Below are 144,179 nucleotides of genomic sequence, written 5' to 3'. Positions count from 1 at the left end.
TAGTTAATGGTTTTCCACCCAAGGAGCTTCGTAAGGATATCGCTCGAAGGCTAGTAAAAGAATGTGAACCCTATTGTTTGATTGCCGGAACTCTGTATAGATTAGGCAAGGACGATATTCTTAGGCGTTGTGCCCGCGAGGATGAATATTTGTATATCTTGCAAGAAGCACATATGGGCATAGCAGGAGGACATTTTTCAGGAGACCTGACTGCTAGAAAGGTGCTGCAATCAGGCTATTGGTGGCCAACTTTATTTAAGGATGCATCACTTTTTACAAAAGGGTGTGATGAGTGCCAACGTTACAAGACCACACAGCGCAAAGACAGAATGCCCTTACATCCTATTAAAGTAACCCAACCATTTGAAAAATGGGGCTTAGACTTTGTAGGCCCAATTAGTCCCGCAGCTCGCAACACTCAATCTCGATATATTCTAGTTGCTACGGACTATGTAACAAAGTGGGCTGAAGCTAAGGCTTCACAAAAAGCTGACGCGAAGACAACAGCTAAGTTTCTTTTTGAGAACATTATCACAAGATTTGGTTGCCCTTTTGAAATTGTTAGTGATAATGGTACCCATTTTATAAATGAGGTAATAAGAGAGCTTACCACGACCTTTATGATATCCCACCATAAGTCTACACCTTATTACCCGCAAGCTAATGGACAAGCCGAGAGCACCAACAAGACTCTAATCTCTATTTTAACCAAGACGGTAGAAGCTCATGGCACTGATTGGGATTTGAAGTTGACATCTGCTCTATGGGCTTATCGTACTGCTTATAAAGTGGCTATTAATTGTACGCCATTCAAAATGGTATACGGCCAAGAAGCGGTTATGCCTTGGGATTTTGTCATTCCTAGTCTTAGGGTAGCTTCGCAAGAAGGATGGAATGGTAACCCCTTAACCGAGCGTTTGTATATCTTAGAAAAACTAGACGAAGAGAGACAGTTCGCTGTGCAAAATGCTCTTGTGGAAAAGGATAGGAGAAAGAAGTGGTTTGATCGCCATGTGAAGGACAAGGACATCAAAGTTGGTGATAAAGTCCTTATGTATGGAGTACGTAAAGAGAAGAAAAAGTTGAAATATGTTGGTAAAGGACCATATAGAGTATGTGAAATTACCCCACAAGGTACCCTTCGTGTGGAAACTCTTGATGGAGTTGAAACCATTGGATTCCTCAATGGGAGTAAATTCAAAAGATATTATGATCCTTTAAGCCAAGAAGAACTACGGGCCATTCATCAAAAGAAGGCCGCCAAAGCACAAACCGAGTTAAACAAGATACAAGCTCAAGCTGAGGCTAAGGAGCGACAACAACGTATAAGACAAAAACGAGAGGCTAACCTTGGAGTCACAAATGCATTCCACGTGGAAATCGAAGAGGATGGGTTGGACTCTGACACACCTCTACGATACCCTATTGAGTTAAATAGTGCCTATGGAAAAGTGCTATATAACGCCTTATTGGACACGGGTTCTAAATATAATCTGCTATCCTATGGGGTGTGGTGTCAGTTAGGGAAGCCACCTCTATCTGAGAGTATTATCCAAGTCAAGGGTGTCAACAAGAAAAAAACTACGGTTTTTGGAATCTGACACTATTCTGTCAGTTATGACAATGGAATTGTAGCTCAAGACTTTTTGGTCATGCCTACTGGAACTATGGAGGGTAATATAAACCTAGGACGCACGTGGATGATAGCCACCAAATGCACTATTGATTGGGGGACTGGGGGTGTTACAATGCAAAAACCAACTCTTAGCCCTACCACTCAAGCCATAGTCCCTGAGATATTGCCTAAGGAAATAAAACCCAAGACATTGCATGTCCAGGAGGTTGAACCATACGTCCCCATAGCCCAACTCTCTAGAGCTTCAACTGATGTAGTTGAAAGAAAGCTTGAGACACACAAGAACCATCCTAATATAACAGAGAAAACATACAAGTGGGTCCCTAAAGCCTCTGTAGTGAGCATGGTTGATGCAAAAAAACGAAAACCTCGTAAGAACCGTCCCACTCACTCCAAGAAATGTAAAGAAACGTTGCGTTGGATTCCTAAACGACTATTGGAAGCCCAAGGATACTATGAAGGAAATGATCAAATCTGGGTGTCCAAACGTAAATTGTACTCTTACCTGTCACCTGGCCCATGTAAACCCAATCCTGTGGCTCCAAAACAAATTGAAAATCGCGGAAAGGAAAAAATCATGGAATGTTACACACCCGCTCTAGAGCTAGTTTGGGTACCAAAGAAAGAACGATTTGTTCCACCTAGCTTAGGAACATGGAAATCAAATGAAGCTTCTTGCTCTTCATGTAGTTCCTATACGCAAATAGAAGCTTCGACACAACCTCCACCTACCACTGTACATATCCATACAAGCACGAAAGAGTTTGCACCTCCCGGGGTAAGTTCACCACCTACAACAACGTTGCAAATAAAATCATGGGAGAGTACCTTACCACCCTTGCAACTAGATGAAACGCATAGGGCGGTCGAAAACTATTGGTTAAAACCTTCACCCATAACAACTTGGAACAATTGGTTTCAAAAGGTGACGACCTCATTCCAAAAGGTATGATCTACCCAAGGAAGGGGGGAGTGTTTGCTAACATCAATCATTCACTCGCTCCCCTCTCAACCTTCCTCCCTGACCTCTCAATTCCAATCTTAGGGAATGTATATGTATAGCCTTATACTCACAAAAAACAAAAATAGTAAAGAGCAAGATCGACTAGCAACGAGAGAGCACCCTATCAGATCTTACATATAAGTCCAAATTCACCGTGTCAATTCAAGCAACACACAAAAACAACTCTTATGTTTTAAAGGCCTAACCAAATCTATCTGTCTTGTCAGAAATGGCTACTTCACCAGAGGCATGCACTTCTATTTTTGATGAAAGGTACCCTTTGTCCTTTCCTCAAGTGTTCTACGTATGCTACCCTATACTTTCTTGCGAATGGGATTTGATAGAGAGCCTTGCATGTGAGAGAAATTTTGAGGAGTTAGAATGGCTGATACGTCTATGGCTAACTAGTGATCCCTACCCAATAGCGAATGTGTCTCCAATGGCACATGCTTATTCTTTTGCACAAGATGAGTATCCACGCATCGCGAGGTTCTTGATTAGCATGCTTGCACAAGAGGATGATGAAGAGGAACTAATAGAGACCGAGGAAGACTATGGCCTCACGGACAACGATTTTATTTACCTAGATGATGAGGATAGAGGCCTAGCCTTAGGGTGGCCACCCGGTTTATATAATATCCTCTTTCCTTGATTCTAAAAGGGGTGACAGATAGGTAGGTTAGGGGTCTAGATTGTGTTTTGAGTTTGTTTTTTAGGAGTTTTAATTTTTCACACTGACATGCCTCCTAGAGGTATAGTGCCTGTTTTTGGATGTGTTAGGTAGGACTTATATGGATCTCCATCCACATGGCTGAGGACATCTGCTTCAACGAAATGAGCCACTCCATACCTCCAGGTGTACTACTTTCCATGATTCATGTTGGTGGATATGTGTAATTGCTAATAATGATTTTTCATTCTTTGTTTGAGTGCAATAGTTATGATTGTTATCTGCCATTATAGATGTATAAATTTGTCTTTGATTAAGTTGATTGAACTCCAGTTTAATCTTATGGATGAGCCTGGAGATTAGGAGACCGTGACTTTAGGTTAACTCATTTACTTGACCACTAGGCCTAGCTAATAAAATTATCCGAGTATTTGAAACCTTAGGAATGTTTTAGGCAGAGAAAGGCTTGCTAACTTAAACAACAAAAAACACTAGTGCGAATACCAAGGAAATGGAAGCAAAAAAAAAAAAAAAAAAAACATAAGTGCCACAAATGAAAAATCTTACGCTGGAAGAGAAATCCTGGCTGGAATTGGTACTTCACTCACATGTATTGTCTATGGTACTAGAGCCCTAGAGGTTCCCAGTGTGAGCGCTTTTCCTTGAGAAGCAAAAAACCCCGGACATACAAAATAAGCACACACGTCACATGATTGTGACCCAAAGTAAAAAAGTAGTTAAAAAAAAAAAAGAAAAAAGAAAAAAAGAAAAATTAAAAGACTTCCATTGAGCTTACAGTTAACATTTCAAGTTTTTGTTTGCAGTTGTGAGAGCGAGTTGGCTAATCAAAGCTGAAAAGCATAACTAGGGAATCTTGCATTTAGATAATCTTCTTAGCTTAGCTAGTACTAGAGTAGTTGTTTTAACCTTAGTCATAGCTAACTAATTGATAGACTCACCCATAAGCTCAAAACTCTTGATTAATTAATTTACTCAAAGTGCAATTTATTTGTCCTTAATGGCAGTCTAACATTTCATAAATCTTGCATTTACTCATTTCCACATGTACTTTACATTCCCCTCATGATTTATGGCAATATAATTCCGCTTGCTAAAACAGTGACTTTGCCTTGCAGATTCAAATCTAGATGCTCTACAACATGGACATACCAAGCTTCAACTCAATAGCTTTCGAGGACGGAATCTACATCAGGAAGGGGGGCAATGTTAACCCTCGTGGCTCACGAACACCCTATCGCCTACGACAGACACCGTAACCGTATTATTTATTTAAGTAGAGTCAGGCACCGCGCTTGTCGGTCCAATAGGGAAAGGTAGAGTGATCGCCGATGAGAGGCGCACTCTAACACGAACATGCTAGGGTTAGTTGGCTAAGCATGGGCGCCCAAGTGTGAATGGGGTGAGCTCACATAAAAGCCAATAAAACCTAAAATTGAGTCATTCTCTCATTGTGCAGTAGAAGCTGCTCTTGCTCCATCTCCACCTTCTCCTTCACCATCTCCTTGTGTGCGTGCGTGCGTGTGTGTGTGTGTGTGTGTGTGTGTGTGTGTGTGTGTGTGTGTGTGTGTGTGTGTGTGTGTGTGTGTGAGAGAGAGAGAGAGAGAGAGAGAGAGAGAGAGCGATCGAGCGTTGCGGCGGCACGACGGCGGCGAGGCGGTTGAGCACGGCGTAGCGGCGTCTCCCTCTTCTTCGCGGCACGGGAATCCTTCATTCGCAACTACGCAGGAAGGTGAGTGACACACCGTTCTTCCTTGTGAGCTTGTCTGTTGTATGACTGTGTGCTAGGAGCCTTTGTGGCTCGCACATGGCGCGTAGCAAGTCCCTAGCCTTGACAATGAGCTAAGAAGCTTTATTGGTATGTGCGCATACTATAGATGTTTCATAGCAAAGTTCTCTCAAATAGCAGGCCCTCTTTGAGCATGATGTACTCTCTCTACCTTCGCATTCTTGTATCTCCCTTGTGGATTCTCTGTCTAATGTGTTGTCAGCTTCTATGCATCCAAAGTGAACGCTCTACACACCAATGTAAGTCTCTTGTGATGTTTGTTTGATTTTTTTGTCTCGCTAATCCTCTTGCTAATCAGCTCATAACACAAGATGTAAGCATAAAAATTGCATTTCAGTCATAAGAGAGGTATAGGGGCATGAAGCCTAAGCTTCTGGGTGCATTTTTAACCAAACCCAACTAAGTCAAATATGCCCTATTGATATAATCGTTTTTATTTTTTGCAAGTGGTCAAATAAATTGGATTTGAGGTGGGCTTGAGTTTGTATGCCTAGACCTTGATTAGTTATCTATAAGTTTGGTATAGTTTGGAGCTTCGTAGCTTAGTGAATTGTCATGATTTGCTTGAGAATGTGACAATTAGCTTTCATTGTCTAACAGTCAATTGAGTGTTGCATTCAAGTAGATTGGGACTGAGTGCATTTTCCAAGAAGCTGACAAACTCTTATAGCCTCCATGCACTAGTCGTATCAGTTGCATCCCACAAATTTATAAAATTATTGGTTTTTGCTACATTTATAATATACTCGACATTTTGTGCCGTTATTGGGGACGAAGTGACCTAAAATAGGAAAAAACTTAGTTCTTGGATACCATGGTCTATCACCTTCTCTAAGTTTACCTGGAAAAAAACATCATCTTTTAGATACCACATAGCAGCTGTGTAGAGGTGACTTAGGAGTAGTTGTACTTGTTGATGAGGACCTTTTAAACATAGAATATGATTTTTTTGTGAGCATTGGATGAGTTAGACTATGTCAAAGTCTGAAAGTTGACACTCAGTTCATAAATAAAAAAGAAAAAAATTAGTGTTTTTGCACACTTTTCACTATCCATGTTGTGATTTTATTAAAAGTAGGTAAGATAGTCATCACGGTGGATTTTCAATCTATCTCACTCTCTAAAAGATCATCAACCAGTTGTTCTTTGAATTTTCCACGTTTTATGTTCCGAGCTCCTAAGATAAGTTCAAAAGGCCACTAAACAATGTTTCACATCAAAAATTGATCTTAAAGGAGCTATAGGAGTACTTGGGTAACCTGAAACTTCCATGGAGAAGGTTTTGCAAAAATAGAGATTATTATCTCCAGTGTGATATCTGCATGAATGTTTTTTTTGTGCTGGCCAAAAGTGCTTGAAAGACATTGTAAAAGGCAGGTTCTTCATGAAACTTTCAAGAATGTATCATTTCATGTTAGAAGATAATATTTTTTTTTTGTATGTGGCTGAAATTGAGCTTTAAGTCCAAGTTTGTCTTGACAAGGTAAAGTAAAATAAGCTTTGATTTCATTTGAGTTGGAATTTGATACCAGATCTTCTTCCATCTTTGATCAAGTAAGTTTGCCAAAGTGTCTCATTAACCAGTATCTTGCAAGATACCTCACTTTGGGATTGGGATGAAAAACCAAAGACTAAACGCTTGGTATGCAAGAGAAGGTGGCCGCACGAGGCATGATGAGGGAGCAAAGGAAGTGCACGTGCTTGCTCTTCTGGCCTTGCTTGAGGGACCAGATGGCAGATGAGGGTGGCGAGAGGTGCAAACAAGAGACTAGAGACTTTTCTTTTATATGCTTGGTTGCGTAGCCTTGACAACCTGCAGCTGTTGGTGAGATGGTTATCTGGTTGAATTGTCTGCCAGGGGGATAGCGTTCGAATCAAATGTTGGGATTTATTATACAGTGTTGGACTTCAAGTAGAGATGGAATCTATTGGAAATTCCACCTAATGGAATTAGGAATGAGCCGTTAGCTATGAAGTAGTATGTGAATGTAAGTACATCAACTCTGGCCCAAATTTCTTGACACTTGTTGACAATGCCATAGAATCTAATATCTAGCTTAACCCAAATCATTTTCTCATGTTAAACGAATCAATTAATATGGGAAGGTATAAGGGAAACAAGAGCTAAAACATAGACATGTGTTTTTAGACCAAGCTTAGCATGGGGCCAAAAGGGAGATGGTTACATCTCCACAAGGGCTCAAAAGGAGATGGTCTACTGAAGAACAATGTGTCAATAATGGAGCTTAAAAGACCTTAGGGTTAGATTCATTAAAGACCTCCAAAGGTTAGTGTTAAAAGTACTTAGACCTAGGACCTTAAGAAAGTTGGGGCTGACCTTGAAGTGGGAACCCTACCCAAGCTTCAGGTGCGTGTCATGCTTGATGAGTAAGGTGCTTGAGGTGCTTTTCATGCTTAATGGCTAAGGTGCTTGAGGTTCTTGTCATGCTTGAAGGACAAGGTGCTTGAGGTGTTCAAGTCAACCATGATCCCTACATATGAGGGGGCAAGCCCTAAAGGTAAAGGCATGAGAGAGAACACACACACACACACACACACACACACACACACACACACACACACACACACACACACACACACACACACACACACACATTGGTATTACTACCTATTTTGATCAATTGACCCATGCCCTCACACTTCCTTCTCCCCATAGTAACCTTTTCCCTAATAAACTGGGATACCTATAAACCAAGATCAAGCTTTCAACACTAACTAGTTCAGATGCAATACAGACTTGTTGTTGAAAACATCACAACTTATGATAGTTAGCAATTAATTGTGCTTGTTTCACTAGTTTTTAAAGAAGTACACCTAATACCCCAAAAAAAATCCCCTAGGCTTGCTCTAACTATCCTATGGCTTGACATTTCTTACCCAAATAAAACCGGGAAAATTATTTTCTTTCTTTCCCTTATGGGTACCCACCCGTAATACAGAGCACAAGGAACATGGTATTTTTGCATCTTAAAATCGGCCCGACCTTTCATGCCCTCTCCCCCTTATCTCTAATGCAGCATACCTTGTGCTCAAAGAAACCCCATGCTAAATCTTGCCTTCTCTCTTCCTCTTAACCCCCATTATACAAGCAGGGTATTTGCCTTTTGGAGACTTGCACCTATTGAGTACATGGATCGTGGGTGCTTTTACCACCTTGGGCAAGTCCGAAGAACCGAACCTTGTAGCACTATATAAGAGGTAAGGGGTGCTTTGGTCCCTCAGTTAGCCTATGGTGGATTTCTGTGTGTATGGGAAAGAGAGGAGTGAGTGTGTAGCCGCGTATTGTGTAGTTATGGAGGTGTCTAAACAACCCTCTCAGGTCGGTGTTGAAAGGCAGGAGCTTATGGAGCATCTGCAACTCAACATGTACAACAACAAGAGGTCTAAAGATGTCAGTAAATTGACTATCAAGCCACGTGGTTGAAAATAGAAAAAAGAGGGGAAGTAAATGGGGGATCAGAGCCCAGAGTTGGTGAGCCGAGAGTTGAGCGGTGAGCATGTCAAAGGAAATGAAGCGGCACCTCGCCAAACATGGCTATGAATACAGCTTTTGACCTCAGGTGAGCATTGTTCTCTCTCTTCTCTCACCTCTCAAAATCTGTAGACGAACGTACTCTCTCTTCCATATCTCACATGTGATCTGCAACCTCAGAGTCGAAGATGTGTGTGTGTGTGTGTGCGTGTTGAGTGCACAGCTGCCCCTTTAAGACCCCTTATCTCCTCATTCATACTTTCAGAGCCTTGCCTCGGTCTCACCTTGCAGACTTGTTGCCTTCGTGCACACATGGGCATCGCAGAAGACTTGCCTTGCATGTTTTTTTTGTGTGCAGTGCGCATGTGTAGCCACACCTGTTACAGGACACAGAGTACTGCTAAGTCAAGCTTGACTATTTGGCTATTGTATCCAAGTCTATTATAGCTTACGTGGTGAATAAGAACCTTCATGCCATGGAAAACATGCTTCAAGGAAAAACTACTTTCATGCATAAGCCCGCATTCACCAACTTCACACTCTATAGGCATCATGAAGTGCATTGATTGCAGGATATGTCCAAAAGGGTTAGGGTCCGGAATCTCATGAAGTGGATGCAAAGAGAGGGAATCTCTCCGAAGGCAATCATGTACACTTGCACCTTATCCACTCCAAGTCATCATTTTCACTGGACCTGAGGCCCCTTTCTCCTCTTCCAAGGGACAGAGATGTCCCTCCAAGATGCCATCTTGAATGGAATGGTCCCATCTTTGCACCTCACTTATCTATACATAGCAATGCAGGTATGGAAATGGCAGCAAGGCCACCCGTTCTCAGCAACGCAGGAACAAGCAGCCCCCAATAGCCACTCAAACCTTAATGTTTCTTCTTCTACAATGGTGATGGCGCTTTGACTAGGGGTCAATGTAGATACAACCTACACTGGCATGGCAAGACAACCTGCATAGAACATTCAGGTTAACCCTCTCTTTCAACCAAATCAAGATACATGTATAAATCAGTGTCTCCCTTATATGTAAAGTCAGTTTTGGATGCATAATTTTCTTGACCAAAGGGTTGTTCATAATGAAAATAGAACCAGTCATGTACAACCTCCTGTCTCATTTGTCCATCCTTGTTCCCCTCAAGCTCAGGAGTGTTAGTCTATACAGGTTGATCAACAGGAACTGTCTTCTGAACCTAACCTTCAACCCCCTCTCAATGAGGAAGCCTTTGTAATTAAAAAACAAGACTTGAATTTTTGGTATGACCAACTACAAGAGAAACTCATCATAGGATTGTGTCATGGACCTCGTCCTTCTCTTGAGGCTCTAAAAGGATGGATCAATGACAACTGGGTGAGCAAAAAAGTGATCCCCTATGTACAATACCTGCCCAACAGTTACTATCTTTTTTTTTAAGGATTCCAATAGTGCTCTACAAATTCTTGCAGAGGGGCAGTGGCTAATCAAGAGTACTATTACTTTTTACAAGTGGTACCAAGGATTTAATCCAAGAGGAGATAAACCAGTATGTGTGCCCACTTGGGTGGACTTTTCTAATCTCCCTTTGGATCTTTATCTTGGGCTCAAAAATCTGAGAGCCTTAGTAGGAATTTCTTTAGGTCAGAAATCTAGAGGGACGATCAACCATAAATGGGACCCCCAACTTTTGATTAATGTAGACCTTAGTAAACCCTTGAAAATAGAGATTCCTATCAAGGACTATGAGGGAAATCTCCTTCATACTCAGAGAGTACTTTTTAGGAATCTTCCTTATCCTTGATTTCACTGCTACTGTCAGGATCATTTGATTAAGGAATGCCCTGAATTGGCAAAAAAAATGCAGGTTAGGCTAACACTGAGCAACAAGGTCAAAAACAAGGTTTCCAACAAGTTCAAAAGAAGGGAACCAATAAGAACAACAAAGTATATAAGCATGTTGCTAATAAATCTAACAATCGTTACTCTGTTCTGCTTGAAGGTGTGTTTGATACTCTAACAGAACTCAGGGATGATCCCCTTCCTAGGGAGGATTGCACACATACTAACTCCAAGGATCCTACTACTACTAATGAGAACCATAGGGAAAAAGGGAAGGACAAGCCTACCTCCCTTGAGGAGAATGTTCAACCTCCTCCAAGTCCCAATGAACAAACCAGAGGTTATTCTTCTGGGGCTCAATCCTCTGACAGTGATGATGAGATCATTATAGACTCTCAAGTGCAGAATATGAACCAGAGTCAAGCCCAACCCCAAGCACAAGGAGACCATCAGATGTTCATTGAGGAGCTTGAACATCATGATAATCTAGCCAGACAGATGCTAGCCTCAGCTCAGGTTCAATCTGAGGATATCCAGTTGGCACAGGAAGAGAACCAGAACCCTCAAAGACCTGGCTCAAGTAACTCCAAGGGGAAAAAGGACAAAGCCTCATATACATGAAGAATTTTTGTTTCACTGATCAAACCTGCTAAATCATCTAAAAAATGAAGTGCCCCAAGTTTAAAGGCCTGTCTCTGAATTGCAAAGGATACCCTGAGCCTCTCAAAGCTCTGAGTATTAAAAATTGGTGTAAGGAAACTACCTTTTTTCTTGACTTCATCTGCTTGCAAGAGTTTAAGTTGCTAAAGATCCTCTGAAGATAAATGTTCAAAAGATAAGTTCGAGCCATTCCTGGCATGCCACTAATCATTTTGCAGGTAGAGGGGGAGTTGTTATTGGCCTGGCCAGTAAGTATGACACATATGTTAATGACATCAAGAAATCTCTCCTCGGAGGGCATTGAATTTTTGTCTCCATTTTTGCCCCTTTTGTATTAAATTGTGATTAATTTATATGCCCCTAACTCTTTGACTAAAGAGCCATTGTGTTGGAGGAGCTTTGTTCAATTTCTGGTTTTGTACTACTAGCTGGTGACTTTAATATGGTTGAGAATCTGATTGACAGATGACAGCAGAAGGGTCAATGTATATCTGGCAGAGAGAAGGATGCCTGGAATCAATTTGTAACTAAGCAGGACCTAATGGATATTTGAGAAAACACTGGACTCACCTGGTCCAACAAGCAAAATGGTACTTATTCTCTACCTCATAGTCGAGAATGACTATGGTTTCATGAGAGAGGTACTGTCATAGAATCTAATATCTAACTATACCCAAATCATTTTCTCATATTAAACTGATCATTTAATGTGGGAGAATGAACGGGAACAAGAGTTAGAATATAGACATGTGCTTTTAGATCTATCTCAGCACGGGACTAAAGGCAATGGGTTCAAACGGGAGATGGTCTAGAAAAGAGTAAGTTAATGGAGCTTAAAATACCTTAGGGTTAACTTCATTAAAGATCTCCAAAGGTTAGTGTTAAAATTCCTTAGACCTTAGGTTAAGCTAGGTCTAAGCTTGAGATGCTTGATGACTAAGGTGCTTGGTTAAGCTAGGCCTCTTCTTGCAAGTCAAACCATATCCCTACAATGGAGGGGGTGAGACTTCAAGCTAGGGGCATGAGAGGAAAGCCATGCACATGCTAAACCCATGATCGATGACTACGGTGCTTCAGGTGCTTAAGGTACTTGGGGGCCAAGATGCTTGAGGTTCTTGAAGTCAAAGCATGCCTACAAAGGAGGGGGCGAGTCCCAAGAGTAGGGGGTGGGGTTGAATAACCTTTCCCTCACCCAAGGGACACCCCTTGCTCAAAGAGGCAAATAGGACACATGTCAAGCCCCTAGCTAGGTTGCCCCATCAATGTGCATAAAGTCTAATGGATGACCCTTAGAGAGGTTCAATAATAATTTAACCAATTACATATTTGTTTAAGCATTTTTCAAGCTCTCTCTCTCAACGGGGTAAGAAGGACAATTGTCCTAACGCTAGTATTGTTACTTGATATGACTAAAGCATGTGATTGGCTAGGCTTGCAGGGGTCCAATCAAATTGAATCATGAGCTACAAGGAGGGGTTGACCAAGGCAAGTTGGGGGTGTGCTTGGGGCTATAGCCTCTCTCACACACGCTCACATGCTCTCATTCTCAAAGTGCAAGAACTTCATCTCCTTCTCCAAGCTTGAGAAGTTGAGTGCCTACACCAACACTCTTGGCGATGGAATGAAAATCCAACCGACAGCCACGCTTCAAAGTGTCTGCTTGCCATATCCTTCATCTTCATTACTCTGCTATTATGCTATGCTAAGCAACAAGAGTATTATCAAGTGAGGATTCTATTTCTTCTTTCTCGTATTTACTTCTTCTTCCTCTTCCCTACCCTCATTCCATGCTAGCTCTCTCCACCTTCGAAGTTGTTTGAGGTCTTGGGACTTAGGCCAAGGGCAAGTTAATGCTTTGGTAAGATAGTTAAGGGAATAATCTTGGTGCACAAAGCTTTTCATCTTGATTGCACCAATGTGGTCTCAAGGAACACAAATCTTGTATTGTACCAATTCTCTCTTTATGGGAGAATCTATAATACAAAAGCCTTTTGGAGGAGGTACCGGCTCCAAGTAAATCCGATCCTCAGCTGTTGTCAAATTTCTATCTCTCTCTCTTTTACAAGTGTTGAATTAACTGTAATGCTAAGTTTGCTACTCTTCACCAAGTACTCTTCTTATGCTCCTTAAAGAACTCTCTTAAAGGAAATGCTCTGTATGAATATTTAAACTCCACAACAATCCAAGCCATAGTCATTTGCCATTACATTGGTATCAGAGCTATTGGTTTCTCTTTTCTTGCTTAAGAAGAGAGATCCTTAAGTTGTCCATGAAAGGTTAAACATGTTCATTTTGCAAGAGGTTAAGTGGGATAGGGATCTATTAACTTGGTTGAAAAGGACTTAGTTCGAAGGACACCGTTGAGAATTGTAGTCTTAATAATGGAGTCTTTCGGGGCTTGCCTTTGGCTTAACCATTATTGAGCTAATAGCAAGCTCAAGAAGGAACCATAATCAACCGAGCAATGTTAGACCCTCTCCACTACTCTTTGCAATCAACAGACTCTAAACCATGGGTGTGGTTGCTTGAGAGCTAATTTTCTAAAGCTAAGAAGAAGTAGCAACTAAAGTTTTTGAGTTGCCAAAGCACAAAGTAGCAAACGTATAAGTTTAATTAACATGGATGACAATAATAAAGAGGGCAGAATGGATATTGACAACTTTGATTTTGCACATGAAGGTGCTAATGGTGATGCCCCGTTGTTTGTGGATTATCTTGTCATTAGGTTGCAAAAATCTATGGGCAACCCTGCTTTGCAAGCCAAAGTTACCCAACAACTTCATGCTTATGGAATTTCCTTACCTCTCCAAGAGGAGAGAGAGCTTAGGAAGCCTCGTGTAGAGACTCCCAAAAGAAGAATCTCTCCCGTGAGAGAAGAAGAGGAGTCCAATGAACGAGAAAGAAGTGATTCATCAAATTCCTCTGAAGATGCGGCTCCACGAAGACGGCGGTGAAGGGGATCGGGGAGCACCACAGACGGAGAGTGAGAGAGAGAAGGAGACACACGACACAGATATGGGTGGGGAGACTCAAAGGAGTGAGCAGCCCCCTATACACTTATGCTATGTATAAGGTATACAAGTCAGTGGGCGCCCAAACTCTGGGCGACCGGGCAAGGCACAGACGCCTATACCCCAACAACCTCCCACTTAAAGGCAACTGTGCCTTTAAGCAAGGGAACCTAGTCTAAAGACTACAAAAGGTGAGAGAAAACCGCTCTCAACCGATGCCCACTGGCTGGCTGTGATCGTGTGCATCCGGCTGTCCTGCTCCCATGTAAGTCCATACACCACCAGACGTACCACACATGTACTGCAAGTATGTACGCAATACCTTCATATCTCCCTCGTGCACTATGCCATCATCAGTCAACAAACGACTGACAAACCCAACTGCAAATGCTCCCACTGCAGCTGCGATATCCGGTCTCAAGATCAACATCTCATACATGAGACCACCGAATGCCGATGCAATGCTAGCGGGCCCTGTAGCTCTACGGAGCATGCATCAACATATATATCCCTGGCAATAGGCATCTCTAACTGACAAGGCGTGTCAGCCACATGCATCTCCTGACTGTCCGCAAAAGATGCATCAACCTGTCGTGCAACCTCAGAGCAAACCAGCTGCTCTAGGTGTCTGCTGGAAGACATATTCTGCACAACTATATCCCCATGCTCACTGTCGAGCATAGAAAGGAATGACTGCATAATCACTGACATCTCAGCCTCCTCTGCAATCATCCACTACAAACATGACCACTCAATCTGCTGTGACTCACTAGAGCTCTCATGCTCTAACTCCGTATGCATAGACTCTTGCACAACGTCCTCCTGTCGTGACTCACTAGAGCAAGACCGCTCTACCTGTCTATCCTGCATAGAAGTATCTCGCACAACTGACTCTCTGCCTTTCTCAGTCACTAGCAAAGCATGCATGTCTGACTCTGTCACCTCTCTGTGTGACTGCTCAAGTCGTGCCCCAACTGTGTGCACAACGAGCTCACTACTCTGCACTCCATGCAAAGTACCCTGCAACCCATGAGTAGAAGAGACTCGCCTGCTCTCTCGCTCTGTACCTGGTTGCGTGATCACAGAGACAACACCGTCTCTCGCGTGATCCACATGCAATGGGTAACCTGTACCACTCCTGGCACCTCTCGCAATCACTAGCGAACCCAAATGCATCACAAAATCTCGCTCTCGTAGCGAAATCTGACATCCACAATCTCTAAGCTGACCAATCGAGATCAAACTCACTGTCAAATCTAGTACATAGCGCACATGTCGTAACAAGTAAGATGCACCACTCGGTAACGACAGTCTCACATCTCCTGCACCTGCTATCGCATGCACCGATCCATCGGTCAAACGTACACTGCCAAGCATCCCGCTAGAATAGCTACAAAACCATTCACGATGCGACGTGACATGAAACATAGCATCTGCGTCTAGCAACCACTGCAAAGGGAGTGCACTATCCATATGTATAGCATCTCGTGCATAGCTCGAGGTAAAAGTGACATCCCCATCACTAGTATACTTCAACACTACATCTACCTCAACTGTCAAAGCAACTGAGTCCATGGCATCACTACATACATCTCTGAGACTGCCATGTCTCCTACGATGTCGCATACGACGAAAACAGCGCCGTCTAACGTGTCCAGAATGACCACAATACCAACATGTCACCTATCGGCGTGCTGGTGAATGTACATGTCTCACACGAGTCCGTGATGACTCATATCTATCATACATATCATGTAATCTGCACCAAAGTTCTCTCGAAGTAATCTCATACATAACAAGAGCATATACAGATTCCGCAAGGTGCAAAGAGAGCGTAGATAGTGCCATCTCCTCTAGCTCTTGCCACTGATCGTTAGACATGTTTGAAGGTCTACCTGCATCACCACTCAATGGTCGATGCAACCCTCGCTGTGTCAATGCATCAAGCATACACTCTCTCCATGCCACAAAGTCTGACCCATCAAACACGCGCATCTGTGAGAGGTCACAATCTGATCGATCACCTGTCTCTGCCATGAGCACAATGTAGCAAACTAGAAAGCAAAACCACCTCACCAACAACACCTGGAAACTGTCTACCAATATGGCCAGAAACACAATGTAAAACCTGTGAGACACACTCCAAAATAGAGCTCCCGCAATGTCAATACAAGCCTCGCATGCTCTAGTATCACACTGCAATCTGTGAGCTAATCACCAAGCCCACACTGTGCGGTATTGATGCATACACACGCACAAATCTCCCACCTGCAGAGAACACCGCACGCAAATGCTGAGTGCAACCCGCAATCTCTACCTAGATCACATAAATGATACGCATAAAACTCCTGGGAAAATTTCACCAGAGTTTCGACGCACAATGGCTATCAACACAAAATAACCATTGTCCTGCAAGCTCAATACAATGAGCAATCAATGCGCATCAAACTACACTCAACATACATCAACGGAGTGACCGCGCATAAGCAAACGCCAAAAGATTTGCAATCCGGAAACTTGATCAATGCGAAAACAATGCTCTCAAGAGAGCTCACCGGCACTTGAAAGTGCTCGTCAAAATGCATGTATAATGGGCATCAACCATGCGCCATAACCATATGCAAACCATCCGCAAAGACCATGAATCCAAGCACAAAATCACTGCCAAAGTATCCTGTGAAAACCAGTGAAAGAAGCTCCACGTGTGTGCTCCAAAAAATTGCGTCTCTCAAGAGACCGCCTCGATGGTGTGTAAATGCCTCCGTACTTCGTTGCCCAAGTCTACCAAAAACCCTCAAACCACAAGCTTAACACAAGCTGCAATTTCATCTTCAGCTCAGAATTTATGCACTCAATTTCAAGCATCTCGCGTGCTTCCAAAAGTGCATCAAACTCGCACACAATGCGACAACAGAAAATCTGGAATTTTTTGTATACAGTCATTCTGAGCTGAATATCAGCAAAGCGGTGAGGAATTTGCAAAAAGTTTCTTCTGCAAAGTTGTAGATCACGTCGAAACGGATGGGCAATGAAGAGAGAATTCTCAGATCTGCATTCTACAAGGAGAAAAACGAATCTGAAAACTGTGCTGCTGCGCACACAGTTTTAGGGCAGCACCTTCACTTACACACAATCTTTCACACTCCTTTCTGAGCTTCCACAAGAGCATACATCACTCTCAACTGAGCTCACAAGCTCCCATTGCATTCTCACAGCAAGTCTTCTGCTTTCTTAATCTCTCTACCGTCGAGAGAGAGCGAGCTATCGCCTCGAAGCTCTCAAAGCCGTCGTGCTCTCCGCGGTCACCATAGCTCTGATACCAATTGAAGGGGATCGGGGAGCACCACAGACGGAGAGTGAGAGAGAGAAGGAGACACACGACACAGATATGGGTGGGGAGACTCAAAGAGTGAGCAGCCCCCTATACACTTATGCTATGTATAAGGTATACAAGTCAGTGGGCGCCCAGACTCTGGGCGGCCGGGCAAGGCACAAACGCCTATACCCCAACAGGAGGTCTAGGCGATCTCCAACTCCTCCCAAGAGGAAAATATTATCCTATAGTCCTTCTCCTCGCCACCTAGAAAGGGAAGAGAGGAATCAAGGAAAAAAAAGGCGAGAAAGAGGTCACTCTCTTCTCCATCTCTGTCACCTTCCTCTTCTTCCAACGAAAGCAACGGCTATTCTCCTAGAGAATATAAGACGAGAGGACGTCTCAAATGCTATGCTGCTTGGAAAAGGTCCTACAAGCTAAAAAAGTTCAAAGAGGGAGGAAAAAGCATCTCTTTTCTCACCTATGATGGCACCTTTGGTGCTATTGAAAAAGTATTGGCCTTTATCTAGCAATTCGATGCAACCTTTGGAGGAAAGGGATCCACAGAGTCCTCCAAGCTATGCCATGTAGATATGCACTTCCAAAAATCTGCTCGTCAATGGTGCGTTAGTCTCCAAGGGAATGGCGAAGCCCCAAGGACATGGAAAGGTCTACAAGTTTCCATAATGAAGCAATTCATTGCAAGCGTTATTAAGGACAAAGTGCTTATTGAATGGAGAAGCTTGAAGCTACTCTCCACCGAGTCTATCCACAAATATGTAGACAACTTTTGGGATTTACATCTCAAAGTTACATTATTTCAGAAGATAGACTTCGCCCAAAAAAATAAACAATCTTGTGCAAGATTAACTAAAGAGATGGCGAGTATGTCAACTCACAACGGCATGGTTCTATCACCGAAGTCATTCACCAGACTATGGCTGCTTCTTATATCAATTTCCAACAAGGGGCTAAAAGGAATACCAAGCCCATGGAAAACAAAGATAGGAATGATTCGAGAGGGAAAAACAATAACAAAATTCTTCCCAAGGCAATTCCAACAATAACAACAACAACAATACCAAGGAGAAAGGATTTTTCAAAGGTAAAAATAAACTCTCTCCTGAAGAGCTAGAAGTCTTTTGCAAATACCATAAGTGCTTTAAGTATGGGGAACAAGGACATGGCTATCGTTCTTGCCGCAAAAGAGATGCTCGGAATGAGACTCCTAGAGCTTCTCTGATCAAAGCTCCAAAAGAGGACGCTCATTGCAAAGGATCCACTCTCTCTTATGCTTGGGGAAAGGTGAGGGAACATGATGCCTTCATCCTTTTTGACCCTGGATCTACTCACAATTTCATTTCCAAGGAGTTGGTCACAAAGTTGGGCATACAAACTTTTGAGATGGGAGATACAATAATTGCTGTTGATGGAGCTTTCAAGGGACAACAAGCCTCCATTACTCCCTTGATTGGGAAGTTGAGGCTTCATGTCCAAAGCTACGTCAATAAAATGAGGATCTCCAACATGAGGATGTCATCCTAGGGGCACCATGGTTCAACCGCATGGCTGCCAACATGAAGTTCCCTGAAAGAAGAATCTACTTCACTTACAAGGAAAAGAGCATGTATATAGATACTAATGAGTCAGGTTTTACTATACCACTTGTAAATTCACCTGCTTTTGATCAGTAAATGAAAAGCTTAATTTCCTCATACATGAATTTTGTCACAAAATCTCTAAATGATGCTAATGTTTCAACAAAACTAAACGGTAGGAATCAAGAAGAATTAGACTTGTCTAATTTTCTAGATGCATTCCAAAATGTTTTTATTGGTGATATCCCTATGGAGTTACCTCCAAAATGAGGGGATGATGACCATAAAATAAAGCTTCTACTCGGGAGCTCACCGCCTAATAAGACAATCCTTATAGAGTTTCTCAAGATCAACAAGAGGAGATTATGAGGCAAGTGCATGAACTAGTGGATAAGGGGATGGTGAGGCCTAACTCCTGTCCCTTTTGTTCACCAGTTTTTTTAAGAAAAATGGCACACACCGCATGTGTGTGGACTATCAGCACTAAATTGTATCCCTATCAAAAACAGATTTCTCATACCACCGGTAGAAGATCTATTAGATAAGCTACAAGTTTTATACCTACTTCAGTAGGATTGACCTTAAAAGTGACTATCATCAAATAAGAATAGTCAATGAAGATATCATAAAGACCGTGTTTCGTACAACGTTTGGTCTTTATAACTATCTTGTCAGCCTTTTGGCTTGAAAAATGCTCCGGCCACATTCAACCGCCTAATGGAAAGAAATTTTAGGCCCTATCGCAAGTTTACTGGAGTATTCTTTGATGATATCATCATTTACTCCAATTCTCTCGAGGAGGTAATCTTTCAAGTTTTGAGGGAGAATAAACTTTTTATTAACCAAAAGAAGCTTCCAATTCTCTTGTGTAGCATAAGTAACAGCTCCAGGTAATCTTTCAAGCTTTGAGAGAGAATAAAATTTTCAAGAACCAAAAGAAGAGTGAATTTTTTCTTCAAGATAGTTAGTGCTTAGGTCATATTATCTCTCAAGATGGAATCCGTATGGATCCATCAAAGTTAGAGGTAATAAAAGGATAGCCTAACCCAAGGAATCTACATGAGTTACAAAGCTTTATTGGAATGTGTGCATACTATAGACGCTTTATAGCTAAATGCTCTCAAATAGCAGGACCATTACATGACTTGACCAAGAAAAATGTTAAGTACGTATGGAATGCTAAAGAGAAAAGTGCTTTTGAGAAGCTTAAAGAAAAGCTTACCTCTCAACTAGTGCTTACACTACCGGATCTCTCAAAGCCATTTGAGGTCCAATGTGATGCTTGTGGAGATTTCCCTGAAGTAGTCTTGCTCCAAGAAGGGCATGCCATAGAATATGAAATTCAAAGACTCAATATCGACGAGCGAGTATTGGGAATCTATGAAAATGAGCTACTAGTTGTCCTACACATGCCCTCAGCATGTGGAAGCACTTTTTATTAGGGACTCCATTCATCCTACAAACGGATCACCAAAGTCTTAAGTACTTCATGACGCAAACCAAGCTCTCTCACAAACAAATGAGGTGGGAAAATTTTCTTTCGCGATCTAATTTCCATATTGCTCATATTGCTGGTAAGCATAATCAAGCGGCCGATGCACTATCATGACAAACAAGAGAAAATGCGATGCCTATAGCAACTCACGATTATCTATCCTCTACGATATATGAGTATGCTATTGACCCTGATTTTAAGGACATAATGCCAACCTTTGCCTTAGGGAAAGAAGAGGAGCCATTCACCTTGCAAGATGGTTATCTTCTCCATGGAAATAGGCTATGTGCTACTGACTTTCTTCGTGAGAAAGTGATGTATGAATCCCATGCTCCTCCCTATGCAGGGCATAGAGGGATTCAATCTACTCTTTGAGGGGTAGATACATATTTTTATTGGCCCACTATGAAAGTGGACATACAAGAGTATGTTTCAAAATGTGTGGTATGCCAAAAGACAAAATATGATGGAGGGAAGCAACTTGGATTACTCTAGCCATTGCCAATTCCTAATTTGCCATAGAATATTCCTTTTTGTGGGAATATTATGGCCAGATGGCGGCCAAAAAGTGGTCGGAAAATGACCGGTTGATTGGCCAGTGGCCAGTAGTCAATGGCAAGTGGCCGGTGGTCGAAAGTCAATGGCCGGTGGGTGGTGGACGAATTCAATGGCAGGTGTCCGATTCCAAGATGGACTTGTCTTCTCAAGGGCGGCCACACATGGGTGCATTCAAGAGTCCAAGTTGGACTTTCAACACAAGGACAACTACACACGGTTGTCTCTCATGAGAGAGGACAACCCTTTTGGCCTATAAAACGAGGCCTCTTCTACACACAAAAATGGATTTTGAAGCATTGTGGTGCATTGTGAAGTTGATGTGAGGTGGTGAAAGTGAAGCAAGGTGGGAGCTCCAAAAGGGTATAATCCCTTTGTAATCTACTTCTTGTTTTGAAGTACTAAAGCGATTGAGTTGTTGCTTTCCTGTTGACATAGCCCACATTGGGTGAACCACATAGATCGTTCTCTCTCTCTCTCTCTCTCTCTCTCTCTCTCTCTCTCTCTCTCTACACTTTATAATCTCTCATGTGTGAAAATTATCTCTCCATTAAGTAAACTACTCAATTATCTACTTAGCTACGTCATATTTCCTAACACAGAGGAGATCAACCTAGCTCCTACAACGGGAGGCTCAGTGGAGACCCAAGGACGACAACCACATTATTAGAAGTCGATTCTCACAAGCAATTAAAGTCAAAGTTCGCTCCTCTTAAGGAAGGATTTGAAAAACACGAGGAAGAAAAAAAAACAATAGGGAGCTATTTTTTGTGAGAGTTACAAAAGAGGTTTTTTCTCTTTGGGCAAAAGGGATACGACAATTTTTCTTGGAAGATGTCAAAACAAGTTGGACATAAGGTTTGAGGTTCGAACTCTTTTGTGGAAGTGGTGGATTTAATGCGATCAAGGAAGCTTCTTGAGAGCACAATGGAAGAAGAAGGAAAAAACACTAGTGGCAAGGAAGAAGAGCAAGATATGAGGAAGGAGAAACAATGCACCCAACCTCGTATACTTTCTTTGCACTAGCATTATTCGATTTCCTTTTCTTCTGTTGGACATGAATATGTCATAAGTTAGTTGTATCTAAATGTTTGGATATAAATGGCCTTAGATTTGGCCAAATAATTCAAAATCTTGTTGGAAACGTGTAATTTCTGTCATAAGAACTAATATCTAATTCTCCCAAATGATTCTCATGTTAAATTGATCATTTAATATGGGGAGGTACCAAAGGAGTAAAAGTTAGAATATTGGTAAGGATGCCAGACCGGTCTCAGCAGGGATCCAAAGGAGGAAAAATAGGGATTCAAAGGGGGACAATCTACAAAAGAGCAATGTGCATCAATGGAGCTTAAAAGACCTAAGGTTCAGCTCCATTAAGACTTCCATAGGCTAAAGTTCCAAAAATTAATTAAAAAGTCCAATGGCCAAAAGTGAGAAAAATTGGATGGTTATGGGAAGACTAAAAAGTCTCGCCACATCCTTAGGAAGGAGTGGACGAGCCCTAATGGTAGGGGAAGACACACACACACACACACACACACACACACTCCCAAGCTCCCCTTTACACAAAGGGAAGAATGGACACATGGAAGGCTCCTAGCCCAGATGCCCCCAATCTCCCCTCAAATCCTATTGGATGGCCATAGAGGTGGACCAATGAGAATTAGGCTAGAGTAAAATTAGTATAATCATTTTAAAAATGCTCGATAAAAGAAACAATAGAAATTAAGCTCCCTAAAAGACTATTGGACAGTCTACCAAGGGGTCCAATGAGCATCCAGTAGCCCAATGGCTTGCTTGATTCCTATTGGCCACAAAACTAAAAGGTTCAATGAGAGTTTAAATTAATTATTTTACTTACCTAAAGCTCTCAAAAAAGGAAAAAGAGGGACTTTTGTCACAAGGCTATCAAATATGCTTCTTAATTGCTACTGGCTAAGCTTTGCAAGAACCAATGGGAAGCCAGCAAGAGCTTTTGGGAAGAGGGGTCGACCAAGAAGAGAGAGAGAGAGGCTAGCATTTTACACTAACCAACTTCGCTACACACACACACACACAACTCATGTGTTGATCAAGAAATCCATCTCCTTCTCCAAGCCCCGAGTAGGTCACCTAATAAAATGTAACCTATCACGTGAGTTCAACAAAAGTGTATTTAAAGTTCTTGAAACTTACATAAATATATATACAGAAGGGCATTATTTTTCCAAATTTGAAAATAACTTACAGATTTTAAAAGAAAAGGATACATTATATTCCTAACAAAATTCACAGATAAGACATTTTACAAACATGTCTTGAACGCACGTAATATGGTAGTTTTACACATAGTGAACCCCTCGAGCTCCAAGTATTGAGAAGTAGAGGCCTATACCAACAAATCTTGGCTATGGAATGCAAATCCAACCAAGAGACAAGCTTCAATGGCATGATCATCTCTTCTACCATGCTGATTACTAAGATAAGCTATGCTATTAGAGTGATTATGTGAGGAGAATACTTCTTTCTTGTGAGATACATCTTCTTCCTCTCAATCTTTCCTCATTCCCTGCTAGCCCTCACCATCTTTGAAGATGTGTGAGGTCTTGGGACCAAGGCTAGGCCCACTAGGTGTGTTTTTCAAGCATAATTTGGTGCATGAAGCTTCCATCTTCATCGCACCATCGAGTTTTGTCAAGGAACACAAAGATTGTATTGTACAAAAGTCTCCTTTGATGGGAGAAGCTATAATACAAAGCCTTTTTGGAGGAGGGACCGCCGACTCCATGTAAATCTGGTCCTCAACTGTTGTCAATTGTTCTATTTCTCTCTCTATTCAAGCATTATCTATGCCAAACTAGCTAGATGTAAATTGCTATGTTGCTTTCTCCAACTAGGTACTCTCTCTATGCTCATTAGGAACTTGTTCTTAATGAAATGCTCACTATGTTATCATTTTTCGCTACACACAAGTTACTAGTGCATTAAATGTTACAATTTCTCATTGCTTCTTGTGTCAACATCTCTCTCTCTCTCTCTCTCTCTGTCTCTCTCTCTCTATTCTCACAGCTAGGAGCTTTGTGCTTTCTCGGCTCACCAACCGCAACATAAATACTCTGATAACATGTAAGATGGTGCTCACACACATTAGGTGCCACAAAACCCGCACTCTAACAACATCTTCAAACGTATGGGCCAAAACACCTACATCATCTATTTATAGAAAAAGTATGATCACTATATTTCCAATCATAATCTATTCAATGCCTTCTTGTTGCATATAGTATCATTTTCTCCAATTCATTCATGAGTAGCCCAAAGAGAATCGTTGAAAGTGGGCATCCTTGCTTGACAACAATAATACTCATTGTGAAAAAAACTCTAAAATTCCCTGCCTCATACGCACCTGGCATATGACCTTCTCGTAAGTGCAAGAAATTGCATGCATCTATTCACTTGGTACTTGAAGTTCCTCCATTCATCTCCAAAGATTCTTGGAAAGACCATAAAGCCCAAAAAGAAACGTTGGAGGTTATCAATGTTTCCATTATGTTTTTGGAAACTCGCTTATTTATATGCAGTTTTGCCATTATTTTTAGCATGTTCACTCATCTTCATTTCTGTGATAGGTACAAACTTTTGCATGAGAGAACTAGCCATTGTAGTCCAATATTTGTTTACGGTTTGATCCAATTTGTCCACTAATCATAGGCTCGGGGCGGGGACAAGGAGGAGGGAGAGGGCGAGGGGGGTCACTTACAAGAAATCACCGATCTCACTTGTGCTTAAAGGGTATTAAAAGGACTCTATACTTACATGACTTAAGATAATAAAACATTCCCTTTTTCTTAAGAAACTTATGATTTTTTTTCCAAAATAAAATAAAGATCCTCTTTTGTAAATGTAGTTTTGTTATTTTTGAAAAAGAAATCCTCTTAATCTTGTACTCACGTGCCCCTCACCACACCACAAACGCCCCCCCCGCGTGAAGGCATGACATGCTGAAGTGCAAGGTTAAAGCTATCACATACAAGACCAATTTTAGGAATTTTGGGAGAAATTCACAAAAGTGGGACAATTGTTTTTGTTTCCATCTCTTGAGCGGAAAGGAATGGCATCTGATGATGTACATTTGATGATGCACTCGTCTTTGTTGTCTGCAAGTCTATTTGATACACAGATGCTTGCACATCTATGTTGTTCTCAGTTGTTTATAGTTCTTGTGTGAAGAGTAGGAAGTTTGAGGACATACTCATTTGTTTGTTGTTTGTGCATGCAGACACACACATGCCAAATCATAGGGTGAGGAAAAAGGATCAAGAGACTAAAAAGAACTTTGGAAACTTCGATGTCTAAATTGTAAACATAATGTAGAGTTGCGTTGCTCTAAAAGTAGAACTACAATCTGGACAAGCTTGGAGACTTAGATGGTTCAGTGTGGAGGCTACAATGTTCAATGTCACTTCTTTGAAAGCTTAGACTCCAGTTTACAAGATCTCATGATGTTGGCATGTCACAATTGTGGGAAGTAATATGAGAGTTTGCTCAAAACTTCGCTTGAGTATCACCAGAAACTACTAGAAACTTACAAACTCTCTCACAACTTGAAATGGAACAATTAACGTTGACATTGAGTTGAAAGCTTCCTAGTACTTTTTATGAACATTGTATTCTGGGTTGATGTTCGAGGAGCCACGCACGCCAGAATCGTGTAGGACAATGGATTCCTTCTCACTGAATTTGTGTAAGACATAACAGCACGGGCTTTTACTTGGGAGGCACCGCAAACCTAGTTGTGTGCAATTGAAAGGCCGCCACCAACCCCATCATCATCTCCACAATTCCTTGTTCCAACCTTACTTAGCAAGTTATGTGGGGCCTCACTTGCAGAACCTTGTGATGTTGTGGCAGTTCACACTTTGGAAAGTAATATGAGGATTTGCCTTCAAACATCTTGATTATCATGTAAAAATTTGCAAGAGGTTCTAGACATTCCTTATGTAGGAAAGTGGACTCGTTTTCCCGAGGAATGAGCTACTAACGTTGCACAAGAATCAATTGCAAGGAACTGGAGAATATGAGATACAGCCAATGAAAGTCAAAGAGACCCATACATACCAACTCACAAATCAAAGAAAGTCCAAAAAGCACACCATTCATATTATCCTACACCAAATCAACCTTTGTAAGCCAAAAACCCACCATTGAAGCAATTGCAAACCAAAACAAGGCTAAACTTGAGGATATTTCACATATAGACAACTAAAGAATTTAAGTGGATCGCTCTTGATGCGAAAAAAAGTGTGAGCTAATGATTTTTTTGTTGAAGTTATTTGGCTACGGGAAATGAGTCTTATCACGCACAGAGCAAGTCTTTCTGAGCTTTAAAATAGTGTACCTTGCCTTGTCTTGCTCGGTTTAGGGCGCGTTTAGGTAGACAAAGGCATGGATGCGAGTGGAAGTTGGGGTCAATCGAATAGCACTGTTGACCAAGGGGTGGGGAATGTCTATTTTACTTTTGTGAATATGAACCTGTAGGTTTTGCTCAAAGAGTTTTGTAAGGGAATTAAATGCTTGTTTCAATAGTGGTGCCTATCCATAGTAGGGAGGCTCTACAAAGATGAAGATTTTGTGCTTCAAAGATTTTGTAGTTGGTGCTCCAAGGGTTCATTCTGTTGTATAGAGTTTCCACTTTACGATGTTCAAACATTTTTCCAGAGCCTACCAGGCCTTATTTGTTGTCTGAATGTGGCTTGTAAACCCTCTAGGAAGTACTCGATCAAGTCTTGGCCAATCAAATTTTTGTTTTATCATAAAGTTGCCATGTGTGAAGCAAGCAGAGCATAGGGCGTCTCTTTATATGAAAACCCTAGGGCCATGAATCTCATGTTTTTGTTGCACTCTACCTCCAATACTTAAGCAATATCTTAGAGTATGTGTGGGTGTGGGCGTGGGTTCGGGGCTTGCCAATCTGACTAGCACAGGGAGAGCGAGCTCAATGAAGGCGGATTATTATGCGAGTGATGCAAGTAAGAAATCAATGGAGGTAGAGAGTGGAAGTGATCGATCTCTCTCTCTCTCTCTCTCTCTCTCTCTCTCTCTGCGTTTCTGCCCTGCCCTACCCTAGCCTGCAGCATTTCCGTTTCAGCTGCAGGGGCAGCGCCTGGACGGGGGCGGAACCCAGCCCTGCCTCCCCCATTACAACTCAAACATACAGCACTCCCGAGATCACGACCCCCGTCCCTCAACCCGCCCACTGTGTCAGCTCCGCTGCTTCTGTTGATAGCTCAAGCTCAATCGGCCCATGCCGGCGCCCAAACTCAGAAGAGCCAAACCTCTAAACAAGGGTTCCCTCCACAGGCCACAGTTCTCACATGTTCGATTGTGTGTGGGCACTCGGGACAAGGAGAAGTTTCCCATAGGAAACATGACGACCAAAGCAAATATCTCGAAGACAAAAACACGACCGAGTTTTGCTGTCGTTTTAACAGCCGCGAGAAAACCCGATCGAATTGAGCGTCTCCAAGCATATCTCGATCAGGTCATGGAAGAGAATCGCGACTTCAAAGATCGCATTAGCAAGCTTGAGGCACGATTTGATTCCATGGTCGATCTTGCCACCAACAAAGTGAAAGAAGTCGAAACCAATGCCATTGAAACCTGCTCGGTAACACTTGAGAAGGTGAAGACATGTGTGACAACAGAGCTTTGAGAACAAAGACGCCAAGAAGAAAATACTCTCAAGATCCCCATTGGTGGACTACCTCAAGCATGGGAAATGACCAAGAATGACTTCTCGGAGCGCATCAATTTCAACAAAACTCTCAAGCCGATCAAGCTCGACTACAACGCAATAGATTGTATCACCTCGAGAGGCCCTGACAAGCCTATACCACAAGGGCATGCCATCCTTGAATTTGGAAGTAGGGAAGGTTGGCTCAACCTTCTCCAACCATCACGTCTTCTCAAAGTCACCAAGTTTTGCATCGTAGAAGAACTCACTGCACTACAACTCAAAAGCAAACGCGAAGAGCTCAAGAAGGTACATGAAGACCGCAAACATGGTAAATGGGAAGTCTACCGATGTGGTAAAGCTATCATCCAGGAGTTTCAAAATCCCAAATCGGCTCTTCTCACAGCGGACCCCTCTTAGGTTTTTGTCTTCCCCCTGTTCGTTTTCATCTTCCCAATGGACCCGCAATCCTTAACTAAATTCGTCATCTCCTGCATAAGGTGAAACCATTGTAATGTCTATTTTTGGTCCCATGGGCCATATCTTACCTCCGTGGACGATAACTCTCTCTCTCTCTCTCTCTCTCTCTCTCTCTCTCTTCTCCCCTATCGTTTGTCTTCACACCTTTAATAGGCAAATGACATTCTGGTTCAAAGCAGTTGAATCATTGAAGAACTCTTTGAAACAATTGGATGGAGGCACACAAATCACTGGAAGGTTTTATGAATGGTGAGGACGTTGTGTGGTGAGTAGAAAGTGGATGCATGGACCTTGTAGCTTAAGAGATGGAGACCTTTGTTTTCCCCTAGCATTGGAAGTTTTTGTATATCTGCATCAACCTGGAAGATGTGCAAAAATTGACCTTGGATGGTGAGATCAAGGTAGCTTGGTTATCTCAAGAGGAACAAATTGATGTTGGAAAGGCCAGGCAGACTCGTAGTCTGCATGGCCATGAGCACGAGATCCTCTTATCAATTAGGCGTTATCTTCACACTAGGCTCTTATTGTATTTTCTTAATTTTTCTTTTTCATTGGGAGTGTTACCATATACATGTGGTAGTGATGTGTGTGAACACACTTAGGACCATCAGGGCATTTTTTCCCTCACTAGGAGGTTTTTTCCCTCATGCATATACTCCAATCATTCTAGGGCTATCTATCTTTCCATTTCATGCTAAGTAATATACTCTTTGTTGTGTGCCTTGAGATTCCTTCATCTTCTCCAAGTTGTGTGTGTTTTCCTGCAACCGTAATTCCAACAATTGGTATAAGAGCAGGTTGCATCCTCCCATGCTTAGTCGCTAGCAGCTTTAGCACACGCCTACTCACTTTCTTCGACCTTAGTGAGCTTTGGCGTGTGTTTGCAAATCGACAATAATTTCGGGTGCGGATTTCTCATTTGGGCTCATTTCGGCCTCCGTTTCCACTACAAATAGTACTGCACATGCTATTTCGTCATTTTGTGCAAATTTTTTGTTAGTGCCATTTTTTGCATAACATGTCCCTTACAGTTCTTTTACGGTTTGTGCTATATAGCATGTGTTGTTATCGTTTCCTTCTCCTCTTTTTGGGCAATTTTCATATCAGGTGCAGCATGTACCATGGCTAACAACAAATGTTTTACGGTGTTTGTTGCTGAGGATAGATTGGATGGGGACAATTACCCTATGTGGGCTTAAATGATGCAACTTGTTCTTGTGTCAAAGGGTGTTTGGAACATTGTGCATGGCATTGATGTATGTCCTGGTTCTGACGATACAAGTGATGTTGAGGACGTTGCAGGTCTTGCTGCAAGGATTGCTACTGTTACAGCTGTTTTGCCTACAGCTGAGCAAGCTCGTTGGTATGTAAAGGATGCACAAGCTCATGCATTAATTGTGTTTTCTGTGAAGTTCACCATTACTCCTCACATTCGTTCAACAAAATCTGCAAAACAGGCTTGGGATATTCTAGCTAGTCTTTATGCAAGTCGCAAAGAGGCAGAATTGCATTGCTACGTAAAGAGCTGGAGTCAAAGATTATGCATGAAGAAGATGACATGGACACTTTCCTTGCTGGTCTCAAGGATATCAATGAGAAACTTATTTTTGCAGGAGAAATCATTTTTGACAGTTTTGCTTGTGCAGATTGTTCTTGATACCTTGCTAGATTCTTACCAGACTTTTGCTAGTACTTGGAGACATATGACCCAAGGAAATCCTGAAGTTGTCAAGTCTGATGCATTATGCACGTTGCTATTACAAGAGTTTCTTTCCAAAAAAAAGGACTAGACAGTCTGTAGTTGAACAGGCTTTTATTGCTGCTCAAAGAAAAGGTGGTACCAGCATTGCCAGCCACTTCTTATGGTTCTTCTGCAAGTGGAAAATCACATGTTTCTAATGCTTCCATTGGCAGCAATTCGTCTAGAAGTTCTGGTGATAAGAGCAAAAAGAAGATGTGTTGCCATTATTATAAATCTAATGATCAAGCAGTGTCCTAAGTTGAAGGCCAAAGAGGCTAAGAAGAAAGAGGGTGGTTCCATTGCAAATGTTGGTTCCACTACAAATGCAGCTATTGTTGAGTCTTTTGTGAAAGGAGATTGCGATGCTTATGTTGATGCACAATGAGATTTAAGTGTAGAGGGTACCTATAATCCTATTGTCCATGATGCATGCATGCAAGTTGCTGCAGATTCACATTTGAGGCATTTCGACAATGGTGCTACAAAGCACATTACCTCACATCGTGATTTGTTCACCTCTCTTGAGTATGTCTTGATGGGAACTCGGTTACTTGTGCCAACAATGCTTCTTATCCGGTTCTGGGTGTTGGAAAGATTGTGCTTACTGCTACAAATAATAGTTATTTTACACTTGTTGATGCACTTTATGTACCTAGGATCAAGAAGAATCTTTTTTTCTGTATCTGCACTCGATAGACCTGGACTTGTAGTCAAATTTATGGATGGCAAATGTACAGTACATGATCGCAGTTTTAGTGATGAGATTGTTGCATCTGGCGTATTATGCCATGGGCTATATAAGCTCACTTTGTATGACAAGTGTGGGAAAAATTTTGCAAATGCAATTGCGGATTCTAAGGCTATTTCAGATGCAAAACTTTGGCATGCACGTTTTGGACATCTGAATTTTGCCAGTTTGCTACGTTTGTAAAAATTTGATATGGTTGCTTCTTTACCGCCTCTTGAAGCATCTGCCAAACATGTTTGTGAAGGCTGTATTTTGGGTAAGATGCAGCGTTCGAAGTTTCCAAAGGATGGTTCAATTAGGGCCACATGCAGGTTGTATCTTCTTGTGCATATTGATGTTTGTGGGCCCATGCAAACTCCATCCTTGGGAAATTACGTTTACTTTGTGACTTTCATTGATGATTACTCCAGGCATGAATGGGTATTTTTGCTTAAAGCAAAGTCTGAATTTTTTATGTGCTTTAAACAATTTTTGGCTATGGCTAAAAATGTCTTGAAATGTACTATGGACACCCTCCACTCCAATTGAGGGGGGGACTATATGTCTCATGAATTTAATGCATTTCTGGCTAATCGTGGGATAAAACACCAATGTATAGTGCCTTATATGCCTCAGCAAAATGGTGTTATTGAGAGAAAAACATGCGACTTACGGAAATGGCACAATGTATGGTCAAAAGTCAAGCTTTGCCGCATTCGTTTTGGCTTGATTCCATCATGTGTGCCACTTATATACTATACAAGTTTCCTATGAAAGCTTTGCAATCTATTATTCCATATGAAGCATGGAATGATAGAAAGCCTTCTATTGAGTACATGCATATTTTTGGTTGTTTGGCATATGCTTTGGTGCCACAAACACATCATTGAAAATTGGATGATAAGGCTGTCAAATGTTTTTTTTTTTGGTTATAGTGCTGAAAGGAAAGGTTACATGTTGTATTATCCACAAACAAAGCATATTCTGTGTTACACGAGATGTTGTATTCGTGGAAGATTTTGTCCAGGCCTTGTTGTCATGTACTAGAGACAATACTGTAAGCTCACAAGACATTTATGACACTTTGCCGCCTCTTTTCAGTGGTGGAATTTTGAATCTAAATTCCCATGAGGCAAATGTACAACCTATGGGGGTTTTTGAAAATGTTACAGATCAGCATATTACTGATGTAGATGTACATGATGTACTTGATGAGGAAAGGGCTAAAAATGAGCAGGCTAGAGGTATGCCAAATGGTTGTTGCTTTTGGGATTCAGGCCAACTGTCCGGACATCCCATTTACTACTAACCCATCTACTAACTTAATTATACACTTATTCTTTTAAACAACAGAATAAGGAGCTGCAACAGGATAACGTTGTTGTGCACTCCACCCAAAGCAGGTCTATCTCTCTCTCTACTCTCACACTTGCACTCGCACACGCTTCTCACAGCACCTTCGATTAGTATTAGAGTAGGGTTTGTGCTTGCCGTTTTCGCGTCTGCACGGGCGCACTTTCAAAAGTGCAAACAGGTTTCCAATTTCAGCATTGGCAAATTCAGCATTTCAAGAGGGTTTCCAGCAGATGTCTTGCAGTTTTACCCCCCTTTCAAAGTTGTTCGTGCAGTCGAAAGCTTCATCCGAGCTACACTTCATTAGTTGTATTTTTCAACTCCACTTTTGCTACAGCTACAGATATAGGTACAAGACACATGTGCATGTTGTTCAGAGACTATTTTGGGATGGTATATAGCCGTTTTATGGCTACTATGTGCTATTGAGACTGTGTTTTTGGACTGATTAGGAGCACTTTTTGGCATCAACGTTGTTTCGGGTTTTTCAGGCATCCATCTCCTCACGGGTTCTAGCATACATATAGGACATCCAGGTTTCTTACAGGTTACAATGTTTAGCATCAGCATAGATTTCAGTTGGAGTACTTGATGTGGATATGCATTGTTTTGGCACTTTTGATAGTGCTTGAGCTCTTTAGAGAGCTGTTTTACTCCCCGCAGGGATTTGTTTACTGCTTGCACATTTTGTTTGGCTCCTATTTGAGCGCGTACAGTGCACCATGCAGTATTGTTGACAGTGGATTTACATTGAGGTGTGAAAACTGCCATATGTACCTTTTGTGGAGCCGATTTGGCTTGTTTCTAGCAGTCCCTACCATTCCTGAGACTCGGTTCGGAGGCCCTTTCTGATACTGGGCTAGTTTCTTGTTTGCATAACCTTTTGTGAGGGTCGATAGCGTGAGGTTTTCTTGAGCTGGGGGATTCTTGAATGTTGAGATCCTTTTGGTGATACAGGTTGCTGGAGTACCCCTTTTTCGTGGCCTCGCGATAGAACATGTATAGAGAGGGCTAGGTGCATTTGACACCGTGTTGGCACTCTTGGGTTAGCTTTTGACTTTTTATGCACAGTTAGTGGTTGATGCGCATGTCTTATGCTCTGAGAGCATTACTTTTGATCCGTTACTAATCTCTTGTGACAGTTTTGGATCGAGATTTTGTTAGTTGTTTTGGGGAAACTCTGCCAAATTTTTCCCAGAATTACCAGTGTTTATCGCCATATTATCTTTAGCTTGCAGCCATGTCATCTAGTGGTGAAAAGGATATATACAATATCCGGAGATCAAGGTAGCTTGGTTATCTCAAGAGGAACAAATTGATGTTGGAAAGGCCAGGCAGACTCGTAGTCTGCATGGCCATGAGCACGAGATCCTCTTATCAATTAGGCGTTATCTTCACACTAGGCTCTTATTGTATTTTCTTAATTTTTCTTTTTCATTGGGAGTGTTACCATATACATGTGGTAGTGATGTGTGTGAACACACTTAGGACCATCAGGGCATTTTTTCCCTCACTAGGAGGTTTTTTCCCTCATGCATATACTCCAATCATTCTAGGGCTATCTATCTTTCCATTTCATGCTAAGTAATATACTCTTTGTTGTGTGCCTTGAGATTCCTTCATCTTCTCCAAGTTGTGTGTGTTTTCCTGCAACCGTAATTCCAACAATTGGTATAAGAGCAGGTTGCATCCTCCCATGCTTAGTCGCTAGCAGCTCTAGCACACGCCTACTCACTTTCTTCGACCTTAGTGAGCTTTGGCGTGTGTTTGCAAATCGACAATAATTTCGGGTGCGGATTTCTCATTTGGGCTCATTTCGGCCTCCGTTTCCACTACAAATAGTACTGCACATGCTATTTCGTCATTTTGTGCAAATTTTTTGTTAGTGCCATTTTTTGCATAACATGTCCCTTACAGTTCTTTTACGGTTTGTGCTATATAGCATGTGTTGTTCCCGTTTCCTTCTCCTCTTTTTGGGCCATTTTCATATCAGGTGCAGCATATACCATGGCTAACAACAAATGTTTTACGGTGTTTGTTGCTGAGGATAGATTGGATGGGGAAAATTACCGTATGTGGGCTTAAATGATGCAACTTGTTCTTGTGTCAAAGGGTGTTTGGAACATTGTGCATGGCATTGATGTACGTCCTGGTTCTGACGATACAAGTGATGCTGAGGACGTTGAAGATCTTGCTGCAAGGATTGCTACTATTACAGCTGTTTTGCCTACGTCTGAGCAAGCTCATTGGTATGTAAAGGATGCACAAGCTCATGCATTAATTGTGTTTTCTGTGAAGTGCACCATTACTCCTCACATACGTTCAGCAAAATCTGCAAAACAGGCTTGGGATATTCTAGCTAATCTTTATGCAAGTTGCAAAGAGACAGAATTGCATTGCTGCGTAAAGAGCTGGAGTCAAAGATTATGCATGAGGAAGATGACATGGACACTTTCCTTGCTAGTCTTAAGGATATCAATGAGAAACTTATTTCTGCAGGAGAAGTCATTTCTGACAGTTCCCTTGTGCAGACTGTTCTTGATACCTTGCTAGATTCTTACCAGACTTTTGCTAGTACTTGGAGACATATGACCCAAGGAAATCCTGAAGTTGTCAAGTCTGATGCATTATGCACATTGCTATTACAAGAGCTGCTTTCCAAAGAAAAGGACTAGACAGTGTGTAGTTGAACAGCCTTTTATTGTTGCTCAAAGAAAAGGTGGTACCAGCATTGCCAGCCACTTCTTATGGTTCTTCTGCAAGTGGAAAATCACATGTTTCTAATGCTTCCATTGGCAGCAATTCGTCTTGAAATTCTGGTGATAAGAGAAAAAAGAAGATGTGTTGCCATTATTATAAATCTAATGATCAAGCAGTGTCCTAAGATGAAGGCCAAAGAGGCTAAGAAGAAAGAGGGTGGTTCCATTGCAAATGTTGGTTCCACTACAAATGCAGCTATTGTTGAGTCTTTTGTGAAAGGAGATTGCGATGCTTATGTTGATGCACAATGAGATTTAAGTGTAGAGGGTACCTATAATCCTATTGTCCATGATGCATGCATGCAAGTTGCTGCAGATTCACATTTGAGGCATTTCGACAATGGTGCTACAAAGCACATTACCTCACATCGTGATTTGTTCACCTCTCTTGAGTATGTCTTGATGGGAACTCGGTTACTTGTGCCAACAATGCTTCTTATCCGGTTCTGGGTGTTGGAAAGATTGTGCTTACTGCTACAAATAATAGTTATTTTACACTTGTTGATGCACTTTATGTACCTAGGATCAAGAAGAATCTTTTTTTCTGTATCTGCACTCGATAGACCTGGACTTGTAGTCAAATTTATGGATGGCAAATGTACAGTACATGATCGCAGTTTTAGTGATGAGATTGTTGCATCTGGCGTATTATGCCATGGGCTATATAAGCTCACTTTGTATGACAAGTGTGGGAAAAATTTTGCAAATGCAATTGCGGATTCTAAGGCTATTTCAGATGCAAAACTTTGGCATGCACGTTTTGGACATCTGAATTTTGCCAGTTTGCTACGTTTGTAAAAATTTGATATGGTTTCTTCTTTACCGCCTCTTGAAGCATCTGCCAAACATGTTTGTGAAGGCTGTATTTTGGGTAAGATGCAGCGTTCGAAGTTTCCAAAGGATGGTTCAATTAGGGCCACATGCAGGTTGTATCTTCTTGTGCATATTGATGTTTGTGGGCCCATGCAAACTCCATCCTTGGGAAATTACGTTTACTTTGTGACTTTCATTGATGATTACTCCAGGCATGAATGGGTATTTTTGCTTAAAGCAAAGTCTGAATTTTTTATGTGCTTTAAACAATTTTTGGCTATGGCTAAAAATGTCTTGAAATGTACTATGGACACCCTCCACTCCAATTGAGGGGGGGACTATATGTCTCATGAATTTAATGCATTTCTGGCTAATCGTGGGATAAAACACCAATGTATAGTGCCTTATATGCCTCAGCAAAATGGTGTTATTGAGAGAAAAACATGCGACTTACGGAAATGGCACAATGTATGGTCAAAAGTCAAGCTTTGCCGCATTCGTTTTGGCTTGATTCCATCATGTGTGCCACTTATATACTATACAAGTTTCCTATGAAAGCTTTGCAATCTATTATTCCATATGAAGCATGGAATGATAGAAAGCCTTCTATTGAGTACATGCATATTTTTGGTTGTTTGGCATATGCTTTGGTGCCACAAACACATCATTGAAAATTGGATGATAAGGCTGTCAAATGTATTTTTTTTTGTTATAGTGCTGAAAGGAAAGGTTACATGTTGTATTATCCACAAACAAAGCATATTCTGTGTTACACGAGATGTTGTATTCGTGGAAGATTTTGTCCAGTCCTTGTTGTCATGTACTAGAGACAATACTGTAAGCTCACAAGACATTTATGACACTTTGTTGCCCCTTTTCAGTGGTGGAATTTCGAATCTAAATTCCCATGAGGCAAATGTACAGCCTATGGGGGTTTTTGAAAATGTTACAGATCAGCATATTACTGATGTAGATGTACATGATGTACTTGATGAGGAAAGGGCTAAAAAAAAGCAGGCTAGAGGTATGCCAAAATGGTTGTTGCTTTTGGGATTCAGGCCAATTGGCCGAACATCCCATTTACTACTAACCCATCTACTAACTTAACCATTACACACTTATTCTTTAATACAACAGAATAAGGAGCTCCAACAACAGGATAACGTTGTTGTGCGCTCCACCCAAAGCAGGTCTCTCTCTCTCTACTCTCACATTTGCACTCGCACACGCTTCTCACAGCACCTTTAATTGGTATCAGAGTAGGGTTTTTGCTTGCCTTTTTTGCGTCTGCACACGCACACTTTCAAAAGTGCAAACAGGTTTCCAATTTTGGCATTGGAAAATTCAGCATTCCAAGAGCGTTTCCAGTAGGTGTCCTGAAGTTTTACCCCCCTTTCAAAGTTGTTCGTGCAGTCGAAAGCTTCATCCGTGCTACGCTTCATTATTTGTATTTTTTCAACTCCACTTTTGCTATAGCTACAGGTATAGGTACATGACACATGTGCATGTTGTTCAGAGACTATTTTGGGATGATATATAGCCGTTTTAGGGCTACTATGTGCTATTGAGACGGTGTTTTTGGGCTGATTAGGAGCACTTTTTGGCATCAACGTTGTCTCGGGTTTTTCAAGCATCCATCTCCTCACAGGTTCTAGCATACAAACAGGACATCCAGGTTTCTTACACGTTACAGTGTTTAGCATCAGCATAGATTTCAATGGGAGTACTTGATGCGGATATGCATTGTTTTGGCACTTTTGATAGTGCTTGAGCTCTTTTGAGAGCGGTTTTACTCCCCGCAGGGATTTGTTTACTGCTTGCACATTTTGTTTGGCGCCTGTTTGAGTGCGTACAGTGCTCCATGCAGTATTGTTGACACTGGATGTACATTGAGTTGCGAAAACTGCCATATGTACCTTTTGTGGAGCCGATTTGGCTTGTTTCTTGGAGTCCCGACCGTTTCTGAGACTCGATTCGGAGGCCCTTTCTGATACTGGGCTGGTTTCTTGTCTGCATAACCTTTTGTGAGGGTCGATAGCGTGAGGTTTTCTTGAGATGGGGGATCCTTGAATGTTGAGATCCTTTTGGTGATACAGGTTGCTGGAGTACCCCTTTTTCGTGGCCTCGCCATAGAACATGCATAGAGAGGGCTAGGTGCATTTGACACCGTGTTGGCACTCTTGGGTCAGCTTTTGACTTTTTATGCACAGTTAGTGGTTGATGCGCATGTCTTATGCTCTGAGAGAATTACTTTTGATGCGTTACTAATCTCTTGTGACAGTTTTGGATTATCTTTAGCTTGCAACCATGTCATCTAGTGGTGAAAAGGATATTTACAATATCCGGAAATTTGATGGGAAAAATTTTGCTATCTGGAAAGAGCAGATTCAAGATTTTCTTATACAAAAAGGCCATCGGGATCCTATCATGGAGCGCCTAGAGGGCGAGTATATAGATGTTGAGTGGGAGAAACTTGATGCTAAGGCCAAATCTACCCTTTGTTTGCATTTGGCCGAATCTGTGTACTTTACTATAGTTGGAGAAAGGACTGCTAGAGATGTAATGGGATAAGTTGTGTTCCAGTTATGAGAACAAAAGTGCCACTAATAAGGTTTTCTTGATGAAGAAGTTGTATGACCTTCGTATGAAGGAAGAGGGCACTATTTCTACTCACATTAATGAGTTCAATATCATTTTCACTCAGTTGAACACTCAGGGTTTGGTCTTCGATGAGGAAATCAAATGTATCTTCTTGCTATGCAGTTTACCCTCATCTTAGGATACCTTCTGTACTGCGATTAGAAACTCAGCACCTGGTACTGGTCTAGTGTACAATGACGTCCTTGGGAGTCTGTTTACCGAGGAGATTCGTAGGAAATCTCTCGAAGGCAAGAAGGATGGTGATGCGTATGTTGCTAGTGATAGACAGAGGGGTCGCACTCAAAGTTGTGCCAAAAGCAAGGAACGTGGGGGCTCACGCAGTAAGTCTCGGGGCTCTATGCGTAATGTCGAGTGCTATCACTACCATAAAAAAGGGCATGTGAAGAAGGATTGCAAGAAATGTCAGCAAAGCAAGAAGGATAAACAATCCGCTGATACTTCTAAGTCTGATGACAAGGGCAAAGCAAAGTTAGAGGAGATCAATGTGCTAGAGTCCTCAAATGCTCCTATTGTAGAGACTCTTCCAGTGGTTGTTATGCCACTTACCTTTGACGTATTGGTCTTCACAGCAGATCTATCTGTCGAGGCTCTTGTTATAGACGAGGTGCACTATGCACAAAATTGGATAGTAGATTCTGGTGCGAGTTTCCATGTGACACCACATAGAGAGTGGTTATCTACTTATTCTCACTCTTGTGGCAAAGTGAGACTTGGTGATGCTTATGAACTAGACATTGAGGGTGTAGGGTGTCGGAAATGTCAAATTGCATCTAAGGAATGGCACACACTTTACTTTATGTAATGTCAGACATGTGCCCAAGTTGACTAAAAGCTTGATTTTTGTTGTTCAACTTGATGGGCTACAACACCACATTTGGTAATGGTTCATGGATAGTACACGAAGGTAATTTTGTTGTACTCAAAGGTCAAAATCATGGTACCTTGTATTACATGCATGTGCCAGATGTTGGTCATGATTACATATTTATAGCCGAGTTGTCGTCTACTGAGTTGTGGCATTGCCGTCTAGGTCATATTAGCCAAAAAGGAATGAGAACTCTGACTCGTTCTGGCTACTTACCTGTCTTTTGTTATGTTGACTTTTTTGTTTGTGAGCACTATATCTATGGAAAACAGACTAGGTCTGTTCACTTACCATTGAGTCAAAAGAAAGTTGAACCTCTAGACTTAGTACATAGTGATGTTTGTGGTCCTATGTCAACCAAATCTCTAGGGGGGGCAGCTATTTTGTGACATTCATAGATGAATCTACTCGAAAGGTGTGGGCATATCCTTTGAAACATAAGGATCAAGTTCTTCCTGTGTACCAGAAATTTTTGGCACTTGTTGAGAATTAGTCTGGCAAGAAACTCAAGAGGTTGTGGACTGACAACGGTGGAGAGTATGTCTCCAAGGATTTTGACAATTTCAGTGCTAAAAGGGGGATTAAAAGGCAGTTTACTGCACCATACACACCAGCTCAGAATGAAGTTGCTGAGTGCATGAATTGTACGATTCAGGAACGTGTCACAGCCATGCTTTCTGAAGCCGTCTTGACCGCAGTGCACATTATAAATCATTCGCCTAGTACGCCATTGAATTATGAGATTCCAAAAGAGTTATGGTCTAAACATAAGCCCCACTATGACCATCTAAGTGTTTTTGGTTGTGAAGCTTATGCTCATGTGCCTAAACAACTTCGACAGAAGTTAGAGCCAAAGTCACACAAATGTATTTTCATTGGATATGGTGCAGATGGAGAGATGGGATATCATCTCTGGCACCCGGAATCTCGTCGAATCATCCGTACTTCAGATGTGATCTTCAATGAGTCGAAGATGCATAAACAACGTATTAAGGAAATAGAGATTCGAAGAGTCACTTTTGAGGATGTTGCCTCAGAGACAATGAAATCAACTCAGCGGGCTAGTGATGTACCTTCCACTAGCACTGCTCCAGAGGGAGCGAATAGTAATGGTCAAGGAATGAGACGGTCACTAGAGTCTCTCGTCCACCTGCACGTTTCGAGCCAAGTCTTGATTACATCAAGTTGACCGATTGCGGTGAGCCAAGCTGCTACCAAGAAGCCATGATGACGGATGATGTGGTGAAGTGGGAGCAGGCTATGGAATCTGAGTATAACTCGATTCTGGCTAATGACTCGATTCTGGCTAATGACACTTGGGACTTGGTACAACTGCCAAATGATGCGAAAGCTTTACCTTGCAAATGGGTTTACAAGAAAAAATTTACCTCAGGTGATCCAAATCCAAAGTACAAGGCTAGACTTGTAGCCAAAGGGTTCAGACAGCAAAAGGGAGTCGATTTTGATGAAATATTCTCGCCTGTGGTCAAGATGACAACGCTTAGAACCGTACTTGGTCTTGTAGTGATCGAGGACATGGAACTTATCCAAATGGATGTGAAGACAACATTTCTTCACGGGGATCTCAATGAGGATGTTTACATGCAGCAACCTGAAGGGTTTGTTCAGGAGAACGCATCTCGTGAGGAGCTAGTATGTAAGCTTAAAAAAGCACTTTATGGATTAAAGTAGGGTTCAACGCAGTGGTATCATAAATTTGATGCATGTATGAGGTCTCAAGGATAGAAAAGGAGCAAAGAGGATCAATGCTTGTACACAAGAAATCTAGATGATGGCTCAATGATCATTCTAGTTTTGTATGTTGATGACATGCTTATAGCTGAGAAATCCATTGCGGAAATTGCCAACTTGAAGAAAACACTTAGCAATAATTTTGCAATGAAAGATTTGGGGGATGCTACACACTTTCTTGGCATACGAACCAAAAGAGATCGCAAACATCATATTCTTGAGTTATCTCAGGAAACATACACTGAGAAAGTTTTGTAGCGTTTCAATATGCAGGGGGGGAAAGCATTGAGTACCCCAATGCAAGCATTCTTGAAACTCAGCAAGGAAGATGCACCCAAATCTGATGCTGAGCGAGCTAAAATGGCTAAGGTACCATATTCTTTGGCAATAGGAAGTCTCATTGTATGCTATGTTGGCCACAAGACCAGACATTGCTTTTGCAATGGGAGTTGTGAGCCGATATATGGAAAATCCTGGCAGCAAGCATTGGGAAGCAGTGAAGCACATTCTTAGGTACCTCAAAGGTACAGTCGGCAGGTGTTTACACTTCAAAAACAACAATACATCCATCGTGGGTTATGCGGATGCAGACTATGCGAGTTGTGTTGACAATAGGAGATCGACATCTGGCTATGTTGTCATATTTGATGGAGCAGCAGTATCTTGGAGGTCATGTCTTCAAGATTGTATGTCGTCTTCCACTACGGAAGCAGAGTATGTTGCATTGTCAGATGCAAGTAAAGAGGTTGTATGGTTATCTCTCTTGGTAAAAAATATTGGCATTGATGAGACTCCAATAATATATTGTGATAGTCAGAGTGCTCTTGCATTGGCAAGGAATCCCGTGTTTAACTCCAAATCGAAACACATTGAAGTAAGGTATCATCTCGTGAGAGATTTCTTGGCCAAAAAGCTCATTGATTTGGTCAAGGTACACACTAACGACAACCCAGCAGATGCTTTGACGAAAGGCTTAGCTTTGTGGTGGTCTACACATTGCAGTGAGTTGATGGGTATAGGTTGAAGCCACTAGATTGCTTCATGGTTGCACATACCAGGTCACTTGGGCTATGTTGGCCTTCAAGTGGGAGTTTGTTGGGATTCAGGCCAACTGGCCATACATCCCACTTACTACTAACCCATCTACTAACTTAACCATAATACACTTATTCTTTAATACAACAGAATAAGGAGCTGCAACAGGATAATGTTGTTGTGCACTCCACCCAAAGCAAGTCTCTCTCTCTCTCTCTCTCTCTCTCTCTCTCTCTCTCTCTCTCTCTCTCTCTCTCTCTCTCTCTCTCTCTCTCTCTCTCTGCTCTCGCACTTGCACTCGCACACGCTTCTCGCGGCACCTTCAGTTGCATACATTGTGTGATGGTAAATTGGATGCACCTTTGTCTAGTCGTACTCGTTTAGGTTCTCTCGTGCATCTTATGCATCGGATTGTTATGCTTTGGTTGTGTCTAGCTTACATGATGTTAAGAAACCTCTCTCTTTTGATGAAGCACAAAATTCTAAAAATTGGATGGCTGCAATGCAATCAGAATATGATTCACTTATAGAAAATGACACATGGACTTTATGTGATTTGCCTCCTGGAAAAAAGGCCATTGGTATAAAGTGGTTTACAAGTTGAAATGCAAGTCGGATGGTGAGATTGATCGCCATAAGGCTCAACTTGTTGCAAAGAATTATGCATAGCAAAAAGGCATAGATTATGAAGAGAATTTTGCTCCCACTTGTCGTATGACTATGATACGTTTTCTATGTGCATTGGTAGCTCATTTTGGTTGGGATGTACATCAATCAGACATTGTTATTGCTTTCTTGAATGGTGACATATTTGAGGAAGTTTATGTAACGCAGCCTCACAGTTTTGTCAAGAAAGAACAAGAGGATAAAGTGTGAAAATGTAAGAAAGCTTTTTATGGTATGCTTGGTATGAGAAGGCTCACACTCATTTGGTTAAACGAGGCTTTCGTAACAGTCCAACAGAAAGCATATTGTATGTAAAGAGTAAGGGTGATGTACTCCTCATTGTGGTTCTTTATGTGGATGATTTGTTGATCACTGGACCAAATGAGAGACATATTGCTGAATTTAAGGCTGATTCGAATGCTACTTTCAAGATGAAAAATTTAGGGTTGTTGCATCATTACTTGGGTATATAGTTTAAGTAAAGTGTTGGTGGTATTGCCTTGTGTCAAAAAAGTTACATAGATACATTGCTATGTAAGTTTGGACTTGAGGATTGCAAACCTATTGCCACTCCCATGGAAACAGGTTTGAAATTAGGTCTTCATGATGCTGGTGATTTTGTAGGTGTCACTCTTTACCAAATTGTTGTTGGATGCCTCATTTATATATGGGAACACAAGGCCGAATATTCAGTTTCATTAGGAAGAGAATGGTGTCTGGAGGGCCTCTTTATTTGGCAATTTAAGGAAGTCAAACATTTTGTATTAAAAAAGTAATTAAAAGACAACTTTTGAATTCAAATATGGAAAATGGCTAGTTTATTTGAATTCAAAGTTTCCCCCCAAAATGGACTTTAAAATCTAGGGGGTAAAACCATATCATGTAGCATATCTATCAAAAGAGCTCGACATGTAGATTGTAGATCTATGATCTCTACTCAAATCGGAGATCGTATGTGGGAGTTATGGAAGGCCGAAAATCATAAAAATTTCCACCTCCTTTTTGGGGGAAAAAGTGTATCCTTTGACCACTCTTACACATCTCTTACACACCCACCATTCTTGCACACATGGCGTATACCTATTCATCAAAATGTTAATCACCTCCATAAGCTCATGGAAAATAAAGAGGCCCTCCTACAGCCCATCCTCTTCCTAATGGCAGTCTCACATGTCAGCAGATTTATGCATAACCGAGGGTGTAAGCATTGGCAGGCTGTCAAGAGGATCTTCCTCTACTTGACTGGCACTTTATATATTGGCTTGTTCTATCCCAAGGGGGATCATTGCCCCCAGACTTACATGCTTTTTTGGACTCATATTGGGCTGGTTGTTTTGACACACGAATGTCCACAAGTGGTTTTTGTTTCATGCTTGGCAGTTCATGTATATCATGGTTCAGCAAGAAGCAACCTACTGTGGCCATTTCTAGTTGTGAGACTGAGTACAAGGTAGTTTTCACATCTACAGTTGAGTGTGTATGGCTCAGATGCCTTATGGCTGATTTGGGTGTTGGACAGGCAACTGCCAACACTATCTACACTTGAAGTTAGAGCGCATTGGCAATTGCAAGGAACCCAGTTTTTCATGCTCGCACAAAGCACATTGAGGTGCATTACCACTATGTCAAGGAGAGACTCTAAGTACGAGAGATCAGCTTGGCTTATGTGCCAACACAGGACAACCTTGCAATTCTTTTCACAAAGGCATTGTCTCGTGAGAAGTTTGAAGCTTTCCGCAAAGCTTTGGGCTTACTCCCCTTTGTGGACTGATTGTGTCCTCATGGCATGGCACTTCCATTTACTCTATGTTCCAGCTCTCATCCATCGCATCACTCGAGGGGGGGATTTGTTACCATATACATGTGGTAGTGATGTGCGTGAACACACTTAGGACCGCCGGGGTTTTATTTCCCTCACTAGAATGTTTTTCCTCCCGGTGCATTGTATATACGCCCATCATTCTAGGGCTATCTATCTTTCCATTGCACACTCAGTAATATACTCTTTGTTGTGTGCCTTGAGCTTCCTTTGTCTTCTTGAAGCTGTGTGTATTTTCCTGCAACCCTAACTCCAAGAGGCAGGCCTCATGATTTTATCACTTGTTTATATGGACAAAGAAAGTCTTTCGACTTCCACTTTCATAGGTCTGTTCATTTCATAAACTCACCCTTCACTTACTTGCTTAAGGATTTTTTGAAAGGTTTTTTTTCTTTTTTTGCGATTGGGGAGGCCTAGTGTCTAATTTGAGCCCTAAATCTATGTATGGGCTTCAAGTTTAGATGCAAAATGGGTAGGCCATGTATCTAACCATGAAGCCATAGACATTTTTACGCTTTTCTTACATCTTTTTCTGGAACCATATGTTTGGTTTCTCCTTGGTTGGATATTTGAACTTCCAAATTCTTGAAGCTTAGAATGTAGCCTTGATGTTCTAAGTTAGTCTTGAGAGCCGGTTTGCCCTTAAGATTTTGAGCCTAATCAAGTATTGAAAGTCTGCAACCATCGGTAATGGAAATCGATGCTCTGATCATAAGTGAAGATATTGGTGTATTTTCACAAATATTAGCGACGGGTAAATTTTTCAAAATGGAGGTAGCCGTGCCGATGGATGAAGGCGGTGGCTCGGGGTTGAGACTGATGGATGATGCAGAAATGTCGAGCCCCAATTCGCCAAAGACTTCAACCATGAAAGAGGACAAAACTCTGTCGATTGAAAAAGTGCCTTCTCAGGAAACAAGAGAGAAAATGGGCTCAGCTCAAGGGTTCAAATTCGAGGTTAAAACCCTCAAAGATGGGGTTCCTCAGGGTCCCATCTGTACGAACATAAATAAGGCGTCAAGTACATCTACAGCTCGCAGGCCAAGTATCTCCTCTGCTAGCATACTCAAGGGCCTAACTCTAAGAATTGTGGAAAAGGCTCAACAGAAGGGTTGTCAAGTGAAGGAGATATCAAAAAACTGCAGAATACAAGAGCTAGACTTCAGCAAGAGCTCAAGGAAGTCAACAAAATGATTGAGTCCGACCCTAACAATAACAAAAGAACTAGCTCCAAAACAGATTACAGTGGGCTGGTGGAAGACGGGTTGGCAGATCGGGTCTTTTCTGCTTTAAAAAAGTCTTTGCCCCAGCAAATGGAGGTCGGTGAGGCTATTACTGTAGCGTTTCCACCATCACTTATCAAAAAACAGTTAGCCACGCAAGCTAAGCTAATGCCTATTTGGGTTCAGTGGAAAAATCTCGAACAGGTTCGAGATGATATAATGGCTTCAGGGCCCTCAAATTCTTGGGCATGGAGGAGCAGTTGAAAGTGCTTTTTACCTAGCTAAAGGATTCTGTTCAGTGAGATTCAAAGAGGCCTCCGATGTGGAAAAGATCCTTGAGAAAGGGCCCCTAGTATTTAATAGGACTAAGGTTTGTGTGGTGCCTTGGGAGCCAGTGTTCGACTCAGCTGAATCTCTGCAAGGGTTTCATCCGGTCTGGGTTGAGTTTGTGGGTTTGCCTAGCTGGCTGTGGGAAAATCTCTAGATGCTTGCTAGCCAACTAGGCACTCCCTTGTTTATACCTAGCAAGAGAGGGTTTGGCAGAACCTCAAACAGGGTTTGTATAGGTTGGGATGTGTCTAAAACGCCACTTAAGAGCATGGTTATCGATGTCAGAGCAGGGCTAGTTACTATTCTGCTAAACTTTGGAACATACTTTGGGGCACGTTTTGAATGCAACAACTTTGGACACTTCGCCAAGGACTACCCCTTGAAGTCTAATGATACTGCAACTCCGGCAGCACAGGCCCCCAGTAAAACGGAATCCCCGATGGAAGGGTCGGAGAAGCAAGGAGGTAGTAACGAAGGGGTAATGCAAAGAAGGATAAAGGAGGTATGGTATGTGACAAAGTGGATATTAAGATGCAGGATAATATTGTGGAGGAATTGATTCCCATATAACAAAATTGTGAAGGTGCAGGCAATAATAATAGGATCATTACTTCCGTTGCTACCCTCAAATTTATGACAGTGACAATGGTGACGGATGTCCAAGTCTCTGGTATGAAAAGAGCCAGAAGAGTGAAGGCAGTGTCAAAAGACTCCAAAGTGCTTCAAGTCGTGAGAACACTTGAGGTGAAAGGAGGGGGGTTCACTGTTCCACTGCACAATCCATTTGCAGCACTGCAAGAAAAGAAATCCCCTGACTTGGAACCCTTGGATTCTCCTGTGACCAAGGAGGGGGGGGGGGGGGATGATGATTTGGATGCTGAAGAATTCGTTCCTCTATCCCAATGAACCCCTCATTAAGGATGGAGTCTCTCACTATCCAATCTTGGAACGTAAAGGGGTTGAAAACCCGTAAGAAGAGTATCCTATCCTAGGAGGAAAGAAGACAGTCAGCTGCTAGGCCATCCAAGAACACCACTTAGATGCACATAGCAAGAGAAAGCAGGTGTTAGGAAAGAAACTGGTATTCTATGGAGAAGGGAGTAACGGTTTCAGTGGCGTCCTTCACATTCTGAGGTGATTTGGCTACCTGAATTTCTTCAATCGTTTTGGCATCAATGGCCATCCCATCAGCAGATACTACATGTCCCAATAAAATACAACTCCTGACTGCAAGTACAATTTTATATGGATTCAAGGCCATGTGAAACAGTCTGCATCTTTCCAAAAATAACTTCAAGTGAACCAAATGTTGATCCTTCTTTCCAAATACTGAAAAGTCATCTACAAAAACCCTCATAAAATCTTGAAGATAAGGTTCAAATGTCTTATGAGTCACAAAGTTGAAGGAAGGTGGACCATTCTTCAAACCAAAACTCATCACTGTATACGCAAATGCTCCCCACTCAGTGATGAAGGCTGTCTTGTGCTGGTCTTCTAGAGCTACCTTGATCTGATTGTAACCTAAAAAACCATCAAGAAGGCTATACATCTCATGTCCAGCTACTGCATCCAACACAACATCACAAAATGGCATAGGGAATGGATCAGTAATAGTTGCAACATTTAACTTCCTGTAATCCACACACACCCTCAACTTCCCATTGTTCTTTGGCACAACAATAATTGGTGACAATCATGACACTTCATTAACTGGCTTGATGAATCCTACTGCCAATAACTTATCTATTTCCTGCTTTACCTGATTTGCAAAATTGGGCTTCATTCTGTATCTTTGTTGTATGACTGGTTTAGCATCCTCTCTGAGATTAATGTGATGTTGATGTAGTTCAGGATCAATGCCCTTTACCTGTGAATAATCCCAAGAAAATACATCTTTATACTGTTGCAACAGATGAATCAAACCTTTCAAAAATTCACCTTTAGCATGGATGCTGATTCTGACCATCCTGGGATCTTCTTCAGTTTCCAAATTAAACTCTTTGACTTCATCCTCTTTTACCCTGGTGGAGGTACCAAACCTTTTATCATAGATCTTTTCTACCATTACTCTTGCTTCCTTCTTCTCTTTATCAATGTGCTGTTTCTGAGGCACCTCTAAATTTTGATCCATCATCTGCAACACTTCAGATCCAGCAATCTCTTGGCCTGGAACTATTTCTACTTCATCCTCACCCTGATCTTCATTCTCCTGTATTATCCCTTCTACATCAACCTCAAAGACAGGCACAATAGTGGGATTAGCTCTCAAAAATTCCTCCTCTTCATCATCTTCTAATGCATCTGCCAAGTTTATGGTCTGAGCACATAATGGTTTAGTCTTTGGAGGGATTTGCTTTCTTCCCTGCATTGATATGGTTACTGACTGCTTCTCCTTTCTCATCATGAAAACATTTTCTCCGCAATCCTGCTTAGCTCTAGCTTGTCTAAACCAGGGTCTTCCCAACAACATCTTGTAGGAAGAATCTGAATCCTTCATTCTAAGTACCACAAATTTCACAAAGAAAACCATACCTGCAATTTCAATTGCTTGCTTCTTGAGAATGCCTAAAGGTTGGACTCTCCTCTGGTCTGCCATCTTCACTTGAAATGGTGCTGGAGCTAATGTTCCTTCTAAATTCAGTCTTCTATAAACCTCCTCAGGAAGTATATTCACCCCTGATCCTCCATCCAACAACACCTCTTTAAATAGCATGCCTTGAAACATTACTGTCACAATAGGTACTACGAAATCCACATCTACTGGATCAATCTGCTGCAGCATTACTTCAGAATACTGGTTTGCCAACACTTGGTCTTGCTGACCCTGAAGCTTCTTCAACAATTTCTCCTTAAAGGCTGGAACTATACATAATAATTGATCCAATGACAATTGCAAGGGAGAGTTCACAAGTACCTCAAACCAATCTTTGTCTTCTTTTGTTGGCATCAAACTTGTCTTGTCAAGCTTATGCTGCTTCTTGGATACCTCCAACTCTTCATTCTTCTCCTCTGCATACTGAACCTGCTCCTTCTGCACTTTTTCATGAACCTTATCCCTCACATCTTTTTGCTCTCTCCAATTAATTGGTCCCTTAGCTTTTGCTCTTGTGACTGCCAATGCTTCAGCTTCTTCCACCTGACCACATTGGTAACAGTCACAATACCATCCTTCTTCATGTTCCTTATGCTCAGTCTGATGTACTATGACTAGCTCTGGTTCCTACTGCTCCTGAATTTCCACCAAAATAACATTAGCATGAGCTTGTTGATTATGTTATGGTTGCTACTGCACTCCCTGTTGGTCTGCCTGACCAGGCCTCACAATGGGCATCTCTCTTTCTCCCCTGTGTCTAACCCATAATTCACAATTGAGACCAACCCAATGGTCCGGTGATCCACAATAGACACAAGGAAGCACTCTGTCTCCTCTTCTCTGATTGTTGTTTTGCTCTCTCCAAGGAGGTCTTGGAGGTCTTGGTGGTCTATTAAATGGTTGTCTTTCTAAGTGGAGCTACCTGATTTGCTGCAGCTTCACCTCTACCTCTTCCTGCATTTGGCTGCTCCCTATTCCTGGGGTTAAACCAACACCTAGAGGTGGCATGTCCTTCTTTGTCACATATTTCACAATACAACTTAGCTTTGGGTGCCAACACTGAATAACCAATGCTCTTTAAATTACTCACCAGTTCCCCTTCCTAGGTTGCTTTATCCTTTTTGGACTTCTTCTTTGTGCTTTTCTTCTTCCTATTTGACTTTTCTTCAACATCACTTGACTCAGTGTCATCATCTAAATCCGCATCTTCATCAGTTTCATGGGCATCAGTGGAGTCTGACTGATCATTAGAAGCATCGTCTTCTTTGGACCTGCTCTTCATTTTGGGTCTGCCAAGTCTTTTCTCCACTCTTACTGCTGCATCAACCAGTGCAGCAAAACCTGGACCTATATCCACACTTGTCACAGCATTCTTTAAATCTTTCCTCAAACCTGTCAAAAAATATCATGCCAACATCTCATCAGTGGGCCTCTCATTGACCTGAAGTCTCTCAACCAAAACTGTGAACTTTTGAGCAAAATCTTCAACCACCATATCCTTTTGTCTGATCACCCCCAGTTTCTGCAAAATGTCTGTAGGAGTCTTCTCCTTTCTGAATCTCTGTAAAAAGGCTGCTTTCAAAGCATTATAGGTAGCAAAATGGGCTATACCATATTGGCTAAACCAACTCATTGCTTTGCATTCTAATGTAGCTGCAAATTGCTCCATCTTTGTTTGGTCATTATGCAAGGCCTGATAACCACTAGCCTGCCACTTTGTTTCAAACTGGGCAGCATGACAATCTACATCTTCTTTCAACTTTCATATGAATTTGGCTGCTTTCACTGTAGGGTTTGGATGGGCCATGGGAGGATTTCTGGGTGGTCTCCTAGGTCTTTGCTTGGTAGCCCCTTGTAGTGGGTAAATGTGAAGCCTTCTTCTTGTCCCTGCAGGTCTTCCTGTCAAGGCAAGTGCTCCAACAAATTGCCTCACATGCCTCCCATATGCTCTCTCAGAACCCATTAGAAAATTTCGAAGGTCATTTGGAGGGCTTTGTAAGAAATTGTATTTCTCTCTCTAGAATTTTTTTTTAAAATGCATTTGCACCTTGTGAGTACGTCCAAAAGTACAACCAGACACTCTAAAAAGTAGATTTATATTCCCAATCGTCCTTGAAAATGGTCACTTTTTTATTTAATGCGAGCGTCTTTTTCAGGAGGCAGGTGCGACGCATTCAATGCAGCTTACGTCATCACTAGAACTTGAAAAGTCACAAACTGTCAAATAGTGATAGATTTTGAGGATTTTGACACCACCAATGCGTCTGGAACGCCAAAATACCCTAAAAACGAACGTCTACTTGTCTCGTTCCGACATCCGGAGAGGCAAAAAATGTCAAAAAATCCCAAAAAATGGGCTTTTTACTTAAGGCGCGGGAGGAGGCATTCTAAAATTCTAGAATGCCCCCATGCGCGCCGTTAGTACAAAGTTTCTTTTAGTGGTTTTTGGACACTTATCTTTCAAGAAAGCCCCTTTTTAGAGGTTTTTTGACATTTTTCTCTCAAAAAGCTCCCTAAAAAGAGAAAAAAATGGGCTTTTTACTTAAGGCGTGCGAGGAGGCATTCTCAAATTCTAGAATGCCCCCCTGCGCGCCGTTAGTACAAAGCTTCTTTTAGTGGTTTTTGGACACTTATCTTTCAAGATAGCCCCTTTTTAGAGGTTTTTTGACATTTTCCTCTCAAAAAGCTCCCTAAAAAGAGAAAAAAGGGGCTTTTTAATAACGGCGCACGAGGAGGCATTCCAAAATTTTGGAATGCCCCCTCGCGCGCCGTTAGTAAAATTTTCTTTTAGGGGTTTTTGACATTTTTTGCTTCGGTGGATGTCGGAGCGAGGCAATTAGACATTCATTTCTAGGATATTTGGGCGTTCCGGACGCATTGACAGTATCAAAAGTTTCAAAATCTTCCACCACTTGATAGTTTTGTGACTTTTTGAGTTCCAGTGATGACGTAAGCCGTATTAAATGCACCGCATGTAACTTCTGAAAAAGGCGCTCGCATTAAATGAAAGAGAGTGGTTGTCTTCAAGGACCACTAGATTATTAAATGAGGAGAGGGACACCTTGTATATTTTTGTTAATATCAATCTATTTTTCTACGTAACGTAGGCTCTTCTCTCATTGGAGGAGCTTATTTTCCTCTCTCTTCCAAAAGGCCCTCCAAAAGACCTCCGAAATCTCCTAATGCCTCAGCCCCTTGGTTCAATAACTCCTGTTCACTGTCACCGAACTCCTCCTCTCCATCAGAGGCATCATCATAATGAAAAGGATCAATATCAAGGTTTCCTGCTCGTGCCCTCGTATAATAAAAAACTATACCTACTCTCCTCTCTTGTTGTGACATACATGATTCTCCACAGATTCACAACAGCAGGATCGCCAAAGTGTTGGGGTTATTCAACACACACAGAACTTAGGTGTTGACAACATGTCACACACACTAAAGATAGAGTTAGACAAAGGCAAACATATCCAACTCATCAGCATTTCACCATTCACCAAATTTCCGACACAGCAGACTGAAGAACAAACATGAATCATAGAGCAAGAGACTACACAGTTTGATTCATATTGGTCCAAAGATAACTTCCATTTCAGCCAAAATTACATCCTAGCATGAACCAGCATGACCTTTAAATAGGAACTTTTGACAGTTATAACTGTTACATCCGATTGACCAAAATCCGACTTATCAAGACTCCGAATTACTAAGATCCGACTGAATAAGAGTTGATTGATTAAACATAAGTACAAGTACTGATATGGTGCAGGGTCAACAATGGCATCTCCATAACAACCACCGCTACCACCACTAGAATGTCGGTGCCTAGAAGAGTGTGTAGATCATCTATTCGACACCAAACTCTCGGAGTGCGTTGATCACTCCGAAATAGAGGGAGATGTTGAAGGAGTGGAACGACGTGAAGGTGCTCTAGAGCAATGAAGCTCCTTCTACCACCTCCTCTGCTCGGGTGACAAGGAAGAAAGAAACTAATCATCATCCATACGTGCATTAAATACACGAACACTAAATCTTAATGATGAATGGAAAAGAAAGTCTGATCAAGTTATAATTTGATAAAAAGGAGCAAAATTTACCAGATTCAATGTTTTTGGCTTTAAGCTGAGGTCTCTCTCTCATGGTTTCATAACTCAGTATAACTCCCTATGTCTATATAGAGCTCTCCATTTAGGTAGATGTCCTCCGTTTCATTTTGTAGGTCCTTTGCTTGCATCCCATAGAGAGTAGCAGCGCCAAGCTCTTATGGCACCATCTCAACGACTTTCAAATCAGCATCCTCTCTCATCTCCTCCACTGATGCCGCTGTGATTTGCACATGGTAGCCCTCATATGTCCGTGCATTACGAGGGGCTACCTCTATGACATACCACCAGTTTGGTGCAGAATTTGTAGGATGAAATATCACTTGGAAGAGCCACATAACTTACATGCGTGCTTCCAGACCACGAGTTCTCTAAAATTGGATGTCAATTATTTATAGACTTTCTTGTCCACAATGCTCGGGTAGTATGAAACTGTCTCAAAGGTTGGTCCATTTTTTGGTTGAATCCACCTCAAGGAAACCTCACTCTCCTCTACGCATAGTAGCATTGCGACCCTCCATGTTTATCTTGGACCATTTCACGTTGAACAAATCCACAAAAAATCCTCTATAATCGATCCTCAAAATCTCTTGTGGCATGCCAAAGTATGTGAGTTCCGCCACCATAGGATGTGCATCAGAGGAATGTCGTCAACTAGATTGTTCAAATTTTGCCATGATTCCACAATCTTGTGTAAAGCACTTTTTGTGATCCATTTCACCCTAAAATAACCTTTACACCATGCTTCCGTGTATGACTTATACTAAAACCAACAAAGATTATGAGTGGCCGTCCAAACATTTAGAAATCCATGAATCGTAAATTGCAAACTTACCTTGGTTGTGCAACCCGAAGAGTACTCCACTCCTCCTCAGTCACTTATTCGCTGCACTGTTGTGCGCTTTTGAATTGGTTGTGCAACCATCTTAAGCTCATGATTGTTGGTAGGCTCTGAAGACCCACCGGATAATACATCGGTGGTCATCTTCCCCATCTCCACTTGATTCGTACCCTTTGTTGCTCTTGCTTTGCATCCTCGTATTGTAAAATCCACTTTTGCAGCACTAGATTGTGCAGCATGCAAAATCAATTGATTTTAGCCTCTAGATCTTCGGTTATTTTTTTCTCAACACCGAGATTGCACATGACAATCCCTAATATGGACTCATCATCTATGGTTTTCCATAATGTGTCTCGGGCTTTATCAAATCCATCTAGCCACTCTCTAGTGTAAACTAGGGACTCTGATACCAGCCAACCTTCTGCCCTGCTACCCTCTGGATGTGCCTTCTGACGCACATATCCCTTAGAGTTTTCATGAGACGTTGCAAAAAGTAAAATCCATCTGAATGCACTATGCCATCTATTTCCACCTCATCAACTATGTGAACAAGAAGATACACTTGAATGGCTAGCATGGTAGTAGGAAAGTGTTTCTCAAATATGAATACAACCTCACCGCGTTTAGTTTGGTGGATGGTATGGAATCTAGATGGATCTCCTTTTGTGAGATCCATTGCATCAACTTCACAAGTTTGTAGATTGTGGTATGGACATCAGGAGACAAACATCCCTAGATGGCCATCGATAAAATAAACTGCAAAACACATCTAGCAATGATATTAAAGTTCATACACTCATATGTTACACGTTGCCTTTATCCCACCACCGGGCTGCGGAGCTCCTTTTCCTTTTCAAAAGGGGGGTCACAAAGATATCCACTATGATATATTCCACTTCAAACATACCTGACACATTTTATGCCAGTCATGTGACTTCAAACCAGTAAGCTTCCCTTCCTTAGTGAAAGATGTTCACAACGAGTGCATTATAACCCATTCAGAAAACTAGCCACAAAGGTGGAGATTCAAGAAAGGGTGACAAAATTCAATCAATTCACAAGTACATTGAAGAAGAGTAGACTAAACTAATAATGATGAGTCATTCATATCACTCCAATAGCTGCCAAAGAAAAGGAAAGCTACCATGATGGCTCTCTAACTACAGGCCAAAATAGTTTGCACGAGGATGTGCAAAGACTAGGAAAGGGGAAATGTAGATAGTCAAGCTAGATGGGTGCCCTTCAAGTCAACCCCTTCATCCATGAGCCCTAAAGATTTGATGTACCTTCATTATTTTTCCGAAAAGCCTTGTAATTATTTGATAGACTCTAATTGTAGATGGACATTCTTTGAAAAGATTAATTGTAAAGTTTGTAATTGAGACTCAGTCTTGTAAAGCCGACCAATGGCCAAGACAACCCCAGGTATAAAGCTCATTTTGTAAAGTGGAAAAAGGACCCTTATCATTTTTAAAATTTTGAGTTTTGAGCATTTGACTGAGAGCGGCTACTCTCATGCGCCTTGTAATGCTCATATCTTGAGCAATCACATTTCAATTCTAAAATTTGTAATGTGTTCCTTGTCTATAGCTCCTTCATTCAAGTGTATTCGTTGTCCATTATGCAGTGATTTATGACTATATGTTAGTAGGATAAATCTATTGTTTTCAGTGCATTAATTAATAGTTGTTTATTACATTCCGACCATAGGAGAATGTTCATAGGCCCTAGGGAAATTTTTTGGGTATGTTTTGTTGCAGTTTTTAGGACCTTGATCATGACGAATCGTGATTTTGGTACCTCCTTGGATTGCAACCAAACTTGGTAGGTTAGTGACCCTAAGTGTCATAGAAATCCTCCTTAAGTTTTGTAGCATTTAGAATTTGCTCGAGTGCCAAAATGGGTTGATGTCTGAGTGTGGTGGCATAGGACATATGCAGGTTGTCGGATCCAAGAGTGATAGATATGCATTTTCTAGAGATATTTCCATTCCACAGGTTCACTTCTTGAGGTTGACAACCTCAATGAGTCTTTGTGCCCCATCAGAGTCACTTCCTTGAGTATTAACATTATGTTAGTTCCAGAAAGCTATGCTATAGACGTCTGTCATGACGATCGACTAACTTTGATGAATCAATTTTGAAGAACCCAGTCATGCATGCGAGTCTTAAAATGTTTGCATATAGTGAAAGGGCAGGAACATGATGTGAGAATACAACCCCATAAAAAAGAATCTTCTAGCCTGACATATTTCTGAATAGAGCACATGAAAGAAATAATCCATGCAAAGAACTAGCCGCAAAGATGGAGTTTCAAGGAAGAGCAAAAAAATTTAATCAACTCACATGTACACTGGAGAAGAGCATACTAGAATACTAAAGAATGAATCATTCATATCACTTCAAAAGCTGTCAAAGAAAAACTACAAACCAAAACAATTTGCATGAGGATGTGCAAAGACTAGGAAGGGGGGAGATGTTGACAATCAAGCCTAGATGGGCGCCCTTCAAGTCAACCCCTTCATCCATGAGCCCTAAAGATTTTATGTACCTTCATTACTTTTTTGGAAAGCCTTGTAACTATTTGATAGTCTTTGATTGTAGATGGACATTCTCTGAAAAACTGAATTGTATAGTTTGTAATTGAGATTGGAGCATACAACTGAGAGCATACAACTGAGAGCGGCTCTCATGTGCCTTCTTGTAATCCTCATATCTTGAGTTGTGGTAGCCACATTTTGATTATGAAACTTGCAATTTTTTCCTTGTCTATTGCTCTTTCATTAAGGTATATTCATTATCCATTATGTAGTGATTTATGACTAAGTGTTAGTAGGCTAAATCTTCTATTTTGAGTGCATTGATGATTGTTTTATGACATTCCGTCCATAGGAGAGTGCTCCAAGGTCCTAGGGTAGCCTTTTGTGTTTTGTTTTGTTGTACTTTTCAAGACCTTGATCATGATGGATCATAATTTTTGTACCTCCTCAGATTGCAACCAAACTTGGTAGGTTAGTGCCCCTAAGTGTCTTAGACCTCCTCCTAAAGTTTTGTAGCATTTGGACTTTTTTCGAGCCTCAAAGTGGGTTGATGATTGAGTGCAGTGACATAAGACATAGATAGGTTTTTGGATTTGAGAGTGACAAATTTACAAGTGCCATAGATATTTCCATATTGTAGGTCTACTTCTTAAGATTGACACCCTCAAGGAGTCTCTGTACCCCATGCAAGTCGTTTCCTTGAGCATTGAGATTACGTTAGTGCCAAAAAACTATGCTAACATTGATGAATCATCAATTTCAAATAACCCGATCATGAATGCCTCTTTGAATCTTTTCATGTAGTGTGAGGGAAAGAACATGACATGGGCATACAACCCCATGGCAAAGAATTTTCCAGCCTAGCATATTGCTTACAAGAGCACATTAAGCAATAATCCATGGAGAGAACTAGCCACAAAGGTGGAGATTCAAGCAAGAGCGACAAAATTTAATCAACTCACTCTTACACTAGAGAGGAGAATATTGGATTACTAAAGAACGACTCATTCCAATCACTCCAACAACTACCGAAGAAAAGCAAAACTACTGTGATGGCTGTCTAACTATAGACAAAAACAGTTTTCACGAGGATGTGCAAAGACTAGGAAGGGGAAAAAATAATGAAAATCAAGCCAGATGGGTGCCCTTAAAGTCAACCCTTTCATCCATGAGCCCTAAAATTTTGATGTACCTTCATTTTCAGAAGACTTGTAATTTTTGGATAGTCTTTGATGGACAATCTCTAAAAAACTAAGTTCTAAAGTCTATAATTGAGTCTAAGTCTTGTAAAGCTAGCCAATGGACAAGAGAGTCCTAGGTATAAAGTTCATTTTGTAAAGTGGGAAAGGGGCCCTTATTATTATCAAAAGTTTGAGTTTTGGAGCATACGACTGAGTTTTGCTACTCTCATGCGACTTGTAATCCTCATATCTTGAGCTCTGGTAATCACATTTTTATTTTCAAACTTGTAACGTGTTTCTTGTCTATTGCTCTTTAATTCAAGTGTATTCATTGTCCATTCTACAATGTTTTATGACTACGCATTAGTAGGCCGACTCTGATGTTTTGAGTGCATTAATGATTTTTTTTTTTGACAAACAGGCTATAGGAGAGTGTTCCTAGGCCCTAGAGAAACCTTTCTGGTAAGTTTTGCTATAGCTTTTAGGACCTTCATCATGATGGATTGTAATGTTGTATCTCCTTGGATTTCAACCAAACTTTGTACGTTAGTGCCTCTAATTGTCTTACACTTTATCCTGAAGTTTTGTAGCATTTGGACTTTGTTTGAGTGAAAAAATGGGGTGAGGAGTGAGTGCGGTGACATATGAAATAGGCAAGTTGCCAAATCCGAGAGTGATAAATTTGTAGGTGCTAGAGATATTGTTGTTACATAGGTTCACTTCTTGAGGTTGGCACCATCAGATATTATGTGCCCCATCCAAGTCATTTCTGTAAGTATTGACATTATGTTAGTGCTAAAAATCTATGCTATAGGTGTTTGTGTTTAAAATGACATTCTAACATTCACGAATCAGTTTTGACGGACCCGGTCATGAATCCCTCTTCAAATGTTTGCATGGAGTGAGAGGGCAAGAACATGATGTGGGCATACAAAGCCATGATGAAGCAATAGCCCCTTCAAAAAACTAGCCACAAAGGTGGGATATTCAAGCAAGGGAAACAAAAGTTAATTAACTCACAGGTACACTAAAGAAGAGCATACTAGATTACTAAAGAACAAATCATTTAGGTCACTCCACCAACAATTACCAAAGAAAATCAAATCTACCATGATAAATCTCTATTGGCAGACCCAGACAATTTGAAATGAGGATGTGAAAATACTAGAAAGGGTGGAAATGTTGACAATCAAGACAGATGGGTGCCCTTCAAGTCTACCCCTTCAACCATGAGCCCTAAATTTTTTATTTTCCTTCATTATTTTTCCGTAAAGCCTTGTAATTATTTGATAATTTTTTATTGTAGATGGACAATCTCTAAAAAACTGAGTTGTAAACTTTGTAATTGAGTTTGAGTCTTGTAAAGATGGCCACTGGTCAAGAGAGCTTAAGGGATAAAGTTTTTTTTAAAAATTGGGAAAAGGGTCCTTATCATTAGCAAAATTTTGAGTTTTGAACCGTACGACTGAGAGCGGCTGCTCTCATGTACCTTGTAATCCTCATATCTTGATCTTTCGTGATCACATTTTGATTTTGAGGCTTGAAATGTGTTCCTTGTCTATTGCTCTTTCATTCAAGCGTATACATTGTGGATTTTGCAGTCATTTATGACTAAACATTAGTGGCTAAATTTAATGTTTTGAGTGCATTAATGATTGTTTTTTGACATTTTGACCATAGAAGAGTGTTCCTAGGCCCTATCAAGGTCTTTCTCATATGTTTTGCTGCAATTTTTAGGACCTTGATCATGATGGATTGTGATTTTGGTACCTCCTTGGATTGTGATCAAACTTGGTAGGTTAATGCCTCTAAATGTCTTAGACCTCCCCCTAAAGTTTGGTAGCTTTTGGACTTTGTTTGAGTGCCAAAATGGTTTGATGATTGAGTGCAGTGACATAAGACATAGGCAAGTTTCCAAATCTAAGAGTGATAGATTTGTAGGTGATAGAGATATTTCCGTTTTTTAGGTTCACTTCTTGAGGTTGACACCATCAAAGAGTCTCTCTGCCCCCTTTGGGTCTCTTTCTTGAGTATTGGTATTATGTTAGTGCCACAAAGCTATGCTATAGATGTCCATCATGGCGTCCTGCTAACAATGATTAATGATGTTACTTGGCAATCCATCCAAGAAGTACAAACTTTCCACAAATAACTTAGCTAACTCTGGAGTCTCATGGTTGACTTAATTGGAATAAAATTGCAAAGATTATTCAACCAATCTACTACCTCCCATACCAAGTCAGGACCTCATATAGTGGTTGTTGGTAAACCCACAAGGAAATCCATAGAGAATATTTTTCATTTATCATTAAGAATATCCAATGGATGTAAGAGACCTCATGCCTTTAGACACCCCCCTGCTTTATTGACTTCAAATTTTTTGCAATCCAAGATATAGTCTTGAACATAGCCATATAAACCAATCGAGTAGAACTATTGTCGTACAAGAGTATAATGGTCTTCTTAATTCCTGGGTGTCTCGCACTTGGACTACCATGACATACATAAAGAATTTGATGCCGGATGTCCACATATATCGGTACACACACTCACCCCTTGTGGATTAGGTATCTACCATCTATCGAAAAAATATTCCATCTCTATAGCTCATCACTGAAAAGAGGAGAATTGAGTGTGGAGGTTAAAGACACACTACACTAGAATTGGATTGAGAAGGATCCCTAATTTAAACATGCCTCAACACGACTTTAGAGTATGCCTTGTCATGCTCACATTGGCCCTTAAGAGATTCCAAAAACTCAGTTTGTATTTCAAGAAAAGAGAAGAGAGTTGATATCAGACATTTGACTAAGAGCATGAGCTACCACATTATACAATCTTTTAGGATACAAGAATTTAACATCATACTCTTAAAGAATCTCAACCCACTTGACCTTTTGACCCTTCAAATCAAATTGTTGTGTAAACCATTTTATGCTTTTATGGTCAAACACAATATCAAACTGTGCCCCATAAAAATAATGCCACCTCCAAACAGAACCCACTTTGGATCAATCCATGTGTAACCTATGAGTTAACCCGTCATCAAAAATAAAATTTTCTAAATAGTGAATATCCTTCTTGACAAAATTACACTTTGATTCTTTGGCATATAGCTTATGTTTTTGTAACAAGATGAACACCTGCTTTGGCTGTTGTATTAGAAGCACTATACATGAGGATTTCATCGAGAATATTAATGAAAAACTTGTCCATATATGGTCTCAAAACACTATCCATAAATGTCATCAAAGTAGCTGGTGCGCTGATCAACCCAAAGGGCATAATAAAAAACTCATAGTGTCCAAACCGTGTTTGGAATGCATTTTGGGTATATCCGCAAACCTAATGCGTACTTGATGATACCTTGATCATAGATCAAATTTTGTAAAGATGGAACCATGGATGAGCTTATTGGATAGCTCATCCACTCTTGGCAATGGGTACTTGCTCTTAACAATGACTACATTCAATCCTCGATAGTCTACCCACATGCATGCAATTATATTTTTTCTTCACCAAACAATAAGATGGGAAAAGCCCATGGTGAAGAAATGGGTTTCATAAAATCTCTATTGAGATAGATAGAAAGATGATGTTCCACCGCAATAGGCTTAAAATTTCTCATAATATAGGGTGTTTTACTTAGTGGTTTACTGTCTGCAACCACGTCTATGCCATATCACACAACCCGTGTTGGTGGTAAACTTGGTGGTAATCATCCATGGGAATACATCTTGAAATTTTGTTAGTAACTCTTTTAGCTTATTAGCATTATTTTCTTATTTAGGAGTGTTGGGGGCAATCGTAGCCTAGACTAAGCAACCCAAGACCAACAAAATTATCAATCCTAGGATCGGAAACCCGGCTAGGGCATGTAAGCACGATCATGGGATGTATCAAATGAGAGGATTCAAGAATATGCTCATCCAGTGCAATAGAGATTAGTCATTAATCACTAACTTTAATCACATCATCAATCAAGCATCACCTACACACATTAAGCCCACCGAAGTTCGACTTACCATAGACTAAAATCTCTAAGCACACTCTTGATAAGCACACTCGAATTGCATTGGTGTTGGACTATCTAATCACCACATGTTAATCAAGGCACTTCATCAAAAGCTACACACACAAGGTGAATGGTGCTAGAGTTTCATAAAACCCATCCACACACAAACAAACAATAGGGTACATACACTAATTACAAGATTAAGAACCAACATAATCAACCTAATTAGAGATGTAAAATATCGCAAATCGAATGCTCATAGAAGGATAGGAGTGGTTAATAAGTAAGAAGTCATCACACACACTTAAATATAGAATAATGAAAAAGGTGAAACTACTTCATGACATAATGGAATAGAATAATTAAGACTAATGAGAAAGTAGAGATTAGATTAAGAATAGCTTCTCTAATTACAATGGATTAGCACTAGTCTCTTAAGCATGGGTATTAAGCTCAAGGCTAGGCCATCCATAGAGTGAACACGAGAGAGAGAGAGAGAGAGAGAGAGAGAGAGAGAGAGAGAGAGAGAGAGAGAGAGCTCTCAAAAGTGGATCCTTAAGAGTGGATACTCAGGAATGAAGCCTCCTTGCATAAAGGCTTCCTTATAAAGGTTTGCACTACAATCCCTTCTACTATGGGTTTAAGTTTGAGCCTTCTAGCTAGCATATACAACTTTGGAACTCCCAATGAGCCCAAGACCTTATACAAATGTGGATATAAATATTATGCACAACCATAGCATATCTCTCGCTTGATGCATAATCGATGTAGCCTGTGTTAGCCGCTGCTAACATTCCTCCCTTCCTAATTTGGCACACATCCTTGTGTGTCGGTGAAGAAAAACACTGTGACATGGTAGAAATCAAGTCCATGGAAGAAATGTTGAGCTGCAAAACATAAGAACAAGTAATGAGCATCAAAAGCCAACAAGGATAATAACATGAAGTACAATATGAACAATCATGCAAAGTAAATTTTTTGCTTCTAAAAGATGGGTGAGTCATGGACAAAAACTAAACAACATAAAACAAAAAATACTCAAACTATCATGATGATTAAACCACTTGAAATTCCAGTTTTATGCATGAAACACAAGCAATCAATTAAGACCATAGGCTAATGCAAGTTCATAAACCTACTAGCCTAAAAATTATGTGACCAATATTAATAAATCATTAAAGTCTATCATGTCTAGGGCTATAAAAAAGCTCCTGATCTATTAGTACATTGTCACAACTTTTTGAAGCTCATTGGAAGTTTTGTTTTTGTCATTTATAGGAAAAAGTAAATCACAACACAAGGATACCACCCCAAGGCAAGTCTAGGTGCAACTCTTGGCTCCTTGAACCCTCAAGACGGCGTTCCAAAAGCCTACTAGCCTACTAAGGCAACGGCTAACCCCTATCAACCTAGGGCATTAGTTTAGGACCTTGACCAAGCAAGCCAAGGTGATTCCCCTCGCTTGCCAAGTGTGAAAAAGACGCTAGGCCTCACAAAGACACAATATAACATAGAAAGTTTCTTTTCATGTGTCTAGTAGCATTTTTGCTACTTTTTCTTGACACTTTTTTGCTTCATTGTTTCATTTTTTAAAGCACTTTTTTATTTCTTCTATCATGAGACTTTTTATGGAAATTGGACTAAGGGACTAAAAACATAATCATAGCTCAGGTCATGTTAAAAATGAATGGAGTATTAAGACTATCACTAAGGGTCTAGGACTAGCAAGAAATGATCCTAGATTAACCTAAGGTCACGGCCATTTACCTATGATTAGCACACATAAAACCAAATTTTTTTATTGAGTTAATATTCACAAAGCAAAGTGTTGAAACTTTAGTATGCTTAGCTTTTGAACATGAAAGAACCATATCTTAAAGGCAAAAAATCACTTTATCCAAGCATGGAGAATGGAGAGATAAACAAAGAAAAAAATCATGGAGAGATAAACAGAGAAAAATCATGAAAGGATTTCATCTATTCATGCTCTTTTGCATCCTTGAGCAAGCATCCACTTTGTAGAGAAGTCTCTCAATCTTTTTATTACAACCCAATCTGATTGAAGCTAAGTGTAAACACAAGCTCCAAAGGCCATTTATTGAAAGCCATACAAAAAAAACACAAAAAACATTATTGAAAACCTAAAGCTAGGGTCTTGCATATCCAAATTTGTCAAAGGGAAAAAACCCAAGGGAAGAAAGTGCCTTTGGTTATACACATGATGCTTTTTGTAGAAAATTTATGCATATACATCAACAATGAGAGATGAAATACTTCTAAATAAGCACATTTTTGCAATTTAAAGTCTTCTCATACATGATTCAAAAGTTGATTAATTGCTAGCTCACTTGAAATATGGAATTTAAAACAAACCAAGAGCTAGAATAATGCAACTTTAATGAAATGAAGTGGCTCTTGAAAAGCCAAATTTTACATTTCTAAAGCCCTCCAAAAAAGTTGTCTAACAACTAGCTCACATGAAATTTTACAGTTTTAGAGAAATCTATGAGCTAGGGATGACTGCAACTCTTAATGGAACAAAAGTGAACGGCTCTTAATAGCCAAATTTTGTACTTGAAAGTTCTCAAAAAAGTTGGGTAAACACTAGCTCAAATGAAAATATTTCACTTTAGACCAAGCTATGAGCTAGCATGTATACAACTTTTAATCCAAAGAATTGGAATGGCTCTAAATAGCCAAGTTTTGCAATATTTTGCAATGATGATATCCTGTATCTGCAATGGAATCCCACTTTGCCAATCACTCTTCAAAAACAAAGCCAATCATTAGTGTTGTTAAGCATATGGAAATTCAACACAAGCAAAAATGATCAACCATAACCCCAAAATGGTCTCTTTTGGCCATCAACAACCTTAATTTTAGTGCTTTGCAATGATTTTTCATTCAATTTATGAGCTAAAATGTATAAGCAAACCAAGTTCAAGCACAACATGTCTCAACAAGCATGAACATATCATCAATGTAATTCTCGAATGATTTCATAGTGCATGCCAAAAAGAATTTGTCTTTTATTGCAACAATAATGCCAATGAAACCAAGCACTAAACCATGCAAAAGCCAAAAATTTGGTGCAATGAGAGTTCATTTATGCATGAAAATGATCACACAATCATAGAAAACACTCGAGCGAAACCCACTCCCTTGCTCTTTGATAGAAAGTATGGTGTACATAGCATAAGAGAGAGAAGTGGATTTTGAACTCTATTTTATCAATCAAAACCCGATGTCGTATCTTAGGCCAAAATCTTAATCATTAGTGTAAGCGAAGAAATTTCATTCAAACCAAGCACCAATGTTCAAAATCACTGAAACCTTCCAACTCTATTCCAACCTATGCAAGACATATTGCCGTTTACCAAAACTTGATACTCAAATGGTGGGAATCCGGTTGATTTATTTTTTTAATGATTTTAAAAAAATATAAAAAAATCGAGGCAATGGATTTTTTCTTCTATTGTTTACGTTTATGACGCGCTACAGCCTGCGACGAGGACAAAGGGCGAGTGTGGGAGGGAGGGTGTGACCATGTGTTGTGAGGTAATTGGTGGATGATGAGCACTCGGCCAAGGTAGAAATGGAGGAAACGGCCAACACATGTGTGTGTGTGTGTGTGTGTGTGTGTGTATGTGTGTGCATAAGATACACCATGGCGGGACCAAGGAGCTTGAGGCAAGGCAAATGTGACCTGGTTGAGCTGAGGCAAGGCAAGTGGGACCTAGTTGAGTTGAGGCAAGGCAAGTGGGACCTAGTTGAGCTGAGGTAGGTTGCATGCTACAACAATTGGACAGTACACAGGTAGCACCTTGAAGGCATGATGGCCCCGCCAACCAAGTCAATGTGTGTGTGCATGAAGGTATTGAAAAAAAGACTCAGGCTGCTTGATTTGGTGTTTATTAAAAAAAATAGTGTGTGGGTGTGGTTGTGAGCCAAGCCAAGCTAAGCCATTGGTGCAGTTTGCAATCACACGTATGTGTGTGTTGCTGGCCCGGATTTGCAGGAGGCGACTTGGAAGTCGGGGTGTGTGTGTGTGTGTGTGTGTGTGTACAATGTGTGTTGTGGCGGGCCTATGTCAAGCCAAAGGCGGCAATGTGGACCAACAGATTGCCAAGATTGAAGGGGCCAAGGATGGTGGGTGTAAGGCTGAGAATAGAGTGAGAACGATAATGTTGCTTTTGTGCGAATCTAATAGGAGCTAAAATCAATGTGTGTGTGTGGGTCATTTTGCTAGCGCCACAAGTGGCGAGCTAGCATGCCAAAGATTATAATGTTATTTTTATTTTTTATTTTTTTTTGAAAAATTCCCTTTAGGAGAGGGTTCTCACGGCTTCACTAGCCTAGAAAAGGAGTGAGTGTGTCTGGATGATGTTGAGCTAGGCGAGTGAGGTTAAGAAGGAAGAGTGAGAAGCAAGGAAAAATTCCCTAGGAGCTTGTATCCAAAAAACAAGGGAGAGAACATAAATCTCAACTCTTGAAAGGATGTCATACATAACCCAATCATATAGTAATGCAATCTCAAAATTTGATATTAAAAACGGTTTACATCAAGCATTGCATTCACACATGAACATAGTGCATGTTACTTCTCAAATGCCAATTTGTATCCGATTTTAATCATTGCAATTTTGATTGCTCATATCCAACTTCCAAATCAGTTAATTCCCATTTGGGTTCGTCATTCATACGTGATTATGGAAAATGAAAAGTACATATGTGGTAATGGTATTGCACCGCAATCATCCCCAGTTACGCACAAATTGAGTCATTCATCTCAAATCCCAAATGGATCAGTCATGCACACTCCAATCTTTAGATCTACTAATCATCATAATTGGTAATTGCTACCAATTGTTCATCCCCAATTTGGATATTGAATGCCATTGAGTAGGCACACACATCCAAATTTAAATCAAAATTATATGCCAAAAATTCATCAATTTCACATATCCATGCTCAAATTTCACACTCGATCAAACATAAGTGAATGCATGCATGATCAATTTTTCAAAAATTAACACTATTTTGATCCAATCAAGCAATGCACACACTCAAAAATTAAGCACAAAAATTCAAATTTCTCTCATTTGGCAATGCATTTAGGCTTATACTACATAATGATTGCACACACTTTTCATGCACATTTCACAATAAAAAAGCATTTGGGTGCCCCAATTGACCATCAATCATTGAAAATCAAGTGGTCTTGGATGGGCACACACACTCAAATTTTGCCCAATTTTTTGGCATTTAGGCTTATCCAATGTTTGAATTAGACTATGATACACATCAATTACATGATTGCATACTCATATATCATAAATTCCATCAATTCCTATGCATGCACACACTCAAGATCAGGTGCACACACACTTGAATTATGGCAGTTTTTTCCTTCTTTGGTGTATTACATGCACAATGATTTTTATGCACACACATGAATTCTTGTTGCAAATCAAGCTTAATCTTGACACACACATCATTCATTAGTCAAAATTGATCATCAATTTTATTCCAAAACAATCAAATTAGGCTCTTAAAGTATGTCAATTGATTTACACACCTTATTTTAGCAATAAATTAACAACACATTGGAATCAAATTAATCACCCAAAAATTGAATGAAGTAGGTCAATGCACTTACATCAATTGCATCCAAGCTAATTCTTTCTCCACCACCTGATGATTCCATCATGCACACACTTGTGTGGCTCTTCCAAATTAGCCCAAAAATTGACTATTATAGGCAAAAAATTAAACATTCAAATCATCAAATTAGGCATGGATTAGCACAATTAACTTGAGTGTTGATTCTACCTCTTATAAGGGGATTGAATATACATTACACTTCAAATGTGAGCGGTTAGGTTAGCAAAGCTAGTCAAAAATTAGTAAAAATTAGCATGGAATTAATACAGTTAGCATGGAAATGAAGCAAAATTAGTAATGGTTAGTGTGTAATTAGAGGTTTGGGGTATTCATAACTCAAAAATTAGCTTCGATTACTTGCACAACATCATCAAATCAAACCAAAATTGAGTTACACACACTCAAAAATCGATGAAATAAGTAGTGAAATTACTCTATTCTAAACATCCTATACTCACTAGATTAGGTTATCGATCCCCGGCAACGGCACCAAATGTTGGGGGCAATCGTAGAATAGCCTAATCAACCCAAGACCAACGAAATTATCAATCCTAGGATTGGCAACCCGGCTAGGGCATGGAAGCATGAGCATCGGATTTATCAAATGAGATGATTCAAGAGTATGCTCATCTAATGCAATTGAGATTAGTCATTAATCACTAACTCTAATCACATCATCAATCAAGCATCACCTACACACATTGAGCCCACCAAAGTTCGACTTACCATAGACTAGAATCTCTAAGCACACTCTTGATAAACACACACTAATTGCATTGGTGTTGGCCTCTCCAATCACCACATGCCAATCAAGGCACTTCATCAAAAGCTACACACACAAGGTGAATTGTTACCATATACATGTGGTAGTGATCTGTGTGAACACACTAGGACCGCCGGGGCATTTTTTCCCTCTTTAGGAGGTTTTTTCCCCCGAGCATTGTATATACGCCCATCACTCTAGGGCTATCTATCTTTCCATTGCACACTAAGTAATACACTCTCTATTGTGTGCCTTGAGCTTCCTTCATCTTCTCCAAGCTGTGTGTGTTTCTCTGCAACCGTAATTCCAACAATTGGTATCAGAGCAGGTTGCGTCCTCCCGGGCTTAGTCGCGAGCTTCTCCAGTACACGCCTGCTCACTTTCTCCGATTTTAGTGAGCTTTGGCAAGCATTCGCAGGTCGAAAAATACTTTGGGTAAGCTCGTAGAGCTTGGTCTGCTCAGATTTTTGATTTGGGCTCATTTCGGCCTCCGTTTCCACTACAGGTAGGTATGCACAAGCAATTTTGTCATTTTGTGCAGAATTTTTGTCAGTGCCGTTTTCTGCATAACAGGTGCCTTATAGTCTTCTACGGTTTGTGCTATATAGCACGTGTTGTTCCCACTCCGTTTCTCCTATTTTTGGGCAGTTTTCACATCAAGTGCAGCATTTACCATGGCTGACAACAACAACACGGGTGTGTTCAAGATGTTTGTTGCTGAGGACAGGTTGGATGGGGACAAATACCCTATGTGGGCTTATATGATGCATCATGTTCTTGTGTCAAAGGGCGTCTCGAACATTGTGCAGGGCATTGATGTACGTCCTGGTTCTGAAGATGTAGGGGATGTTGAGGATGTTGCAGGTCTTGCTGCAAGGATTGTTGTTGTTAGAGTTGTTTTGCCTACGGCAAAACAAGCTCGTTGGGATGTTAAGGAGGCACAGGCGCATGCATTGATTGCGTTGTTTGTGAAGCGCACCATTGTTCCTCACATCCGTTCAGCGAAATCTGCAAAAAAGACTTGGGATATTTTGGCTGGTCTTTATGCAAGTCGCAATGAGGCTAAAATTTCTTTGCTGCGTAAAGAGTTGGAGTCGAAGATTATGCCTGAGGAAGATGATATGGACACTTTCCTTGCTAGTTTCAAGGATATCAATGAGCAACTTATTTCTGCATGAGAAGTTATTTCAGACAGTTCCCTTGTGCAGATTGTTCTTGATGCCTTACCAGACTTTTGCTAGTACTTGGAGACTTATGACCCTAGGAAATCTAGAAGTTGTCAAGTTTGATGCATTATGCACGTTGTTGTTGCAAGAGTCACTTTCCAGAAAAAACAGGACTAGACAGCGTGCAGTTGAACAGGCTTTTATTGCTTCTCAAAGAAAGGGTGGTAACAACAATGCAGCCACTTCTTATGGTTCTGCTGCGAGTGGCAAAACTTCTGTTCCTAATGCTTCTGCTGGCAGCACTTCGTCTGGAAATTCTAGTGATAAGGGAAAAAAGAAGATGCGTTGCCATTATTGTAAATCTAATGATCACTTGATCAAGTTGTGTCCTAAGTTGAAGGCCAAAGAGGCTAAGAAGAAAGAAAGTGCTTCCACTGCAAATACTGGTTCCACTACAAATGCATCCATTGTTGAGTCTTCTATGAAAGGAGACTGTAATGCTGATGTTGATACAGAATGGGATTTTAGCGCAGAGTGCACTTACAATCATGCTATCCATGATGCATGCTTGTCAGTTGCTGCAGATTCACATGTGTGGTATTTTGACAGTGGTTCTACAAAGCACATTACCTCACATCGTGAATTGTTTACCTCTCTTGAGTCTGTCCCTCATGGGAATTCAGTCACTTGTGCCAACAACGCCTGTTATCCAGTTCAGGGAGTTGGAAAGATTGTGCTCACTGCTGCTAATGGCATCTCCTTCACACTTGTTGATGCACTTTATGTACCTGGGATCAAGAAGAATCTCTTGTCTGTATTCGCACTTGCTAGACTTGGACTTGTAGTCAAATTTGTGGATGACAGATGTACAATTCATGATCTCAGTTTTGGTGATGAAATTGTTTCATCTGGGCTTTTGTGCCGTGGGCTGTATAAGCTCACATTGTATGACAAGTGTGGATAAAATTTTGCAAATGATGTTGCAGATTCAAAGGCTATTTCAGATGCAAAACTTTGGCATGCACGTTTTGGTCATCTGAATTTTGCCAGTTTGCTGCGTTTGCAAAAATTTGATATGGTTGCTTCTTTGCCGCCTCTTGAAACACCTGTCAAACATGTTTGTGAAGGCTGTATTCTGGGTAAAATGCAGCGTTCTAAGTTTCCAAAGGATGGTTCAATTCGGGCCACATGTAGGTTGCAGCTTGTGCATAGTGATGTTTGTGGGCCCATGCAAACTCCGTCCTTGGGCAATTACCTGTACTTCGTGACTTTCATTGATGATTACTCCAGGCATGCATGGGTATTTCCACTTAAAGTGAAGTCCGAAGTTTTTATGTGCTTCAAACAACAACCGGCTATGGCTGAAAATGTCTCGAAATGTACTATGGGCACCCTCCGTTCCGATCGAGGGGGGGATTATATGTCTCATGAATCCAATGCATTTATGGCTAGTCGTGGGATAAAACACCAATGTACAGTGCCTTATACACCTCAACAAAATGGTATTGCTGAGAGGAAAAACATGTCAGTTATGGAAATGGCACGATGTATGGTCAAAAGTAAATCTTTTCCGCATTCTTTTTGGCTTGAGGCCATCATGTGTGCCACTTATGTACTTAACATGTGTCCTATGAAAGCTTTGCAGTCTATTACTCCATATGAAGCATGTCATGATAGAAAGCCTTCTATTGAGCACATGCGTGTTTTTGGTTGTTTGGCATATGCTTTGGTGCCACAAGTGTAGCACAGAAAATTGGATGATAAGGCTGTCAAATGTATTTTTGTTGGTTATGGTGCTGAAAGCAAAGGTTACAGGTTGTATCATCCGTAAACAAAATGTATTCTGGTTTCACGGGATGTAGTGTTTGTGGAAGATTCTGTTCAGCCCTTGTTGTCATGTACTAGAGACAGTAATGTAAGCTCATAGGACATTTATGACACTTTGTTGCCTCTTTTCAGTGGTGGAAATACGAATGTAAGTTCCAATGAGGCAAATGTACAGCCTATGGGGGTTTCTGAAAATGTTCTAGATCAGCCTATTACTGATGCAGATGTACATGATGTACTTGATGAGGAAAGGGCTGAAAATGAGCAGGCTAGAGGTATGCCAAAATGGGTGGTGCACACTTTGCGTGACAGTAAATTGGATGCACCTTTGTCTAGTCGTACTCGTTCAGGCTCTCGCCATGCATCTTATGCATCAAATTGTTATGCTTTGGTTGTGTCTAGCTTACATGATGTTGAGGAGCCTTTTTCTTTTGATGAAGCACAGAATTCAAAAAATTGGATGGCTGCTATGCAATCAGAATATGATGCACTCATAGAAAATGACACATGGACTTTATGTGATTTGCCTCCTGGAAAAAAGGCTATTGGTACGAAGTGGGTTTACAAGTTGAAACGCAAGGCGGATGGTGAGATGGATTGCCATAAGGCTCGACTTGTTGCAAAGATTTATGCACAGCAAAAAGGCATAGATTATGAAGAGACTTTTGCTCCCACTTGTCGTATGACTACTGTGCGTTTTCTATGTGCATTGGCAGCTCATTTTGGTTGGGATGTACATCAATCAAACATTGTTACTGCTTTCTTGAATGGTGACATATTTGAGGAAGTTTATGTAACGCAGCCTCGCGGTTTTTTCATAAAAGGAAACGAGGACAAAGTGTGCAGATGTAAGAAGGCTTTGTATGGGTTGAAGCAATCTCCTCATGCTTGGTATGAGAAAGTTGACACTCATTTGGTTAAACGAGGCTTTGATAATAGTCCAACAGAAAGCACATTGTATGTAAAGCGTGAGGGTGATATACTTCTCATTGTGGTTCTTTATATTGATGATTTACTGATCACTGGACCAAATGAGAGACATATTGCTGAATTTAAGGCTGATTTGAATGCTACTTTCAAGATGAAAGATTTGGGGTTGTTGCATCATTACTTGGGTATACAGTTTAAGCAGTGTGATGGTGGTATTGCCTTGTGTCAAAAAAGTTACATAGAGACATTGCTATGTAAGTTTGGACTTGAGGATTGCAAACCTATTGCCACTCCCATGGAAACAGGTTTGAAGATGAGTCTACATGATGCTAGCGATCCTGCTGATGTCACTCTTTATCAAACTACTGTTGGATGCCTCATTTATGTATGCAACACGAGGCCGGATATTCAGTTTGCAGTCTCACAGGTCAGCAGATTTATGCATAGCCCAGGGTCTAAGCATTGGCAGTCTGTCAAGAGGATTTTCCACTACCTTAGTGGCACTTTACATCTTGGCTTGTTTTATCCAAGGGGGGATCATTGCCGCCAGACTTACATGCTTTTTCGAGCTCAGATTCGACTGGTTGTTTTGACACGCGAGTGTCCACAAGTGGTTTTTGTTTCATGCTTGGCAATTCATGTATATCATGGTTGAGCAAGAAGCAAACTACTGTGGCCACTTCGAGTTGTGAGGCTAAGTACAGGGTAGTCTTCACAGCTACGGTTGAGTGTGTATGGCTCAGACGCCTTATGGATGATTTGGGTGTTGGACAGGACACTGCCAACACTATCTACAATGACAGCCAGAGTGGATTAGCAGTTGCGAGGAACCCAGTTTTTCATGCTCGCACAAAGAATATTGAGGTGCATTACCATTATGTCAGGGAGAGGCTCTCAGCAGGAGAGATCAGCTTGGCTTATGTGCCAACACAGAACAACCTTGCAGATATTTTCACAAAGACATTGTCTCTTGAGAAGCTTGAAGCTTTCCGCAAAGCTTTGGGCTTACTCCCCTTTGTGGACTGATCATGTCCTCAGGGCATGGCACTTCCCTCTACTCATGTGCCAGCTCTCGTTCACCGCATCACTCCAGGGGGAATTTGTTACCATATACATGTGGTAGTGATGTGTGTGAACACACTAGGACCGCTGGGGCATTTTTTCCCTCTTTAGGAGGTTTTTTCCCCCATGCATTCTATATACGCCCATCACTCTAGGGCTATCTATCTTTTGATTGCACACTAAGTAATACACTCTCTATTGTGTGCCTTGAGATTCCTTCATCTTTTCCAAGCTGTGTGTGTTTCTTTGCAACCCTAATTCCAACATGAATGGTACTAGAGTTTCATAAAACCCATCCACACACAAGCAAATAATAGGGCACATGCACTATTTATAAAATTAAGACCCAACTTAATCAACTTAATTAGAGGTGTTAAATATCACAAATCGAATGCTCATAGAAGGATAGGGAGTGGTTAATAAGTAAGAAGTCATCACACACACACAAATCTAGAATAATGAGAAAGGTGAAACTACTTTATGACATGATGGGATAGAAGAACTAAGACTAATGAGAAAGTAGAGATTAGGTTAAGAATAGAGTCTCTAATTACAATGGATTAGCACTAACCTCTTAAGCATGGGCATTAAGCTCAAGGCTAGACCGTCCATAGAGTGAACACTCAAGGGAGAGAGAGCTCTAAAAGTGGATCCTCAAGAGTGGATACTCAAGAATGAAGCCTCCTTGCATAAAGGCTTCCTTATAAAGGCTTGCACTACAATCCCTTTCACTATGGGTTTAAGTCTGAGCCCTCTAGCTAGCATATAAACCTTGGAACTCCCAATGAGCCCAAGAACTTATACAAACGTTGATAGGAAATATTATGCACAACCATAGCATATCTCCCTCTTGATGCATAATCGGTGTAGCCCGTGTTAGCCGCTGCTAGCAAAGAGATAGAGAAATAGCCATATATGGACTAGAAGAGAGAGAAGCATGGGGCATTGAGGAATGGTCAAGTAAAACTTTATCAACATTTGAAAGAAAATGACACATGGAGTAACACAAAAAAACTTCTTTTATATTATTATGAGAAGTGAGGTTCATAAGCTCTACTATACAAATGAGTGGTGATAAAGGCACATACTTCTCTCCCAACAGAAGCACATGCATGCGATTGGATTCAAATGTCAAACTCTTGTGCTCATAGCTACAATAAAGTGATGATCCTCGACTATGTAACCACTCTCGACCCAATACCATATCCGCCCCCTCCATATTCACAACCTAGAAATTCGAGGAGGTGTGATATTCGTGAGCTTCTAGTGGAACATCTTTCACTTGAGTGTACCACACCTATGTGGAATCATGGTCGTTCATCATTGCTACCTTGTAATGGTGGGAACTCAGAGTCTGGGGCAGTTTGAATCGTTTCACTGACTTATAGTTAATGAAATTGTACCCATTTGTATGCCTTGCCTTCTAACGTCAAACTTGTTTGCATTTCTTTTACTGCATTTGGAGTGCTTCTCAGATTGTGAATCCCATCCCATTTACCAAGGAATATATTCACCGTATCTTTATTGCGTTCTTTTTACTCTTCCCTACAAATAAGTTGGTTTGGGTTTCAACAAAATTTCTACCTCTTCTTGGGTGAGACAGTGCAAAGAATCTAGATTGGGATCCTGTCCCTAATTGGAGACTTGCTTCCACATATGCATGCCAACAGATCTCTTGGTTTGTTGTTACATATATTTCACTATTAAATGTGATCATTTAGTGACATTCTCATTCAAACGTGCAAAATTATTCTATAATATAGACATGCATGTGTGGATGGATTTCCTAACCTCACTCTTATCTTATTGCAGACATAGCAAGAACTACGAACATAATTGTCAGTCCATGTGACGAAGCTGACTCAACTAGTGCATGGAGGCTACAAGAGGGTGTCAATCTATTGGAAAACAATAGACAACTCGGATCTAACACAAGCTACACTCAAATGACCTAATTCATCAAAAGCTAATCGCTAATTGGCAAGCAAACCATGATCGTTACAGCATCAAACAATATCCAAATGTTATGAAACTTCTAGGACAAGTATATAAGATCTAAGCACACATGCTTATGGCCTCAAATGTCACTTTCAACAATGAGTGGCAAAAAATATGATTATTAACAGTAGTGAGATTTTGACCTAGTCATTTTTGGCCCCGAATGCATCTAAATTCTTAGTAATGATGCCCCAATACCCTGCCTATACTTACTTTGTGATGTCCTAGCTTAAATTCTTACTTATGATGAAATTAGGTGGCAGGTCGGTGACGTCAAATGGTACGATTTATCTTGATATGTTTATGTTAATGTGTGGAGCTCTTTCCCGTGGTTGTACCACAATAGACAACACTACAATGTGACAACCAACAAAGGATATAGAAGCAGGAGAAGGAGAGAGGATAGCGCCGTAATCTCATGCTGTGTATTTTTTGTCCAAAAACTTAATAAAAACTTTACAAAGTTAAATTTTATACCTTAGCCAAGGTTTCTTCGGTCAAAAACTAATCATTTGGGAGCTCTAACCAATGATTAACTAATACAATTTTGAAGCTTATAGCTCCAGCTCATAGATTACAATATCCACTCGTCAAATATGAGCTACAATATTCCTGATTTATCAAAAGAATAAGTGTTTTTACAATGAAGATCTCAAAGAATGTTACATGGGTTAGCTTGCTGCTAACATTCACCCCCTCCTCAACTGTGTCATCCCTTAACACAGTTTCACGGACTAAAGTAGTGTTCGGGTTGATGACAAGCGAGGAGATCTTTAAGTGCTTGAAGCGCTTTTTAATATTGGATGCACTGTTCTTTCTCAGGGACTTGCAAAAATTGAATAATAACTTTATTCTTTAGTTCCGTGTGGCTGAATATCTGCTGACAAACCTTGCAGTTAAATTGCTGATCATTGATCCAAAAATCCTTGTACGCCATGTAAGAACCCGGTGTAAAAAGCTTCTTCAAATACCAACATATTGCTAGATGGCAAGAACATGCATCTGGCATAGAAGCCATAAAAAACTTCTTCTGAAGGTTGCCCACTTAAATCATAGCATAGGCCTTGGTTACCTTCTAAAAAGGACATCTATGGGGCTCCTGCTTGTTAAGGCTCGTGAAAAACTTGGATAAATGTGTGAGCATCATTTTGCATATTTTAAAAATCATTGCACATGAGAGGTCGGGGAGGCTCTTGAAGAAGTTCATGGCACCCGTTAGGGTTTTCACCATGTATTCTTCAGTTGCTGGTCCTTGCTTTGGTGCTGGTAGTTTTGGGTAGTTGAGCCAAGTCGGGCTTTTCTTTTTTAGTGCTTCATGTTCTTGGCATGTTCTTACCCTCGGTACATGATAGAATGTTGGGTCCTTTTGAATTGATTCCGGTGCCCTTGTAAATAGTATGAGATACCTTGAGTTTTTGTTGGGCCAATTTTTCCTCTATGTGGGGTGGAGAGCATTTGGCCCTTGTTTCTGCATATCCTTGTAGAGTCTTTCTTTTACTCGCAACATCTCCACCTTTATCAAAGGATATGGCAACGACTGTTGATTTTATGGAGAATTGATTTGATTGGGAGTGAGCTCCATTACATTGACAGAGTGAAGGACTCTCAACTCCCAATCCATAGCCTCTTTCCATTCAGCATCCACTTCTGAACAATCTGCTCTTTAAGTGCATCTTATTTAGCTTTTGAGACCTGGACCATTGGCACTTTCACCTCGTCTAAGATTGGTACCTGGAATGAAAACTTTCTTTCTTCCCTTCAGTTGGTTGTGTTTCTATTTCTGCAAAGGAGATTGATGGTATCTCTAGATTCGACTCTTCAGATGTACCTACCTCCTCCTGAGTTTCCACATTCCCTACTCTCAGCAATTGATTGGCTTTTTTCAATTCTTCTGTCTCTTTAATTAACTGCTCTTCCCTTTGCATGTGCATTAGGGCAAGGTCCCTTCTTTGTTCTTGTTTGAGCTTCAATTCAAGCTCCAATTCTTTGTTCTTCTTTTCTAAAGTTTTGTAAACTTCATCAGTCTCCTTGAGTGAAGCTACTACTGGGTTTTCCCTTATTTTCTTTAGAAAGGTTGCTTGCTCATTGATTCTGTGCTTTGAGTATTGCAAAGAAGCATTTACTACATTCAACTATATCTGGATCTTTTGTACTGATTGAGTAGTGTTCATAAGGTTGTTTGTCACTTTAGTTAGCTATGGCTCCTTGCTTTTAGAGGGATCTGATAATTGTGTGAGTCCTTGTTAGTCCTAATAGGTTGTGAAATTTACGTTAGACTCGAAAATTTCCTTAGTCGGTCTCCATTAGCTTATTCTGTGAGAATTTGCAAACACAAGATCTGGCGGCCTTATTTAGGCCTTCCGCTTTCGTTTGTCGTTTTGATAAAAAAATTATGACTATCCTCCTGATCATCAACTATTTTTAGTTTCTCCATCTGAGCTCATTTGCTATTTATTATTAATTTTTGACTTGTTTATTGAAAGAATCAAAGAAAATAATAAAATGCACTAAAAAAGAAAATTGAAAGATCAACAATCAAGAAAATCCATATAAAAACACTATTTTATTACTTTTTGGTGGATTCCTCCATTGTTAAGATCCAATATCAAGAAAAATTGATGAAAATAAACAAAAAGGGTCATTTTTATGTAATTTTTGATATACAATATTTACACTCATTGGGGAGATTTATGAGCTAAAATTTCCCTCTTGATGATTTTTAAGGGCATTATTAGGTAATTTTGCAAAAAAATCATACGTTAACATCCAACTTTTTTCTCCCGCTTCAAACATTGCCTTTAATTAATGAAGTTTTCTTTTACCCCTCCTAGATGGAGTACTTTAGGACGACTGTGTGGATGGGTTGAACAATTATGTCTATGCATAGCCGTGGTTGGCTCTACCATGCTTTGAAGGTCAATGCAATTCAAATTAGTATGCGGTGCAAGAGTTGGATCTTGAGTAGTGAACTCAAGGGTTTCTGCGGTCAAGGTATCTTGTTGATATTTTCTAAATAGTAGATTTGTAATTTATGTGCTCTTTGCCTGATTGTACTGTCTGGATGCTTTGGCACATTGATTTTATGAGCTGTCGATAACAATCATGACGGTTGTTGAGATTTAACTCTCCATTGGTATTTTGGTTTTCGATTGATGAATTGTTGTGGTGGAGTTTTTTCAGGTTTAGCTTTCTACTACTTTACTGTTTGTGGAAAAGATAACGGCTCCTTTGGTTTCCAAACCTAGTGCTAGTTTCTCTTCTAGAAGACGTTTTTCTCTGAGTTGTTAGATGTGAAACTGCCTTCATTATGGTAGATGAGTTCTGGGCACCCAAATTGAGACGGATTGTCCTTGAGTTGTGCTTTTGGTACCCAGAGTCTACCTGACTCCTTGCATGTTGCTTGTAGCATTTGCTTGTCTAGAGGCTGACGTAGATTGATTATTCCATAGTTTCTTTTGTGGGTGACCTATTTTTCATTCCTCTTTCCTCGATGCAATTGGAACTAAGATTTGTCGTCCTTTAAGTGATAGCTTGAGTTGATTGGTGTTCCAATCTGGTACACTGCCTTGTATGTCCGCATCCATGAGATTCCAAGAATCATCGTTTCATTAATATGTTCATATGGTATGCATATAGATTGATGAGGGCATGAAAATTCATTTACTATCACATTCAAGTTAACCACTCCCAATGCTGGTGTTGGATTTTTGTTGCATCCTTTGATAGAAGATATTCCCAATGCTAAAGATTGATTTGTAGCTTTTTTGTAAGTGGAATAATTGATTGCATTGATTCGAGCATTGGTATCTACTAATGCATTTGTGCTATGATTGTTCAATTTTATTGTGATGTGGAGGTCAATTCCATCCAACCATTCATCATCTGTTGATACTGCATCATTTTATGATTCCCATAGTCCTTTATCTAGCTCCAATGTGTTGATGGGAATAAGTGTTTGTCGATTTCTGAAAGAAGCTTTCCTCTTGAGTACTCAAAGTTGAGCTTCCTCTTGAGCTACATCAACAACTTGCAAATCTTTCTCTGCTTTGCTGTATGCATTTTTTCTAGAAAACCATTGGTTAGTAGAAAATGGTACTTCTTTAAGCGGTATCCACTAATCCAGCTAGCCATTGGTTCACCATCTATAGTGGGCAATTTAACTGCTCCACTTGGAGATACATCTTCAATGACAAATGGTCCATTTCCCTTTTTCTTGAATTTGGGAATGTGTTGCTTAAGGGAATAAACTTAAACTAGGGCCCCTTTTTTTGTGACTAGGTGTGAATCAAAAAATTGTTTTTGCTTCCATTTTTGTGCATAGATGTGAGCTACAGCTATTAGCCTTTGTTCATCAAGCTTTTCTAAATCTTCTAGTCTCTTTGACAATTCATGTCCGGTCCTCCGGTCCACTCAATATCTTTATCTACCCTTAGTATTGTCAATAGAAACTCCATCGGTAGTATGACATCAAGACCATAAACAAGGTTCAAGGGTGTATCATTTAAAGCTGTCTTGAATGAAACTCTATATGTCCCTAGAGAAGCATGTAGATGCATTTCCCAATCAGTTTGTCCTAAACTAACCACTTTAGTCAATATCGATCTAAGAATTTTATTTGTGTGCTCAGATTATCCATTCTCTTGTGGATGATATGGAGAGGATTTGTTATGGATGACCATATATTCATTCAGAAGATACTATATATTCTATGTTGAGAGGATTTGTTATGGATGATTATGTATTCATTCAGAAGATGACCGTATATTCTATAAGCAGTGATGGGGGCTTTTCACAAGCCAAGCTCCCATACCCCTCTTCTCTCATCCCCACCCCATGAAAACCCCCTCTTAGGGAGGGAGTGATAAAAGGAATTGGAAAAATTAAGAAAAAAATAAAGTATGATTATGTAAATATATAAGAAAGGTAAAATAGGCCACCTCATGCCTTCGGGGTAGCCCATCCCCACCTTGCCCCCTTTTTCTTCACTGTTGCCCCGCCGGGTGTCCCTTTTCCTCTCCTCCACTCAAAAGGTCAACCCCCTCTCTCTTCCCCTTGTCCTTTCTCCTTTCTCTCTCCCCTCAAGCTACCTCACCTCTCACCAATAATGCACCCTAACTCACATGCAACTTACCCTATCTTCCAAAATAGTATACCCCACCCCCTCTTTCTCTCTCCTATCATATCCCATGACCCAAATACCCCCCTCTCTCTCTAAAGGGCGCCATGTCTCTTGTCTTGTAGCTAAATAACCTCCCCCACACTCACACACACTCAGTTTCACTGAAAAAGGTGCCCACAGACCCATCCCCACCCGGTGGTTACTTGATGTTTCTTGTGTTCACACACATCTGCACACAGATTCACCTCTGAACACACTCCCCTCTCTCCCCTCTTGTAATTACTTTATTCTCCATGTCACCTCTCACTTTTTTTAATCCACCCATCTCTCTCTCTTAGTCTCTCTCTCATGAGACTGCTGTTCTGGCACATATACACACAGCCAGACAAGTGGGGCCCACAGCCACATGGCCTATGTAGATAATGATTTCTTCATTTCTAAATTCTAGAATTTCTCCCCCCTCCTCCCCTATATAAAGAGGGGTCACCATCACACTAAACACACACACACACACCATCACCAAAGAGTACACTATGCACTGTGTGTGACTAGTGCACACACACACACCCACACCATCACCATCACCGCAATCACCATGCTCGTCTTGAGCATGACCTCTACACCCTTGGGCTATGGAAGATGAAGGGAAACTAAATGAAGGATGATGGCCATAACCCTCGTGCGAGTCTTTGCCATCAACTCCCACCTATCCGCCATGTGCTCTACCACGCTCTCCCTTCTTATTCCCCTACCCTATGCTCTCCATTTCATCGCCTTATTCTCTAAATAAAGCTTGAGGTTTTGTGAGTATGTTTTCTTGCAATGTTTTGCCCATGTGAGGTGCGCGGAATTGCCACCTAGTCTTGTGTTTGGAGTGAGCTTGTGTATGTGTGAAGGGTGTGCGGATTCGCCATCCTTTTGTGGTGCCTAAGTACTAAGCCGCTATACCCCCTACCTAACTCTCTCTCTCTCTCTCTCTCTCACTTGATCTCATTCCCTTTCCTCTTCATCATTACTCCCTACCATCCATCTCTCTTGGATGAAAACTTTGTTATGGTGGTGTGTTGTTTGCGTCCTAGCCGCTAAAGCTAGGTGGTGCCCCCCCGTTTGCTTTACCGTGACAGGCTCGAGGCGCGCCATTCGGTCCCCGGTGTTTTAGAGGCCGTCGGGGTTCAGGGTTCGCTTTGCTCCCGTCATTTGGTGCCCCCACTGAGGATCTTTTCATGAAACCCTTCAGTTTACAAGACTGAAACCCCTAAACTATTGTGAATGGATGAATGGCTAGCAGGATTTGCTAATTGGACGACAGAAGAAGAAGAGCTCCAGGCAGAACTAGACGAACTCCGCATCTCCATCGAAGCTCGAGTGCCAGGCCTAACGGTAATCGATTTGCAGTGGGAGAGTCAACCAACACGCCAAACCCAGTGGATATAAATAGGCCAAGTGCCAAGAAGAAGAAGGAGAAGGTCGAAACCATGTCCGCAACCTACAACCAACCAACAACAACAAAATGGAAGGAGCTCTACACAATAGAGAATCAACACTATTCTACTTTGAGAATCAGGTAACTCAAGTACCCGAGGTAATTATCACAGTCAGTTTTCAAGTCGTACCTGATGCTGTAGCACAGATAACGGAATCATTGGCTCACACTCTCACTAGAGAAACTAAGGATCTACTGAGTTTGTTTCAGGAAAGAACTCCACCCTCTCCCACAAGCTTGGACAGTGACTAAGCACCTCTAAGCTTCACTTGAATCAGTGCAACCTACCTCAAGACAGATCACACATACCAACACGTGTACGCTCAATCAAGGTAATACTGGACTTGAAGGCTCACTACCAGCACGTCATTGACACCATGCTAGGTGGGAGCGGTTTTTTGAGGTTCTGGCATCAGATCAGCCATTTGTCTTACCTTGGGTACAAGGCAATGTACCGTTTGAAGTTTTAATCTATGTCCTAGTATAAGAGGGTATACACGCCTCCTTGTAAAGAAGAAAAAAACTTTTGCAAGTTAAGAAGTGTGTCTTTCTAGCTCTCTCTCAGTAATCATGGCAAGTGTAGCATTTCCAACATTTAAAGGAAAGAAGGGGGAAGATTTGGTAACAGACTTCCTAGATTACTTTGAAGTAGCATGTGTAGTGAGCAACAAAGATACGGATGAATCCTAGGTTAGAATCTTTAAGCATCTCATGAAGCTAGAAGCTAGATCATGGTACAATGCACTTCCACAAGCAACCAAGGATGACTAGGAACCCTTAAAAACCACTTTTAAGAGGCCCTTTGGGGGAAGTACCACTTCAGAAAAGTTGTGGGACAAGTTGAGAGACTTGAAGCAGGAGGGTCTTTTACAATATGCCACCTATGAGTCCAAATTTGTGGATTTGTGGGAACGGTGGGTTGAGTCACTGGCAAGGGGGGAAGCTGCACCCGATTTCCTAAAAAAAGATCGGTTCACGCATGGCTTATGGCCGCTTCTCAAGGAGAAGGTGAAAGGTAGATTCCCGGCTACGTACGAGTTAGCTGTTGAGATTGCTCGCCTTAAGGACAAGAAGCTGCGAATGAAAGCGAAAGAAACCGAGTCAACAGAAGCAGGAACATTGCGTCGACCAGCAACTACGACAACCACCATACCACCACCACCGGCTCTTGGGGTAAGAGATGACCAACAAGATATGTTGGCCCATATTACTGACCAACTGCAGAATTTTTCTGTCCACTTAATACAGCAAGGGAGGAGTCAAGAAAGAGATCAAGACCCTGGAAGAGCACGATGACAAAACAGGGAGTATCATTGCTACAACTGCGGAGAAGACGGTCACGGTATGTACTACTATCCCAAACCACGACAAAACTATAATAGAGGAGGTAGGAGGAACCAATTTTCACCCCCTAGAGAAAGAATACCCCCACCCCGAGCACCACCCCCACCAACAAAAATTCTACGTCCACCCCAGACACCACTACAAGCATCCATCCCACCTCTTCCACCAGCCCCACCACCTGATCGCCCTGTAAACATCATAAGGCTAGAAGAGAAAGGAAAAGCCGTAGTAGTGGATCCACCCAGAGCAAAGGAGAGGGACAAGGGTAAGGAGAAGGTAACCTTTTTAGAACCACTTGAAGCCATGACTGTGAAAAGAGCTAGGAGGGAGAAGGCTACACAATCAGATGATGAGAGAAGCATGAGAGGAGAAACTAGCAAGAGGCCATCCACGCCACGACGGAAATTGGGCATCACCGACTTCCAGCTAGGGGAAAGTTCTAAGCCCTATGATCTAACATTGGATGTGGCAGAGCAAGGACCGAAGATTACATGGCCACAGCTGCTACATCTTGCACGAAAAGTAAGGTGACAATGGTCTAAAATGGTAAGTACAAGACGCTCCAAAACAAAGGTAGCCGGAGCAATTTCGGGATGCAACATGGATGACATCCTTCCAATTGTCAACGTAAACATAAAAGGAAAGAGGGTTGGAAACACCTACATTGATGGAGGTGCACAAATATGTGTAATGAGCAAAGCTATGATGCTTCGATTAGGGCTCGAGGTTGACATGCCTTCTCCATGCAAGGCAAAGATTGAAAACAACGCAAAAGTAAAGTGTGCGGGTGTGGTAAGTGCCGTGAAAATCAAAGCTTTCAACACTGAGGTAGAGGTAGATGTTTTTGTAATGCCTACTAAGGGGGAGGGCTATCCACTAATTTTGGGAAGGCCATGGTTGATGGCCATGAAGGCAAAACAGGACTGGGGTACTGGCCTTCTACGCATGACCGGTAAGAAAGGGGAGACAATCTACTACGACATGAGGATTGGCAAGCAGAAGCAAATGAATCTGGAAACATCGGCAGATGAAACCACTAGCGAATCTTCCAGTTCTGAGGAGGAGACCACATCCACCGACGAAAGTGACAGTTCCATTGATGTGATGGGTATCATTATGAAGGATCCACAAAGGGTAAGCACAACTGGTGATCCATCACCAAAAGGGCAACCCAATGAAGAGGAGAGCAAATCACCTGGCCTAGGAGGAAGTAGGTTGAAGGGTATGTTGTCTACGGAATTAACACTTGAGGAGAAAGATAGTTTATTGCAAATGTTGATGGGATTTCCTAACCTCTTCATTGACAACTATGAAAGAATCATAGGCATTACAGTGGTGGAACATCATATTAAGCTGAAGGAAGGGGTAAAACCAGTTGTGAAAAAGCTACGACGACTGGGGGTCATACAAGAAAAGGCACTCTTGGCCGAGGTAAGGAAACTACTGGAGGCGGGATTCATCTATCCTATAGAAAACTGAGAATGGGTGTCACCCGTAGTGGTGACGCCTAAAAATAATGGTAAGTGGAGGGTCTGTGTTGACTACAAACCACTAAATGCAGCTACAAAGAGAGATCGCTTTCCTCTCCCTTTCTTGGATGAAATTCTGAATGAAGTAGCGGGTTTTGAATGCTATACCATCTGTGATGGTTATTCAGGATACTTTCAAATACGCATAGCCTTGGAAGATCAGCTAAAAACCACTTTTATCATGCCATGGGGTTGTTTTGCGTACAGGGTTATGCCATTTGGTCTCACAAATGCACCTTCCACATTCCAAAGATATGTCACATATGTTTTTCAACCGTTCTTTGGAACATCCATAAGAGTGTTCATTGATGATTTTTGTATATATAGCTCCCGTATTTCACATTTAGAAAAGGTAACTGAAGGTTTGGCCAGGTTGCAGAGCCTAGGTGGGCAATTAAATGTGGATAAATGTCACATTGGGGAGAGTAAAGTCATTCTACTAGGCCATGAAATTTCAGCAAGAGGTATCAACGCCGACCCAAGTAAGGTGTCCGCACTCATAGCCCTACCTTCACCAACGACCGCACGTCAACTGGTCTCTTTTCTACAGAAGGTGAGGTACTTAAGTAGATTCATACATCTACTATCACAACTTGTTCTACCACTGCAACAACTCACTCAAAGATCCACTTTCACTTGGGACGAGGAAAGCGAACATCACTACAACAAGGTAAAGGAGGTCTTAGCCACTCTGCCAACTATCTCACCACCTAAGTGGGATGAAAAATTCTATGTCACCTCAAGTGTTGGTGATGACTCATTGGGGGTTGTGCTACTCCAAAAGGATACGACGACATCTTTCATGAGGCCAATCTAATTCTCTAGTCGAATGATGACAGTAGGAGAGAAAGGTTTCACCCATGTGGAACACTTAGTCCTAGCTCTTAGATTTTCAACTACAAAGTTTAGGTCATATTTGCTGCCTAAGCAATTTGTGATTCTAACCACGGATGAAATATTTCCCTATGTTGTACAACACATGGATGTGTCTGCTAGGATTACTAAATGGCTAGTTCGTCTGCAAGAGTTTGACTACACGGTACAGGTAGAAAGCACGACAAGGGCAAGTTTGGGGGGAATCATGACCTACCAAGTCTCTGAAGGGAAGGAGAAGCAATCTAAGGAAGGAGAAGTCTAATTACCTCCAGTACCACCGATGGTAGAAGGAGCATACTCTCTCTACTTTGATGGAGCCTACAAGCGAGCGTCCGACAAAGCAGCTGCAGGCATAGTGGTCTTTGATGACAAAGGGACAAAGGTATTTTCTTTGGGCCAATTGTTAGATTCACATTCTAACAATGAAGCTGAGTATGCAGCACTAACCTAGGGTCTACAATGGTGCGTCTCACAAGGTGTACAACGCCTTAATGTATTTGGGGATGCTCTGCTTCTGGTAAGGCAAGTAAATGGAGCATGGACATGCAAGAATCCTAGTTTAAGGACTCACTTAAGTGGTGTAAAAACCTTGTTGGGTAAGTTTGAAGAAGTTCAAATACACCATATCCCAAGGGCTCAAAACCAAGAAGCAGATGCCCTAGCAAGTGAAAGACTACAAGAAGTGGTGGTTGGAGAAATAAAGCTAAAGCTCCCTCTATTTCAATGCATGATGCCTTGCCCGACATCATGCATTTTTTGGAAACAGGAGAATGCCCATCAGATTTAACAAAGGGACAGAAGCAATGGCTGACGCGGAAGGCCACAAGGTATCGACTCATCAATGATGGTTTGTACTGTAAGAGTAAGGACCAAATACTCAGGAAGGTCCCCCTCTCTCACGAAATCACGGGATTAATTGCTAGCTGTCACGACGGGGTTTGTTGTGGTCACTTTGCCCTAGACATAACAAGTAGGAAAATCTTGCAGGCAGGCTTCATATGGCCTAGCCTCAACTGTGATGTACACCATTGGTGCAAAACGTGTAAGTTGTGTCAAAAGGCCGGCACTAGGTCACTTATGCATGAACCACAGACACCTATTCTCTCATATGGCCCATTTGAAAAATGGGGTATTGATGCCATTGGGCCATTACCTAGGGCCAACTCAAGAAAATTCTACATTATCATGGGGGTCGACTACATGACTAGATGGGCAGAGGCTACAGCCACCACTAGAATCACAGTGGTAGAGGTAGCTAAATTTATCTACGAGCACATATGCTGTAGGTTTGGTACACCTTTAGAGATCATCTCTGATAGAGGGCCAGGTTTCAGAGCAGACTTGGTAGGAGAATTAATGCAGAAACTGGGCATTACAAGGAGGCACTCTTCACCATATTACCCTCAATGTAACGGCCTAGTTAAAAAGGTAAGTGGAATGATTTCTAAAATTATTACCAAGCAGGTAAAAAATCATCCCAGAGACTGGGATAAGTATCTACTACCAGCTTTATGGGCCTACAGAACTTCATTTCGTACATCCTTGGGATTCACACCGTATCATCTAGTATTTGGTAAGCAATCTTGCCCATTGAAGTGCAACTACAAAGTCTTAGAGTAATGGCAAGCCAACTTCAACAACCCAACATGCATTTGAGAGATCACATCATCAACTTGGAAAGACTACAGTTGGATAGAGAAGAAGCAATAAATTATTATGCAGCACAAGCAGAGCATAGACGGCTTAGCTTTAACGAGCATCTTCGAAAAAAAGAATTGAAGAAAGAAATGTTGGTGCTCCACTACGACAATCACTTCGACAATCGCTTCGACACGCGCAAGGATAAGAAACTCCTGCTCCGATGGGAAGGCCCTTTCATCATCAGGAAAAAGTATGCCAATGGAAGCTACCACCTTATGGAGGCTGATGGAAAACTTCATGAAACCAGGGTAAATGGTTGGCGACTTAAACCTTATTTTCTTCGATTTGACCAGGCTCCACCAATTGACATTCCAGATGAGGACACACCATCAGCCGCCACCTCCGACGATAATGATCAAACAGATGAGCTAGACACATGAATGCCTCTAGCCAAAAGGGGAGGGCTAATGATGGGGGCTTTTTACAAGCCAAGCTCCCATACCCCTCTTCTCTTGTTCCCACCCCATGAAAACCCCCTCTTAGGGAGAGAGTGATAAAAGGAATTGGAAAAATTAAGAAAAAAATAAAGTATGATTATGTAAATATATAAGAAAGGTAAAATAGGCCACCTCATGCCTTCGGGGTAGCCCATCCCCACCTTGCCTCCTTTTTCTTCACTGTTGCTCCGTCGGGTGTCCCTTTTCCTCTCCTCCACTCAAAAGGTCAACCCCCTCTCTCTTCCCCTTGTCCTTTCTCCTTTCTCTCTCCCCTCAAGCTACCCCACCTCTCACCAATAATGCACCCTAACTCACATGCAACTTACCCTATCTTCCAAAATAGTATACCCCACCCCCTCTTTCTCTCTCCTATCATATCCCATGACCCAAATACCCCCCTCTCTCTCTAAAGGGCGCCATGTCTCTTGTCTTGTAGCTAAATAACCTCCCCCACACTCACACACACTCAGTTTCACTGAAAAAGGTGCCCACAGACCCATCCCCACCCGATGGTTACCTGATTTTTCTTGTGTTCACACACATCTGCACACAGATTCACCTCTGAACACACTCCCCTCTCTCCCCTCTTGTAATTACTTTATTCTCCATGTCACCTCTCACTTTTTTTCATCCACCCATCTCTCTCTCTCATGAGACTGCTGTTCTGGCACATATACACACAGCCAGACAAGTGGGGCCCACAATCACATGGCCTATGTAGATAATGATTTCTTCATTTCTAAATTCTAGAATTTCTCCCCCCTCCTCCCCTATATAAAGAGGGGTCACCATCACACTAAACACACACACACACACCATCACCAAAGAGTACACTATGCACTGTGTGTGACTAGTGCACACACACACACACCCACACCATCACCATCACCGCAATCACCATGCTCGTCTTGAGCATGACCTCTACACCCTTGGGCTATGGAAGATGAAGGGAAACTAAATGAAGGATGATGGCCATAACCCTCGTGCGAGTCTTCGCCATCAACTCCCACCTATCCGCCATGTGCTCTACCACGCTCTCCGTTCTTATTCCCCTACCCTATGCTCTCCATTTCATCGCCTTATTCTCTAAATAAAGCTTGAGGTTTTGTGAGTATGTTTTCTTGCAATGTTTTGCCCATGTGAGGTGTGCGGAATCGCCACCTAGTCTTGTGTTTGGAGTGAGCTTGTGTATGTGTGAAGGGTGTGCGGATTCGCCATCCTTTTGTGGTGCCTAAGTACTAAGCCGCTATACCCCCTCCCTCACTCTCTCTCTCTCTCTCTCTCACTTGATCTCATTCCCTTTCCTCTTCATCATTACTCCCAAGATTCCATCTCTCTTGGATGAAAAATTTGTTATGGTGGTGTGTTGTTTGCGTCCTAGCCGCTGAAGCTAGGTGGTGCCCCCCTGTTTGCTTTACCATGACAGGCTCGAGGCGCGCCATTCGGTCCCCGGTGTTTTATTTAGAGGCCGTCGGGGTTCGGGGTTCGCTTTACTCCCGTCAGCAGTTGGTTGTATTGGTCCGACAAAATCTATGTCCCATTTTGCAAAATCTCTAGCCACCATTAATGGTCTTAAAGGCATGCTATTTACCCTTGTTGGCATTTTTTCTCGTTGCATCTTTGAACATATTCTTTGGCATCTGCAAAAAGTGATGGCCACCATATGCCTACCATAAAAATTGCTCTAGTGGTGGTTTCACTAGAAAAGTGACCTCCAGCTAATTGAGCATGTGCTTGCACTAGAGTGGGTATATATTCATCTTCATTTGCACAGAGACATAGTTGTTGATCCTCTCCTCTACGATACAATTGGTTTCCAATAAGAGCATAGTCTCTTGCTTCAATATTAATAGCTCTTTGGCGGTGTTTACTCTTATCCTCCAAAAATGTTCTGCTTGATAAGTAAGTAGCTATATAGTTACTCCACTTAGGAACGAATGAGATTTTAAATAATGTCACATGAGGTACGCATGTTTTTTTCTGGCATTGAAGACAATCTTTCACAAATGAGTGAACATCACTTCTCATGGTTGGCCAAAATACTGCAAGTCTCAAGATCCGTTGCATAGTTTGGTCTTCCACAAAGTAAAGTCCTACGATGGTAATGTGTGCTTGATTTGAGTATTGGGTTTTCTCCTCAAGATTAATACACAAAATCAATATTCCACCTCAATTTATTTTGTATAGCCTTCCATCTAGTAATTGATACATAGCCGATTGCCAAATTAATCTTGGTGTAAAAGAAAGTGATATTTGAGAATCCAATTGAGCTATAGTCGTCAATGAAACCATATTTTCTAACCAACGGGGTATCATTCCCACGAAGAACATATATGCATCTGGTAGATCATTATCTACCCCTTTTGGTGGTTCTCCTGAAATAATCCTTGATAAATGATCTGCTCTTTTTTGTGTGGTGCCCTTTTTTACAACTATAGTGAAATCAAATTCCAAAATAACGATGAACCATCTCACTATTCTTCCTATGTTGCATGGCTTATTGACCAAATACAATAAAGCTTGGTGGTCCACAAAGAACAAAAATTTGTTGGCTAATAGATAATCTCTATACTTTTCTATGGCAAAGATCATCCCTAATCCTTCTCTTTCGGTGGTTGTACAGTTCTTCTTTGCCACATTCAGCTATCTACTAGCATAAGAAATGTGAAAATCAATTTTTCTATCTCTTGATTGAGCTAATATACACCCAATGGCAAAATTGGAAGCATCGACATGCATGTGGAACATCTTATTCCCATTTGGTGCTTTCAATATTGGGGCTGTAGTGAGAGCTTGTTTAAGCTTCATGAAGGATTCTTCACAGTCATCAGTCCATACAAAGAGTGTAATGATGCCATACATGGGTTTTGAGATTATAACATACATACAAATGAATTGTCTATAATATCCACAATATCCCATGAAATCTTGAACCCCTTTGACTATTGTCGGTCTAGGAAATTCAGCAATAACATGAATTTTATCCATATTGATCCTATACCATTTTTTGACACTATAAGTCCAATAATTTTTCCTTGTTTGCCCATAAACGTGCACTTTTTAGGATTTAAACAAATTCTATAAAGTCTACATTTTTCGAAGACCTTTTTGAGATGTTCAAAGTGACCAGACCATATTGATGAATGTACACATAGATAATCCATATAATCTTCTAAGATATTCCTAAGGTATTCTTTGAAAGCATGGCTCATCAGTATTTTGCAAGAGCATTAGTAAGCCCAAAAGACATAACCCTATAGGCAGAAATACCCCATTCAGTTGCAAAGGCATTTTTATGCTGATCTTTTGGATCAACCAAAAGTTGATTGTACACCGAAAAGCCGTTTAAAAAGTTGTAAGCTCCTTTTCCTGCTACTCATTCTAAAACATGTTTGGTAATTGGAAGAGGGTAGCTATCTCTAATGGTGGCTGCATTCACTTTTTTGAGATTTACACATACTCTTAATTTTCCATTTTTCTTGGGTACCACCACAATTGGAGACACCCAATCTTTGTGTTAAATTTCATAAATGAATTCGGCTTCCTTGAGCTTCTCTATCTCTTCTTTGATCTTTTTGGCAAATGTTTTATTATAAGTATATGGCCATTGTCTACTTGGTTCTGGATCATCTCTCATAGGTATGGTATGTTGAATATAAACACCCTTGAGATCTTTATAAGACCAAGCAAAGATATCTCGGTATTCTTTTAGTAAGCTTAGCAAAATCTCTTCTTCTTCTTTAGTCAATTTTTTCACAATGTAGGCAGGTTTGGGCTCTTCTCTTGGTTCGGATAAATCTATTTTCTTTGCATTTTCAGGTCCGTCATATGGTTCACCCTACTTTCTTAGTTCCTTTACACTATGATCTTTCGGTCTTGGAGAGTATAATTCTTGTAATGGGATGGAATACTCATTACATCTTTATTCTCTTCCTTGGTTGTTTCCATTTCAGTGGTATACACCTCCTTTAGAGTTTTCTTCAACTCTTGATATTTTTTCTTTCGTTCAACCCGTGTCATGGATGATTCATCATCATGGTGCTTAGGTTTTGATTGAGTTTCCTTTCTTATTTTCCTTGATGTTTTTGATGTATCTTGCTTGTTGTTTGAGGGATATCTACCCATGATTTTGTCTTTGACACCTATCAAGTGCATCTTTTTGCCATAAAAAATTGTGTTCTGCTAGAAATTGATGGTATAGGTCTAGACTTTCAGTTTTTTATTTCCCTTTTCCTTCTATACCATTTTTGTCTTCTTGATCTTTGGTTTGAAAGTCAAAAATCTTTTCCTCTCCTCCTTTTAGGAGTAGTTGGGATCTCACATGTTCTTTTTTTGATTGAAAATCATGGGATGTAGTTGAATGTTCTTCAAACTCATCAGTAGCATCACAATAGAGGTATGAAAAGACTTGTTGAGCTTTCAGTAAGTCCTTGGGGTCATGAACTTCATCTTCAATTTGAATGGTTGAGATCATTTGTATGGAAATTATGTCATTACGATCCTCATTGCAAAATTGAGTAGGCATAGACGTATTCACACACACATCCATTGTTGCCAAAATTTGTGTCCATTCAAAGGGCTCAAATAAATGCTTCAAAAAGGGTTCATGTATATATGCTTCATCTGTGAAATCCCTTTCTAAGATACATTCTTCTCGTTTTAAACTCCCATTTTTTGAGGCTCCACACATCCAAATAGGTATGTCTTTGTAACCAAGATGGAATCTTGATTCAGCTAAAGAGACAGAGTCAAATTCTTGAATGGATGATTTCATTACATCTCTATAAGTGTGATCTTTCAAATTAACCCTTGTGATTGATCCCACTTGCTTCAATTGCAAGTAATTGTCTCCCCAATCTTGAATGAGCTGTACTTGCCGCATGAATGGCCTTCTTAAGACGATTTCATAATTAAGTTTATTTCCAAAGTCCAATATGGCAAAAGTATGTTGATAATCAATTCCACAGGAACTAACTATCACTTTTTCAAGAAGTCGTAGGGGCTTTTCTATGTGTCCATCTGCCAATTGTAATTTTATTTGAGTTTGTCTAATGGGTGGTTTTTCCGAAGATTCCATACTTCTTTTGTGGCTATGGATATGCCTGCCCCATTGTCCAATATTGCCATGATTTCTACATCGTTATATCTCACCAAAAGGGTTGTGTTTCCTTCTTTCCCATCGTAGTTTTCTTCGACTTTGTTCATAGGGACGGATTTAATCTCCTTTCTTCTCATTTTCATGTTTCAACTTACCCAAATTTTTTGCAATTAGCCCTATTATCCCCACCTTCTCTAGAGTTTTTTGTAAATCATTCCATAAATATGGTCTGATTTTCAACAATTTTCTCAAGGTAAGAGTACATTGAATGGGTGTTGACATGATTGAATGGATGTTCTCCACCTCAAGGGTCTGTTTTTCTCTTGTTACCTGAGTGGTTTTGCGCACTATGGACTCATCTTCGTTTCTCCTAAGTAAGAGGGTAGTGTTTTTAGAGTCAATGGCTTAGACATTCCTGATGCTGATAGCCATTTTTCGGCTCTCCGTCATTGCCATAGTCAATTACCTCACCCTACCAAAATCACCTAAACACTGTGGCTATTCTTACCTTTTCATTGTACATAGACGTGTGTGAATTAGGAGACTTTTTCGATATCTTCTTAAAACCCTCAGGTAGCTAGTCACTGGGCTAGTTGAGCCAAAAATTAAATTGAATAAATAAAAAATATATTATGACCCATTTGTGTGTATATATTTCATTGTACATAGGGCCTAAATATAGGGAATTTTCATATTTATTTTGGTATGTTTTTAATATATCTACCTAGGTGTGCGCTATTTTCCTATGTATGCTATGTACATTGACTCACCATTACCATAATCTTTCTTACCTATGCATTCTATAAAAAATCATTTCATGCAAGCTTCTCTTATTTTTGGCCGAGAATCCACTCCAAGGTAAAACCTCAAAAATACCTTTCACCATCAGTCATTGCCTTTCACTAAATTCCTATTTCCTAGAGGTATTTTTTCTTATCTCTTGTAAATAAATATACTTCAATAAAAAAACAAATGAGGGTCCCCTCATTTGATTCCTTATATTTTTATATATCTTTTCTTTCCATTTTATATTTATATATAGCTGACATTATACTAAATTCCATAAATTGTTTATATATACTAGTTTGTTTTTTCCCATCATATCCATGTATTATATTGATGCATAATCCGCAACCATGAATATTTTCAAACCCCTAAGAATCAATTAGGTCATGCTCTCATGCAAGGAGGGGCTCACCTTTGGAGCCATATGAAAATTCAACAAAAGGGGGTCCACTGAAGACTTGTTTGTGAAGAAAACCAGGTATTTTGGTGGAATTTTTTATATCCATCTCCACTCTGAATTTGGAGCGGTAGTCAAAAGAGAAAAAGTGGATCAAGAGCTGAATAATCACCTCAAACATTTTTGTGAGTTTTGAAGAAACCACTGGTAAGCTAGGATTTTTTGAGCCCATTTTTCTCACAAGTAGCCTATAGTCTTCTCTCACCTCTTTCCACACTTCTATACACACACAGACACACACACACAAACATTCCTCTCAATCCCTCACTCAAACCTGTACCTTTCATGGTTTCTCTCACCTTCTTCACCATTAACCTCCCCTCTTACTTCCATAGCTCTCATATGAGCTCTCCATGTACATACACCATCTCTATGCCTCTCTCTATTACTTCCAAAGTACAATTCCATCTTACCCCTTCTCTATATACATCAAATTCAGCATATAAACCATGCTTAACCTCTGCAAATTAAGATATCTCATCAACTGAATTGCCATTTTCATTGCGATAATCAACCTTGGTGATGGTGGCGTAAAGAACAGAAGACGAAGAAGAAGATCGATAGTCATTTTGAGAACCTACACAAGTAAGTCAAAAACTTCTTCAAACTTCACCATCACAAGGATTTCCTCACTTCATTCAACCATCCACCCTATTCTACCCATTGTAAATATTTCATTAACCTTCTAGCGATCACTAACACTAACCACTAACATACTAACACAAAACAGCCATTCACCTAACCATAAAAGACACCTCACCTCAAAACATGTGCATAGTGAATCTCTCTCTCTCTCTCTCTCTCTCTCTCTCTCTCTCTCTCTCTCTCTCTCCTCTTACTTAAAACTTTTCTTTCACCTTATCTACCATCAATAATGCTCTCTTTTGAGCCCACATCCATGACTCAAGCAGACAAAGAAGGCCCGCAATGTTTTGATATTCAAAAAAATCATAATCTGGATTTGTTAGCTTGTAAATTAGGATTTCTAATAAAATTAATGAGGGTCTCCAACCTATAAATAGGCCCCTCTCCCTCTTGTAAAACAACCTGCAATATCTCACATAGCACCCCAACACTCTATGCGTGAGGAGAGACTTAGGCATGGCAACCACTTTGTGAGTTTCACTTTTGGTGTAAGAGAAGCTTTCAAGCTACACATTGCAATTGAGAGAGTGTGAGTTCAAAAATCTCAACACCACTATTGTATATGTTGCTCCATCATCAATAAATTGAGGTTTGGTGCATCAAAGGCATGATTCGACGTTCAAATCTTCATCCTTCCACTTGTGCAATACGGTTTGGTGAATTCGAGGTGACTTGTGTATTTTGAGTTTCTATCGTTTGGTTTTGTTTTAGAAAGTGTTTCAATGTGTTTCCACTGCCAATTTTGTGTCCATTGTAAGAGGGTACTGTGGTGAGAGGTCTCCCACACCCTAAGACAGTGTGTGTGTGTGTGTGTGTGTGTGTTGGCAATGTTTAGCATTCACTAAACATTGAGTTAGATTTGTACAAGTTCAACGATAGAATCATAATGAATCACCTCTATTTGCAAGTCACAAACAAGGTATTATGCAAGATCCTTCCTGTCTCTCTTTCCTTTGCTCTAGCTTTCCTTGGTCCATTTTGTGTGTGTTGTTGTGAGGCTGCTTGTGTGTGTTTTTTGGTGTATCTTCTTGGTTGTGAAAAAATCTCTCTTGTATCCTAGTTCGCATACCATAACTAGGTGTTGCCCCTATCTTATTTGGGTTTGGCTATGAGTTTTTTGTTGTGTTGTGCTTGTGGTTTCTCCAGCCCAAATTGAGCAGCACGGGAGCCTTGAGGGGTGTTTAGAGGTCGCCTCTCTTGTTGCCCTCCCCGGACCGCCTCAATTTTGGTGTCCCCACTGACGATGACTTTGTGCTTATTGTTGTTTTATTTTATGAATGCTTGAGTTTTAGCATAATCAAGTAGATTATATGAATCATGAAAACTTGTATGACCTAGTTTTAATGTGTGTTTTTCACATAAGAATCTAGAATTCATGTTGAAAGGCCTTTCAAAACTTTGTGTAGTTAGTTGATTTCATGAGAGAAAATGATTGTTTGGAACTAATCTTTGTGTGGTTCTAGCATTGAGAGACTATGACACGCTATACCTTTGAGGATATCCTAATCTTCTTTGGAAATTTAGAAGAAGATGTTGATGATTTTCTTGCTGATTTTAGAATGGTTTGCCATATCCTTGGAAAAAGGGATGACATTGAAAAAGGAGATTTTCTGTTGCTATGCCTTAGAGGCAACGCTGAGCAATTGTTTTGGAGTATGTCTTCTAAGATTGAAGATGGATATACCCAAATTTCCAAAGCTTTGAAGACCAGATTCTCTAAAGTTCCCAACAATGGAGAAATCATGGGCTTCATTAGGGAGACTTCAACAACATGGTGAAGACTACTATGCTTATGAGGATATTTTTTCTCGTCAATGGGGAGGATGTGGATTTAGTTCTAAATTTCAAGATTATGTAAAGATGGACCAATTTATTTCGGGTTTGTCTCCTTTCCTAAAGACTAAGGTTACTTGTAGTAGACCCTCTACCTTTGAAGAAGCGGTCACTATTGCCCGAAGGAAGTTTCACAAGTACTTCTACATTGAAAATGGTTTCCATCATGCTGGAAGAACCAACCATCAAGAAAGTGTTTCAATCAAGGAATTGGCTCCTTTACCGTTTTTCTTACCTTCTACACCAAAAAATATTGAAGATGATGTTTACATAGCAACCGATGATTCAAGTGCTAAAGTGTGTGATAGAGATTCAAATGTGGCATCTCTTTCTCCTACCTTCATCACAATCCTGCAACAATCGGCACAAGATATCTCAATGGTGTCGGGGATGATTCAATAGTGGATACATCCAACCTTTTGGAGGGCCAAATTCTACTCAGAGCAAAAGAAGCTTTTGTTCCACATGACTCTATGGAGAATGAAGACATTGAAGGTAACCTTGATCCTACGGAATGTTCTGAGAGTGTGTCTTGTCTAAAAGAAGAGAGTGAAGAAGAAGATGAAATCATAGGTGGGGAGATCGTATACCACATTGATCATAAAGAGATGATTGTATACATGGAATGTCAACTCCAAAACAAAGTAGAAGAGTGTGACTTGAATCCATGTGAGGATAATCTTCAAGAAGTGTTTTGAGGATGTTGAAAAGCATTGGTATGACCCATGTAGATTAAGCATGGATGAACCTATCATGCAAGAAGCCAAATTTTTCACAAAATCAAAAGGTAATTCATCAACCTTTGAGGTTGTACAATGTGAGGAGTTACAACCTTGCCAAAGGGGGGGCTTAGAAGGGAATGAAGAACATGGGAGAGTAGTAAAAAATAAGATCATAAAAGGAAACTGTCAGACGGGTATCATTCTCTCCAATGGTATTTTAGTGGGTGGATTTTCATTCATGGGAAAATCTCTTAGCAAGAAAATCCAAGCTTTTGAAGCCCCAGTCCGCTTCACAATCCTTTTTAAAGTCAACTTCTCCTCTCTTCACATATACCTTTCATCGGGGGCACCATACCTTCTTAAGTGGAAGAGGACATGAATAATTGGTGATGAATGGATGTTTCCAAACCTTCTTCATTTGGTTCTTTGTTGTATGGAGGTCACACATAGTGATGCTTTTGGTCTTCGTCATAGATGAAAAACTTGTTGATTGATACATGTTGATATTTCATCAATCCGTACCAAAATCTATTCTCTTCCAATGTGCTGGAAGCAATAGAAACCTTCGTCTATTATCTACTCATCTGGTAAAATATTTGTGATATCTTTCAATAGAAGCTGGAAGCATGGATCAAGCTTTCCTAAATCATGAAGGCCATTTTTGAATTGATGAGCATACCCAGGTTGAATGAATTTTATGGGCTACAGCTCATAGATTTTCTCGTACAAGCTCTTGAAGATCGTAGCAAATACATCAACTTTACACAGGAGGAAGAGCAATCAATCTTTTATATCACATTCATAGTGGTGGATGCAATGATGGACAACAATAAGACATACAAGTTTCTTCAGTCGAATTCAGTAAGTGATTCCATACGATACATCTCTCTTTGGGAAAGAAATTTCAAGATCTTTGATCCTGGGGGTGCTTATGGAAACTTTCTTAATGGAGGAGTTTTACTAAGCCACTTCATTACAACCAGCTATTGGCTTTGAGAACCTTTCACATCACACAAGGTTTTTAATCATACAACAAAGGTTCTTCAAAGATGAAAGCAGACAAAGACAGACGTTACATGATCTACATGTTGTGTGATCGAATAAATGGTACATGAATGTACCATTATCTTGGGGGAGGGCTAATGATAGCCGTTTTTTGGCTCTCCATCATTGCCATAGTGAGTTACCTCACTCTACCAAAATCACCTAAACACTGTAGCTATTTTTATCTTTTCATTGTACATAGGCGTGTGAGTTAGGAGACTTTTCCCATATCTTTTTAAAACCCTCAACTAACTGGTCACTGGGCTAGTTGAGCCAAAAAATAAAAAAAATAAAAAATATTATGGCCCATTTGTGTGTATATATTTCATTGTACATAGGGCCTAAATATAGGGAATTTTCATAATTATTTTGGTATTTATTTAAATATATCTACCTAAGTGTGCGTTATTTTTCTATGTAAGCTATCACTCCAAGGGAAAACCTCAAAAATACCTTTCACCATCAGTCATTGCCTTTCACTAAATTCCTATTTCCTAGAGGCATTTTTACTTATCTCTTGTAAATAAATATACTTTAATAAAAACAACTGAGGGTCCCCTCATTTAATTCCTTATATTTTCATATATCTCTTTTTTCCATTTTATTTTTATATATAGCTGACACTATTCTAGATTCCATAAATTGTTTATATACACTAGTCTGCTTTTTTCCATCATATCCATGTAATATATTTATGCATAATCCACAACCATGCATATTTTCAATAAGACTCAATTAGGTCATGCTCTCATGCAAGGAGGGGCTCACTTTTGGAGCCATATGAAAATTCAACAAAAGGGGGGCCACTGAAGACTTTTTTGTGAAGAAAAACAGGTATTTTGGTGGAATTTTTTATATCCATCTCCACTCTGAATTTGGAGCGGTAGTCAAGAGAGAAAATATGGAAAAAGAGCTGAATACTCACCTCAAACATTTTGGTGATTTTTGGAGCAACCACCGGTGCGCTAGGATTTTTTGAGTGGACCCCAGTCTGCCCACTTTTCTCACAAGTAGCCCATAGTCTTCTCTCACCTCTTTCCACACTTCTATACACACACACACACACATACACACTCATTACTCTTAATCCCTCACTCAAACCTGCACCTTTCATAGTTTCTCTCACCTTCTTCACCATTAACCTCCCCTCTTACTTCCATAGCTCTCATATGAGCTCTCCGTGTACATACACCATCTCTATGACTCTCTCTATTACTTCCAAAGTACAATTCCATCTTATCCCTTCTCTATATACATAAAATTCAGCATGTAAACCATGCTTAACCTCTGAAAATTAAGAGATTTCATCAATCAAATTTCCATTTTCATCGCGATGATCAACCTTGGCGATGGTGGCGTAAAGAAAAGAAGACGAAGAAGAAGATCGATAGTCATTTTGAGAACCTACACAAGTAAGTCAAAAACTTCTTCAAGCTTCACCATCACAAGGATTTCCTCACTTCATTCAACCATCCACCCTATTCTACCCATTATAAATATTTCATTAACCTTCTAGTGATTACTAACACTAACCACTAACATACTAACACAAAATAGCCATTGACCTAACCATAAAAGACACCTCACCTCAAAACATGTGCATAGTAACTCTCTTTCTCTCTCTCTCTCTCCCCTTACTTAAGACTTTATTTTCACCTTATCTACCATCAATAATGATCTCTTTTGAGTCCACATCCATAACTCAAGCAGCCAAAAAAAACCCGCAATGTTTTGATATTCAAAAAAATCATAATCTTGATTTGTTAGCTTGTTAATTAGGATTTTCAATAATCTTAATGAGGGGTCTCCAACTTATAAATAGGCCCCTCTCCCTCTCGTAGAACAACCTGCAATATCTCACATAGCACCCCAACACTCTATGCGTGAGGAGAGACCTAGGCGTAGCAACCACTTTGTGAGCTTCACTTTTGGTGTAAGAGAAGCTTTCAAGCTACACATTGCAATTGAGAGAGCGTGAGTTCAAAAATCTCAAAACCACTATTATATATGTTCCTCCATCGTCAATAAATTGAGGTTTGGTGCATCAAAGGCGTGATTCGACGTTCAAATCTTCGTTCTTCCACTTGTGCAATACGGTTTGGTGAATTCGAGGTGACTTGTGTATTTTGAGTTTCTATCGTTTGGTCTTGTTTTAGAAAGTGTTTCAGTGTGTTTCCACTGCCAATTTTGTGTCCATTGTAAGAGGGTACTGTGGTGAGAGGTCTCCCACACCCTAAGACAGTGTGTGTGTGTGTTGGCAATGTTTAATATTCACTAAACATTGAGTTAGCTTTGTACAAGTTCAACGATAGCATCATAATGAATCACCTCCATTTTCAAGTCACAAACAAGGTATTATGCAAGATCCCTTCCTCTCTCTCTTTCCTTTGCTCTAGCTCTCCTTGGTCCATTTTGTGTGTGTCTTGTTGTGAGGCTGCTTGTGTGTGTTTTGTGGCGCATCTTCTTGGTTGTGAAAAAATCTCTGTTGCGCCCTAGTTCGCATACCATAACTAGGTGGTGCCCGTATCTTGTTTGGGTTTGGCTGTGGGTTTGTTCATTAGGGAAAATTTAGACTCACAAAGGGGCCTTATAAGGAGTTTTACTTCCTCTCTCATGTCCAAAACGGGCGTGCGGTAAATTTTTTGCAAATCAACTCTAAGCTTGGTGGAGATTTGGCAGTTAGAATCTACTCTTCAAGCTCTTTCTATTGATATATAGCACGCCACGAGATTCCTCATATTTTGAAAGATTCTATTTTTGATTCTCTAGATTCTAGACGAAGTTGTCACATCACAAGAGAATAAAAAATTAGAATCTTTCAAAATATGAGGAATCTCATGGCGTGCTATATATCAGTAAAAAGAGCTTTAAGAGTAGATTCTAACTGTCAAATCTCCGCCAAGTTTAGAGTTGATTTGCAAAAAATTTACCGCATGCCCGTTTTGGACATGAGAGAGAAAGTCAAACTCCTTATAAGGCCCCTTTGTGAGTCCAAATTTTCCCTAATGTGTTGTGTTGTGCTTGTGGTTGCCCTAGCCCCAATTGAGAAGCACGGGAGCCTTGAGGGGTGTTTAGAGGTCGCCTCTCTTGTTGCGCACGCCTCGGACCGCCTCAATGCCTCACAGCCACAATCCCATACAAGGATTGTATATCCATGTCCATATCAAGAGGTAAATTATCTAACCAGACTTCCTCTATAGGAGTTGATTTCAAAGTTAGGCTCCCATCATTAATCTCTCTCACTTTTCCAATAAATGTCTTGGCTAGTCTTCCTTCACAAACGGAATTTCATCTAAAGCATCTTCATTGTCAGGCACTACGCATTTTGGCTCTTTAGTTTCAAGGTGGGTTTCTACCACCACTTTGAATTTCTCTTTATTGGTTTTTACCACAATCTCCTTAGATTTTGCTATACTCTCAAGCTTGGGTTTTTGTTTTTCCAGCATTTCTTGAGTAATTCTTACCAAATTGTGATAAGCTTCAAGCTTAGCAGCTTCCATATCTAGAGAAGGATAAGTTTTCCATTTGTTTTTCATATTTTGACTTGGTTTAAGTCTCCCTTGGAAAGCTTCCAAGGCTACATAGATTGGCTCAAAAAATTTGTCTACCAGAATTGATCCTCCAGATTTTATTGTGGTTTCCTTGATTTCACTCCCCATTTCTCTTGGAATAGTTTTTTGGCATTTTCCTCAAATTCCTCCTTTTGTTTTTGTTTTCTCATCTCATATCTTTAACGTTTTCTTTTCTTGGTCTTTTGCAAGGTATTTTGAGTATTCTCCTCTGATTCATCAGAGGAGTTATGTTTCTTTTTTTTAGCTTGGGCTCTAGTGATCACCTTGACTGAAATAATAGATTCACTTTTTGAAGAGCTATGAGGTATCACTTGGACTACATTCACCACTGCTTTTTCCTTGTTTAACGGATTTTCTGAACAGTCTTCAAGGAAGTGACCACCCTTCTTGCAACATTTTGTACAAAAATCTTTAACTGGATTGATGTTCTTGTCAAGTTCTGGGCATTCATTTTTCCAATGATCATCTGCACCACAATTATGGCAAATTTGAGTCTTTGGCTTAATCATGGATCTTACCATTGGAGGTCTTACACCTTGATTAGATATAAAGTATATCGATGTAAGCTATGGTGTAGCATAAGTCACAAGCTCTTCTATTGATGGTGGATATGAATTATACCACTCTCCTTGTACCATTACGGTAGATGGACTAGGCTCAACATAAGGTGTAACACGAACTAGTGCTTGTTCATCTACAATATTACCATATACATGTGGTAGTGATGTTTGTGAACACACTAGGATCGCTGGGGCATTTTTTCCCTCTTTAGGAGGTTTTTCCCCCCCGTGCATTGTATATACGCCCATCACTCTAGGGCTATCCATCTTTCCATTGCACACTAAGTAATACACTCTCTATTGTGTGCCTTGAGCTTCCTTCGTCTTCTCCAAGCTGTGTGCGTTTCTCTGAAACCCTAGGTCCAACAATTGGTATCAGAGTAGGTTGCATCCTCTCGGGCTTAGTCACCTCTCTCAAGTCTATCCCTCATGGGAATTCAGTCACTTGTGCCAACAATGCCTCTTATCCGGTTCAGGGAGTTGGAAAGATTGTGCTTACTGCTACAAATGGTAGTTCCTTCACACTTGTTCATTCACTTTATGTACCTAGGATCAAGAAGAATCTCTTGTCTGTATCCGCACTTGCTAGACTTGGACTTGTAGTCAAAATTGTGGATGACAGATGTACAGTTCATGATCTTAGTTTTGGTGATGAAATTGTTGCATCTGGCCTTTTGTGCCGTGGGTTGTATAAGCTCACTTTGTATGACAAGTGTGGATAAAATTTTGCAAATGTGATTGCAGATTCAAGGGCTATTTTAGATGCAAAACTTTGGCATGCACGTTCTGGTCATCTGAATTTTGCCAGTTTGCTGCGTTTGCAGAAATCTGATATGGTTGCTTCTTTGCCACCTCTTGAAGCACCTGTCAAACATGTTTTTGAAGGATGTATTTTGGGTAAGATGCAGCGTTCTAAGTTTCCAAAGGATGGTTCAATTTGGGCCACATGCAGGTTGCAGCTTGTGCATAGTGATGTTTGTGGGCTTATGCAAACTCCGTCCTTGGGCAATTACCTTTACTTCGTGACTTTCATTGATGATTACTCCAGACATGCATGGGTATTTCCGATTAAAGAGAAGTCCGAATTTTTTATGTGCTTCAAAAAATTTCTGGCTATGGCTGAAAATGTCTCGAAATGTACTATGGGCACCCTCCGTTCCGATTGAGGGGGGGAGTATATGTCTCATGAATTCAATGCATTTATGGCTAGTCATGGGATAAAACACCAATGTACAGTGCCTTATACACCTCAGCAAAATGGTATTGCTGAGAGGAAAAACATGTCACTTATGGAAATGGCACGATGTATGGTCAAAAGTCAAGCTTTGCCGCATTCGTTTTGGCTTGAGGCCATCATGTGTGCCACTTATGTACTAAACAGGTGTCCTACGAAAGCTTTGGTGTCTATTACTCCATATGAGGCATGGAATAATAGAAAGCCTTATATTGAGCACAAGCGTGTTTTTTGTTGTTTGGCATATGCTTTGGTGCCAAAAACACAGCGCAGAAAATTGGATGATAAGGCTGTCAAATGTATTTTTGTTGGTTATAGTGCTAAAAGCAAAGGTTACAGTTTGTATCATCCACAAACAAAACGTATTCTGGTTTCACGGTATGTAGTATTTGTGGAAGATTCAGTTCATTCCTTGTTGTCATGTACTAGAGACAGTAATGTAAGCTCACAAGACATTTATGACACTTTATTGCCTCTTTTTGGTGGTGGAAATACGAATGTAAGTTTCAATGAGGCAAATGTATAGACTATGGGGGTTTCTGAAAATGTTACAGATCAGCCTATTACTGATGCAGATGTACATGATGTACTTGATGAGGAAAGGGCTAAACATGAGCAGGCTAAAGGTATGCCAAAATGGATGGTGCACACTTTGCGTGATAGTAAATTGGATGCACCTTTGTCTAGTAGTACTCGTTCAGGCTCTCGCCATGCATCGTATGCATCAGATTGTTATGATTTGGCTGTGTCTACCTTACATGATGTTGAGGAGCCTCTGTCTTTTGATGAAGCACATAATTCAAAAAATTGGATGGCTGCCATGCAATCAGAATATGATACACTTATAGAAAATGACACATGGAATTTATGTGATTTGCCTCCTGGCAAAAAGGCCATTGATATGAAGTGGGTTTACAAGTTGAAACGCAAGCCGGATGGTGAGACCGATCTCCATAAGGCTCAAATTGTTGCAAAGGGTTATGCACAGCAAAAAGGCACAGATTATGAAAAGACTTTTGCTCCCACTTGTCGTATGACTACTGTGCATTTTCTATGTGCATTGACAGCTCATTTTGGTTGGGATGTACATCAATCAGACATTGTTATTGCTTTCTTTAATGGTGAAATATTTGAGGAAGTTTATGTAACGCAGCCTCGCGGTTTTGTCATAAAAGGACAAGAGGACAAAGTGTACAGATGTAAGAATGCTTTATATGGGTTGAAGGAATCTCCTCGTGCTTGGTATGAGAAAGATGACACTCATTTGGTTAAAGGAGGCTTTGGTAACAGTCCACAAAAAGCACATTGTACGTAAAGCTTGAGGGTGATGTACTTCTCATTGTGGTTCTTTATGTCGATGATTTGCTGATCACTGGATCAAATGAGAGACATATTGCTGAATTTAAGGCTGATTTGAATGCTACTTTCAAGATGAAAGATTTGGGGTTGTTGCATCATTACTTGGGTATATAGTTTAAGCAGTGTGATGGTGGTATTGCCTTGTGTCAGAAACGTTACATAGAGACATTGCTATGTAACCCTAAACCTATTGGCACTCCCATGGAAACAGGTTTGAAGTTGAGTCTACATGATGCTGGCGATCCTACTGATGTCACCCTTTACCCAACTGTTGTTGGCTGCCTCATTTATGTATGCAACATGAGGCCGGATATTTAGTTTGCAGTCTCACAGGTCAGCAAATTTATGCATAGCCCAGGGTCTAAGCATTGGCAGGCTGTCAAGAGGATTTTGTACTACCTTAGTGGCACTTTACATCTTGGCTTGTTTTATCCCAAGGGGGGATCATTGCCGCCAGACTTACATGCTTTTTTGGACTCAGATTGGGCTAGTTGTTTTGACACACAAGTGTCCACAAGTGGTTTTTGTTTCATGCTTGTAGTTCATGTATATCATGGTTGAGCAAGAATCAACCTACTATGGCCACTTCGAGTTGTGAGGCTGAGTATAGGGCAGTCTTCACAGCTACGGTTGAGTGTGTATGGCTCAAACGCCTTATGGATGATTTGGGTGTTGGACAGGGCACTACCAACACTATCTACACTGACAGTCAGAGTGCATTGGAAGTTGCGAGGAACCCAATTTTTCATGCTCGCACAAAGCACATTGAGTTGCATTACCACTATGTCAAGGAGAGGATCTCGGCAGGAGAGATCAGCTTGGCTTATGTGCCAAGATAGGACAACCTTGCAGATCTTTTCACAAAGGCATGGTCTCATGAGAAGCTTGAAGCTTTCCGCAAAGCTTTGGGCTTACTCCCCTTTGTGGACTGATGATGTCCTTAGGGCATGGCACTTCCCTTTACTCATGTGCCAGCTCTCGTTCACCGCATCACTCCTATGGGAATTTGTTACCATATACATGTGGTAGTGATGTTTGTGAACTCACTAGGACCCCTAGGGCATTTTTTCCCTCTTTAGGAGGTTTTTCCCCCCGTGCATTGTATATACGCCCATCACTCTAGGGCTATCCATCTTTCCATTGCACACTAAGTAATACACTCTCTGTTGTGTGCCTTGAGCTTCCTTCATCTTCTCCAAACTGTGTGCATTTCTCTTTAACCCTAATTCCAACATACAACTCCTTTTGAATGCATGTACTTTACAGGCACTACATTATGTCCAATAAATGGAGGTTTCTGACTCAACAGTGGTCGTGGTCGTGGTCTTTCCATACCCACTGGTGGTATTTGTGCTGGGGCCATATTAGGTTGATATCTATACATGGATTGTCTTGTGGTCTCATAGGCACATATTGGACATTTTCATCATACTTTGGTCGGTAATAGCACTCATTGGTCTCATGGTTTGTCCATTTACCCTCAATAGCACACCATTTTTGTGGCATGATTGGTTGTCCCTGTTGAGGTATCCCTTGCCAGGTCCTCTCATAGGAGCTTTTTGCATATTATTCATCATTTTGTTCATCCTTTTGATCATGTCTTCTATGTTGTAAGTGGTGCTGCAACAACTACTCCCACTTGTGATGGTTTTATGGACACTGTTTTCTCACTCTTATTATCATTAGGGACATCTCCTTCATTGAGAATATCACAATTGTACCCCAAGTCAATATCATTTGATACATACTCTTCTAGGGTTGTATGTTTCTTTCTATACATTATAGCATGAAGTTCTTTATTGAGAAATCCTTCTAGAAATAATGACACTAATCTTTCTTCTGCTAGTATTTCTAATCCTTGGTATCTTGCAATGCATTGCTACATCCTAGTTATGCTTTTCATCGTCACAACCCTGGGGATCCAAATGCCCTTGCAACAAGAGCCTTGGCATGATTTTGTGATGGATGCATGATACATGGAAGATGGAATTGCTGCATCAATAAAGCTCAAGTGCAGCCTTGGGATTATCATACTCTACTGCCATTACCTGATGAGGCTCTATCAGATTCTAAGCCAATAGATGAAGCAGCCACCTACAACGACTTCACGTACGAAGGTCATCATGATGTGTTGAGTAGAACTCTATGTGCGGGTGACACATTTGATGTAGATCTAGATGCTTCAACCAACGTTGAGGATGTGGATTTCTACCTTGTCAAGTGTGTTGTAGCAAAGGAGAAGGTGGAAAAGGGGTACCTTGATGAGTGGGGCAATGCAATTGATAGAGGCTCATATGTTGTGCAAGGTCTATATTACGAGCAATTGGATGTATACACCTTCAAGCTAGACCACAAGAAGTCCATCATCCACGTACTTTCATATATGGTCCGGTGTATCAAAATACCCATGGAGCACCCTGGGGGATTCACTCTATATACAAAACGGGACGCCACCTGCGAGCGGACAACTTTGATAAAACCCCTATATACGACTCATATTAGGAAATATGACCCCCCTTTCTAAGCCTATACGATAATCAATGGAGAAAACTATCATACCCCTATCTTACATATAAAATTAAGGTCTCACATGATCAAACTAAGTACAACTAGTCAAAGAGTGTATAGCATAGTGACTGACAACATACTAAGGAACCACTTGTGTTGATAACTACATCTACCCTCAATGTGTCTTAGTTTGACTTTCAAACTTTATGCCCAATCATTTTGCACTCTACCTACATCATTTTGCACTCTATCTACTCGTCCCCCAATTTTGACCCATCCAAAGCTGGTGTAAATCAACCCTTGACCTGATCCAAATCAACCCTTAGCTATAACCGGCTTGATGCAAAATTTGATGTTTGACCTGATAAAAAACTTCCCCAAAATTCATCCAAGTTATAGTGCACATCTGCAACCAATCATTACAAGCAATCAATCCGGGTTAGTCCCCCCCCCCCCCCCCCCCCCCCCCCCCCCCCCCCCCACCCATAAATATGATACCCCCCTCCCTTATTTTTAAGCTTGGGAGATAAATTATTTGAGGCCTGCCCCTAACTTATACACTTATGTAACTTGTAAAAAATACCCCCCTCCCCTGCACTTATGTGGTGGGGTAAATTTTTCATGGTGAATCCCCCGAGTGGAGCACATCCCAAGGAGATGGCATGTGTACAAAATCAACCCAGAAAGATATGAAGCAATCTGTAATAGCATGCCCTTTAGTTTTTAAGTTGTAATCACTGCATCTTCAATATACTTCTTGCTCGGAGATTATGCAGTTTTATCAAAAAATTGGGTATCTTCTGTCTCTTGTGTCTCTTGTGTGCTTTGTGTATACATGGCTTTGATGTCTATCACAGAGGGTTCTCATTTTAAGAGAGATCATTTGTACAACCTGTCTCGTTAAACCTAGAGATTTGAGCTCATCAAGAAAATGTAGAACTCTAGAGAGGTGATCAAACAAGCTCAAAGTCTGACTCCTTTGGTGTCTTACAATTTACTCTTTATATAGCAGGACTCCATATGGTTTGGGCAGGTAGCCCACAAATATAGATGGAAACTATAAAAGAAGGCACACCTAGCTTATAAAAAAGGCATCAGGGTTTGGAAATATGTGTACAAAGAAGGCCAGTGGTTTGCACAGTATGATAATAAGAAGGTATGCTAATTGTGTTCTGTGGGTATACTAGTTAGCATAAATGGTATGCTAATTAGCATCCTATTTATGATAGTTAGCATAAACAATGTGCTAATTAGCATATTGTTTATGCTAGTTAGCATAAGCAATGTGCTAATTAGCATGTACCTTTTGTTGGTTTTCAAGGAGAAGAGATGGAATCTTCCTGTATATGGTGTATGCTAATTCTAATTATCATATTGTTTATGCTGATTAGCATAAACTTATATATGCTAACTATAATAAACAATATGCTAATCATAATAACTTTGTTGGTTTTCAAGGAGAAGAGATGGCAGCTTTTTGTATACTGTGTATTGCTAATGAGGATATTATGCTGTGAGTGGAATGCTAATTAGCATATTGTTTATGCTAACTGGCATAAACAGAATGCTAATTAGCATACCCTTACTGATTTAGGAGAAAAGAGATGGTAGATTTTTGTATATTGTGTATGCTAATTAGCATACCTTTGCTGGTTTCAAGGAGAAGAGATGGCAGCTTTCAGTTCATTGTGTATTCTAATTAGCATACTGTTTATTCCAGTTGGCATAAACAATATGCTAATTAGCATACTTTGTTGGTTTTAAGGAGAAAAGATACCAGACTTTTGTATAATGTGTGTTCTAATTTGCATACTATGCTGTGAGTGAAAGTTAGCACAAAAAATGCCAATTGGCATAAACAGTGTGCTAATAAGCATATCTTTGCTCGTTTTAAGGAGAAGAGATGACAGGTCTCTGCATCCTGTGTATTCTAATTAGATACTGTTTATGCCAGTTGGCATTCTGTGGGTATGCTAATTAGCATAGTTAACTAGCATAAACAGTATGCTAATTAGCATAGTTTGGTTGGTTTCAAGGAGAAGGGATGATAGCTTTCTGTATACTGTGTATGCTAACTAGCATACTATACCGAGTGGAAGTTAGCACAAAAAAAAATGTATAGTATGCCAATTGAAGGTATGCTAATCAGCATACTGTCTATACCAGTAGGCATAGACAGTGTAGACAGCGTGCTAATTAGCATACCTTTGCTGGTTTTAAGGAGAAGAGATAACAACTCTCTATATATTGTGTATGCTAATAAGCATGCCATATATGAGAATTAGCATACTGTATGCTGGTTTCAAGAAGGGATAGTAGCTTTCTATATACTATGTATGCTAATTAGCATACTATGTTGTGAGTGGAAGTTACCAAAAACAAAAATCCACAGTTTGCTAATTGAAGGAATGCTAATTAGCATACCAACTCTCTATATACCATGTATGCTAATTAGCATACTATTTATGAGAGTTGGCTTAGACAATATGCTAATTAGCATACCATTGATGGTTTCAAGGAGAAAACATGGCAGCTTCCTGTATACTGTAAATGCTAATTAGCATACTATGGTATGCTAATTATCATACTATGATATACTTCTACTCACGCATACTATGGTATGCGTGAGTAGAAGTTAGCACAAACAAAAATGTGCAGTATTCTAATTAGAATTTATTCTAATTAGCTAATGTGGGTATGCTAATTAGCATACATGGTATGCTAATTAGCATACTGCTTTTGCTAGTTAGCATAAATAGTCTGCTAACTAGCATAAACATTATGCTAATTAGCATACCTTTGCTGATTTCCAACGAGAATGTATACAAATTCAGTGTGTACAAGAAAAAAAAGAATTCCAATAGTACACATAGTATTGTCTTCAAAAAAAGAATACTAAAGGATCTGATCATTACTATCTGAAGTAAATGTCGGAATAGTTACGAACATTGGAAAGGCAATTTACAATTTTCCCTCATAATGTTACAAAATTGCAGAGAGCCTCCTACTCTGGATAAGATCGTAGTTAGGACGCTCGTACACTTGCTTTTGCCCAGTGTCTATTTGCTTCTTTGTTTGCTGAGCTTTTGGGTCTTGCTCTCTTTCTTCTTCTTGCTGAGCTTTTGGTTCTTCCAACTCTCCTTGTTCTTCTTCTTGCTGTTGCTTCTATGATTTTTCCCTTTGTAGCTTCTCGCTCTCTCATGTCTTTTAGCTTCTTCATCAGCCTCCCTTTGTCTCCTACGCAGGGTGCTATCATTTAACGAGCGAGCGAGGGACAAAAAGCGAGCGGCAAGTAGTGAAAAAGTTCATTGATGGAGAGTGGTGCATTGAAAATCCCAAGCAACAACAAGATTACTATGACCAGTTACTATTGAGATGTTGCAAGATGACGTGAAGATTGATTTGGTGAATGCATGATATGTCATGCTTTTATGTTTTGAATATTTGTGCTATGAGAAAAACTAGATTTTATCAGTTACTTAAAATAGTATTTTCTTTAAGGCTAACCCATCTATGAGCAAGACATGTCAAGGGGTTGTGATCTTCTCTTCTTCTTAAAAATGTTGGAAATATTCTCTCTCCCTCTGTCTCTCTTTTGTAATTACCGCTTTTTAAAGGAAAGTCCAAGTATTTGGTCATTCTTCAATCCAAAATAATCTACACAACAATGCTTGACAATAAACAAAAATAATATGCTCATATTTTTCATTTGTGAAACCAATAGCCATTGTTCAAAAGAATCTTTGAACAATATTTGTATACCAACCTCCATCACAAGTTGTTTAACACATTCTTATGAGTGTTTTTCATAAGGACACAACACTACTAAATTGGAAAGGCCCCCAGCCCTAGGCATTAATCACAAGGAGGACTTTTTAAAAATAAATCCTAACATCGCCATGGGGGTTGGGGAGCTTGCAAAAAATTGAGGTATACGATAGTTTTAGCCATGTAAAATTGAAATCTCACTAAATTTTGAGCTTCCCTTGAAAAAAACTAGCAAAATGTTAAGCTTTAGTAAAAATATAAGCAAAATCTTCATCAAACATTGGGTGGTTTTAAGTCTACCCTTTTTTGTTTGGTTAATAATTTTGTTTTTGTTGCACCTTAGGGGGGTGGGGCTGCATGCATTATAAATTGCATCCTACCAACTATAGGTAGCTATATATACGTAGAGTAATGAAGCTTATGATATATTTATATTACATCAGCACATTGTGGGAGTCATCTAATGATGAGTGCTTTCAATTGAGAAACATACAAACTTACGTGCGTTGAGAGGGAAATTGTCCTATGTGGCATTCACATGTTTTTCACGTTGTATTTTTGTTTCAAGGAAGAGATCAAGGTTCCATCCCTTGCTCCTCACTCTCTTTCATTCATACTAGATGTCGCCTTCCTCCCTATTGCTCTTGCGCCTTTGACATGTGCTTCTACTTCTGCTTCCATACCCTTGCAATGAAATATTGGAAATACTTTCCCATTTACCTAGCATACGTTTGCACCAATTTCCACAGATAGAGCCAACATAGCAAAGAATGGAACATGTATTATCGTCTCCTTGATATGGGTAGTGGAAATTGGAGTTTGTATCCTTGGTTTTTAATTAAATGGAAGTCAACAAAGATTGACTTTATTAAAAGGAACTACACTTGGCTTGATAAAAGCTGATTTTAGCAATGGTCTACAAATCATCTCATACCACACTTGCAAATTGCACATTGTTGGCAACAAACAATGCATGGTGAAGCTTCTCTCTCTCTCTCTCTCTCTCTCTCTCTCTCACACACACACACACACACACACACACACACACACACACACACACACATCCTCTATGTAATATATCATTGTTGCTCAACTAAAACGCATTGAGGATTTGTGATTGTATCATGTGGCACATGCAAGGAGCCGGAGCAGTTGTAGTTATCCTGCTGTCCACGTAGAATACCAACATCACATGTATCACTATTTAACAATGATAATGCGTGGCACGGATGGAACTATTAAGGTGTGAGGACTGAGGATGATTAACATGGATTAATGGGACACAATGTGAATCAACACCCTTAAAGGGCTATGAGGGAAATTTGGTTTTATAGAGCTCATAAAACTCAATGCTCCATCCAATCATTCCAATCCTTTCAACCATGATAAAAAAAAACATTACTTGTTTAATAGAAATTATTCCAGGAATCAACACCCATTTTTCTAGGTGAGAGAGTATCTAAAATTTGTGGTTCTAATAAACCTCGTAGCGCAATTTCACCAGTATGTGCTAGAAATTAAGAAAAAGAAAATATGGGCGGAATTTGAAGTGATACCAATGCAAATGAATGTTGCACGTAGCCAACAAATGAAATCTGTGATGGTAGGCAGACTTTCCCAGTGGTGAGGTAGAGAGGGAGAGGAGTAGGGGGACGGGAGTCTTTTGTGGGGAGAGAGAGGGGGAGAGAGAGCATCATATCCAAGGTGTCAGAAGGGTGGGCTACGAGCGTAATGTTTTTTGTAATGAAATTGATGGCTCTGCAACACTTCGGAACTACTGCTCAAGTGGTTAGGTGAGAGCACATAGGTCCGATGCTACGCTCACGTGGGTTCGAGTTCCCTCTGCTCTTCCTTTTTTATAAAGTAAGGGTAAAATGATTGCCTTGTGCATTTTTGTTTTATAATCAATTGAAGGGTTTTGTAATCAAGCCATTGCGTTACTTACTCACTGCTTGCCGCTCACTTTTTATCCCTCGCTCGCTTATCATTGCTTGTTAAATGATAGCACCCATGATAAGGGCCCCTTTCCCAGTTTACAAAATGAACTTTATACCTAGGACTCTCTTGGCCATCGGCCGGATTTACAAGACTCAGACTCAATTATAAACTTTACAACTTAGTTTTTTAGAGATTGTCCATAAGAGTCTATCCAAAAATTACAAGGCCTTTTGAGAAAATATTGAAGGTACATCAAAATTTTAGGGCTCATGGATGAACGGGTTGACTTTAAGGGCACCCATGTGGCTTGATTGTCAACATTTTCCCCCTTCCTCCACTTTGCACATCCTTGTGCAAACTGTTTTTGTCTATAGTTAGAAGCCATCACAGTACCTTTGCTTTTCTTTGGCAGATGCTGGAGTGATTTAAATGAGCCGTTCTTTAGTAATCCAATCTTCTCTTCTCTAGTGTAAGTGTGAGTTGATTAAATTTTCTCGCTCTTGCTTGAATCTCCACCTTTGTGGTTAGTTCTTTGCATGGATTATTGCTTAATGTGATCTTGTAAGCAATATGCTAGGCTGGCAGATTCTTTGTCATGGGGTTGTATGCCCATGTCATGTTCTTTCCCTCTCACTACATGAAAACATTCGAAGAGGCATTCATGACCGGGTTCTTTGAAATTGATTCATCAATGTTAGCAGCTTGCCGCAAAAGATGTATATAGCATAGCTTTTTGACACTAACATAAACTCAATACTCAAGGAAATGACTTGCATGGGGTATAGAGACTCTTTGAGGGTGTCAATTTTAAGAAGTAGACCTATAAAATGGAAATATCTCTAGCACTTGTAAATCTATCACTCTCGGATCCAAAAACCTATCTATGTCTTGTGTCACCGCACTCAATCATCAACCCATTTTGACGCTCAAACAAAGTCTAAATGCTACAAAACTTTAGGAGGAGGTCTAAGACACTTAGGGGCACTAACCTACCAAGTTTGGTTGCAATCTAAGGAGGTAAAAAAATCATGATCCATCATTATCGAGGTCTTGAAAAAAATAACAAAAAATACCAGAAAGGTTGCACTGGGACCTTGGAGCACTCTCCTATGGACGAAATGTCAAAAAATAGTCATTGATGGACTCAAAATAGAAGATTTAGCCTATTAACACAGTCATAAATCACTACATAATGGGTAATGAATACACTTGAATGAAAGAGAAATAGACAAGGAAAATATTGCAAGTTTCATAATCAAAATGTGGCTACCAGAGCTCAAGATATGAGGATTACAAGAAGGCACATGAGAATAGCCGCTCTGAGTTGTATGCTCCAAAACTCAAAGATTTGATAATGATAAGGGCCATTTTTCCACTTTACAAAAAGAACTTTATACCTGGGGCTCTCTTAGCTAGTGGCCCGCTTTACAAGACAATCTCAATTACAAACTCTACAATTCAATTTTTCAAAGAATGTCCATCTACAATCAAAGACTATCAAATAATTACAAGGAATTCCAAAAAAGTAATGAAGGTACATAAAATATTTAGGGATCATGGAGGAAGGGGTTGACTTGAAGGGCGCCCATCTAGGCTTAATTCTCAACATCCCCCCCCCCCCCCCCTTCCTAGTCTTTGCACATCGTCATGAAAATTGTTTTCATATGTAGTTTTTCTTTCGTAGATTTTGGAGTGATATGTATCTGTCGTTCTTTACTAGTCTAGTCTGCTCTTCTCTAGTGTACATGTGAGTTCATTAAATTTTGTTTCTCCTTCTTGAAACTCCATCTTTGTGGCTGGTTCTTTGCATGGATGTTAGAAGTTGGACACACCCCACGACATCTAACTACTTGGAGGGCTATTATTTTTGTAATTATTCATTCATTGAGGAAAACTCGATTTTTCACCTTGTAATTATTGGGACTTATAGAAGTTTCTAGATTATATCCCAGTTTTGATAGTTAGATTGAGTAGATGGTTGATTTTGGAACTTTAGGGTTTGAGAAATTGTAAGGTATATATACCACTTTTTGACCTTAATGAAAAACCTTTTGTCATTTTAAAACAAGTTTGAAGTCTGTGAGTGAGCGTACTGTGTACGAGAGAGAGTGTGTGAGATTCATCTTGACGCTACGTGTGCTCCGGTGGTCGGAATCGAGTGCGGAGAAGTGCAGCGTGTTGCCCCCGACTAGAGCTACGCGGCGATACCAACATTGCGCGCGTACGGTTCGGCTTTGTGAGCTCCTTCTACGAGCTTCATCGGTTGTTTGGGTGAGCATACGTTGTCCGATTTTGCATTGCAGCATATCCACACGTTCACATTGAGTAGAACTACACATTAGGGACTTTAAATTTTGGAAACGAAGACCTGCAGATTTCGGTCAGACATCCTACGTGTTTCTGCACCGAGTGTTTTGGGTCGGGATTTTGGTTCATAGACCTTAGGGAGAGTGACCTATTGGTATTAGTAGGGTCTCCTTCAAGTTCTATGGTGTTTCGAGATTGTTTGATGGGTGTTCGGCTCTAGAAAGCGTTGTAGGAATTTTCCTCTTCTGCACTCTTGAAGGCTGTGACTTAGACAATTGGTAGAGACCTCTGTAAGAATTAGTTAGGAGTCGGTCGAGTGTAGGTTGACACCTTATGCTTGCTTCCACGTGCTTGTGGGTTGAGCTTCGTCCTTAGCTGACATTACATGTTAGGTGAGTTCTCGTTGTGCTGACGTCCGTCGCGGCGTATCCATCCAACATTGGTGCCGCTGCCGGGGACGAAAACCTTAGGTAGGTGACCGAGACTAATCCTTGAGGATTGGGATTTTTGGCTTGCCAAGAATCTTGCTTTATATTTAGATAGGATCAGAGGGTGGAGGACTCTCTAGGTCTTAGAGGGAGTCTAGGAAGCGTATGTCTTGCCTAGATCCTTCGACTTAGGTAGATGAGGTAGACTTAGGTAGTAGTAGGTGGTAGTTGAGTTCTAGAGTAGGGCTTGGGGTGGTAGAAGCGGTGAGAGGAGAGATTAAGAGTCCGGAGAGGCCAAAAAGCAACCAAAAACACCATTATCACCATTTCACATGATAGGTAGGAGTAGAGTACGTAGGACATCATGATTCATGATCTAGAGCATTTCATGCATGTACACTTGCTTGGTAGAATCATTACAAGTTTGTAAAAGACGCAAAAAGACGCAAAAGTGTGTTTGAAAGCCTAATTGAAGTCCAAAAGTTACTGTGAGTGTTTTTGATAGATCTATAGAGCATCAGGAGCATTCCTGTCAGAAAAAACTTTAATCTTAAGCCAGGAGACATCCTACGCGTAGAATGTCTACAGGCCAATCTGGGAGGAATTTTGGGATTTTGAGTTGACCAGTGTGTTCAGAAGGTAGGGTTTACCCTAATTTCAACTGGAAAGTGGAAATTTGGCCATATCTTGAAAGGATAAGGCCAGATAGACTAAAATTGCTAGACATCCTACCCAAATAGTGCCAAAACATTATTTTGAGACCAAAACCATAAGATGGCTGCATGAGCATGTCTTGCATGATATATTGAGTGTCTGAAAGGGGTTTCGCCTCATTTGGGTAAGAAAATTGGGTTCAAAACTGACTTTAGCACTTTTCACTGAAAAAAGAAAGAACACCTAAAATTTGGGACTTTTGACATGCAAACCAAAATCTAAGCATACCACTGGGTTACTGACATCAAGGGGAAGCTGTGGGACAAATCTGGGGTCAAACAGGCCAAAAAGACATCCTACGCGTTCTGAGTGATTTTGGACTCCAAACTGAATTTTGAGTATACCAAGGTGATCATCAACTCAAGTGGAGCCTGGGTTTCGAGTTTGAAGCCATTTTGATGAAAAAAACATCCTACGTGTAGGATGTCTAATGCAAGAAAATGAAGCCAGACTTTGACTTTGAGCATAGTAAGGTGTTATTAGTCAATTTTGGTCCAATTTGGAGTTGATTAGACTGATCAATACGATCAACAGGCTATCGAAACAGATTTTTGACTCATTGACCAGCTAATAGGTGTCCAAATCAAAAAGTAAAAGCAGTTGTAAGCTCAACACAACAAGGGGAAACAACAGTGCAAAAGTCTAGGCAAAACACAGCGGGAGACATCCAACATGTAGGGTGTCTATTGGAGCATACTGCAAAGAAAATTTGACCTGGCATAGACAGTGTGGTTCCATTTGGCTTAAGGATTCTAGAACTTCTTTCAGAAGTGAATTTGGACCTTGTTTGCTCATTTGACGAAGCAAAGACCGAATTCAGACTTTTTCGCGTAAATTGACCAACAACTAAGGGAAGTATTGTTTCAGATTAGCAAACCTAATCCAGAACATCGGCAATGTATAAAATACAGTAGTGGTTGAGATTAACTCTCCAATTATACCAATCATTACTAAGATAACCTCTAGCAGATAAATACTTTGATTCGATTGCCGAAATTAAAACGCTTGTGTACAGGTATATTCAGCAACAAAGCAAGAAGTTGGGCAGAAACTGACCCATTGCCAGGTGAGTGGTTGAATTTGTGATAAATTGCATTGATAAGTTTGATGAATTTAAGATCAGAAAGATACATTGTTAGAGACCAGAAAGTGGCAGGTGACCAAGGTAGCTTAGTGTCCACAGAAGAGAGTGTAACTCAGGCAAGGCTAGATCTGCTAGCACCGATTATTGAGGAAGGTAGTGATACTGACACTTCGTCAGACAAATCTTTCTTCATGATGGGTAGTCAACAGCCAGGAGGTTTCACCTATGATGGACCTATGCGAGGAGGAAGCACCTCCCAAAATCCTTTGAATGATTCCAGGATCACGGTGATCTTCTTAGAGGGAACAAACTCGAGAGGATCCCTAGTCTATTCTAACTATCAAGGCCGCAAGTGCATTTGTATCGAAGAGAGGCCAGCTCAAAGATTGGAGATAATCCGAGTGTATGATGATGGAGATAGATTCCGAGAAGAAAAGGGGAACCACTATTTAATAGTTAGTAACCCTAAAGATTACAACAGATATGGAGATAACGTGGAGAGAGGGAAAATGGTTTCAGAAACTCAAGAACCGCCACCAAACATTGATCGGCTCGGAGCTATTTTTATGTATGATAAGAAAACAACCAGGGTTCCAACTTATAATGAGAATGTGGGAATCTACAAACATGAGAGCGAGGGTATAGTCTCTTACTTTCGCAGCAAAGAACCATACGTAAACGAATTAAACAATGACAAGGTTCTTTACTTATTCTCTTATGAAACTGCTACGAGGAAGGGCATAGTTTTTGTTGATATATACGGGCAAGAATACCAACGTATTCTCCCAGAGGAAGTAGAGAGAGCAACAGGTCCAGGAGCATCAACATATGCCCCTGAGGAAGTGCCAAGAGCCGCCCACACCCCAAGCAAGTCAACGAATCCTTTTTCAGATGAGTATGACACTACCTCACATTCCACCCGACCGCAAGCATTCAACAACCAAGACCAACCAGCAAACGAGCCATCATTGCAGGCATGGATTCGACAGAGTGCAACAATAGAACCAGACCGAAAACGAGATGGTTATCAAGCCGCACGAGGGCTCAGGGATTTGCAAGAACCACCACTCTATTCAAGGTATCAGGTAGAGAGTAATCCAAATACTCAAGGGTCGATAGAGCCTGGAGGACCACCCATAGAATGATTTCGAAGAGAAGAACCACCTCCAAGGAGAACTGTTAGAAATTATGGCTTAGGAGCACCATTGGGAGAGGAACCAGCCTATTATAGAAGGCCTGAAGAGGTGTATCGACTGGGACAGGGTGATCCAATGATGAGGTTTGTAGACCATCGTAGCATTAGACCTTCTGAAGTGCAAAAATAGGTAAACAAAAAATACACAGGAAGCAGAGACCCAAGAGATCATGTAGCAGCCTTTGTGCGTGTAATTAGAGCCGAAGAGGTGTTAGATTTTCCCACCCAATTTGTTGGGTTTGGACTAATCCTAGAGGATGATGCTGCCACTTGGTTTGACTCTGTAGAGCGTAGAGACTTTGAGTCGATGGAGGAAGTGTTTGATGAGTTTATTGAGGAATTTTCTCAAAGGGGAATAGCTCATAATACCGTCTCACAAATCCATAAATTCAAACAGAAAGATGGAGAATCTGTACAAAAGGCAGCCCTAAGACTAAAAAGATATGTTAAGTTCTTTCCGGTTGAAGAACTGCCAACTCAGTCCAGACTTATGCTGATATTCATCCAAGGACTAAGGAATGCAGATCTCCAGAAAGACTTACATATGAAGAGGAGCACGACGTTGAATGAGTTGACCAAGGAGGCTCTTTACCTTGTGGACAATTGTGCGGTCTACAAAGAAGGGGAGTTCAAGGACCTTGATGACGATTCATCTTCACATCAAAGTGGAAGCAAGTCTTCTAAGACAGCACCGAAAGGAGAAGTAGCGGTAAACCAGGAGCAGCTTGTAGATGAAGTGATAAAAAAGATCAACTTGTACGCCAAACCCCAGGCTAAACAGCCCAAGTGGTGTGCTATTGAACAAAAATGGACAAACCATGGGACCGAGGAATGTTATTATAACAAGGGATATGTGAGAGAGAGACCTTACGCTCCCCAAGCTTCAGTAGCTTCCCCTCAAGTTCCACCGATGCCTAGATATCAAGCAGGCAACTTACCAGGACCTGTAGGTGTAGAAAGACCACAACCGGTGTTGGGGCAACAACCACCCCCACCAAGATTACGACCAGTTGGTATAAGATACACACCAACGATAACTGAATCAGAAGAAAAGGCTTTGGTGCCTATGCATGCATATTATGAAGATCCCAATGGATATGCGGCAAACCCTGTCTATTATCCACCGGAAGAATCCTCGACACCCGAACCATGGAGCATAACAGGAAATACAAGACCACCAACTGCTACACAGGCAACAGGAGAAGGAAGATATAACTTAGATGAACGAACATTGTTGTTCATAGCCAATGGAGGCATGGGCGGACAGAGACATGCTTACCAGCAAAGAGGAGCTCAAGGAGCACCTCAACAACCCAAGGGACCCTGTTACAAGTGTGGTGGAGACCATTGGCTGAGAGACTGTCCTCATGATGAAATCATTAGAGTCAATGCGTATTGCCCAGAATGTGGAATTACTCATTTGATTGACGATTGCCCTAAAAACCCAAGGAAAGGAGAAAAAACCACCTTGAACATGTTAGACACAGTACCTTCCAGTGGAGGATCGGAAAATGAAACAACCATACCTATTCAGGCGGTAACACGAGCCCAAGCCCAAAGAAGGACGAACGAACCCATAGTTGAAGAACCAAAAACCGATGCCCAAAGTTTAGAAACAAAAAATCAGAGAAGCACTTGGAAAGCTAGAAAGGCGCGTAGGAAGGCCAGGAAGGAACGAGAGCAAACATCCCTATCCGAGGAGTTGAAACATACAAAGAACAGATTGGAGCGGTTAGAGGATCTAGCTAGCTTAAGCTCACACTCCACATCAGCCATAGCACCCAAGGAACTAGCAGAACCCAAAAGTGCAGGATCAGGAGGATCTGTATTGGCAGACAAGGTAAACGAGCAGTTGGATGCTCTTCTAAAAGCTTATGAAGCTCGACTTAAAAAGAACCAAACCTAGGAGCAAAGGTGGATGACTTATCCATATGCAGAAATAGAAAAACAGAGGTTGGATTTGTGTAAAAAGATGATCGAGACGGCTCAATCATTGATGGAAGACCCGTTGGGTAAACCGGCAAATTGGCATGAAGCACCGGCTCCAACCCCTATCAAACCAACTTTAGAGAAACATGTGGAAACAAAAGAAAGACTCACTAAGGCCTATGAGTCCAAAGGAAAGCCTATCATAGTGCCAAATACCACTGATGGGGCAAGTGACGGGTTCCAGCTTAAAATATTGGCAGAAATGGGTAAGGACTGTAACGGTCTAGATGATCTGTGGAAGCAAATCCCTGACGCCAATGAGGCTAATAGGATGAGTAACCACCTGAATAGCGTGAGAAAAGAAAAGAATGTGATCTTACCTCCTATTGAATAATTTGAGGCAACGTCGCAAATGAACTTTGAGATACGTTCACAAGGGGGAGATCAAGGATCAATTAGTTCGGGGCACAACCAACCAGACTCTTTGAGAACTTTACCCTCTTACCTGGGAGAGTACGAAGCCAAGTCGGAAGTGAAAGAAATCCCATCTCAAAGACTTTCTTCTAACAAGGTGATGGATTCGCAAGGATTGATTGAGTTGTTATCCACTTGGGACGACCATTCATGCGACAATTAAAGATGGTCCAAGATTGGGGTTATGACCACATATACCTCAGACATGGCAAAACGACAACTAAAATACACCTGAAAGACCATAGTTACAAAGATGTAAACCAAACACTGGTGGAAGAGTTTGATTCGGCTGCAATAGCAGGATCAGAACTACCAGCATGGTTAGGGCAACCAAAAGAGCTATGGATGTGCGGAGCTTCACATTGTGGAAGCTTAAGAAAAGAGGAATGCATCTTAGAAAGAGCAATTGAGGACAAGGAGTATATTCCGGAACCTATCCCTGAAGATGCCTTGGAACCTCTAGAATGGGAACACATACTGGCAACATTGGATGTCTGTATCATTACCGACAGTCCAACAAAAAAAATTTGTGATAAGGATGGCTATGATGTGTTACCCTATTACATGGTAAGCGTTATACTAGAAAAAGAGACGGTAGAACCACTAGAACAAGAAGAGTTTTACAACTCCTCTGAACAATTGGAAGTAAATGATGATGCAGATAATGAGTGTTCAGACACCTCAAGTGAGCGTGGAAATGAAACCGAGAATATCAAGTTTTATGATTTTGCTAATCAACACCCTAGATGCCAAGAACGCTATAGGAGGAAACAAGTAGGAAACAAAGCGAGAGAGAACCTGATGCCCAGGATAAAAGGTAAAACTTACTATTTAATGCTTGTAAAAGCAGAGGATTGTGTAAAAGATCTAATATAGGGAAGATTCTCAAAGAATCGAAAAGAAAGAACGCGAGAGGAAACAAAATAGGTACGAAAAGCTAAAACCGAAACAAAATCACAAAAATCTCAAAATTCAAAAAAAGAAATAACAAAGTACCAAGAGTGGACCAAACTGGAGCGTTAACAGAAATACCAAGAACTGAAACGGTCTTTGAGAGAGATATGGACTACTGAAGAAGATAGTGATGGAAAAGGGGAGTCAGAAAAGGAGAACATGAACGTACCATCACACTATCGGAAATTTACTATCCAGGACAGAAAAATCATCATGACACCTCCAGTCAGGGAAAGAACCAACCAAGAATCTTACGATGGGCCTGAAAATGCAAAAAAGATAGACCTCGCAGAACCAGGTGAAAAGCCTCAGCCGGTCCATATAGCTAACGATTTAGAGCCTGAGGAGGAAGCACAACTAACACAACTTCTCAAGAAGTATAAAGATGTGTTCGCTTGGTCCTATAAAGACCTCAAAGGAGTTGATCCATTAATATGCCAACATACAATTCCTTTGAAATTGGATGCAAAACCTAGCAAACAACATCCTTATACATATAATGACACATTTGCTAAACGAATCAAAGAAGAGATTGATAAACTGATGGAAGCTGAATTCATCTATGAGATCGAACATATAGATTGGGTGTCACCCATTGTGGTAGTTCTCAAAAAGAATGGAAAACTGCACGTGTGTGTAAACCTCAAGAAGGTGAATGCAGCAACCATAAGGGATAATTATCCCTTGCCAATCACAGAACATGTACTTGAGCGAGTGGCCGGGAAACGGGCTTATTCCTTTCTGAATGGGTTTTCAGGATACAACCAACTGGCAATAGCAAGGGAGGATCAACACAAAACAGCGTTTGCCACAGAATGGGGGATTTATGCGTATTGAGCTATGCCATTTGTCTTAACTAATGTACCATCCACTTTCCAAAGGTTAATGACTCACGATTTCAAGGAATACCTCAGAATATTCTTAGAAATTTACATGGATGACCTGTGTGTACACTCTTTTCTACGAGAGGAACATATTGACCATTTGCAAAAGGTCTTTGAAAAGTGCAGGACATATCGAATTTGTCTTAACCCGGAAAAGTGTGTATTTATAGTTAAGCAAGGACGAATCTTAGGACACATTGTCTCAAGAAATGGCATAGCCAGAGACCTAGACAAAGTCAAAGTCGTTGTAGACCTGCCCAGGCCTACTAATGCGAAACAAGTGCAATCCTTCATGGGACACTGCGTATATTATCGAAGATTCATATACATGTATGCGGTTATCGCACAACCTCTGTATTGTTTGCTAGTCAATTTCGAGTGGACCGAGGAGTGCGAAACTTCATTCCAAAAGCTGAAGGAAAACCTTATATCAGCACCTGTACTAAAGGCACCAAATTGGGAAAAGATATTCCATGTGCACATTGATGCTTCAGCATATGCCATTGAAAGTATTCTAGCTCAACCTGGAGACGGAACAATGGATTTTCCGGTTTGCTATGCGAGTCAACAGTTAAACAATGCAAAAAAGAACTACACAACCACCGAGAGGGAAGGGCTAGGAATGATTTATGCTGTAAAGAAATTTCGGCATTATTTGCTTACAAACAAATTTGTGTTCTTCATAGATCATCAATCTCTTTTGTACCTAGTAAATAAACCTTGCAATACAGGGAGAATCGTATGTTGGTTTATTATATTGCTAGAATTTGACTTCACAGTGGTGGTCAAAAAGGGTAAAACCCATCTATGAGCCGATCATCTTTCAAGAATACACAACAGGGAAGCTCCTGAAGAAGTAGATGATGACATACCAGATGCTTATCTTTTCAACATTGAAATGGTACCCAAATGGTCTCAGGAAATTGTTAGCATTCTTTCCTGTGGAAGTAGGTTTGATAATACGGCAGATCCAAACAACAAACAATTCGACGAACAAAAAACTTCCAGTTGATAGCAGGACGGCAGTATCATCTTGGATCGGACCTAATCCTACAATTATGTATAAAACCGGAGGAATTCGAGTGCTACCTTGAAGAGGCACATGTCCAGGGTTGTGCATTTCATTGTTCAACAGTGAAGACACGCCAGAGACTGAAACAGTTAGGGGTTTATTGGCCAACTATGTATGCGGACACACATTCTTATGTTACCAATTGTACTATATGTAGTGCCAAACGACCAGTGGATCACGCAACTTTGTTTCAGGTAAACATAACACCTGCATGGATTCAATATGTCATTGACTTCTTAACCACCAGGACGTTCCCTGAGAACATCACAAGAGCACGGAAAAAAGCTGTAGAGCTAGAAGCACATGACTTTTAGTTAATTGGGAACCAACTCTATAAGCGGGGAAAGGACAATCAACTTAGAATCTGTGCAAGTGAAAGCGAATACCTGCTGATTCTAGAACATGCACATAGAGGAATAAGTGGAGGCCATTTTTCGGGCGATAAGACGGCAAAAATTGTCTTAACCGCAAGAATTTGGTGGCCTACATTGCACATGGATGCTGAAGAGTTTGTAAAGCGTTGTGATGCATGTCAACGCACCAAGATGCCAGTAAAAAGAGATGAGATGCCATTACGGCCAATGATGGGAGCAAGAGCATTTGCAAAATGGGGCATTGATTTTGTGGAACCTATAGCACCCCCTGCATATCGCACCCATACCCAATATATCATTGTGGCTACAAACTATCTCACAAATTGGGCCGAAGCCAAAGCAACACAAAAATCTGATGTACACACCACGACACAATTTTTGTATGAGAATGTTTTTGTACGTTACGGGTTACCAATACTGTGGAGTCAGCAGAGGAAGTGTTGAGCCAGCAGAGGATCACACCCACATTTTTGCTCACACCCATCATTTTGTAACCATTGATTGTAATAAATGTCTTTCCTACATTAATTTTGATTTGAGCCATTCATTAAGTAACGGGACTCAATTGAGTTTCCAGCTTGTAATCCCGAAGTAATTTCACCTGTTGATGTAAATAATTAGAAATGTTCTCACCTCCAAGGCTGAGGTATATAAGCCAAAGTTTTGTAACCTAAGGGGGATTCAATTAATCAAAGTGAGTTTTTGAGCGTCGTGACTGTGTCTGAGAGAGAGAGAGAGAGAGAGAGAGTCTTATCTCCTTGCTACGCGAGCTACGGGGCTGCCATTGGAGAAGCGACACCGCCATTGTGTTAGCAACGGTGAGAGCTACGCACAGATACCAAGAGTGCGCGCTATCGGCTTCTAAGTGTGGTAAGTTCCTACGAGCTTCGGTGTGAGTTTTCTTCCAACTCGTGTGTCGGAATAGAGCGTGTAGCATATCTATAGAACCACAACGAGTAGAGCTACACATTAGTACCATCAGGGTCAAGTTTTGGTCACCTGTATTTTTCGGCCTGTCTTCATACGCGTTTGCCGCACGGAGTGGTTATAGGTTGATTTTGCAGTTCAAGTCTTTAGGGTGTTGTTCTTACCTAGTGTATAAACTTCCCCTTGAGTTTGAGATCGATTCAATGATTCTAGATTTTGTTTCGTATAGCATTCGTTCGTAGTACGGATTTCAGTCACTTGCGTATTTTAGAACTTAGATTTGATTTCCTTAGTAGTGATTGTCATTAGAAGGTCGAGTAGGTGATTTGACACCCACCTAGTTGTTTCCATGCGCCTGCGGGTCAAGCTTCGTCCTCGTCTGACAAATTCTGTTGTTGGTTGAGTTCTCGCTATTTAGCTTCCGCTAGCGGCGTAACCGCCTTAACATTTGGCGCCGCTGCCGGGGACGAGAGCCCTAAGTAGGTGACCTTAGACTAATCCTACGAGGTGAGTCGTATAAACTACTTTGTATACTTTAGTTAGAAAAGATGTAGGAGTGGTGGACTCCGAAGGTCTCGAGAGATACTAGGAAGTGGGGTATTCCTGGGTCTTCCGTGTTGACAGTATTTTTAGTTTAGCTTAGATTAGATTGTTTTTTATGGTGTTTAAGTGGTTGTTGACATAAAAAGCATTTGCTACTCCTTGTGTGGTAGTAAATCTCTTTATATTTTCAATTGCAAAAAATCCATTTTATGAATAGAAGTAGCTTAGGTAGGGCCTGATTTGATCCTGATCTAGAGCTATCAATTGGTGTTCTATTTGCTTGATGTGTTTGATTGCATGTTAGATCACTGAAAAAGTTGCTTTGGTAGTGAAATATGCAATAAACAAAGTTCAGAAAAATTTTCTGTGTAACTGATTGTTGCTGAGCACTTAAAAGAGCTATTGGAAGAGTTCTGTGCTGAAAAACTGGAAATCTGCAACTTTAGACATCATACGCGTATGATGTCTTAGGACCTAAACAGAGACTAAAATTGAAAATTTGACATTGCCAGAGTGTTTAGAAGGGGGGTTTTACCCTAAGATCAACTTGAAACAAGGGCTTTAACACTCTCAGAAACCCAAAAGACCAAGTCAGAGACCAAAAAAAGAAAAAAAAAAAAAAAACGCAAAGAACAAGAAATTTTGATTCAGATCTTGTTTTTACATTCAAACCTGACAAAAACACTTGAAACTCAATTATAAACATTGGAGAAGGCTTGAAACCAAAAATAGTCAAAATCTGGGACAAAAGACATCATACGCGTATAATGTCTTTTGGCACTTCCACTGCTTATTTTTGAAATCTGACCTGACAAGATTGTTACAAACACTGTAGAAAGCATAAATATCAAGTTTGGACCCAAATTGATGAAAAAGACATCATACGTGTATGATGTCTTTGAACTAATTTTGGACATATTTTGATACTTTGCTAACACAGATCCATTGTAATAGCTGTCTAGAGGTTATATTTCAAGTTTCATCCCATTTGGATCACAATTGACCCAAAAAACAAGTCAAAAGCGGAAAATTACCAAGAAAAGCCTAAATTAGCCATAACTTGCTCAAACAGAGTTCAAACTGAATTTTGTGAGGGAACAGAGCATAAAGGGGCCACTGAGAGTGAGCATAACCAAAATAGTCAAAATCTGTGAAAAAAGACATCATACGTGTATAATGTCTTTTTCAGCATAACTGCGACAAAATTCTCACTTGATGAAACAGAAGTTGTCCAACTGACAAGATTAAACAGTTGACCAAGTATCAATCAGTTTGGATCAATTCTGACCACAAAAACTTGAGGAAAACAAATTGCCGAGACGGAAAAGTTAAAGTCCTTTAGGGGAATTGATGAATTTGAGATCGGGCAGGAATCTCCGGAATAATCAACCAAAACAAGGGGAACCAACAAGTGTCATATCAACCGAGGGAAGTGTAAACCAAAGTTGGGTGCAACCATTAGAGCCGATCTTTGAAGGAAGTGTTTCTGATACTTCTTCGGAGAGGTCTTACGAGATTTTCACCGAACACTCGAACAGGAACAACAGAGAAAATATGGCAGCAGGATCATCAAACCCTTCCGCCACAATGAAGCTATTGTTCATAAAATATCAGTACGACAATGAGCAAGGTGCAAAGATGTACAAAGATGGAATGGACCGCTATTGTGTAAAGATAGAAGAAAGACCTAGTGAGTTCAAGGACTTAGTGCCTGTGAGCTATAGCGGAGATAGATATCTAGATGACGTGGGTACCATGTACTTGGTAGTCCTAAACCCTAACATTGTGGACAAGTGGGGATTGATGGGCACCAAAGCCAAAATAGATGAAGAACTCGAGGAGAAAGCACCAATAATGAACTTCCCTAATGCGAGGTTAAGAAGAGAGAATGAAACTACAAGGATCAACACTGATAACATCTATGTGGGGCTATACAAATATAATAATGGGGAGCAAGATCTCTATTATAGATGTGAAGAACCCTACACCGGAGAGTTGACAGACAAAAAAAGACTCTATGTCTTTACCTACACAGAGGGATCGGAAGTGAAAATTGCCGCTTACGATAAGTATGGCAGGCAATACTCAACAATGGGCAAGAAAGAATTAGAAGGATATACATACTTTGGGGGACCACTACATCAGTATTATGTTACTTCTAGCTCACATAGACCAGCACCAACAACTGGAGTGCAAAACTCAATGACAACAGGAGGACAAAGAACTCAGGTTGCTGACTCTTTCAGTCAACCTTGGGACTCGAAGCTCGGACCAATGGAATCATTACATTCCAGAGAGTCAATGGAGACGAATCGAGGTAGTGCAGTTCCAATCCCCACGTATACCACTCCAGGTCCAAGGTTTGAAGTGGAACCATCACATTTACCTCCCAGTAGTAGATTCAGGGAATTCTCAAAACGAGGGATTAAGCACAATACGGTCTCACAAATATATGCTTTTAAACAGAGAGAACACGAAAAAGTGAAGGAAGCTTCACTTCGCTTCAAACAATACATTGAGAGATGTCCAGTATGTGAACGACCACAAGACGACAGACTATCTGTTCTCTTTATTGAGGGATTGAGGAACGACACTCTCAAGAAGGACTTGCACTTGAAAGCTTGTACAAGTTTCGAGCAAGTAACGAGACAGGCATTGTACTTAGTGGATAACTTTACGGTTTATGGAGAAGTGTCAGCTGATACAGATTTTGCATCCAGTAGCTCCTCCTCCGTAGCGAGCGAGACTACCACTAAAAAGAATGTTCAAACAACAACCATGCCAAATGTAGAGCAAATGATAGAAGATGCTCTAAAAAGGATGGCACCATACCAAAAACCATTGCCAAAAACACTGAAATGGTGTGCTATTGAACAAAAATGGACAAATCATCCAACAGAGGAGTGTTATTACAACAAAGGGTATGTAAGGGAGCGCCAGTATGCACCTCCTGCTCAATTAGCACCACCTCAGATACATCCAGTACCTCGATACCCAACGGGAAATGTACCAGGACCTATGGGGATAGAAAGACCGCAACCGGTATTGGGACAACAACCACCTTTACTAGGAGCAAGACCAGTGGGCATTAGATATGCACCAACCTTAGAGAATCAAGAAGAACAAGCCTTAGTGCCTGTTCAAGCCTATTATGAAGAATCTGGTGCACACATGTCTCCAACTGTGTATTACCCACCAGAAGAACCCAAACAACCAGAACCATGGGGCATTATTGGGAATGTTGGAACACCAACACTTACAAGTGCTTCTGATGAAGAGAGATACAATTTGGACGCAAGAACATTGATGTTCATAGCTCATGGAGGGTTAGCAGGACAGAGACCATCCTATCCACAAAGGACGAATCAAATGGGACCAAGACCAGCACTAGGACCCTGTTACAAGTGTGGAGGTGACCATCTGATGAATGTTTGTCCACATACGGAAATCATTAGAATAAACGCTTATTGCACTGAGTGTGGGGTTACTCACTTCATTGAGGATTGTTCAAAGAATCCAAACAAAGTGCAAAAGACGACATTGAATATGTTAGAAACTATTCCTACCAGCAGTGGGTCTGAAAATGAAACTCTGATACCAACGCAAGTTGTTACTAGAGCTCAAGCTAAGAAAACCACTAGAGAACTTGAGAATGGAAAGTTAGCGACTGAAGTGGTTAGTCAAGGACCGCGGAGTCAGAGAAACACATGGAAAGCTAGAAAAGCACGCATGAAGTTGAGAAAAGAACGTGAAGACGGTATTCTAGCTGAGGAACTAAAGCAAACTAAAGCTAGATTAGAAAAACTTGAGAGTCAAAACGGTGTCAGGAGTTTTTTGGAGCAAGGGATTGCGCATATGTACATATACATGCATGGTGCATCGAATAAACGATTGCCCATTTTCCAGAGCAAGGTGGTTACGTGGGGCCCACATGTGTACAGGTAGGGCAGCATGTACATAGTGCATCGATTTTCATCGTTACCAGTACTAGTGTGTTTTTTATACAATAAGGAGGAGTTGGTAGCGCGTAAAACTTCTCGAGGAAGCTATCTGCGGGCCGACGACATGAGGTAAGCAGGTGCGTCAGATGGCATCTAGTGGCGTCAGGAGGCCGAACGGGGTCAATACTTGCATGTGGAGAAGTACGAACACAACGTGGGTGTTTCCTTGTGATAATTATGCAGAAAGGTCATCATTAGGACCACTTTTTGGGGCCACTTCACGTGGTGGTGAGATGCATTATTGGAAAAAAGCTGAGTGCCAGGCGTGCGAATGATGCAAAAAGGTGACAACTATGCACTGCGAGGTCAGTTTTTGGCCTGTTCGGGGTCCGTTTGAGGTCATCTAAAAGGCCAAGGGTGCCCAAGTAATAAAGCTAAGTGTGGGAACTGAAAAAACAGAGAGAAGACTAGAAAAAACGTGAAGAAGAGAGGAGGAACAGCCGCAGGTGTGTTTTTGCTCATTTTGGAGCCTGTTTTCGCCGTAAACTGCTCATCCGAGGTCGGATTTGAGCACTTTGACATTGTAGACTGGGGTTTTGGGCCATTCCGGACGCGATGGCGCTGTCCATTTTGCCAAATTCCTCACTCTTTTTCTGCTGTTTTTCTGTGTAATCTTCTCCGGTGAGTGAAGCTTCTTCTCCAATTTGGGATTGTATCTGGTATCTTTTACCCATATTGTGTGAGCTGTTTGCCCCATTGGTGTTGGCCCAAGCTCATTTGTATCTAAACATCAGAAGTTCTCCTTTTTTGAGCTGAGTTTTTGTGTGTGTGTGTGTGTGTGTGTGTGTGTGTGCGTCTCTGTGTGGAGTGGGTAAGTGGATAGTCTCTCTCCTCTCACTCCAGAGGTGTGTTCCCTGTCTCGGCCAGGTGTGTTGTCTAAGCCGAGTGGTGCCCCATAGTGTGTGTGTGTATCTTTCCAAGAGTGTGTGTCGGGTCGTTATAGAGGCGTTGTGTGTGTTTTCATCCCGCTCACATTCTTTTGGTGCCCCCACTGAGGATCTTCTTCGAGTACCTTCTGCGTCGAGCTTGAAGCTTCGAAATTCGGGGTTACAGGTTACAGGTTACGGTTACAGGTACAGGTACAGGTGATTCACACAGGTACAGGTAGCTGGAGTACAGTGATATACTAACAGTGATGTCACTTGCAGTTGTTGTGGGAATGCGTCACTTGGCGCCTATTTGAGCGCATTGTCTGTTGGATTGTACGTTACTTGTGGAAACTGCCATTGTACGCATTTGTGGAGCCATACTTGGTTGTATTTGGCAGTCCCAGCCATTTCTGAGACTTGGTCTGGAAGATAGTCATTTCTGAGACTTGACTATACGCGATTTGCATTAGCCTTCGTGTGAGGGTCGATAGCGCGAGGTTTTTATTGAGCTGGGGGATTCTCAAATGTGGAGATCCTTTCGGTGATACAGGTAGCTGGAGCACCCTTTTCATGACCTCGCCATAGGCTATGTACTAGTGATTCCTACTTGATGCTCGGGTTCTATTGTTGATAGTTTATGCATACATAGACAATCTATATTTTGGATTCTCATTGCTCTACTTCTGGGGAAACTCTGTCGAAATTTTCCCAAGTTATGATGGCTGGTTTTTTGGTATTTTGAGCCATTTACGCTGTTATGCTGCTGAAATTTTGGCAAAATCAGTGGTTGAGTCAGGTGTGCCTTCTTGGGAGCTTCATGGTTGGCTTTAATGGATGATCAAAATGGCCCTCAGTTCACTCCTTTTCATTTAACTCAAAGAATTCAGATTAATGTTCATGTGTCCAGGAAGATCTTTTTCCAGCAGCGCATAGTCTTCATGTTCGGGCCAAGAAGATTAAGGGAGATACTGGAATGTCCTTTGCCTGTTGTAATTCCGATGATCAACTATGAAAACTCATTTGATGTGCATGTGTTTGTCCTTATCTAAAGTTGAGCTCCATTGAAGTTTCTGGGGATTGGGTAGTCAAAAGTTTTGGGTTCTTGCACGTGTGTTTGAAGGGGTTCTCTAGCCATGGCTTTCTATTATCCGGAGTTTCATGGAAGAAGTGATGAAGATGTGGAAGAATTTTTGGAAAAGATGGAGGTTGCCTGCATTAGCAACCAGATTCATGAACCGGCGCAAATGTTACGTCTTCTCCAAATTTGTTTGAAGAGTGATGCACGAACTTGGTCCAAAGCATTTGAAGAGGAGTTGCGTATGGCTGATCCACCTATAAGATTGAGTTGGGAAAATCTAAGGCATGGATTGGAAGTGGAGTTTGTGAAGATAGAAGACCCTGACAAAGTGTGGCAAGAAGTACAGGCTTTGGTGCAGAAGGAAGGTGAGCCAGTAGATGCGTACATACGTAAGTTTTCATTGGCATGGGAGCGAATGTGCAAGGCTTTAGCACCACAGGTACCCCCGCCTGACATGATGAAGAAGGACAGGTTCTTAGCTGGTCTTTGGGAGAATATACGTTGGAGAGTGGAGCTAAAGAAGCCTAGGACATATGAAGATGCACTAGAGGTAGCAAGGAACAAAGAGTGGAAGCTGAGGAAAATGAGCCAGTTAGGGGTGGAGTCTTTGCCCATGAGGTCTGAATTTCAGCCTATAGAGTCTTTACAAGGGCGCATGTCAGGGGTTCATCATGAACCAGTGGTTCCTGTTACTACTCAGGTTATGCCAGCAGTGGTCACTACAGCAGTGCAAGATGATGGCCTAAGGCAAGACATGAGGCAAGTGGTTGATTTGATGAAGAATCTCAGCCTAAACATGCTAGGTCAAGTGGGAAATAATCGAGGTCGAGGGAGGTTTGCAAATCAGCAAGGAGGTGAAGAAAGGCCTAGGAATGGTGTTGGACAAAGCAATGGTAGGTTTTGGAGGCAGACGCCCACATGTTATAATTGTGGAGAGTTGGGTCACATCAGCCCGCAATGTGATAAGCCACCAAGGATGGGGGGAGACATGTATCCATTGCCAAGACAGGTGCTAACTAGGTCAAATGATTATGGCATCGAAATTAAGGGAGACGAAGGAACCAGTGGACTGACCCAGGAGGAAAAAGGGAAGACAAAAGTGCTAAGTGTAGTCACCTTGGAGAAGGCATCAAAGCTAGAGGATATATTAGTGATGCCTATTGGGAAGAGGACCACAGAGGAAAAGGAAGGAAGAAGTGCCCCAGGTCCTAGTAAGAAGAAAGGAAAGAGCCATGAAGGCGAGGATGTCAAGGCCAAGAGGAAAAGGAGAGCTCGTCGAAAGTTTCATGTTTCAGATTTTCCACTAGGGGATGGGCAATTAAGCTATGACTTGAAGGAGGATCTGACGAGCAGGAAGGCAGATGTTACTTTTGGGCAGCTTATAGAGATGGTGCCTAAGCTAAAGCGACAGTGGAAGAGGATGGTTAACCCAATGGAGAAAGAGCCAGAGAGAGGTTCAGTGAAGGTGTTGGCAATGGACGAGCTACCAGACATTTGTCCAATAGTAGATGTGTGGCATAAAAGGAAAAATTTGGGACAAGGTTATGTGGATGGCGGAGCCCAAATATGCGCCATAACACACTCATGCGTTGAGAAGATGGGTCTCACAGTGGCTGGGGTGTCAGGTTTTGGGATCAGATTGGCAAACCATCAAAAAGTAAAATGCTTGGGTGTTGTAAAGAGCTTAGAAGTGGAGGCATATGATGCAAAGGCAGTGGTTGATTTTCATGTGATGCCAGCAGGGTTGGGAGCATATCCTATTATACTGGGCAGACCATGGTTACGTGCAGTGGGAGCTGTTCAAGATTGGCGACATGGTACAATTAGCCTCTATGGAAAGACAGGTACCAAGAAGCTTTATAATATGGACACAAGGAAACGATTAGAGGAGCTTTATGAAGATGAGGATGAGTCTAGTGATGAAGACTCTTCCACGGTGACAGATGAGGACAGTGATAGCACTACCAGTAGTGATGAGGATGCTGATGTTGCATTTCTTTTGATGGACAAAGAAATCCAGGAGATTGGTTTAGTTGCATTTGCGAATGAGGTTGAAGATGAAAGTGAAGGGCCTTATGAAGTGATTGAAGGGCTGATGCAAACCAAGGTCGAATTGTCAAAGAAGCAAGAATTGATGACACAAATGATCAGTGAAGACCTCTCAGCTATGGAGAAGGACATATATTTGCACATGCAGGTCTATGCCAAAGTAATTGATGATTTTCTTGATGGGAGGTTGATAAATGGCATCTCTACAGGTTTTCCTTGGGAACCAGGTGGAAGCTTGATTAAGTTTTTGATGCAGGGAATGCAAAGTGTTTTTGTGTGGGATCCAGGTGGAATGAGTATCTACTAGTGTTGTTGCTGCTGAGCATGAATGCTCTAGCAGGCTAGGGGGTGGGCAAATTATGTCAGGAGTTTTTTGGAGCAAGGGATTGCGCATATGTACATATACATGCATGGTGCATCGAATAAACGATTGCCCATTTTCCAGAGCAAGGTGGTTACGTGGGGCCCACATGTGTACAGGTAGGGCAGCATGTACATAGTGCATCGATTTTCATCGTTACCAGTACCAGTGTGTTTTTTATACAATAAGGAGGAGTTGGTAGCGCGTAAAACTTCTCGAGGAAGCTATCCGCGGGCCGACGACATGAGGTAAGCAGGTGCGTCAGATGGCATCTAGTGGCGTCAGGAGGCCGAACGGGGTCAATACTTGCATGTGGAGAAGTACGAACACAACGTGGGTGTTTCCTTGTGATAATTATGCAGAAAGGTCATCATTAGGACCACTTTTTGGGGCCACTTCACGTGGTGGTGAGATGCATTATTGGAAAAAAGCTGAGTGCCAGGTGTGCGAATGATGCAAAAAGGTGACAACTATGCACTGCGAGGTCAGTTTTTGGCCTGTTCGGGGTCCGTTTGAGGTCATCTAAAAGGCCAAGGGTGCCCAAGTAATAAAGCTAAGTGTGGGAACTGAAAAAACAGAGAGAAGACCAGAAAAAACGTGGAGAAGAGAGGAGGAACAACCGCAGGTGTGTTTTTACTCATTTTGGAGCCTGTTTTCGCCGTAAACTGCTCATCCGAGGTCGGATTTGAGCACTTTGACATTGTAGACTGGGGTTTTGGGCCGTTCCGGACGTGATGGCGCTGTCCATTTTGCCAAATTCCTCACTCTTTTTCTGTTGTTTTTCTGTGTAATCTTCTCCGATGAGTGAAGCTTCTTCTCCAATTTGGGATTGTATCTGGTATCTTTTACCCATATTGTGTGAGCTGTTTGCCCCATTGGTGTTGGCCCAAGCTCATTTGTATCTAAACATCAGAAGTTCTCCTTTTTTGAGCTGAGTTTTTGTGTGTGTGTGTGTGTGTGTGTGCGTCTCTGTGTGGAGTGGGTAAGTGGATAGTCTCTCTCCTCTCACTCCAGAGGTGTGTTCCCTGTCTCGGCCAGGTGTGTTGTCTAAGCCGAGTGGTGCCCCATAGTGTGTGTGTGTATCTTCCCAAGAGTGTGTGTTGGGTCGTTATAGAGGCGCTGTGTGTGTTTTCATCCCGCTCACAACGGGAAACGAGAGATGAGCCCGGAAAGAACAAAACAAAAGAGTATCAAAGAAACAACGAGCTTAAGCTCAGGGGGATCAGTGCTAGTCGACAAAGTACACGAACCATTGGACGCACTAATAAGAGCTTACGAAGCTAGGTTAAAGAACAACCAAACACAAGAACAGAGGTGGATGACATACCCAAACGCGGAATTGGAAAAGCAGAGACTTGAAATGTGCCAGAGAATGATCGAGACTGCACAAGCCTTATTAGAACCACCAAAAGAAACAATGAATTGTGGAAAGGAAAACCCAATTCAGCAAGAGACTATCGTTTCACGAGTAGCTGAAAAGACTCCTAGTGCACAAAAGCCTGAAAATACACAAAAGGATGACCGCATAGTATTGAACACAACCGATCAGGAGATAGAGAGTTTTCATCCAGTCATACAGAGGATTTACGGAAAAGATGAGGATTACAATGAATTTTGGAAACAAGTGAGAGAGGCAAACTTTGCAAACGAGCTAAGTTGCCAAGCTAATCAGACAAATTGGGAAAAGGACATCAGGAATCCTCCCATAGTGGAATTTGAGGCAGGATCTCAAGTGGACTTGGATCTGCAATCTTACTGGGGAGATGGGGGCTCTGTTAGAACAATGGAGAGCAAACCTCATTCACTGAATACCTTACCTTCATACTTAGGAGAGTATGAAGCAAAATCCGAGATTAGAGCACTTCCCTCACGAAGAATCTCATCAGAAAAAGTCATGGACTTGCAAGGATTGATAGAGATCTTGTCAACACCAGTGACATGCACTATCACTTTAGCTGAGCTTTTGAGGCTAAGACCACATATGTGGACCACTGTAGGAAAATGCTTCGAGAAATTCGGGATAAAAGATCCAACATTGAGATTGAAAGAGGGTATACAAGAGCTGAGTAAATCACAAAAGAACGCTAAGCCTGTACCCTTAAACAAGGTCCGAGAGTATTGCGAAGGTGAAGAGGGGAATACAACCTTACCAGTTGAATTCCAAGGAGTAAACACGATGGCAATACTAGACAGCGGAGCTGGGGTAGCCATTGCTACAAAAGAAATCTGGAAAAAATGGGGGAAACCAGCAATAAGGAAGACTAGGTTGAAACTCCAATTAGCAGATGGACACATGGAGAAACCTATGGGGTTATTAGAGAAAGTTGTAGTGACTTCTTGCGGCATTGAATACGAACATACTTTTTCTATTGTCGATTTTGCCAAGGAGAATAACTATGATATCATATTGGGAAGACCATTCATGAGACAGTTGAAAATGGTCCAAGATTGGGGCTACGATCATATATACCTGAGAAATATGGAAACCACTACACGTGTGAACCTGAAAGACCATAGCTACAAAGATGTGAACCGAACACCGGTAGAGGAGTTTGATTCAGCTACTTTGGCGGGATCCGAATTTCCAGCTTGGTTAGGTAAGCCCAAGGAGTTATGGATGTGTGGGGCTTCGAGATGTGGAAGTCTAACGAGAGAAGAAGATGTTTTAGAGAGGTCTATCGAAGACGAAACTTATATAAGAGAACCCTTTTCAGAGGACACGTTTGAACCATTAGAATGGACACACATTCTAGCAACCCTAGATGTTTGTGCAATTCCGGATGGTCCCACAACGAAATTTTGCGACAAGGACGGGTACGACGTGGTTCCGTACTTCATGTTGAGAACTGTACTCGAAAAAGAAACTGAAAAGAACGATACACTGGAAAAGGAAGATGAAGAGGAGGTGTTTCACGACATTACCGATCATCCAGAGTGGGGAAATGAAGCAGACAACGAGTCAACGGACAATTCAAGCGGAAACGAAGAAACTATAATGGATGTCCGATTTTATGATTTTCCGAACCAAACTAAACAAAGCCAGAAACACTATAGAGCAAAGAAAAAAACAAAAGGGGTTAGAACCAATCCGATGACTAGAATAAGAGGAAAAAATCAATTCCGAATGCTAGTAAAGGCTGAAGATTGTGTTAAGGATAAGATTTCTGGAAGAATGAGAGGCAGTGATCAAAAGAGCTTACGAAAAGACAAAAGAGGCTCAAGAAATCAAGTTCAAAAGAATGGAACGAAAACTGAAACAAAAAAATCAGAAAAGAACAAGCGCAACAGAAAATACACGGAGTCCAAGTTAGAACGTAGAAACAAGTACAGAGAGCTCAAGAAAACTCTGAAGGAAGTTTGGACGACAGAAATTGAGAGTGGAGAGGACGAAAATGTCAAAATCAAGGAAAACATGGATGTTCCCTCTCACTATAGGAAATTCACAATAGAGGATAGGAAGGTGATATTAACCCCACCTATTCGAGAGAGGAAGGAGAACGAATCTTATGACGGACCGGAGGATGCAAAAAAAGTTGATTTAGCAGCTCCAGGTGAGCCACCTAGACCGGTCTACATAGCCACAGATTTGTCTCCAGGCGAGGAAGAGAGACTTTTGAGTCTTCTCAGAGAGTATAGGGATGTGTTTGCATGGTCTTATAAGGACTTAAAGGGAGTTGACCCATCGATATGCCAACACTCAATCCCACTGAAACAAGATGCAAAGCCTAGCAGACAGAGACCATACACATATAATGATACTTTTGCTAAGCGAATCAAGGAAGAGATAGATAAGCTAATGGAAGCTGAATTCATATACGAGATTGAACACACCGATTGGGTATCTCCAATTGTGGTAGTACCCAAGAAGAACGGAAAACTCCGAGTGTGTGTCAACTTAAAGAAAGTGAATGCTGCAACAATCAGGGACAATTATCCCCTGCCGATAACTGATCATGTTCTAGAGTGTGTATCAGGGAAAACAACATACTCCTTTCTTGATGGTTTTTCAGGATATAACCAGCTAGCCATAGCACCAGAAGATCAACATAAAACAGCTTTTGCAACGGAGTGGGGAATTTATGCTTATCGAGTTATGCCTTTTGGTCTAACCAATGCTCTCGCAACCTTCCAGAGGCTGATGACGCATGCTTTCAAAGCATACTTAAGGCTGTTTCTAGAAATCTACATGGATGACTTATGTGTTCATTCTCTACTAAGAGATGAGCATCTAGAACACCTAAGAAAAGTATTTGAGAAATGTAGGACATATCGCATTTGTCTCAATCCTGAGACAAATGGTCCGACAGGGCAGAATTCTGGGACATATTGTCTCACAAAACGGAATATCCACGGATTTAGAGAAGATAAAGGTTATAGTGGATATGCCTAGACCAACCAATGCGAAACAAGTACAGAGCTTTATGGGACATTGCGGATATTATAGACGATTCATTTACATGTACGCTATAATAGGCCAACCACTTTACAGGCTAATAGTGAACTTTGAATGGACAGAGGAGTGTGAGGAATCGTTCAAGAAATTGAAAGAGGCACTCATTACTGCTCCAGTCTTGAAATCACCAGATTGGGAGAAGATATTCCATGTGCATATAGATGCTTCGGCATATGCAATAGGATGTATTCTGGCTCAGCCAGAAGAAGGAAACATGGATTTTCCTATCTGTTACGCCAGTCGACAGCTCAACCATGCAGAGAAGAATTACACCACAACAGAGCGAGAAGGATTAGGAATGATCTATGCTGTGAAGAAATTTCGGCATTATCTTCTAGCCAACAAGTTTGTGTTTTTTACGGATCACCAAGCCTTGCTCTACCTAGTGAATAAACCATGCAATACCGGGAGAATAGTGAGATGGTTCATTATCTTACTGGAATTCGACTTCACGGTAGTAGTAAAGAAAGGAAAAACACATCTTAGAGCTGATCATCTTTCGCGATTGACGAATGGAGAAGACCCTATAGGAGTAGATGACGACATGCCAGACGCGTACTTGTTCAACATAGAAATGATACCGAAGTGGTCTCAAAATGTCGTTAACCTATTAACCTATGGAGGAGAGTTCGATAGAAGAGAATACAACCTGAAACATATTGCTATTCAGCAATCCAAGAATCTTCAATTGGTTGCAGGAAGGTTGTATCAATTGGGAAATGATCATGTTTTACGACTATGCATCAATCCTGAGGAATATAGTATATATCTGTGCGAAGCACATGTTCAGGAATGTGCATTTCATTGTTCAAGAAGGAACACATATAGGAATTTGTTACAATTGGGAGTCTATTGGCCAGGAATGAAAGAAAGCGTACATGAATATGTCACTGTATGTATTGTATGTTCATCAAACCGCCAGCCGAGTATTCGACATTATATCAGATAATGATCGCTCCAGAATGGAGTCAGTATATTGTTGAATATCTCACAAATAGAACTTTCCCAGAAGAAACGTCAAAAGCTCGTCAGAAATCTGTAGAGACAGAAGCTAGAGATTACGCTTTAATAGGAGATCAACTCTATAAGAGAGGTAAAGACAACCATCTTAGGATTTGCGCGTCAGAGTCTGAGTATGTGATAATCCTGGAGCAAGCTCATGGAGGAGTAGGTGGAGGCCATTTCTCAGGTGATAAGATAGCAAAACTTGTCTTAGCTGCAGGAATATGGTGGCCAACATTACATATGGACGCTGAGGAATACGTTAAACGGTGTGATGACTGTCAGCGGACCAAAGTACCACTTAAAAGAGATGATATGCCGCTTAGACCAATGATGGGGGCAAGAGCTTTTGCAAAATGGGGGATTGATTATGTCGGACCCATTTCACCTCCTGCATATAAGACTCATGCACAATACATCATTGTGGCTACAGACTATCTAACAAAGTGGGTCGAAGCAAAGGCAACTCAAAAAGCAGATGCCAGGACCACGGCACAATTTCTGTATGAATACGTCTTTGTACGATATGGATTGCCAATAGAAATTGTGAGTGATCGAGGCACACATTTTATAAATGAAGTGATAAAGATCCTTCTAGATGAATTCATGGTAATCCATAGGAAATCAGCCCCGTATCATCCACAAACAAACGGACAAGCTGAAGCAACAAACAAAACCATATGTACGGTCCTCACGAAGATTGTATCTGAGTCGAGAACTGACTGGGACCAAAAGTTACATTCAACATTATGGGCATATAGGGTGGCGTATAAAACATCCATAGGAACGACCCCATATAACATGGTTTTTGGGCTAAATGCTATCTTGCCAGTAGAATTCTTGATTTCAACCTTAAGGGTGGCTAAGGATCTAGAGTGGACAGGGCACGAGCTCTCTGATAGAATAGATGACCTGGAAAAGCTAGATGAGCTTCGCCTAAAAGCAGTAGCTTCCATCTACGCTCAAAAAAGGCGACAAAAGGAATTTTTTGATAAGCATGTGCGGACTAAAGAGTTTAAAGTTGGGGACTATGTCCTAGTTTACACTCTGAAACAGCATGCTAAGAAGCTTAAAAAGCGAGGGATGGGTCCTCTGGTGATTAAAGATCTATCACCAAGTGGAGCCGTCAAGCTTGCTACATTAGACGGAGAAGAAATGCCCAATTGGATTAGTGGATGCAGAGCGAAAAAGTATCTGTTGCCGCTAACACAAGACATGCTTCTCAAAATACATCAAGAAAAGCTGCGTGTCCAGAAAAAGAAAATGATTGTGGAGGAAGCGCAAGCCGAGGCGAAGGAAAGAATGGAGAAAAGAAGACTACTGCGTCAGAAACAGCGCCATGAAGGAGCAATACGAATAAACGCAGTCAGTATAACAGAAATGGATAAGGACAAAGAAGAACCCATCATTGAATGCAAAGTGGGAACCAACCAAATCAAAGCCAGAGCACTATTGGATTCAGGAGCTCAAGCTAACCTACTTTCACTCAGTTTGTATAGACAATTGACAAATGACACGAAATTACAAACTGCCGAGCAAGAGTTAAAAAGTTACTCTGAGAACTCTATCAAAACTGTCGGATGCACAGTTTTACATATACAGATTAACCACTATGTGTATCCTCATATGTTTTACGTGGTTGAAGACCAAGCTACAAAACATCCATTATTGCTAGGACAACCATGGCAGAAGCAATACAATGCAATGATTGACTGGAGTTCTAAATCAGTGCTTATCAAATACGAAGGTGAAAGTCAATCAGTTAAGTTCACCAAAGGATCAGAGACAACTCCAAAGGAAGAATCCAAAGACAAAGGTAAACAACAACCAGAGAAAAAGAAGAAGCAATGGCAACCAAAAGTTTCTATACAACCGGATTACTCTTCGACGAGGAATTCTCAACAGTGGATAAGGAAGACAAGCAATAATATAACAGCTCAACCTTGGGAAAAAACGAAGTCAACGTTGGTATAGAGACCAAAAAAGGTGGTGCCAGAAAACACAAACAGAGTCTTCAATACTAGACAACAGAGTGATCCCCGACAATCAAGGACAGTGAAACAGATCTGGATTCCAAAGAATTTCATGACGGCACAAAGCTACAGCAAGCAAATTTGGATCCCAAAGATTTGTAAACGGGAATTCCCTTTAGTACAAGCCACGGAAACTCCTAGGTATTTCAAGGCGAGGAAATCAACACACAGAACAAAGCAGGTTTGGGTCGCAAAGAGTTTGTGGCAAGCACAAGCAAAGCGGAAGCAAATTTGGATTGTGAAAAAAGACAACAAGGTAACGAAGAATCCATCTACTGATTCTACTACCAAATTGCCAAAACCAACCCAAAACCCGACCACCAATCCATCAATCAAACAAAGAGCAGCTTTATTGGAAAGAATGTTGTATCGTCGCTCTACAATTACATTGGGATTTTATGACCAAAAAAACTACAAGGCTTCGCCCACAGACACTTCATAGTTGTTCGGGAGGAATCAGACTAGGAGGGGGGGAGGTATACAAGAGCTACAAAGCAGCTACAAGCGGGAAAAACAAAGAAAAACAAAAATTATATTACAAGGGCAGTGTCTTACATGATTTTGCAATTTTTTATGTTTGATTGTGGATATTGATAATATTTATGCCCTTATATACCTTGTTTTGCAACAAGAAGAGATCAAATGATGAATTTGGGTCTTTAGATGTGTAAATATCACTAAATAAGAGTGTTTTTGGAGCTAAAAAGTGGAAAAAAGTGGTAATCCAAGTCCAGAAATCACAAAGAAGTGTATATTCATATACACAGGGTTACCAGCTATTTATCGTGTATGTTTGGAATTTTTTGGCTTCAATTTGCTATTTTCCTTTATTTCTTATGATTTTCTTAATAAAAGTAAAAGAAAAATAAAAAAGCAGGTGAAATGAGATCGGAAAAAAGAAAAGAATAGACGGTGATGGTCCTAATGACAAGGGCAACCCATGGTAAAAATTGGGTACAATTCTGAAAAAGTTGCGGAAAGCCCGAAATGACAATATTTTGGCAAAGTGGACAGATTTCTCAGAAACAGGTCAAAAGGAGTCCAAATTGAGAAATTTCAAATCCTAAAGTGCATTTCACGACAAGATAGGAGCACATGTCAAATTTGGTAACAAGTGATCCGGGAAGCCCGAAGTTAAGTATTTTTCACTTCACTATCAAGCTCATTTCCACTATTACCTTCTTGGAGAGAGCAAAGAGCACACAGGAGCATCCAACCTTCTACCGCCTTCTACGACTGCTACGAGAGCTCAGAGGACACCAGACATGAGAGGTAGACTCGTTGCCATAAGCTTTTGATGCTTATCGTTAACTTTTGTCGCGAAAACTCACCAAAACCAAGAAACAAGAGCAGACGGGGAATGGGGAAGAACGCTAGGTAGGGGCACAACCGCCTAACCAAACCTTGCAAGAACTTAGAGGTGGGTTACCCTAGTATAGGAGATGAGTTTCTAACACTCAAAGCTCGAGAAAGAACGACTGAAAAAACCCTAGGTCAACAGAGCCTGCAAGAGGCAAACAGAAAAAAGTTGTCGGAACGACACAAAACTTCTCAGGAAGCTTAACAACATCGAGGGCAATGCAACCATGGAGTATCTCCGGGTTTGGATCACTAAAAGTAGGTCGGAACAACCGATTCGGCGGCGGACACACAAAGCGTCATTTTGGCATAACGGCTAAAATTGACGACCAAATGACATGAAACTTCACAAGCAGCTTCAAATATACAGGGATGACTTATGTTTGCAAGCAAAACCCAAAAGAAAGCTGATTCACTTACCGATGGTGAAAAAGACGCTTTCGGGCAACCAAATGGAGAAAGATAGAGAACGGGGAGCCAAAGTCAAGTTCAACCAAATAGGTGGCTTCACAACATATCCAATGAGCTGGAAATGCAACTCTCGAGAAGAAAAGTTGAAGAAATTCAACTCCAAGGCAAAAAGACGACTTCGGAGACTGAAATGCCTATAAGGGGGCTTTTTAGCTAAACTGATGACTTTTTAAGTTGAAAACTAGTTAGCAGGGCTTAGGGCACTAGCACAAAGCATTCTTTGCACAAAAAAACCAACATTTCAAGAAAAGACATCATACGCGTATGATGTCTCACAGCATGATTTTCACATCCATTTCAACATTTGAGTGCATAGCCTCATTCCACATGTTAATCACATCCTATGAACCAAGTATCATGAGAATTGGAGTTAGAAAACCCAAGGAAAACCAAAAAGACGCAAAGTAGGCCATAAAATTGATTTTTGGTCCTAATTTTGTCAAAATAACTCCAAACTCATTGAAACTTTGTAGGATTGTTGATTAACACATCTACAAGCTATCTGGAACCAAAAAGCACCATTTTGACACAAAAGACATGATACGCGTATGATGTCTATTTGCACTTACAGAGCAAAAAATGCTCATTTGTCATCATACATCCATTATATATATCTAATACATGCTACATATGAAGTTTGGAACCATTTGGTCAGGTGGATCACCCCATTAGCCCAATTAAGAGAAAATCCTTCATACAAAGCCTATTTTTGTCCCAAATCCAACATATTCAAGTCCAAACCAAGATTTGAGTATAAATAGTCCTTCACTAGCACATGGAGAGTCCACAGAACCAATCCCATGAAAAATTGATGAAAAAGACATCATACGCGTATGATGTCTCCAGAGCCATTTTTAGTCCAAATTCTATCCAAACTTGATAAATCCACTGAATAAGCCTATCTAAAGCCAAAACCAAGC

The sequence above is a fragment of the Adiantum capillus-veneris genome, chromosome 9 (genome assembly GCF_014529385.1).
Source record: "Adiantum capillus-veneris isolate H3 chromosome 9, ASM1452938v2, whole genome shotgun sequence".
Lineage (NCBI taxonomy): Eukaryota > Viridiplantae > Streptophyta > Polypodiopsida > Polypodiales > Pteridaceae > Adiantum > Adiantum capillus-veneris.
The sequence above is the reverse complement of the archived record's forward strand: the minus strand, read 5'-3'. Positions refer to the sequence as shown.